Source organism: Delphinus delphis, chromosome 7 (genome assembly GCF_949987515.2).
Source record: "Delphinus delphis chromosome 7, mDelDel1.2, whole genome shotgun sequence".
Taxonomy (NCBI): domain Eukaryota; kingdom Metazoa; phylum Chordata; class Mammalia; order Artiodactyla; family Delphinidae; genus Delphinus; species Delphinus delphis.
Window position 1 is genome coordinate 14,920,225 of NC_082689.1, and position 144,179 is coordinate 15,064,403.

At 38.4% G+C, this 144,179-nt stretch overlaps 1 pseudogene; it reads left to right on the forward strand.

Moving 5' to 3' along the window:
- Nucleotides 1-21,211: 21,211 nt before the first annotated feature.
- On the forward strand, nucleotides 21,212-21,332 carry LOC132428793 (small nucleolar RNA SNORA70; annotated as a pseudogene).
- Nucleotides 21,333-144,179: the final 122,847 nt, after the last annotated feature.

The following is a 144,179-nucleotide window of genomic DNA, read 5'->3' on the forward strand; positions in this document are numbered from 1 at the left end:
ACCACCATGCAATATTGCCCTTCTCCTTCATATGTTACATATGTTTTAATGTATGTCCAGAATTGACCTGAAAACAATTCTTTTTCCTGTTTCCCTGTTTCTGTTATTGATACCACTAATTCTAGGTTCTTGGAGTTCCCACTCTGAAATTATGTTTGACTTCTCTTGCTCCATCCAGATTCAGTCTTAGAAGTGCTACCTGAACCATATCTCTTCAATTTTTCCTCTTCTCCATTTTTTTCAGATTCTTATGATATTTTTATTCAACTGTTCTAATATCTTCCAAATGCTTTCTGGGTTTCTCATCTCTCCTTTCTCTAGTTCATCCTACATACTGTGCAAAGGAATCCTCACTAAGACACACATCCAGTTACTACCCCATTGTCAACTAAACTTGTTCTACATGTTTTGTTCTAGATATCAAGTCCCTGCAGTACTTCTGAGCCTGCTTTTCCATTCTGATCTCTTGCATTATCCTCTACCCACTTATTTCATGTCACGGTGAATGTTGGCTATTAACAATTTCCTGAGTAGAATCTTCAGCCCCTCTTCATTCTTTGCTTGTGTACCTGTTATTTTCTCTCTTGGGAATACCCAAGTATCCATTCTCTCTCCAAGGATCATATTAAATCCCCGTAACCTACTTCAGAAAAAAGTTTTTGGAAAAGATCGCTGGTGCTCGCCTATGTCCAGTGCTCCTTTCTTTCCTGGACACACAGAAACACTATATTCACCAGCTTTTTGCAGTTAAACAGCCACACGACTAGTTCCAGCCAGCAAAATGTAGGTGGAAATAAGATCCCACATGCTGTGCGGTGCTGCCAAAAAAAATGTTTTTAAATAACAATAGAATAAAATAAATTTAAAAAAAAATCAAGGCAGATGTAATGAATCATAATTCTCTTTTAAAAGTCTGACTAAGAGGACTTCCCTGGCGGTCTGTGGTTAAGATTCTAGGCTTTCACTGCCGAGGGCCCAGGTTCGATGCCTGGTCGGGGAACTAAGATCCCACAAGCCATGTGGCCATAAGTAAACACAACTTTCTAAATCCCCCTTTTCCAAGTATAATTTTCTCTCCTTTAAATCCAGAAATTTACTTAAAGTTTTCTCACGGCAAGTCTTATGCCATGTATGATAGTTATTTGTTTAGTTATCTAATCCTCTATATGAATAAGTAAGTCCCTATTGGTCAAAAGGCTGTCTCTTAATCACTTTTTATTGAATTCCTACTATTTGAGAGGCACTAAGCTATGGTGTCAGTGATTCAGTGTCCATTATATGAATAATAGTACACACTTAATGAGTGCTTCTTAAATTGAAAATAACATGATATTTGGAATAAGAGAAAGAGGATCCATAATTCATTCAGGTAAAGTCATACTCTCAGCAAATTAAAAGAAACATTGCCTATTTCTCCTTAAGGCTGTGATTTATATTCAACAAAACCAAATTACAGAAGTATCACAATTTTAGATATAAAAATATTTGACACTATAGATTTTGCATACTATCAAACTCCTGGAACTCTACAATGTCAAAATCTTTCTTTTACTCTCTAGAATTTAACTCATAATCCTCAGTATAATTATCATCTCAGGTGGCATGTACATAATTAGATAGCAAAGGCAGAATTAGACAATGAACAAGAGATAATAAAAGGAACAAAATCACCCTCTAGTTTGATTGAGATCTCTATGCGAGCAAAATGTGTATGTGATATTCTCTTAAATGGCTTGAGTGAGATTGATTTCACTCATTTCTGCCTTTTCACAGAGTTAGGTGTATTGGGTATGGTTCAGGGCAGAATCTAATAGAATTTGTGACATGCCAATTCAATCACCTACTGCTGTAGTTGTAAACATTCATCCATTTTGAATTGCCCAGAATTTATTTAGCTGTTAATAAGAGATCAATAAACCAATAAATATTTATTGAGCACTTGCTATGTCAAATCTGTACAGGAACATTGGCTCCAGGCAATTAAAAGGAATTGGTGAATTACTAGTCCTTGAAGAAAAGGCCATAAAGTATTGAAATAACCTGATAGACAATTTTCGAGGGGAAAAGAAAATTCTGTTGAGAGATGAGAACACAGTGTCCATAGAAGTTCATTGAGATATATCTTCTGTTAAGAAAAAAACTCTCCACACTGAAGTGTCAAGATGATCTGTTACCCCAGGAATGAATCAGAAATTAAGGCAAAGACCATAAATAATTAAATATAATGTATGTCTATAAGGCTCTTTAAAAAAAAAAAAGAAGTAGAAGTAGAGTGTTTGATTCAGGTCCTTGAGAATCAGGAGGCAGGTTGTTTCCACCTGCTGACTCACTGAGGGACACTGGGCAACTCAATTTGCCGATTCTGGGTGTATTATGTTCTCTGTTGAAAGGCATGGAAACAAACTCTGGAGTCTCTTAAGAAAAACAATAAATTTAGTGGAAGGATACTGACTACCTCTAGAATCAAGAAGAATATTGAGCCAACAGGGTTTAAGAGGAAGAGGACTTGGGGGTAACTGCCAGGGTCACAGGAGCAGGAACTCAGGGGTAGTGTCTCTAGAACTCTGACGTGAAAGGGCTTGGTCACAACCAGCTTCCATCCTCCTATCACCCTGGAATGAAGACCCTTTTCAGCCTCACTTGGGTCTAGGTTTGAGCTGGTAAGGTACCCATTTGGCATTCCTCTGGATATTCTGGTTACCAAAGAAGGACAAAAGGGGAATAATATTGGGCTCCCTAAAACCATACTGAGCCCCAATTTTCTCATCTCCTTTAGCAATGAGTCTAGACTAGAAGAGCTCTTGGATCCCTTAAAACTTTCATATTACTTGATTTCTTTCATTAAAGACAGAAAGTCCCATACACCTAAGATCTATTTTAGGAGGTACATTAATCAATGGCAATTGAAAGAAATACCCAGATTTGAAAGAACCAAAAAGACACATACTACCCATCGTAATTTGTTTGTCAATAATTAGTTGTGTGATCATGGGTAAACCCCGTAAGAATTTCAGTGTTCAACTGAAGTACAAATATCCTAAATAGATTGATATGAAGCCCATTACTCATCTAAGATTCTACATCAAATCGATATAGCCTTAACCATAAACACCTGACTTCCTATAGGGTAGTCTAGAATAAACATTTTGCATCCTAAGTTATCTTCTGTTTTGATCCCAGATTTTAAGCACTTCTACTTAAACTACTGGTAAAAACTCTCTAACATTAGACCACTTTTTCTAATAAAATGAGGGATTAATTGCTTCTGCAGGCAAGGGCTATAATCCACACACAAGCAGAGGTTTTAAATTCAAATGGTTTTTATGAGAACACAGCTCTAGATAGACCATGCAGCCTTAAGTATGTGACAGCTAAAAATAGCAGTAAGTGCACAAGGGCAGAGGTTTGATGTTTGGAGGTAAAACATCAGAATGTATTTTGAACTGAATAATGCCATCTGTTCTACATCAAACAACCATAAAAGACAACATTTTGATGTTTTTATGCTGTGTTCACTCACCTTTCCTCTTCAAACCATCTCAATTACAATGTTCCTTCCAGAAGCAGGGATTGTTCCTCCCCTCAATTCTGCCAGGCCTATTTTAGGCTCTGCCTTTCAGTGTGAAATTATCTGGCTGCTTGTGTACCCAAGGATCATCTACTGGGTTTGAAATTAGCCTTCAGAATAGTGCTTTATACTTTTATTTTTTTTAAGATAATAGATGATGTTCATTTTTGTGATTGCAAAGCACATACTCATAGGAAATTTGGAAAGTAAGGAAAAACAGATCATCTCCAGTATTAAATACTATTTATAAAGATATTCCCTTCTACTAGTGGATGTGTGTGTGTGTGTGGTGTGTAACATTTAAAAGTTGAATCATACAGAAAGTAGTCTTTATGTTTTTAATGGCTGTATGGTACTCCTCCCTAGGGATTATTTACTAGTTTTCAAACTGTTTTGGAAGACTCTTCTCAACAGTAAAAAATTGATAAAAACAAGCATTATTTCTAAAACATGAGCTGAATACATATTGAAATTAATAACGCAGCTTATTAAAATCTTTCCATACTCCTCAGTTTTTCAGTCTCCACCTAAAAAGACTCAATGTCTTTTCTGCTGATAAAATCTATGCTGAAGATTGGCCAACTCTTACTGTAAAAAACCAAAGAAAAGGAAAACATAAGTATTTCTTATAATTTATTTAGTCAACTGCCATTGGATGATAAGTTAACATTTTAAATGGGTTTTATACAATGATCTGGTTAGAACTAAAAATGCTGGTATATCTACCATTACACATCAAGCTTAAACTACTTACAGATGCTTATATAAGAGACAAAAAGGAAAAGGAAAAATAATTTCTGATCCTGAGAATTAGGAGAAGGGCACAAACACACACATGCAACACACGCACACACACACATTAGCAACAGAATTAACTCAACAAGACCTTCAAGGAATGAAGATCAATATGTGATTATTTCTGCCCAGAGGTATATACTAAAGCCATGAGTGATATTTGTATTAACAGACTAATTATTAATCTTTTACTATAGACGTCTTTAAAGTCTTCACCTCCTCCTACTACTTCTGAAAAGGGTTATCGGTTCCTTTATTTGGCTACAAGGATAAATGAGAGATTTGGGCAGAGTTTTGAAGAAGTGGTTGGAAAACGGGATTTTGGTGAGGTTTTACTTTGGATTGTGTGCTGTAATTTTCTTCTACCTTTGCTTCCCACCTAAACCAAATTTTTAGTAAAGATCTACATTATAACTAAAAGCTTTTGGATTCCAGTAGTTTTTCTTAGGGATGCATTGATGTACTGAATTGACCCTGATGCAAGAGTAAGTGCTCTCTGAACAATACTTTTTTGAAATTTGGATGGTTAAGAATTTCCAGTAAATGTGTAATTCTGTCCCTGAGGAATGGTGCAGTAAAGTATAAACAGAAAACAGAAGTAAAAATCACAGAATGAGCAGTTAGAAAATTGAAAAGCCAGTGTCTTTGGGTACATCACTTAAACTCTTTGCTTCAGATTTATTATCTGTAAAATGGGGGAAATAATCTTTGAAACTTATTTACCCTGATTTTTTTGTGAGTACTCAATGGAAGAATATTTTTAATTGCTTTGTAGACTAGTGAGTGAGTGCCTCATAGTGTAAATGTTTATAACTGTTTATAATGAAGACTATCTGTTATTAGTATTTCCCAGTTGGGATCCCTTTGCTTCTCTGATAGTCTATCACTAATATCTCTTTTAAAGTCTGCTGCTCATAAATTGGACCAGAGATGTCTTGAATAAATATCCTCTGTTGGCAACCCTGTTTCTCCTCATTCACACTCTGTCCATCTCCACCCTACTCCACGCCCAGCGCCCAGGGAGATTGACCCAATTGGACTGTATCAATGGGTTCGCTGTCTCCTCTTCAACTCCTCTGCTTTCTGGAGGCACTGGCAGAAGACCAGAGGGTGGAAGGAGAATGAGGGGACAGTATTCATTCCCTGCTTTCCTCTGGCTGGTTATCGTGGGCTGACTGTGTCTCTTCTTCAGAGAACAGGTCCTGTCTGGGGGCCTCTCCGTACAGCTGCTCTTTCCAGGGTCCGGTCACTGCTTCTTCCATTTGCCCCTTCAGACCTAGTGGTGTTTGCTGCTCCTCACTTTAACCAGCCCCGAGGCACTTCACTGTCCCTTGTTTCCTTAAATCTTGTCCATGCCTTTGTAAATAGTCCCTTTATTAAATCTCTTCAAATTACTCCATTTAAATGTGCCATCTGTGTTTCTTCCCAAACCCCAATTGGTACAGGTCTCACCACCAAATATATTTATATCTTCACCTGTTTTTCTCCCTTAATCTTTCATCATCAATTCCTCCAACCAGAGTCTATATTGTTTTCCAGCCAGTGTTCCGGTTTTAGTTTCCAAAAAAGACAATTTTATTTTGTAATGGGGAAGTTTATGCTTTTCTTCTGTATTACACAGAAGTATACAAGTGGAAAGCTATAAAGGTAGAACCTCAAATATGAAACATTACACAAATGCAAGTGATTGAAAGTTTCCCCAAAACATATAACCATATCCCTCCTATTACTTCACCATATCCACTCTCACTAGTACAATCACACACACACACACACACACACACACACACACACACACACACACACACACCTGATTCGAAGTAGGTGACACAGGCCCAGAACAGTGGCCTCACTAAGTTGCAACCTTGGTTTTTAAGGAGTAGATATGTCTGCTGCCTACCCAACTCTTCCAAATGCTCAGGAAACAAGGAGAAGAACCCTGCCAACCTAGTATGCAAATACACAGTCAGGAGTATGCAGAGAGGAGCGTACAAGATAGGAAGAAAGTGGTGGATACCACTTGTTTGTGGCTATACATGGAACACCTCCCAGAAATTTCCAGAAATAGCTAGACAGAATGATTTTGGTTTTTTAGGGTTCTGGATTGTCTGCAAAAGTAGAAGAGCATTAACACTATAAAAATATCACCTTTCCAAAGAACTGGGAAAACAAAAGTTATATAAGTTTGAGATGGCAGAGGAAAAATAATGAGAACAAAAGAAGCATATCATGATCCCTCAATACCAACGAACCTTCAGAAAGGAAGTGGGGAAAACTGCTCTGTGATAGTTATTGAAATGGTCAGGACCCTCTCCAGAGTATGATATGGTAGGAGAGAAGGGCACATGTTTTCTCCAAAGCTCGCTAATGAATCATGTTTAGGTTTAGGATACCCTGGTCAGACTCTCTGGCTGATTTAATGATGAGTCTATTGCTATTTAATGTTTTCATTACATTTTTAAGGAGTACAAAAGTTCATCCTTTTGAAAAGGCCAAGGGTGCACAGAATGCCTACAACACAATTATGAAAAGGACAAAATGGGAATATTTTCAAAGCCATAGAGAGAAAATACGTTAACAAAGATTTCAAATTGTTCTACTAAAACTCCAGGACATAATTTTCTCAGTTAACAGATGAATAGAAGACTGATCACCATCAATCTCTCTTCTACCTGGTAAATGGGGATAAAAAACTGAAATGATCTTCCAACTACCAAAACAGGAAAAAGCCCCAACCAATAAACAGACGTCATATAAAATGTCAGGGTGATTGAGAATGAGAACAAGCATCCGCTTCCATACTCAGAAGTTAAAGCCAGTTACTTAACTCATCATAATGTTCTCAAAATACTTGAGTTTCTTCAGCCCATGTGTATCCCACGTTGCTTCACTCTATCTACGTGGATACTCTGTATTGTGTATTGTACTCTGATGGGAGTTGAATCACCTGTCACTACTTACTGTTGACTTCAGCCAAACATCCTTATCTCTAAGCCCATCTCAACACATCCCTAAATAGAAAGTCTCGGTACCATAAATTCCACCTTCAAGCACTGATACCTTGGGCTAAGGACTGTCCCTTCAGGAGTTCTCAATTCAACTGCCCAGTGAAGCCCAGGGCAGCATTTTTTTTCTTTTTTGTGATACACGGGCCTCTCACTGTTGTGGCCTCTCCCATTGCGGAGCACAGGCTCCGGACGCGCAGGCTCAGAGGCCATGGCTCACGGGCCCAGCCACTCCACTGCATGTGGGATCTTCCCGGACCGGGGCACGAACCCATGTACCCTGCATCGGCAGGCGGACTCTCAACCCCTGCGCAGGGCAGCATTTTGTTCTACAAAATCGTTGATATAAGTTAATGAAAGAACTGGAGCTCCACAACTTTCTTTCTCTCCAAGCCCTCATCTCTACTGCCTTACCTACTCAGATCTCCTAGGGCTTACAGCTTGAAAATCACTTCTCTAAGCCACTAAAGTATTGATTTCTCACATTGTCCAAAGACATGAGGCTAAAATACAACAGATAAATGCATTAGGAATTAGAGATAGAGAAATAGGGAGAAATATCCAGAAGAAAATAAAACTCATGTTTTTGCTTTCCTAATACACGCCAAGTATCATGTTACTCACTTTATATACATAATCTCATTTATTCTTACCCTCATCAGGCAGGGATTTTTATCTTCATTTTCCAGGTAAAGGAAACAAACTCAGGAGATTTGGGTAAATAACCCAAAAGGCTACGGCTGGTAACTAAACACAAGAAGTTGAGCCCAGGTCTATATCCCAAAGACTCTGTTTTCTCCATAGAGCCCTCCAGTTTCCCAAAGACTTTGCTATTACTTCTGAAGATTTAAAAAAATAAATAAATAAAATACTAGTTTCAGGTCAGAGAATATTCTTATCGATTCATTAAGATAGTTAACTTAAAGCGAAAATTTTTAGTTTAAATTTGTATAAGACTTTATAAAAACAGTTCATTTTGGCTTATAATTAGTTCTTTCAAAAAATAATACTTTAATTTAGAACTCAATGTGTTGGTTGTAGTTTAAGAAACAGGGTGCCAGGTCAAGAGTCAGATCTGGATCCTGGATCTCAGTCTATCATGTGCAGGTTGTATGATATCAGATAAGTAACTAGCTTCCCTAAACCTTAGTTTGGTGTATGAAAAATGAGGAGTTGGACCACACTAGAAGAATTTCTTGAAGCTGATTGACCCTGATGCATGGCTGTATGAGAAGTGGGAGCCGCAGCACTGCTTCAGAAATCCAGTAAATGACTCTGAAAAAATCCAATGCTTGTTTAGGATAACATCAGAAAGGCCAATGCAATGGTGTATGGACAAGAATTAATTTATCTTGCTAGCCTTTTAAATGTATCTAGTAGAATATAAATCCCATATTAATTTGATGTATAGCATCATCTGTTTTTAAATACATGAAAAAGTTTTTCATTAAAAGGCAGAAATATGGTATGGTCCCTTTATAGCTTTGACTCCTACTCCCATTCTACTTCCCATAAAGAATCTTATCCCAAATAAATATATTTTGTGCTTAGAAATATTTTATTGATCATTATATAAATTTCCTCTGTAATAACAATATGTATATAAGTGAAATTTATTTTTTCCAAAGGTTCTTTCTAAGGTTCTGTGTGTTAAATTTTTTTCTTCTGGATTGAATTGTCGTTACAACTACTAGAAATACACAATTAACCAAAACAACATGATCACATCATAAAATCTGATATTTTTTAAACATAAATTTTTACTCAAAATGCATTTACATGAATGATACATATATATGAGGTTTTTTCCTAATTAGCTCATGTATCTGTGAATGAGAATTGCTTAATTATAGAATAAATTGTAGCCCAGCATCAATATTATTTCTATTTTTCATTTTTAGGAATGCAAGCCCTGAGAAATATTGTTCTCAAAAATATGTAGCTGAGAATGGAAGTTTCATTAGAACAATTTCATCCAACTCTTTAAACCCCATTATAGTTCCATGCTAAAAATCACACAGTGATATCTCATCAAAAATTGCTTTTATGTTCAATTAATTGGCAACTCAGATCCCTCCTTCAAGTTTGTTGAAATAGTTTAAAAATTGGGAACAATCTTACTTACAAAATTATTTGTTATCCATCTTTGGAGTAATTTCTCAGTTTACCATAGAAGGTTTACTAAGCTCTGTAAAATGACTATTAAATGTACTCATGACTAGGAGTGATACCCAAATATTAGCTTATAGTAAGATATGTAGTCAACCAGTCAATTGGACTAGATGCAGGCCTCAGTGCTAGAGCAGGGCCTTACAGACACCTAATTGTGTAGGGTATTAACCTTACAGTTGCTGGATCATGAAGAAGTCTTACAGGTCTCAGGTCCCAGGGGAGGGCTGGGGTAGGTCCACTCTAGGATTCAGAGAGGTAAATATTTATCAACCAATTTGAAAGTACGTCAATATTTTAACAAAAGAATGACTTCCTGTTATGCTTTCCTTCAAGAACTGTTTATTACAATTTCATAATTGTTTATTACTCAAACAACTGTTTATTACTCAGAAAGGGTGGAGAAAATTGAAATGTTACATTTCACCTTTGCCAGTACAATTTTTTTTTGCAAGATATACCAACTGATTTTAATGTTACAAAATGTTACTTAGTACAGTTTCAGATCCACATTGCAACTTAGCTTTTTTTAAAATTAATTTTTATTGGAGTATAGTTGATTTACAGTGTTGTGTCAGTTTCTGCTGTACAGAAAAGTGAATCAGTTATACATGTACATATATTCACAATTTTTTGGACTCTTTTCCCATATAGGTCATTACAGAGTATTGAGTAGAGTTACCTGTGCTGTACAATAGGTAGTAGGTTCTTATTAGTTATCTATTTTATATAGTGTGTATATTTTTGATAAAACACTTTTGTCTTATTCTGTTTTCGATATTTTCACCATAACTTTGGAGCTGCTGATTTAGCTCAATCACTTTATAGACAATATCCACATCTAATCTTATTGAAAAAGCCAGTCCTAATTTTCAGCAAAACCAGACTAACTTTTCGGCAGGAAAAGTCTAACCTTCTCTTTTCGATTTAAATGACTGCATTGAGATGCCTTCCCATGATGGTCATCTCATTTCCTGACACTAATTTTAACACTAATGGATAAAACATGGCACTTGGCCATGTTGAAATAAGGCACAGTCCCCTTCAGTGCTTTTCACCAATCATCTTTGTCTTTGCTTCACTCTGAAGGGAACCCCTCCCCAGAGGGACACATTCTGTAGCAATAGCCAAGGGATGGGAGAAGAGAGGTTATTAGAAGGAAATATCAGCATTCCTGCCTTCTCTTTCTTAAGTGTATGTGAATTCTGGCTATGTCCACATGAGTCAAGTTATCCCATATCTAACTCCATGCTTTACACTTAAAAGAATCATGTATAAGACAAGGAAAAACACAGAGCTGGACTTCAGGATTTCAAATTGTCCATTTGTTTTTGGTCTGGAGGTTTGTACATCCAAAAGTACAATGTAATAGTCGAAAACATGCTAGATGAATGGGAGGTATGCCTTCCTTTTGCTAAGTGGAAGGAAGGAGACTGTGAAAAGGGAAGGTAAAAAAGGAAAAACAGCCAGATGTTTTGACCATCACAAGCTTGTTCTTCTATTATAGGATACAAGTTAGGGATCTGGAAATTCCTTATTCATTCTTAGGTAACTCTTATGAAGTTTCAGTGTACCTCTTGAGGTATGTGGGCTCCAGTCTGAAGGCTACTAGACTAGATGGTCTTTAGAATTTTCCTTTTGGGGGTCATGTTTTAGACAAGATCTTAATCATTTTCTCTAATGTAATCATAACCGAAAATTTGAAGCAAAAATCCCATCAAGGACTATGTTGGCCAAAATAGGCTATCCTGCACATAGACACTTGGGCTGCTGTTGTGAACTGCTTTCAGTGGGGGAAACAAGTTTTCCCGTGGGTGATTCCCACTCTCCCTCAGGAACAAATTTGTCAGGTGCTGGTAAAAGGAACCATAGCCTCTGGAATACAACAGAACAAAGCTCTATGGCAACTATAGTAATAAGATGGGTGTCCTGATATTCTGGAACAGACACAAAAACAAGTAGAGGATGCCGTGAGGTTACAAGGCTGTGTACTTAGCCCAGTAGGAGATGTCAGAGAAAGAGACTGTGCTAAGTCTTGAAGGATGAGTAAAAGAGTTACCCAGGTGACAGAGATGGGGGTGGCTGGAGATAGAAGTGTGTGAGGTGGGGTGGGGGGGAGTAGGTAATAGTATGCAACAATATGCAAATAATCCACATGATATGCTAGATAAGGCCAGGATAGGTCTATTTTATTCCTGGCCTCTCAAATTCAATAAACCTTGATGGAGTCACTAAGGTCCTGGGTCAAAAATCTGAGCCTTGCTTCATCAAAATCATTTCATTTCATGGAATCTAAGAAGCAATTGACTTCAGACATGTTAAGACATGATGAAAAAAAGGAGAAACCATGTATGATTTGGCAGTTCACGTGGGGATGGTTGACTAAGTTCTGGCTGTCTGATTTATAACCACCCATCACATGACTGAGAAATAAATCAGATGGGAAATACGGAGACTGTTCTAGGAATGGCATGTTCATGTCCATGTCCCAGAAGGATCCTCCTTGCTATCTCTCTTGATAAGTAAATGCCTGGGAAACTCTATCAGGCATCTGAAGATTGCTAAGTGATTGAAAATCAGAACAAAGGGATTCAGTTGATCTTGACCATAGTTTGCATCTTCAACAATGGATAATACAAAGTTTGATGGGTTAGTTTTACTTCACTCCTGGAGACCTCATTCGAACAGCTGGAATGTCTATATCTGACTGATTCATGGTTTTTGATAAATATTAGACACGTATATGTCCTTGGAAAAATGGATGCATTTTTGAACAGGCATATCCATAATTTTCATAAATCGTGTTATGAAGTTTTTTTCAAAAGCTTGCTAGATGACAGAGTAAAATGGTGACGTCGCTATGGAAAGGAGTTTGACAGTTCCTCAGTAAGTTAAACAATAATTTGCCTTATGACCCAGAAATTCCACTCCTGGGTCTATACCCAAAAGAATTGAAAACAGGTGTTCAGACAAAAACTTGAGCACAAGTATATATAGCAGCACTATTCACAATAACCAAAGGTGACAACAACCCAAATGTCCATCAACTGATTAATGGGTAAACAAAGTGTGGTGTACTCATACGATGGAATATTATTCAGTCATAGAGAGGAATAAAGTGCTAGTACAGGCTACAAAATGGATGAACCTTGAGAATGTTACACTAACTGAAAGAAGCTAGGCACAAAAGGTCACATGTTGTATGATTCCATTTACTTGAAATATCCAGACAAGTCCAAAGAGACATAATGCAGGTTGGAGGTTAACAGTGCCTGGGGCAGAGAAGAATGGGAAGTGACTGCTAATGGACATGGATTTCCTTTGGAGTGATGAAATATTCTGAAACTCAATAGCGGTGATGGTTGCTCAACATTATGAATGTACTAAATGTCACTGAATTTTACACTTTAACCTGGTTAAAATAGTAGATTTTATATTATGTGGAGTTTACCACAATTTTTAAAAATCACACATAAAAAAAACACTTGCTAGATATCTCAATCCTTCTTTCTCCCACTCAGGAACAAATTACCAAACTCTACGTTACGTTTAAAATGCCATTTGTGTTTAAGAGCAGCATTACTTCTTATTTAACAAGGAACAAAACAAAAAGACCTGAATTACCCACATTTAACCTCTACAGGAGGGACTTCCCTGGCGGTCCAGTGGTTAGGACTACGCGCTTCCAGTGCCGAAGGTACAGGTGCCATCCCTGGTCGGGGAACTAAGATCCCACATGCCACGTGGCACAGCCAAAACACACACACACACACACACACACAAGTCTATAGGAAATAACAGAATATCATAAGCTGGATGGATATATAAATGCCCATTACCAGGGGTTGATAGAATTGATCTTTCTCCCTCTCAAGGGGATGATGATGTTAGCGAAACTCTTCTGTTAAAAGCAGGATACATCGCCCCCTTTTAAACTCTCTCCTCCATATAGCTCCGATTACACTGGTTTCTGATGTGATTCTTTTTTGGGGGTTTCACTTAGATAATATTATTTTGATTTATGTAATTCTTCAAGCTCTTCAATGTATGTTTTTAATTTGCTTGGCTTTTAGGCAGAGCAGAATCTATCAAGGGAAATGAAAAACAAGATCAACACTTCTCTGTTGCTGTGTAGAGCCTCTTGACTGTGTCCTGCACTATTTGACAGTATTTGGGGATGGTTTGTGGAGCAGGTGATAAGTGTGTGTACATTACATCAATGTTAGTGCAGGGTTCCAACAAGAGACAGAGAGAAAGTGTGCTGCTTACGTACCAGCAATTTTAAAGGCACGAAGGTCTGAAGAAGACTGAAAACAATACTCTTCAACAGGCAGGTTAGAAACAGGAGCAATTTAGATTGTTGAAGGTAAAGTAACCTTTTGTTCCAAATTATTAATTAAGGATGATTTTTTTTAAAGCTCATGAAATAAGATACAAACCTGACCAGTCTTCAAATAAAAGCAAAACAAAACAAAAAAATTCTTGGCCTTATCACAAGCTCTTGCTCTTTATTTAATTTCCAATAAAACAGAAAACTGGAACCATTCTGAGTAAAAAGCACATTTTTCTTCTCTGAAAAGAATCAAATGTGTTCTATGGGTTTCTATGAAAATGGCAGTTCAGGTGTCATCTCCTTCCATTTTGCCAGAATTTCTTGAATGGGTTACTTAAATTTACTAATCCTGGTCATAACATGACCAGCTCACTGAGTTATTGTGAGCATAAAATTAAATAACTATAACAATTGCTGACATGTACTGAATGTCCATTATGTGTCAGGCACAGTTCTAAGCACTTCACGTGTATTATTCTTCATATCAACCTCACTAGGTGAACCCTATTAATATCCCGGTTTGAGGGTGAATAATTCACCCAAAACCACACAGCTAGCAAGTGCTTGGACCAGAATTTGGAGCAGACAGTCTGGCTTCAGAATATGTGCCCTTTGACAACTCTGCTATGTCTCATGGTGTCCTGCAGACAGGATGTACTTTGGGACATTGGCTCCTTTCCTCCCTATTTGTAGAACTGTGACAGCAGCTTTGCAGATGCCAGTCTTCAGGTGGTGACAAGAGCATCTTAAAGAACAAATGTTATTTCACCTCTGATTTTCATAGATCTGAACCCCATTCTGAAGGAAGAGATTTTACTAAGCTATTCTCCACCTGGACAAGAGCTGGTAAGGCAGGAGAAGAGAGCTAGCAGTAGCAGGAATAAGCAGCCGTTTCCTGAGGCTGCCCATGCCGACATGGAGCAGACCAGCAGGACGTGCTTCAGGACAGAGCAGAACAGCAGGCCACTGGGAGCACTGAGAAGCTGGGAAACAACAGGAGGTGAAAAGATAGTGCTTTACCAGCCATACTGTAGTTGAGGCAAAAAAAAAAAAAAAGAAAAAAAATCACTAGCAGTGAATCTCTCTTTATGTAAAATTGTGCTATTTTTGATTTTTAGAAATTTTGCATTAAAATTTTAGTTGTCTTGATCACTGAGTTTTTTGGTGCAATGTGAATACCTCACTTGCCTGACCCTAGTCCCAGCCTTGACACTGCTCTCATTGCTGGATGACCTGGGTTTCCTACTGACCCTTCAACATAGCTGCAGGTACTTGAGCAAACTCCTTGACTTGTGTTCTCACCTATGGAATGGACTTAAACCCCCTCCACCACAGAAGGCTTTGGTGATAATCAAAGGAGCTGATGTGGCAGAAGTGCTTTGGGCTATATAGATGTGAGTGAGAGGGAAATAATGCAAAAATGTATTATTCCCTGTACAGTTAGACTAGAAATTAGTGGTGCCCCAAATGGACCACTGGTGACAGAGAGGGAGAGGGAAATACTCTGATGAAAAGAGACCAGACCCTCAGGTGAGGAAGGTCTAGAAGGAAGACCTGCTGACCCTTCCATCTGCCCTGGTGAAAGTAGAGACCCTGGAGCAGGGGCTTCTGCTTTAGCAGTTACATATTCCTTCTCTCACTTCCTTATAGCTCTAGTTTATTCTCCAGGGACTTTTCTAGGGCCTCTAATCCCCAGCCTTAAAGGAGTTAGACTGTACCAAGTAAAAATATTGACAAAGATCTAAGTCCTGACCCACTGTCCTTGTGTTGATGCACTAATGGCTGAAAGGGTCACCAGATGTTTCTTCTTACCCATTTCAACCCAGCCTCTCAGGACTGGCCGGGGCGGGGGGACCTCAATCTCCTTTTACTACAGGGACTTAACGCATACCTTCCTGGTAAACTACAAGAAGGAGTTTGTGGATGAGGGTGTAAATGAATAAACAAGGTAAAAAATTTTCGGAAGGGTCAAAACAATGTCTACCATCATCATATTGTTTCTAAATTATTCCAAGATGACTTGTGCAAAAAGCACAATTTTAAAAAATCAGATAACACCACATCCATTTTGGTGTATTTGTCCTATTTTTAGTTTTTGAATGAATGTCCCCCAACTTTGAGCAATCTAGTCCCCTTCTCTATAGCTAAGATGCTGAAATGGAGGCCAGAGGAAGGGCTGATGAGTTTCAGATTGTTGGAGAAAATAAGCTTGTGCACAAGAGTCAAGGGTCTCAGAACAAACTGGTGACTTGACGGGTGGCTGAAGGCAGAGTCTACTAAGCAGCTTCTGCTGCTAAGTTTACAGCCAGTGGAATGACTTGATTGGGTGCTATAAATTATTGAGAATGTGTCCTCAGATTAGTCCTTCACCCACTTTATTGCGTCAATTCGTTTAACCATTCAACACTAAGCCAAGGTTGAAAGAAATCCTAAGTTAGACTTCCAATTGAATTTTCTTTTTTTTTTTTTCTTGCGGTACGCAGGCCTCTCACTACTGTGGCCTCTCCCGTTGCGGAGCACAGGCTCCGGACGCACAGCCTCAGCGGCCATGGCTCACGGGCCCAGCCGCTCCGCGGCTTGTGGGATCTTCCCGGACCGGGGCACGAACCCGTGTCCCCTGCATCAGCAGGCAGACTCTCAACCACTGTGCCACCAGGGAAGCCCCTGAATTTTCTTTTTCTTTTTTTCACGTTTTTGTTTACATTGACATTTAAAAATTTTTTTTAATTTAATTTAATTTTTTTTATACAGCAGGTTATTAGTCATAAATTTTATACACATCAGTGTATACATGTCGATCCCAATCGCCCAATTCATCACACCACCATCCCCACCCCGCCATGGCTTTCCCCACTTGGTGTTCATACGTTTTTTCTCTACATCTGAGTCTCTACTTCTGCCCTGAGAACCGGTTCATCTATATCATCTTTCTAGGTTTCACATACATGCATTAATATATGATATTTGTTTTTCTTTTTCTGACTTACTTCACTCTGTATGACAGTCTCTAGGTCCATCCACGTCTCAACAAAAGACTCAATTTCGTTCCTTTTTATGGCTGAGGAATACTCCATTGTATATATGTACCACATCTTTTTTACCCATTTGTCTGTCAATGGGCATTTAGGTTGCTTTAATGACCTGGCTATTGTAAATAGTGCTGCAATGAAAATTGGGGTGCATGTGTCTTTTTGAATTATGGTTTTCTATGGATATATGCCCAGTAGTGGGATTGTTGGATCATATGGTAATTCTATTTTTAGTTTTTTAAGGAACCTCCATACTGTTCTCCATAGTGGCTGTATCAATTTACATTCCCACCAAAAGGGCAAAAGGGTTCCCTTTCTCCACATTCTCTCCAGCATTTGTTGTAGATTTTCTGATGATGCCCATTCTAACTGGTGTGAGGTGATACCTCACTGTAGTTTTGATTTGCATTTCTCTAATAATTAGTGATGTTGAGCAGCTTTTCATGTGCTTCTTGGCCATCTGTATGTCTTCTTTGGAGAAATGTCTATTTAGGTCTTATGCCCATTTTTGGATTGGGTTGTTTGTTGCTTTAATATTGAGCTGCATGAGCTGTTTATATATTTTGGAGATTAATCCTTTGTCCGTTGATTTGTTTGCAAATATTTTCTCCCATTCTGAGGGTTGCCTTTTCGTCGTTTATGGCTTCCTTTGCTGTGCAAAAGCTTTTAAGCTTCATTAGGTCCCATTTGTTTATTTTTGTTTCTGTTTCCATTACTCTAGGAGGTGGATCAAAAAAGATCTTGCTGTGATTTATGTCAAAGAGTGTTCTTCCTATGTTTTCCTCTAAGAGTTTTATAGCGTCCAGTCTTACATTTAGGTCTTGAATTCATTTTGAGTGTATTTTTGTGTATGGTATTAGGAAGTGTTCTAATTTCATTCTTTTACACGTAGCTGCCCAGTTTTCCCAGCACCACTTATTGAAGAGGCTGTCTTTTCTCCATTGTATATCCTTGCCTCATTTGTCATAGATTAGTTGACCATAGGTGCATGGGTTTGTCTCTGGGCTTTCTATCTTGTTCCATTGATCTATGTTTCTGTTTTTGTGCCAGTACCATATTGTATTGATGACTATAGCTTTGTAGTATAGTCTGAAGTCAGGGAGTCTGATTCCTCCAGCTCTGTTTTGTTCCCTCAAGACTGCTTTGGCTACTTGGGGTCTTTTGTGTCTCCACACAAATTTTAAGATTTTTGTTCTAGTTCCGTAAAAAATGCCATTGGTAGTTTGATAGGGATTGCATTGAATCTGTAGATTGCTTTCGGTAGTATAGTCATTTTCACAATATTGATTCTTCCAATCCAAGAACATGGTATATCTCTCCATCTGTTGGAATCATCTTTAATTTCTTTCATCAGTGTCATAGTTTTCTGCATACAGGTCTTTTGTCTCCCTAGGTAGGTTTATTCCTAGGTATTTTATTCTTTTTGTTGCAATGGTAAATGGGAGTGTTTCCTTAATTTCTCTTTCAGATTTTTCATCATTAGCGTATAGGAATGCAAGAGATTTCTGTGCATTAATTTTGTATCCTGCAACTTTACCAAATTCATTGATTAGCTCTAGTAGTTTTCTGGTAGCATCTTTAGGATTCTCTATGTATAGTATCATGTAATCTGCAAACAGTGACAGTTTTACTTCTTCTTTTCCAATTTGTATTCTTTTTATTTCTTTTTCTTCTCTGCTTGCCATGGCTAGAACTTCCAAAACTATGTTGAATAATAGTGGTGAGAGTGGGCACCCTTGTCTTTTTCCTGATCTTAGAGGAAATGCTTTCAGTTTTTCACCATTGATAATGATGTTTGCTGTGGGTTTGTCATATATGGCCTTTATTATGTTGAGGCAGGCTCCCTCTATGTCCACTTTCTGGAGAGTTTTTATCATAAATGGGTGTGGAATTTTGTCAAAAGCTTTTTCTGCATCTACTGAGATGATCATATGGTTTTTATTCTTCAATTTGTTAATATGGTGTATCACATTGATTGATTTGCATATATTGAAGAATCCTTGTGTCCCTGGGATAACTCCCACTTGATCATGGTGTATGATCCTTTTAATGTGTTGTTGGATTCTGTTTGCTAGTATTTTGTTGAGGATTTTTCCATCTATATTCATCAGTGATATTGGTCTGTAATCTTCTGTTTTTGTAGTATCTTTGCCTGGTTTTGGTATCAGGATGACGGTGGGCTCATAGAATGAGTTTGGGAGTGTTCCTCCCTCTGCAATTTTTTGGAAGAGTTTGAGAGGGGTGGGTGTTAGCTCTTCTCTAAATGTTTGATAGGATTCACCTGTGAAGCCATCTGGTCCTGGACTCTTGTTTGTTAGAAGATTTTTAATCACAGTTTCAATTTCATTACTTGTGATTGGTCTGTTCATATTTTCTGCTTCTTCCTGGTTCAGTCTTAGAAGGTTATACCTTTCTAAGAATTTGTCCATTTCTTCCAGGTTGTCCATTTTTTTGGCATAGAGTTGCTTGTAGTAGTCTCTTAGGATGCTTTGTATTTCTGCGGCGTCTATTGTAACTTCTCCTGTTTCATTTCCAATTTTATTGATTTGAGCCCTCTCCTTCCTTTTCTTGATGAGTCTGGCTAATGGTTTATCAATTTTGTTTATCTTCTCAAAGTACCAGCTTTTAGTTTTATTGATCTTTGCTATTGTTTTCTTTGTTTGTATTTCATTTATTTCTGCTCTGATCTTTATGATTTCTTTCCTTCTGCTAACTTGGGTTTTGTTTGTTCTTCCTTCTCTAGTTCCTTTAGGTGTAAGGTTAGATTGTTTATTTGAGATTTTTCTTGTTTCTTGAGGTAGGCTTGTATTGCTATAAACTTCCTTCTTAGAACTGCTTTTGCTGCATCCCATAGGTTTTGGATCATCGTGTGTTCATTGTCATTTGTCTCTAGGTATTTTTTGATTTCCTCTTTGCTTTCTTCAGTGATATCTTGGTTATTTAGTAACGTATTGTTTAGCCTCCATGTGTTTGTGTGTTTTACGATTTTTCCCCTGTAATTCATTTCTAATCTCATAGCGTTGTGGTCAGAAAAGATGCTTGATAGGATTTCAATTTTCTTAAATTTACTGAGGCTTGATTTGTGACCCAAGATGTGATCTATCCTGGAGAATGTTCCGTGAGCACTTGAGTAGAAAGTGTAATCTGCTGTTTTTGGATGGTATGTCCTATAAATATCTTTAAATCTCTCTGGTCTATTGTGTCATTTAAAGCTTCTGTTTCTTTATTTATTTTCATTTTGGATGATCTGTCCATTGGTGTAAGTGAGATGTTAAAGTCCCCCACTATTATTGTGTTGCTGTCAATTTCCTCTTTTATAGCTGTTAGCAGTTGCTTTATGTATTGATGTGCTCCTATGTTGGGTGCATATATATTTATACTTGTTATATCTTCTTCTTGGATTGACCCCTTGATCATTATGTAGCATCCTTCCTTGTCTCCTGTAACATTCTTTATTTTAAAGTCTATTTTATCTGATATGAGTATTGCTACTCCAGCCTTCTTTTGATTTCCATTTGCATGGAATATCTTTTCCCATCCCCTCACTTTCACCAACTGAATTTTCATATGCTGTACTCCTCTGTTTCAAGGACTGCATTAGTAAATCCTACAGCTGATTTCTGTATTTCAGCTGCATCCCGCAGACCTGACATCGAGTCTGTGCTCCTGTTAGGAATGACACATTTTGTTTCTAACGCACTGATTTTTCATATGGATAGTCAATATACATATTGTTAGAAAAATAAGTCATACCTCTCTCCATCCCCGGAAGTGCTTCAGGATCTGTCTTCACTAATATTATATAGCTAATCACAACAGAAAATGGGGAGGAGGCTAATGAACTTATTCATGACAGGATAAATAAAGATATCAGATAAACAAGTAAGCAGCTCTGCCCAGGGCCAACTACATGGAGTTTGCAGGGTTCTCCTGGCTACAGAGTTTTTCCTGAAATATGCATACATGAGGACAAACAGAGATTGAGGCAGAAGATTCTAATCATCTGATTCTAAGCTCCTTGATGAAAAATGTTCTGCTTTAGCATAGGAGAAAGGGATTAAGCAATGGAACATCTTCTAGGATTCCTAAGGTGTCTAAATTTGAACTGCTCTAGCAGCTTGGCTACAGCCACCTACAGTGTTATCCAAACATCTTCAAATCCAGACTTCTCACTGTCATTATGAACCCTCTATCAACTGAACAAAGAATAAGTAAATACCTGTGCCTAGTCTTCTTCATTCAGTCATTCCTCGAATACCCATTGAGTGCCTACTTGTGTTAGTAATCTATTGCCGCATAAAAAATGATCCATTTGCAGCCAAGTAAGCCAACCGTGCTCTTTTCTACATGGGGGTCTGGCATGTAATGGCTGCAAAGAACAGTCTCCTCAGTAGTGCCTGTAAGGGTTGCTCTAATGGACCTTGGAAACAGCCCTTTCCAGTAGTCATTTGTGACTGGCATGCTGTCCCCAATCTAGGCTCCAGACAGGTATGCATGGTGCCTTTGGAAAGCCCCAGGGCACAGTGGCCAGGGTCCATATTGGCCAAATCATAATGTGAATCTGCACCAAGCTGCAGAAAAAGAAGCATGTGATTGAGGCCCTACACAGGGCCAAGGTCAAGTTCCCTGGCCACCAGAAGAGCCACATTTCCAAGAAGTGGGGATTCACTAAGCTTAATATAGATGAATTTGAAAACATTGTGGCAGAAAAGCGGCTCATCCCAGATGGCTGTGGGGTCAAACACATCCCTAATTGTGGCCCCTGGACACATGGCGGGCCCTGCACTGAGAGCCTTGATGCCATCCCCTCCTCATACAGGCCCACCAATAAATCCTACTTTCCTGTCAAAAAAAAAAAAAAAATCCAAACCTGGTGGCTTAAAGCAATAAACATTGATTATCTCACATTTTCTTTAGGTCAGATATCTGGGCACAGCTTACCTGGGTCCTCTGCTCCAGAATCTCTCACAGACTGTAAAGAAGGCATCTGTGGCTATAGTCATCTCAAGGCTTGACTGGGGAAGGACTTACCTCCAAGCTCATGTAGTTTTTGGCATCCCCAAGTTCCTTGTAAGCTGTTGTCGAGAAGCCACCCTCAGTTTCTTGCTCCATGGGCTTCTCCAATATGGCAGCCTGTTCATTGAACATGTAAGCCAAGAAAACAAGAGTGAGAGTCTGCTAGCAAGAGAGGGGTCAAAATCTTTTGTAACGTAATCATAAATGTGACACCCCATTTTTCTGCTACTGTCAGAAGCAAGGCACTAACTAGGTCCTTCTTACATTCAAGGGTAGGGGATTACACAAGGAGGTGAATACTAAGTCAGGGGTATCACTGGAAGCCAGGTCAGAAGTCACCAACCACACTTCTCTAAGGCAGACTCTGTGCTTTGTGATGAAAATAAGGTGATGAACCAGAAAAATAAGGCTGTCTCCCTCCTGAAGCTCACTGTATGGGTTTGAGATACTGAATCATGAAACTCCAGGAGACATCTGTAATACGGAGACAAGGGAAAAAGCAGGAGGGTAGAGAGATTCAGCCATGCTTTCTTAGAGGTCCTTAGAGGTCAGGTGGATGAATGAGAAGTGGGTCTCTGAAAATTCCTTTAGAACTCACTAGGGCAATTTCCAGTATAGATGGAGTATATGGATGCTAACAGGAAGTAATTAAAAAGGCGCAAAATAACTTCTCTAATAAAACTGCTGCTTAAAATCTCTTTACAAGAAGAGAATGCCTTTCATGTCTTAATTACAAATGTGTTCTAATGCAAATAGTTCTGAAACCGGTCATAGCTTGTCACACGGTCAAACTAAAGTGCAAATACCTGGATGTCAGATTCTCCATGAAAGCAAATTTGGTAGGGGAGGCCCCTGCCATGGTGGGGAATCTCAAGAACAAGGGGAACTTGGTGGGTTGCTATTTCTGTCATTATTTCAGAGAGTAGTCCCTGCTTGCAAAATAGGGATAACAGTAGTACTTTATGTGACAGGGAGAATAATGACCCCTCCCAAAGATGTGCACACCCTAATCCCCAGACTTTGTGACTATGTTACTTTACATGGCAAAAGGGACTTTTCAGATGTGAGTAAGATTATGAACCTTGAAATGGGACAATTATCCTGGATTATCTTTGTGGATACAATTTAGTCACGAGAGTCCTTAAAGTGGAAGAGGAAGGCAGAAGAGCAGGAGAGGGAGATGCAAAGAGAGAAGAGGCAGGAGAAATTCAAAGCATGAAGATGGAGGAAGAGGGCAAGAATCAAGAAATGTGGGTGGCCTCTGGGAGCTAAGCCATTAGACAACAAGGACATGGAGACCTCAGTCCCACCACTGAAGACACTCAATTCTGCCACAACCCGAATAAGCAGGGAAATGGATTCTCCCCTAGAGCCTCCAGAAGGAATGCAGCCCTGCAGGCACTGATTTTAGCCCCAGGAGATCCAACTCAGACTTCTGACCTACAGAACTGTAGGATAATAAATCTGTGTCGTTTTAAGCTAAGGTTGTGGTAATTCATCATGATGGCAAAAGAAAACTAATATCCTTACTCGTTGGATTCTTTTAAGGACTCAAATCATTAATATATATTGAGAGTACTGGAAGTGCATCTGGCACACAGTTAGCAAGCACTGTGCACATGTTTCCCATTATTGTGACCCTGCAACCTGGGAGTTCTGAGCTGATAGATGGAAAAATATGGCCCAGCTGAAAAAAAAAGACAAAAGGCTGAAGGAATGTCTCCACATACTGTCTATTTCCAAATAAATCTCCTTTAATGATCACATGTGTCATGGAATAAGCTGCAGGTTCCTCATGCCAGAGCCTGAAAGGAAGGTGACCAGTGAACAATATTTTAGTACTACCCAGTAAACTGAATAAAGGGCCACTGGCCTTTCATGATCTATCATTCTATTTTTTTCATTCTGGTAAAGTAATTTTCTCTGGATTTAGAGTAATACATTTAGCATTGAAATAAGACTTGAACCATCTGTCAAACCTAAAAACAAATCTATTTCATGATGTGTGTTCATCTTATTATTGCCAGAATATATTTTTTCTCCTTTTTTTCTGTTTATTCACCACCTTATTCACCACCATATGCCCAGCACTTACATTGCCAACACCAACCAAAGAGTTGCTAGCTGAATGAGGTAGAATCACTGCCAAAAATATTAGGGTTTTTTTTTTTAACCCTACTTATCTTTCAACTCAGCTCCTGTAGTTACTAACAAATCATCAGGATCAAGAATCTTGCAGGTAGAAAGGGAAACCAAGATCTTTAGGACCAGTCCTATCATCAGGGAGTTTATAAACTTGTGGAGAGATTAAAATGCATGCCAAAGAATAACTGGCAATACAGGGAAATGCATCATAAGATGGTGGTCTCAAGAATCAAGAAAGCCACTTTGCTTTCCATCCTTCTGACTACTTTCAGAAGAAATCCTCACTTTCATGCTACGGTGCCCTCTAAGTTCTTCTCATACTTGGTTTGTCTCCGTCTATGCCGCCCAGAGAAGAAGCCTCAGGCTGCGAGACCCAGGCTGGCCCAGTATAGCTAAAATTTAATTACATTTTTTGGCTCCTGCTGTATTTATTTCCATAGATACCTTCTGTTTAGGGCAAGTGAAACGCTTTTCTATTTTTAGTAGTGGTATATTCTTTTAAAATTATTTCACTTAAAGTTTTAAAAAGTGAGTCCTATTTCAATTTGTTTAAAGTGAATACTGCCCCAGATGGTTCACTGACATGGCAACAATTATAAAAGTGTTATAAGAATAACTAAACTTTGGGATAACAAAATGGAGTGTGTGGTAGAGGCATAGGTATAGTATCTGAGAGGAGGGTGTCACTATAGTCAACTTGGTTGGTCAGGTTCTGAGAGGCCATGATGGAAGCAAGTGGAGTCTGGTGCTGGGTTTGCCATGGGTGAGGATATGGTTGTACAGATGCAGGAGTGGGAAGTCTGAACCAAATCAGGAATGGCCTTAGATGGCAGTAAGCAGAGCATTTCCACTAAGGTACAGGTGTGTGGGGTTAAGTTGTGAAGGATGAACCTTAATGAGGTTGTAGAAAACCTTTCATTACAAGCTCTCCTCCATTGCCTCATCTAAAAATTGTTTGCTTCTCTCCAGAAGCTGACCCAGAACTAGCTCCCAGGTGCCCGATGATGGTGCAATGTAAGGAGGCCCCTCCTATGCTTTGGGATCCTGTGTCACTGCACTGCTGTGGTTGATGGAGAGCTGGTGGCCCTCTCACACACCTCAAACCTTCTGCTGCACAGCCCATCAGCAAAGGCTATAGAGCCCCCTGATGTGTTAATATCAATAGTCACTTCATTTAGATACCATCTGGACCATTTGCAATGTGGAGCTAACCAGTATCTCCCTCACTTTCAAGAGTCTGCAACTCTAGGAGATGCCACTGAGTTCAACATGAATACTCGTGGTTTGTTTAGAATGTGTGAGCTGAAAAAGTCCTGTTTTATATCTAGGAATCTCCCAATAGCCATTCTAAACTTAATCATGTATGCTCCTCTGCCTGTACTTAATAGTAATGGAAGGGCTGAATTTCCTGGGGTAGAGACATGGACACAGCTGGCAGGTTTAGGATTTTAAATTTCATATATTTTAAATTCCTTTGTTTAAAGAGTACATGTCTTTAAAGTATAAAGAATGCAAGTGTTAGATCTCAGGATTGATATTTTTAGCCTAAAACATTAATGAAGGTACCGTCTCTCTCCACCTGCAAAGACACCTTCAGTCCTCCTGATCACGAGACACGGCTATTTCATTTCTTAATGCTAAGGAGGGGGATGATGAGAATTCCAGCAGGGAAAACGTGGGAGCTCAGCTGGCTTAGTGTCCTGGAAAAGTAGGACCTTGTTGACTGTGTTATGAGAAGGGCAAGAGGAAGTCTTTGAAACCAGAGATTTGGTTTTCCTGACATCACCTATCACTAGGGACGGAAGTCTTCGGATTCAGGCATTATATCTCCACTGTTCGTATCCTCTGAAAAGTATCACAAGGTACAGTGGCATCTTAGCATGAATCATAAACCCCTCAGAGTCATCATGGGGCAAAAGATACATATAAAACTGATAGAAAAGAGGCTTAAGAGAGAATCAGTACATGAGAAAAGCAGTGTTTAATGAGCTTACTTTGAATGCCTGGTGAAGAAGAGGCAGGCGTGATGTACACAGTATTTTACAATAATATAGTATGGGCACTGAAAGGAAACCTCAACCTAATCAGAATATGCACAGGCCCTCAACAGCTGGTAGGGCTACAATGGTACATTCTGACTGAGCACCAGTACTAAGAAAGGGGGGGCATCATTTAGGAGGGCACCCCAAGGACATACTCTAAGAGCTCATGTAATATGCACTCATTCAAGATAGAGAATACTTACTGAGTTACTACTGTGTGCAATGTATTGTACCAAGTGTGTGTGTGTGGTGGGGGGAATTTTCAAAAGGACTGCGCTTTATATCTAGGCATTGTGCATTACCATAACAAATAATGTTTAGGGTGTTCTTGTTTAACTCTATATTCGATAGTGTACTTAGCAATAAAAAAAGCAGTAAAGTGATGTCACTGTAGGAAACTGGCAACAGTACGTGGACCCACTGCACCCTACCTCAGCTCTATGCACGTCTGTGGGCTGTAACAGCAATAACTCATTCTCTCAGGGGTTCTGTTTAGCCTGAGCTGCCTCCCACTGAGCTCATTAGGTCATGAACTTCATGGAGATCCACTAGGAAAAAGACCCATCTGACCCCACATGATGATGAGAAACAAGTGACAACCTGGCCTCCTCAGACAAATTCTTTTGTCTTAAGCTCTGGTCTTTCCATCTATTTAAAGTTGTAAAATTAACAAGCAGATTCCCTTTTAGGCTGTCATTTGAGGCTAGTGTTTTCAGAAAAGCTGATGTAGAAAAGTGACAAATGACACAGGGGTTAAAAATTACCAACCATGGTAGAATGATACACTAAAATTGTCATTAAAATGTCACATTTCTCCCAGTGGATGATTAAAAGCATGTTGTCTTCCTGAGACACTGGAGAAATGGTGAGACAGGAAATTTTCTGCTCAACTACTGATCAGTCAGCCTAGAGAAAAGTCATTTCAATTGAGCCACCAGGTTGCAGAAGATAGAAGAGGAATCTTTTGGGCCACTAAGTTATATCATGGACATCCACTATTTTTGCATATCTAGCATTTGTTACCTATTCTTTTGGTAAAGGCATCTAATTTTCCTTGGAGACTAAACCTCTCCTACTTTCAAGTCCAAATTTCTCCATCTCTGACTCCAAAGATGGGCATATGACTCAGGCCATGTTCAGCAAAATATTGCATCCACTTGGACACGGTGACTTCTATAGAGATGGGTACATGAGTCAAGTGAGAGCAATAAGAGTTAATAAGACTCAACCTTGAGTCCTTTTTTTAGAACAGTAGGAGGGGAGTCTTCATTCCACTAGGGTTACTGAGTGGATAGGACATCAGCCTAGCATCACCGGCAACCATTCTGCCACCGTAAGGAGAGCCCAAAGTTTTGGGTGAAATAAAGAAGCTCTAATGGCAACTTCTAAATATCTGGACTGAACACTTGGAGTTAACATAGAACTTGAACTAAACACCCTTTATATTTAAATTAATTTGAAAGGACTTTCTAAACAATTCAGGTTATTTTTGCCAGGAGCATTTGTATCTGCTTACTCTAGGTAACAAGTTGAAAGTCTTGGTTAAAAAATTTTAGATTTCAAAATTTGAGAGACGGGAGCATTCCCAATGGCCCTGAACTTTCTCCTTAGGCAACAGCCAATTGTTCTGGTCCTGAATAAGATATGGAGCCGTGAAGAGGTGGACAAGCAGACGAAAATGCCTAAATGCCACCAAGAGTGGTCTATCCTAAAGCAGGAAAGTCTAACTATTGACACAGAGACATCAAGCCTAATTCAGCAAAGTCATCTGTGATTTTTTTTCCAGTCTTTGGAGCAGCACAAAACAGTAAACTATTCTGCAAATCACTCCTTATTATATTCTGTCTTTCTGTTTTAATTTTATAGCCCATCTTTTCATTGACAAACTCTATCCTGAAGGGCAAGAAATAACACCATCACTGTCTATCAAGGTATCTGGTATTTAGGGGAATCTTTAAAAACATGGAAGAAAATTAGAAATGTGTGATAAAGAATGCATTGTCCTACAGCTGTTAATTATGGGTCTGACGGAAAAGAAAAGATTTCCATAAAAATATATTTTTTTAAAGGACTGATTTTTATCAGGAGGATGAGAATAACCATAATGGAATGGAAACATCCATTCTGATGGACTGGAGGACCAACAGTAACAAATCTGTATCTTCCTATGTTATCAACTCTCTGCTTGTAGACAAATAAAAGGATATTGGAATGTTTTCTTTTTTTGTTTTCTTCAGTTTATCTTGTTTTAGCATTTGATCAACATAGAATTAAAGGTGAGACCACTGGAATCACTGAGGAAGCAGTAAAGTGTGAATTCTGGAGGTAGATTAACTGATCTTGGCTCAGCCAATGACCACTTGTGTGGATTTAGACAAGTGCCTTAACCGTTCTGAGCCTTAGTTTCTTCATTTATGTGATGGGAAACATTACCAGCCACACCAATGTATAGGGGATTTAAATAAATACTACATATAAAACATGGAACTTTTTAAGGGCTCAATAAATATTTCTCATTACTATTCTTACTACTGTTAGGAGCTCGAATCCCTCAGGTAGGAGCTGATATCCCACAGTGGTTTAAGGGTCTTAGCCCAGAATTACTCAGATGAGTTGTGACTGCAGGTCTAGAACTCAGGTATCTAGATTCAAAGATCTGTGCATTTAATTCCCACCTTCAAAATATTCTATTTGCATCATATTTTTAACTACAATTGGGAAACTCCAGATATTTCCTTTAAAAAAACAGGTTATGGAGGAGCTTCAAGATGGTGGAGGAGTAAGACGCGGAGATCACCTTCCTCCCCAAAAATACATCAGAATTACATCTACATGTGGAAAAGCTCCTACAGAACATCTACTGGCAGAAGACCTCAGACCTCCCAAAAGGCAAGAAACTCCCCACATACCTGGGTAGGGCAAAAGAAAAAACAGAGACAAAAGAAGAGGGACAGGACCTGCACCAGTGGGAGGGAGCTGTGAAGGAGGAAAGGTTTCCACACACTAGAAGCCCCTTCGCGGGCGGAGACTGCGGGTGGCGGAGAGGGGAAGCTTCAGGGCCGTGGAGGAGAGCGCAGCAACACCGGTGCGGAGGGCAAAGCAGAGAGATTCCCGCACAGAGGGTCAGGGCCGACTGGCACCCACCAGCCCGAGAAGCTTGTCTGCTCACCCGCCGGGGTGGGCGGGGCTGGGAGCTGAGGCTCGGGCTTCGGTCGGAGCGCAGGGAGAGGACTGCGGTTGGTGGCATGAACACAGCCTGAAGGGGTTAGTGCGCCACGGCTGGCCGGGAGGGAGTCCAGGAAAAGGTCTGGAGCTGCCGAAGAGGCAAGAGACTTTTTCTTCCCTCTTTGTTTCCTGGTGCGCGAGGAGAGGCAATTAAGAGTGCTGCTTAAAGGAGCTCCAGAGACGGGCCGTGAGCCGCCGCTAACAGCGCGGACCCCAGAGACAGGCATGAGACGCTAAGGTTGCTGCTGCTGCCACCAGGAAGCCTGTGTGCGAGTACAGGTCACTATCCACACCCCACTTCCGGGAAACCGGTGCAGCCCGCCACTGCCCGGGTCCCATGATCCAGGGACAACTTCCTCGGGAGAACGCACGGCGTGCCTCAGGCTGGTGCAACGTCATGCTGGCCTCTGCCGCCGCAGGCTCGCCCTGCACTCCGTGCCCCTCCCGCCCCCCGGCCTGAGTGAGCCAGAACCCCCGAAGCAGCTGCTCCCTTTTTTTTTTTTTTTTTTTTTCTCGTACACGGGCCTCTCACTGTTGTGGCCTCTCCCGTTGCGGAGCACAGGCTCCAGACGTGCAGACTCAGCGGCCATGGCTCACGGGCCCAGCCGCTCCGTGGCATATGTGGGATCTTCCCGGACCGGGGCATGCATGAACACGTGTCCCCTGCATTGACAGGCAGACTCTCAACCACTGCGCCCACCAGGGAACCCCGAAGCTGCTCCTTCAACCCCGTCCTGTCTGAGCGAAGAACAGACACCCTCCGGCGACCTACACGCAGAGGCGGGGCCAAATCCAAAGCTAAACCCCGGGAGCTGTGCGAACAAAGAAGAGAAAGGAAATCTCTCCCAGCAGCCTCAGAAGCAGCGGATTAAAGTTCCACAATCAACTTGATGTACCCTGCTTCTGTGGAACACCTGAATGGACAACGAATCATCCCAAATTGAGGAGGTGGACTTTGGGAGCAAAGATATATTATTTTTTCCCCTTTTTCTCTTTTTGTTAGTGTGTATATGTATGCTTCTGTGTGTGATTTTGTCTGTATAGCTTTGCTTTTACCATTTGTCCTAGGGTTCTGTATGTCTTTTTTTTTTTTATTACTTAAAAAATTTTATTTTTCTTAATAATTATTTTTTTTTTATTTTAATAACCTTATTTTATTTTGTCTTCTTTCTTTCTTTTCTCCCTTTTATTCCAAGCCGTGTGGAGGACAGGTTCTTAGTGCTCCAGCCAGGCATCAGGGCTATGCTGCTGAGGTGGGAGAGCCAAGTTCAGGACACTGGTCCACAAGAGACCTCCCAACTTGACGTAATGTCAAACGGTGAAAATCTCGCAGAGATCTCCATCTCAACGCCAAGACCCAGCTCTACTCAATGACCAGCAAGCTACATTGCAGGACACCCTATGTCAAACAACTAGCAAGACAGAAAACAACCCCACCCATTAGCAGAGAGGCTGCCTAAAATCACAGTAAGGCCACAGACACCCCAAAACAGACCACCAGACATGGACTTGCCCACCAGAAAGACAAGATCCGGCTTCATCCACCAGAACACAGGCACTAGTCCCCTCCACGAAGAAGCCTACACAACCCACAGAACCAACCTTACCACTGGGAACAGACACCAAAAGCAACAGAAACTACGAACCTGCAGCCTGTGAAAAGGAGACCCCAAACACAGTAAGTTAAGCAAAATGAGAAGACAGAGAAACACACAGCAGATGAAGGAGCAAGTCAAAAACCCACCAGGCCTAACAAATGAAGAGGAAATAGGCAGTCTACCTGAAAAAGAATTGAGAATAATGATAGTAAAGATGATCCAAAATCTTGGAAATAGAATAGACAAAATACAAGAAACGTTTGACAAGGACATAGAAGAACTACAGAGCAAACAAACAGAGATGAACAACACAATAAATGAAATTAAAAATTCTCTAGAAGGGATCAGTAGCAGAATAACTGAGGCAGAAGAACGGATAAGTGACCTGGAAGATAAAATAGTGGAAATAGCTACTGCAGAGCAGAATAAAGAAAAAGAATTAAAAGAGTTGAGGACAGTCTCAGAGACCTCTAAGACAACATTAAACGCACCAATATTCGAATTATAGGGGTCCCAGAAGAAGAAGAGAAAAACAAAGGGACTAATAAAATATTTGAAGAGATTGTAGTTGAAAACTTCCCTAATATGGGAAAGGAAATAGTTAATCAAGTCCAGGAAGGACAGAGAGTCCCATATAGGACAAATCCAAGGAGAAACACCCCAAGACACATATTAATCAAATGATCAAAAATTAAAAACAAAGAACAAATATTAAAAGCAGCAGGGGAAAAGCAACAAGTAACACATAAGGGAATCCCCATAAGGTTAACAGCTGATCTTTCAGCAGAAGCTCTGCAAGCCAGAAGGGAGTGTGGCAGGACATATTTAAAGTGATGAAAGAGAAAAACCTGCAACCAAGATTACTCTACCCAGCAAGGATCTCATTCAGATTTGACAGAGAAATTAAAAGCTTTAGAGACAAGCAAAAGCTAAGAAAATTCAGCACCAACAAACCAGCTTTACAACAAATGCTAAAGGAATTCTCTAGGCAGGAAACACAAGAGAAGGGAAAGACCTACAATAATAAAACCAAAACAATTAAGAAAATGGTAAAAGGAACATACATATCGATAATTACCTTAAATGTAAATGGACTAAACGCTCCAACCAAAAGACATAGACTGGCTGAATGGATACAGAAACAAGACCTGTAAATATGCTGTCTATAAGAGACCCACTTCAGACCTAGGGACACATACAGACTGAAAGTGAGGGGATGGAAAAAGATATTCCATGCAAATGGAAATCAAAAGAAAGCTGGAGTAGCAATTCTCATATCAGACAAAATAGACATTAAAACAAACACTATTACAAGAGACAAAGAAGGACACTACATAATGATCAAGGGATCAATCCAAGAAGAAGATATAACAATTGTAAATATTTATGCACCCAACATAGGAGCACCTCAATACATAAGGCAAATACTAACAGCCATAAAGGGGAAATCGGCAGTAACACATTCATAGTAGGGGACTTTAACACCCCACTTTCACCAATGGACAGATCATCCAAAATGAAAATAAATAAGGAAACACAAGCTTTAAATGATACATTAAACAAGATGGACTTAATTGATATTTATAGGACATTCTACCCCCAAACAATAGAATGCACATTATTCTCAAGTGCACATGGAACATTGCCCAGGATAGATCATATCTTGGGTCACAAATCAAGCCTTGGTAAATTAAAGAAAATTGAAATCATATCAAGTGTCTTTCCCGACAACAAGGCTATGAGACTAGATATCAATTACAGGAAAAAATCCGTAAGAAATACAAACACATGGAGGCTAAACAACACACTACTTAATAACCAATATATCACTGAAGAAATCAAAGAGGAAATCAAAAAATAACTAGAAACAAATGACAATGAAAACACAATGACCAAAAACCTATGGGATGCAGCAAAAGCAGTTCTAAGAGGGAAGTATATAGCTATACAAGCCTACCTTAGGAAACAAGAAACATCTCAAATAAACAACATAACTTTACACCTAAAGCAATTAGAGAAAGAAGAACAAAAATACCCCAAAGTTAGCAGAAGGAAAGAAATCATAAAGATCAGATCAGAAATAAATGAAAAATAAATGAAGGAAATGATAGCAAACATCAATAAAACTAAAAGCTGGTTCTTTGAGAAGATAAACAAAATTGATAAACCATTAGCCAGACTTATCAAGAAAAAAAGGGAGAAGACTCAAATCAATAGAATTAGAAATAAAAAACAAGAAGTAACAACTGACACTGCAGAAATACAAAGGATCATGAGACATTAATACAAGGAACTATATGCCAATAAAATGGACAACCTGGAAGAAATGGAAAAATTCTTTGAGACTGAACCAGGAAGAAATAGAAAATATGAAAAGACGATCACAAGCACTGAAATTGAAACTATGATTAAAAATCTTCCAACAGACAAAAGCCCAGGACCAGATGGCTTCACAGGCAAATTCTATCAAACATTTAGAGAAGAGCTAACACCTATCCTTCTCAAACTCTCCCAAAATATAGCAGAGGGAGGAACATTCCCAAACTCATTCTACAAGGCCATCATCACTCTGATACCCAAACCAGACAAAGATGTCACAAAGAAAGAAAACTACAGGCCAATATCACTGATGAACATAGATGCAAAAATCCTCAACAAAATACTAGCAAACAGAATCCAACAGCACATTAAGACGATCATACACTATGATCAAGTGCGGTTTATCCCAGGAATGCAAGGATTCTTTAATATATGCAAATCAATCAACGTGATACACCATATTAACAAATTGAAGAATAAAAACCATATGATCATATCAACAGATGCAGAGAAAGCTTTCGACAAAATTCAGCACACATTTATGATAAAAACCCTGCAGAAAGTAGGCATAGAGGGAATTTTCCTCAACATAATAAAGGCCATATATGACAAACCCACAGCCAACATCGTCCTCAATGGTGAAAAACTGAAACCATTTCCACTAAGATCAGGAACAAGACAAGGTTGCCCACTCTCAACACTCTTATTCAACATAGCTTTGGAAGTTTTAGCCACAGCAATCAGAGAAGAAAAGGAAATAAAAGGAATCCAAATCAGAAAAGAAGAAGTAAAGCTGTCACTGTTTGCAGATGACATAATACTATACATAGAAAATCCTAAAGATGCTACCAGAAAACTACTAGAGCTAATCAATGAATTTGGTAAAGTAGCAGGATACAAAATTAATGCACAGAAATCTCTGGCATTCGTATACACTAATGATGAAAAATCTGAAACTGAAATCAAGAAAACACTCCCATTTACCACTGCAACAAAAAGAATAAAATATCTAGGAATAAACCTACCTAAGGAGACAAAAGACCTGTATGCAGAAAATTATAAGACACTGATGAAAGAAATTAAAGGTGATACAAATAGATGGAGGGATATACCATGTTCTTGGAATGGAAGAGTCAACATTGTGAAAATAACTCTACTACCCAAACAATCTACAGATTCAATGCAATCCCTATCAAACTACCACTGGCATTTTTCATAGAACTAGAACAAAAAATTTTACAGTTTGCATGGAAACACAAAAGACCCTGAATAGCAAAAGCAATCTTGAGAACGAAAAACGGAGCTGGAGGAATCAGGCTCTCTGACTTCAGACTATACTACAAAGGTACAGTAATCAAGATAGTATGGTACTGGCACAAAAACAGAAATATAGATCAACAGAGCAGGATAGAAAGCCCAGAGGTAAACTCATGCACACATGGTCACCTTATCTTTGATAAAGTAGGCAAGAATATACAGTGGAGAAAAGACAGCCTCTTCTATAAGTGGTGCTGGGGAAACTGGATAGCTACATGTAAAAGAATGCAATTAGAACACTCCATAACACTATACAAAAAAATAAACCCAAAATGGATTAAAGACCTAAATGTAAGGCCAGACACTATAAAACTCTTAGAGGAAAACACAGGCAGAACACTCTATGACATAAACCACAGCAAGATCCTTTTGACCCACCTCCTAGAGAAATGGAAATAAAAACAAAAATAAACAAATGGGACCTAATTAAACTTAAAAGCTTTGCACAGCAAAGGAAACCTTAAACAAGATGAAAAGACAACCCTCAGAATGGGAGAAAATATTTGCAAACAAAGCGACTGACAAAGGATTAATCTCCCAAACATACAAGCAACTCATGCAGATCAATATCAAAAAAACAAACAACCCAATCCAAAAATGGGCAGAAGACCTAAATATACTTTTATCCAAAGAAGGTATACAGATTGCCTACAGACATATGAAAGAATGCTTAACATCATTAATTATTAGAGAAATGCAAATCAAAACTACGAGATATCATCTCTGACGGTCAGAATGGCCATCATCAAAAAATCTACAAACAATAAATGCTGGAGAGGGTATGGAGAAAAGGGAACCCTTTTGCACTGTTGGTGGGAATGTAAATTGATACAGCCACTATGGAGAACAGTGTGAAGGTTCCTTAAAAAACTAAAAATAGAACTACCATATGACCCAGCAATCCCACTACTGGGCATATACCCTGAGAAAACCATAATTCAGAAAGAGTCATGTACCAAAATGTTCATTGAAGCCCTATTTACAATAGCCATGACATGGAAGCAACCTAAGTGTCCATCAACAGATGAATAGATAAAGAAGATGTGGCACATATATACAATGGAATATTACTCAGCCATAAAAAGGAACAAAACTGAGTTATTGGTAGTGAGGTGGATGGACCTCGAGACTGTCATACAGAGTGAAGTAAGTCAGAAAGAGAAAAACAAATACTGTATGCTAACACATATATATGGAATCTAAAAAAAAGAAAAGAAAACAAATGATCAGAAGAACCTAGGGACAAGATGAGAATAAAGATGCAGACCTACTAGAGAACTGACTTGAGGATACGTGGAGGGGGAAGGGTAATCTGGGACCAAGTGAGAGAGTGGCATGGACATATATACACTACCAAACGTAAGATAGATAGCTAGTGGGAAGCAGGCGCATAGCACAGGGAGATCAGCTCGGTGCTTTGTGACCACCTAGAGGGGTGGGATAGGGAGGGAGAGGCAGGAGGGAAGAGATATGGGAACATATGTATATGTATAACTGATTCACTTTGTTATAAAGCGGAGACTAACACACCATTGTAAAGCAATTATACTCCAATAAAGATGTTTAAAAAAAAAAGGTTATGGAAAATACTGTTGGAAATAAAAATACAGATGATAATTTAAATCTGTTGAATTGCGAAGAGTCATAAAAGGATAAGAATATTTAAACCTGCAATTAATGTGATAAAAAATTCTATGCCATACACCAAGGAGATAATCAATTATGAATTTCCCCAGAATATTTGGGGAAACTGTCAGGCTGACTGATAAGAAAACTCCTTTACCAAAATTCTGGAGGCAAATTTCCCTGGAAGAAAGAAATTACAAGAATAGCAAGACAGAGACAGGTAGAAATCTTAATTAAGCCTTCACCTGATGTTATATAAGTGTCTTTGTTGCCTAATTTGTTTTCTTGGCTTCTTAGGAGCTCTCCACCAAGGCCCGCCTTCCCCATAAAGAACTTTCTTCCCACATTTCAAACTTTTCCTCCTCCTTATTCCTCTCTCCCATTCCTCACACCAAATTTACACATGAGGCATCCCGTTTTCTCTGGACTCTGTTGGGTGATAACTGTTCAAGCTGAGGTACTGCTCTGGGTTAATTGTGCGACAGGAGCTAAGGGCTCTGCATGCCACCCTCTCAGGACATATCTGCATTGCACATGAGTATTCTAGAAGCTCAAGGTCTTAACCCAAAGGAAGAAAGTTAATGAGAGAAACTTCAGGTAAGTGAGAAGGGAAGGGTAAAGACAGAGTAGCTGATGGCAAAGCTCGTTAACAGTAAAAATCCCTCACTTGGATAAAATGGACAGCTGCTTACTGTAACATCTCATGGACATTTTCTGGAAGTTGGGAAAGATAGTTTTACCTTTAGTTAACCCCAGAATTCATTCCTATATCCACATACTGAATTTGATTTGAATCTCGGTCTCTATAAAAATATCCTTACCTGAAGCCTAATTACTCTCAGCAAAATTACACCAAGCTCAGCTGATTGGCTATGAGTATGAATAATATTTTTATTATTTTCCAAAATGAATGCATATTTTCTTTAAAATATCTCAGATTTCTTTAAAAGTGTTCAGAAGCAGCATTTAATGTTCTCCTTCAACACTGCATTTGAGATTCAGATACCATGAATACATACCAGAAACCAGTCAGCTCTGGACCAGGTGTGTACAGATCCCTAGCCCATCACACTTACTGCTGAACGTTTGTATAAGAGAGGGATAGTTTAATTTGCCTACTTTTAACATATTTACAAATGTAGAAAGTCAAATTCTTCATTTTGGCAAATGTATCTAAGGCTCATATTGGAACAATAATATGGCATGATGGTATTTTTAATGATTCCTTTAATGATCGGATTAGTGAAATAAAATCAGAATTAAGATTTTATTTTAACAGAATTAAGCAGAGAGAGAATTTTCCCCTTTCACACCACTGGGATCTTTAATACATAAAAACAGTCTGCTCTGCTAAGATGGGGACAGTGCTGTCTTAAGAAGAGACCAATGAATTTTGAAAATATTTTCCATGCCCATGGGAGGGACACATAGAGCAAGACTAATTGATAAAACATAACAGTTATCAACTCACCATGGAACTTTGGCTGTACATTCATTGCCAAGGGAATGCCTTTAGGATGTTGGATCAGAGAAACTACTTTATTCCCCAATGTAACCAGTAGGCATAATAGCTCTAAGACAATCCCTACTCTTCAAAACAAGATGGCAATAAAGAATTAATTGGATTTTGTGAAATCTGTAAGAAATATCCGTTCAAGTTAGTATTTTTGGCCAAAACTCTCAGACTTGGCCAGACAATTATACTTGTTGGAGACAGTTGAAAACTCAAGGTTATTTAAGGGAAATGCTGGTGTCCAATAGAAGCCTCTTCCCTCTAAGGGCTAGTGGAAAACCTTTCGTTTCTGATAAAATCTTTTTCCTGCATGTCTGTTAGAATCTCATAAATAGTTATGATCAATTCCTTTGGTTGTTTAAACATAATGTTAAAGTTTATTTCAGAAATCTAGAACTTTATATGGGTTTGTATAAAAATTCTTGATTAGAGAAGTTTCGATCAAGATATCAAATTTAGTTCCTCAATCCCAATAGTTCTGAAACAGAATTGTAGGAAAGCAAAATTATAATTTAATTTTTCACTTAATTTTGTATGTGCCTAGGTATAAGAAGTAAGAATTCAATCAAATGAAGAGATGTTCCAAATGGTCTTAGTCCTGTCCTGGGCAATCCCTGGGCCTTCAGACCTGGAAAGAATTATGGGGTCAAGCAACAGCATGAATCAGATGGCTTGGAACTTCCAGCTCAGTGTGAACGCATAGGCCCCATTCAGGAGAGAAAATCCAGCCTCCCAGTTCAGCATCATCAGCCAGAATAAGACTGGACTCCTTTGGGTTTGATCTGGATTAGAATCACAGGAGTTGGCTCAGAATTTAACCATCCATGTAAGTAAAGCAGAGTTTCAGCTCTTCTGAATTCTCAGCGATAGTTCATACCTCAGGCACTGTGCATAGCAGACACCTTCTGGCTCTTAATTGTTTAAAATCTCTAGCATTTAAAACATACACAGGGCTACTCAACTGCGGAAACACACATTCATCCTCAGTGACAAAATCAGCTAATCAGCTTTCACACACACCTGTGAATATCTGTGATCATGTGTCCTCAGCCTAGGTGTCAGTAAGACTGTTTTTCCCCATTTATCACTTGCTTAAGATCCAGTCTCTTAAGATCACTTCTTCTTCCTCATTTGGTCTCAAGCAGCTGACCCATATGAGCTGCATCTCTATTCCCTTGCTGTACTGGCTTCCAACTACGCTTGACCCCCAATGGGATGGAGATGTTAAAGCAAGAGAAAGGGGCTTGGAGTATTCTCCTGCCCCCTGGCCCCGGTTTCAGCACTGTGGTTCTGGTTGGGGTTGTAGAGCTGCTCCTCCTCCACCACTACTGGGCTCCGGTGATACTATTTGCTCCCCTGGACCTCAGGCCTAGGGATGATATTGACCTCCCTCTGTTGCTAGCCTCTGCGAACTTCATCATCCTTTGCTTATTTCCTTAACCTTACCCTCACCTCTTAAATAATACCTGAATGTAAGTCTCTTCAATTGAACTATCTGAATGGAATTATTTTTCCTGCCAGGAATCTTTTATACTTTAAAGTATTCAATAGATTCTTTCATTTCAATGAAGGATCGTTAAATAAAATTACATTGTGGACCAAGCAGGAATTACAATTACGTGAAATAACCAAGGATAATGTAAAACAATGGTAGGCTTTATGAAAATAGTAGAGTATATTCCATTTAACCCATTCATATTCAATTTTTTTTTCTAAAAGAATATAAAGCTGAGGGGAGCCAGCCTGAGGTCACTGAATCGGGATATGTGAAAGCTACATTAAGAGATTTGCTCTCATATTAATATGGAGTTTTAGAAGCCCAAGATTATTTAAAACGTGGAGTGAGTTAAGGATAGTTTACCACTGAAATCAAATTCTAGCTTAATTAATATTGGCACTTTTTGCACTGTAATTCTTGATATAAAAACATCAGTTAATTTTATACTAGGGAAGGAAGACTAGAAAGAAAAATAATGCACTTAGAAGGAATTGAAGTGCCAGTTTGTTATAAGGTGGCCGTCAGCATTGTTTTACCTACCCCATCACCAAAAAGATTGTTTCCAGTTTCCAGGCAAAGGGAGACCATTGTTGATAAATTGTAGCTAAATTCACCAAACTAAAAATAATTACTTTTCCAGCAGTAGCATGTATTAAGGAGACATGAAATAATAGAGCACAGCTAATAAATATATTAAAGTTAACTCTTCAAGTCTATGCAGATGGCTATACTTAATTGGTTACGTAACAACATGAGGCTCAGTCATAAAATCAATTAGTAGGATATCAAATCTAATTGTAATCCATTCTAGTTGATATCCATCTTTTATTCAGTCAGTTGAACCAAAGGAAGAGCTTCATATAATACAAATATAGCTATGGTATTGAATGAGTTGGACTTCAAAGCTACAGGCAGAAAGAAACTTTATTCTATCTCACCACTGCTACCTTCAGTTTACTCTATGAATCATTCTTTCCCACCCCCTGCAAGAAAACAGAAATAGATCTCATGGATTTTCTGGTTATTTTCCGATATTAAAAAGCTCAACCCAATCTAATATTAAAATTCGTATATCACCTCTAAGTTAACGTTTCTCTCTGCTCTTGCTTAGAATTGACTTCAGGCTTGAAAACCTGCTCTAGGTTGTGGGTAGGGAGCTGGTTGGCTTCTTCTGTCTTCCTAGTTTCCCTTCCTCTCTAGTCTCTTAGCTGCTGTTCCTCTGGAATCAGGTCCAGAAGTAAAGAAGAATTAGTGGGAAAGAGGACAGTCTTGAGATTTCAATCTGACTTTGAAGGTCCTAGGTACCTCTTTCTCTCATAGGGTGTTTTCTGGGTTCTTTGATGATCTGACCTCTCAGGGGACGTACCCCCAGCATAGGAAGTACTTATAAACTTCTACTCAGGTCGTGGATTCCAGTGGTCCAGCCATCCACATAGGCCTCTGTATTAGTCACTGTTCTCTAGAGAAACAAAATCAATAGGATACATAGAAAAAGATGATACATGAATTCATAGATACATAGACATATAGATATCTGTATTTCTTATAAGGAATTGGTTTGTGCAATTATGAAGGCTGAGAAGTCCCAGGATCTGCAGTCAGCAAGCTGGAGGCCCAGGAGAGCTGAAGGTTTAGTTCCAATCTGAGTGTGAAGGCCTGAGAACTAGGAGAGGCTATGGTATAACTTCCAGTCTGGACTCCAGCATTCTTGAGACCCAAGAAGAGCCAATTTTTCAGTTCAAGTCCAAAGGCAGGAAAACAGCAATGTCCAGCTCAGTCAGTCTTACTCAGCTTTTTTTTTATATTGTTGTTCTATTTAGGTCTTCAATTAATTTGGATGAGGCCCACTCACGTTGGGTAGAGCAATCTGCTTTACTTCATCTGTTGATTCAAATGGTGATATCACCCAGAAACACCCAGAATAATGTTTGACCAAATGTCTAGGCACCCCATGACACAGTCAAGTTGACACACAAAATTAACCTTCACAGCCTCTTAGGCTGAGACTCCTTTACCATGACAAACGCCTTGCTCTTATCATTGGTCTTTGTGTTTTAAGGAAAACTCTCCTGTACTTGATTTGCCATTGATGAATGTGTAACTTGCACCCACTGAACCCCTTTCCACATGCCCTGTTTTTGGATCAGTTCCAGACAGCCTCTCATGCTGATGTGTCCAGGAGAGATCAGGCACCTGTGCCTGCATCTACCCTTGGGGACACATGCTTTTCCAAGTAGTTCCACAAATGTAACTTTCCTCTGGGGAGGAGAAAAGAAACGCACAACACTTCAATAAGAACTCTCTTCAAAGGTGTTTCCACCATCAATGTTCTTGAAATGAATCTTCCACTTACAAAATAGTCCTGGTTCTTGAAGATAGGCTAATGGTTGCAGAACTAGTTTTAGGTGACCCCCCCTTGACAAGTGTTGCACTGATGACCTAGTACCTTATTTTAGGATGTAAGTATTAGCTGTTATTGTTATTCTCAGCTTTGGGTCCACAGCTGAACTCTAAGACCAAAAGAGTCTCATTTTAGTGTCCTGTTACAGACATGGCTTTGCCTTTGGGCAAGGTGTGCCATTCTTATAGAAAGAGAATTGTGAGTTGGAAATTCACCCTAAAAATTTTCTTCTACACATTTCTACTTACATTTCAGGGTTCTTGTGAAGAGCTAATGGGATAAATATTGTGAAGAGTATATAACAGAATACACGTTTTAATCTGTTTCAAAACTAGCTTCCAAGTTTTAAAAGGTAAAACTAAGTGACATTGTTCTCTCTGAGCTCTTATACAGAATGCATAGATAGCAGATAAGAGAATAAAAGAGAACAATCTCAACGTCTACTTGCATCACTCCAGAATCCAGGGAGAGGCAGAATTGAAGTTCTCACCACTCCAGGCAGGAAAGACATGAGGTAATGAGGAAGAGTAGATGCTACTAAGTATCAACCCTGAAGCCTATGGTTTCAACAGAGGCAAGGGCAAGTCAAAGACTGCAACATTAGTTCTATAACTCTGGGTTGCTGCTTGAGTGAGAAGCCAATGTATCTGTTGTTTCTGGGGTAACTGAGTTTAGCCTTCCCTCTTATCAAGGGCAATTATACCTGCATGAGCCAAGAAATGCAGCCCCTTTATTTTATATCACTGTAATCAACTATACCCTTACAATCCAATTATGACATTTTCACCTATATCCCAGTTAGTGCACTATAACAAAGTTTTATCTTATTCCTGATAATATGAAGTTTACATGTTTCATGGAAGTTAGGGGACAGCCTGGTAACTAAAGGAAGAATGTCTCATTCCAAAGTAGTATTTTCTTAGAGATCTAGAATTCAAAAAAGGAGGATTGTCCAGAGAACCTTACCAAACCAAGGTGTAGGTAGTTTAAATTCCTGCAGTACGTTTTTAGAGACTAGGTCGTTTTATCTGTGAGTAGCTAATCCTACTTCCTCAGAGTCAGTAGTTCACTGTTTTCAGTGTTTTCCCTCCCTAGGGATAGTAATGGTACTTAATATGAACACTACTTCACCAGATACATACATTTACAATCTCTAAAATGGGTCCTACTGTATTTAATCAAAAAATATTGTTTGAGCAGTTAAAGTGATAGTTCTATGTGAGGAGGATACAAAATTGACAAAGAGATGGTCCCTGCTTTCAAGGAACTCATGATCATTTGAGGAAACAAATACTCCATGTACTATAACATGATATGCAGGTATATTCATGGGGCACTAGGTTTAAAGTGTGGTGAGGATTCTGAGAGTAGGCATGTTGTGGCCTTCAAATCTGACATTTGAAGAAAAGCAGAATTTCTGCAAACAGATGAGGGAAAAGATATCCTGGGAGAGAAAACATACATACTCAATGGTAAAATTGCTTAGAAATCCAACACTTAAAATGTTGATGTCATGAGATAGGATATCAACTGCCTCTTTGTCAGGCACACATTTTACTAATGAGAATTCTCATTTTCACATAATTCAGGGAACTTTATCATCTTCGATTATTGTTTCCCTCTGCCAGAAAAATGAATACATTACTTATTCTCCCTGCTTTACTTGTAGGAAGTCTCACTTTATTTCAGCCAGATCTTTTATGTTCCATAGGTTTAACAGTTTAGTAAGTACTTTCCATACTTCCATGTCTTCAAATGCGTTATTCATTTTTCTTGAAATACCCTTTCTTTCACTCATCACATACTTCCTGTTCTTTGTACATTTTGCTTCTATTTATCATTGTAGATTTCCCATAAAGATTCCTATTCTAAGAAGCTTTCCTTTACCGCTTCCCTTCCATAAGAAGTTGATGCTTCTCCTGGGTACCCCAGACCACCTTGTACATATAACTTTCATAGCACTTATCACTCTTTACTATTACCAATGGTTTGTCTAACTCCTTTATGCTTGTTCTGCTCAGGTATAATCATCTTCATCTCTGATTCCATAGTGATTATCACAGGGCCCAGCACACAAAAGGTAACTCATGTTTGTTGATGAATAAATTATGTGAAAGAAATGAAATCAAAATCCAACACTTCCCACAAATCCAATGCTCTTTTAGTTCCTTTATGACAAACTATCTCAAAAATTACTTGTTTTCTTAAGTACCAGTGTAATCAGAGTATATCTTGATTATTGAAAGTGTTGTATTTTTTAGTTCCTAGGAATATATGCCCATGCTCTTCAAGTGCTCTTTCTGTAGACTGAACATAGAATCATAATCCAAAAATATCTCAACGGGCTGGAGTAAAGACTGAATGTAAGATGTTGAAACCTGACGGAGATAAATTTAAACTTCTGTACAGCTACATGATTTGGGAGGGACAAAACTCAGCAGGAGAATAGCTGAAAAAGACTTAAAAGTTAATTTAAAGGTAACTGTGGGCTTTGTATAAATGTGGAGTATGATTTGTCCCATGAAAAAGCTAACATGATCTTCAGTTATATTAATAACAATATTGTTTCTAAAATGAGGAAGATAAAAATCCTATTCTACTGTATTCTGATTAGACTACACTCTGAAGTAATGGTCCTTAGACTGGAATATAAATTACCTCTGGGAATATACAAAGACTTGAAAGGGAACAAGCACATGAATATTTTAAGTGGAATCAATTTCCAGATCATCACCATCCATATTTATTCTTTTCACAACTAATCTTTCTGAGAAAGTGACTATGGTCAAGATTCCTCTCTGCCCCCACCCCGTATCATCATTTTCCTGTGTTATAAAAGAAAGACATAGCTCTCACTCACCCACAGTCCTGTGTTGCTCAAAGGTTTAAAACACTTCAGAGAAAGAAAAAAGAAAGAAAGAAAAAGGAATGGGACCTATTTGTTTATTTTTGTTTTTATTTTCATTACTCTAGGAGGTGGATCAAAAAACATCTTGCTGTGATTTATGTCAAAGAATGTTCTGCTTATGTTTTCCTCTAAGAGTTTTATAGTGTCTGGCCCTACATTTAGGTCTTTAATCCATTTCAAGGTTTCTTTTTTGTATGGTGTTAGAGAGTGTTCTAATTTCATTCTTTTACATGTAGCTGTCCAGTTTTCCCAGCACCACTTATTGAAGAGACTGTCTTTTATCCATTGTACATTATTGCCTCCTTTGTTGTAGATTAGTTGACCATAGGTGAGTTTATTTCTGGGCTTTCTCTCCTAGTCCATTGATCTGTATTTCTGTTTTTGTGCCAGTACCATACTGTTTTGATGACTGTAGCTTTGTAGTATAGTCTGAAGTCAGGGAGTCTGATTACTCCAGCTCTGTTTTCCTTTCTCAGGTTTGCTTTAGCTATTTAGGGTCTTTTGTGTTTCCATATAAATTTTATGATCTTTTGTTCTAGTTCTGTGAAAAATGCCATTGGTAATTTGATGGAGATTGCATTGAATTTGTAGATTGCCTTGGGCATATAGTCATTTTAACAATATTGATTCTTCCAGTCCAAGAACATGGTATATCCTTCCATCTGTTTGTGTCATCTCCAATTTCTTTTTTTTTTAACATCTTTATTGCAGTATAATTGCTTTACAATGGTGTGTTAGTTTCTGCTTTATAACAAAGTGAATCAGTTATACATATACATATGTTCCCATATCTCTTCCCTCTTGCGTCTCCCTCCCTCCCACCCTCTCTATCCCACCCCTCTAGGTGGTCACAAAGCACTGAGCTGATCTCCCTGTGTTATGCGGCTGTTTCCCACTAGCTATCTAGTTTACATTTGGTAGTGTGTATATGTCCATGCCACTCTCTCACTTTGTTCCATGTTACCCTTCCCACTCCCCATAACCTCAAGTCCATTCTCTAGTAGGTCTGTGTCTTTATTCCCGTCTTACCCCTAGTTTCATCTCCAGTTTCTTTCACCAGCATCTTAGTTTTCAGAGTAGAGGTCTTTTGTCACCTTAGGTAGGTTTATTCCTAGGTATTTTATTTGTTTTGATGCCATGGTAAATGGGTTTGTTTTCTTAACCTCTCTTTCTGATATTTTGTTGTTAATGTATAGGAATGCAAGAAATTTCTGTGCATTAATTTTGTATCCTTCAACTTTACTGAATTCATTAAGGAGCTCTAGTAGTTTTCTGGTAGCATCTTTAGGATCTTCTATGTGTAATATCATGTCATCTGCAAACAGTGACAGTTTTACTTCTTCCTTTCCAATTTGGATTCCTTTCTGGTGAGAATGTAAATTAGTACAACCACTGTGGAGAACAGTATGGAGGTTCCTTAAAAAACTAAAAATAGAACTACCATATGATTCAGCAACCCCACTCCTGGGCATATATCTGGAGAAAGACATAATCTGAAAGGATACATGCACCCTAGTGTTCATTGCAGCACTATTTACAATAGCCAAGACATGGAAGCAACCTAAATGTCCATCGACAGAGGAATGGGTAAAGAAGATGTGGTATATATATACAATGGACTATTACTCAGCCACAAAAAAGAATGAAATAATGCCATTTGCAGCAACATGGATGGACCTAGAGACTATCACACTAAGTGAAGTAAGCCAGACAAAGATAAATATCCTATGATATCACTCATATGTGGGATATAATTAAAAGAAAAGAAACAAGTGAACTGATTTACAAAACAGAAACAGACTTACAGATATTGAAAACAGACTTACAGTTACCAAAGGGGAAATGTGGGTGGGAGTGGGGGAAGGGATAAATCAGAACCTTGGGATGAACAAATACACTACTATATATTGATATAAGACAGATAACCAACAAGGACCTGTTGTATAGCACAGGGAACTCTACTCATTATTCTGTGATAACCTATATGAGAAAAGAATCTAAAAAAGAATGAATATATGTATGTGTATAACTAAATCACTTTGCTGTACACCTGAAACTAACACAACATTGTAAATCAACTGTACTCCAATTTAAAAAAAAGAATTTAAAAAATACAATTAAAAATCAAAAAAAAATTAGACAAATCCTTCATTCAAGGGTAAGTAATTCATTAAAATATCATCCCCATCTATCTTAAAAAGTACTTACAATAGGGCTTCCCTGATAGCGCAGTGGTTGAGAGTCCGCCTGCCGATGCAGAGGACACGGGTTCATGCCCCGGTCCGGGAAGATCCCACATGCCACAGAGCGGCTGGGCCCATGAGCCATGGCTGCTGAGCCTGCGCATCCAGAGTCTGTGCTCCGCAACGGGAGAGGCCACAACAGTGAGAGGCCCGTGTACCGAATTAAAAAAAGTACTTACAATAAATATTTACCTTTCTGTTTACTAATCATGTATTAAAATTTGTATTACATTTATGCTTTTACAAGTGGTATACTGACATTATTGTGTTATATACTCATATAAATTTTTAATACATAAATCCTTATCACAATAAATAAATAATTAAATAGATTTCATTACTGCAGAGAAGAATTAGTGTCAATAATATATGAGATTAAGTAAAAAAGTATATTACATTAGGATAAAATTCTGTGGAGTAAATAAAATAAAACTATGACTTCAAGGAGAAATAAGAGTGAGTCTAAATCATCAACAAAATACAAATGTATGTGTGTATGTTCAAAATGAATAATGGTGGGTATTAAATCACCTTGATGTTTACATTCCTTTTGATACATTAAAAAAATGATGTAACAATTTCATCTTTAAAATCAATGCCTCTAATATACTGGAAATTACATCCACTACAACTATTTATACTTATAATGAAAAAGTTTCAAATGCCTACCTCAAATGCCAACCTAAAAATGTTCAAAGGAGTACATACTTTTTCAAAGTTCTTTTAGGTAGCACACGAGCAAAACTATCCTTTGCCCTGGTGAATCTCATTTAATACTGAGCATAACACTTCAAAGGGATGTAGAAAGAAACTAAAAGATGTTCAAGAATCACAGGGTGGAAAAAGGACTTGAAATCATCGCATATGAGAATTCTTTAAAAAAAAAAGGGTCAAAACAATGAGTACTTATCTAGGAGAGGAAAAGAATTTATAGGCACATAACAGTGATCTTTAACTTCTTGAGGATCTGTGTTTATAGCTTACAGGGCAGGTGAAGGACTAATGGGTGAAAAATATTTCAGATATTTCAGCTCTTATTTTAATTTCCTTCAGGGTAGAGGGTCTTTCATTTACCACTATATATACAGTGCTGTGGTGCAATCCTTGGCAAATAATAGGCACACAAGTATTTGTTAAAAGAATGAGTGAACGTAGCATGAGAAACAATTTCCTATGATTAAATTTTCCCAAAGATTAAATGGACTGCCACAAGAGTTCACTTCAGGGGAGGTGTTCAATTTTAAGTTTAAAGGGGATTAACACAATAGAGTGCTGTTAGGTGAGGTAGATTTATAGGGTCACCTCCAACTTTCCTCTTCTGGGATTCATGATATGATTTCTTTTACATCAGGAAGAACTCTATATTAGGACACAAAATCTTTACCAGAAAAAAAGAATTGCACTTTTTACATACATACTTTTAAGAGATAGAGATTGTTTTCTTTGCCCAACATTAACAAGAATAGTTTTTGTGTTAAATAAAACTCACTCTAATATTTTCAGGGAATGTTGAGTTTGAGGTGGACATCACTAACTTAATTGGGACAATTTCAATAATTAGAATAAATTATAACCTTAACAAGAGTTGGACAGCTGTGTTAATGGCTTTCTAATCATGTCTGTGACTCACTAATTTGATAATTATGGCCAATATACTGAATTTTCCATCAGGGTTTTCTTAACTGGATCCAATTAAGGAAGGCATCTGGATGCCTCTTGAAATAAGCAGCAGAGATTAAATAGAAAGAGGACTGTCTGTGCCATTTATTTCCAGAGGACTTAGAAATTCTTTTTTCATTTTTATACTGGAAAATTCTCTTGAACTGTTTTGGTAAGAAATTTTTATGTTTTCTCTAGTAAACAACAAAGTGAGATAAATATCTAGATGATATAACTTAAGGTGATAGAATTCCACACAGAAACCCTGACCCTTTGAAACTTCGGATGCCTCTAATCCAATCCTGGTCCATCCACTCTGATTTCTTCCCATCTGTTTTAACCTTGGCTTACTGGGTTCCTGGACTCCTATAACCTGGGGTGGAGAACCTGCATGCGAGTGAAGAGATGTTTATTCATCTGATACCATGGACAGCTCCTCCTCCTTTTCCGAAGTAAAGAATTAACAATAAAATTCATTTTGTTTCTCTCTCTTCTAAAAAGCTTCTAAAAAGTAAGGTTAGGATTTCAACCAAACCAAGGTGTAAACCCAAACTTCAAGAGTTCTATATCTTTAGTGAACTTTTCTATAGGAATATACAAGAATTCTATAAAAAGCTTTGACAGCTGCAGACCAGTTGGCTCGGGTAACCATCTTTCCAGGTATCTCTCTGAAGACTCCATTTTGAAAGTCAGCACTTCTCACCAGAGTAATACATATCATAATCTCCCTCACTCTATACCATATTATCATTATTTTTTCTTTTAATGAAGAGATGTTATTGGAGCCTTTTCCCAATCTGCCTCTGTAAAAAGAAATGTAAGTGAATCTGGAAGTCTGGGCCCATAATGCCCTAGTTATACTGCTGACAAATTGTGTTTCCCTGACTTTTCTGCACTTTAGTTTTATACATTTTTCATAATAAGAGGATAGCAGCTGCTATGTACTGGCTACACGTGAATATTACATCCCTGATACCTATAATATTATGAATAATATAAGACAAAGTTACAAAGAATGGCCAACTAATTTTATTTTCTTTTTTTAAAATAAATCTATTTATTTATTTATTTATTTTTGGCTGTGTTGGGTCTTCCCTGCTGCACGCAGGCTTTCTCTAGTTGGGACGAGTGGGGGTTACTCTTTGTTGAGGTGCGCGGGCTTCTCAACGCTGTGGCTTCTCTCGTTGCAGAGCATGGGCTCTAGGAGCATGGGCTTCAGTAGTTGTGGCACATGAGACCAGTAGTTGTGGCTCACGAGAGCACAGGCTCAGTAGTTGTGGCACACGGGCTTAGTTGTTCTGCGGCATGTGGGATCTTCCCGGACCAGGGATCGAACCTGTGTCCCTTGCATTGGCAGGCAGATTTTTAACCACTGCACCATCAGGGATATCCTTAATTTTATTTTCTTGACCTCTCCTCTACTTTTCCTTTCCACTCTTTTCAGGACATCCTACCATTTCATGTTTATACTTAAAATTGTCTCTTCCTTTTTTTCTCCACAGTGGTCTATAAACTAGTCAATTGTCCCTTCCTTGTAACAGAAAAAAACTATAGAATTCTTTTGTTTTATCCCTTCAAACCAGTGATAATTCCTCTGCCAAAATAATCATCTGTTCTGAGTATCTGCTTTTTCACCTGTCTCAGAGCGCCTGTTGGTACATTGTACTCCTTTTTGAACTTTTCTGCTACATAAGCACAAAATAAGGCAGGGAACAAAAATCCTGGTGCCCAGGTCTCCATGGCCCCACTTATCAATCTCTGAAAGCACAGAGATGTTACTCTCCCCTTGAAGATTGTCTGGTCTATTTGTTGTTCTCTAATTATTTCATTAGCTTACCTGGACCAAAGTCAAGTTGTTGGAATGAGTGGTCATTTTTCTATCACAATACTGGCCTTATTCTCATCTCTATTCCTTCCCTGTCCCATCTCCCGTAATTCTTTCTTAAAAGGGAGCATGTTGAAGATTAAAGGACACAGACAGTGAAGCCAGAACAACAGTATTTGAATTCTATCTCCACTGCTTGCCTGAGAAGTGGCAAGCTATTTACCCTTGGACAAGGGTATTTACCCTTCTTGAGCTGTTTCCTCACCTGTATAATGATGATAAAACCAGCTAACCAGGGACTTCCCTGGCGGCACAGTAGTTAAGAATCCACCTGCCAGTGCAGGGGTCACAGTTCAATCCCGGGTCTGGGAAGTTCCCACATGCTGCAGAGCAACTAAGCCCGTGCACCACAACTACTGAGCCTGCGCTCTAGAGCCCACGTACTACAGCTACTGAGCCCACGTGCCACAACTACTGAAGCCTGTGCACCTAGAGTCCATGCTCCACAACAAGAGACGCACTGCAAGGAAGACCCAATGCAGCCAAAAATAAATAAATAAATATTTTTTAAAAAACAGCTAACTTAAAATAACATGGGTAAAGACATCTTCAGAAACTACAATAAATGACAGTTGACTTTGTACCAAGTATGATTCTGAGTGTTTTCTGGTCAAGTGGAGTATTATTGAAAAATATAATCTATAGTAAAGATAATCATCTATATTACAGAGGTTATATGATTATAATGTCTCCAAACACTTTCTTTATAAGCAGTATCTTATGGGTAAAACATGAAAGAATGGTACACGGCAACATAATAAGACTAGAGAGTAAATCTGCTAAAACATTTGATGCTATATTATATAATTATGTAATTACATAATTATGTATTCAATAATGTCCTAAAAAAAGGACAAAATGTTTTAAAATAAAATAATTTTGAAATTCACAGTGAACAATGTCAATGATTTCCCCATAGTTTAAAAAGATATTAATCCTCAGGATTTTTTCTTTTTTCGTTCGCATTTACAAAAATAGATTATCATAGAAGATGTTTTGGATATATTACTACTTAACTATTCTAAGTTAATTGTTAGTATTATCCTTTGAGAAACAAAGCAGGATATATATAATCAGACTACAATGCTATCAGTTAATTAAATTTCCCCTTTCTTTATAGACTAGTCAACATTAATAGTATTCAATGATCATTTGCACTGTCACACATTTGTTAATAACACACATTTGTGCATTTTTACGATCAGTATTTTGAGACTTCTGAACGTGAGGTATTTACTATTCACTCACTCCCAAGAACATATACAAAATGTTTCTATAGAATGGGGCTTTTTGAAAATTTGCTCCTTTTCAGTAAACCAATTTTCACCATTTAATGTTACTTAACTACAGCTTGAAGTACACCTACAATTCATACACATTTTACAAATAACTGGAATATTAGTATGTAAATATTATATGCAATTCTGGGTGAGGGCAAAAGCAGTTACACAACTGCCACAAGTCAGACAGTATGTTTATGCTTTGAGGATGAATAATGCAGGAGGCAAGTAGATAGATGGGGAAAGGAAACATCTCAAATGGAAGGAGATACAATGTTGAATTTGGATGTCTATATAAACCTATTCTAGCTCTCTATGTCAAAATTATACATCCTTATAAAGAGGGTTAATATTACCTTAGAGTAACTTAAAGAGAGAAGAATAAGTTCATTTATCCACAGTGGTATTTGTCATAGACAACTGAGACGCACAACCTTTCAGCAATATCATTCGGTCCTCAAAATACCATGTTGTGGTAAGTTACAAAAGCATTACAACCTCCAGTTAAATAAATGTACAAAGTAAGAAAATAATTCATCAACATTATTGACAAAAACTTTAACAATAGAGCAGGGAAATTTGCCCACCATATCATGCATCCTGAGCTGCCTCCAAGATAGGTATTTCAGAATTATACAACTCAACATTTTTGAAGAAAAAGGAAAAATTATGGGAAATATTCTGTTCCTCCATTTTTAGTTTAGCTATAGACACTCAGGAAAGTATTTAATAATTTCACTTGGGATTGCTTAGAAAAAATTATTAAAAAATCAATGAGAAATGAGTCAAATCAAAAAAAGTGAAAAAGGTGATAGATAGATAGATAAATAGATAGACAGATATTCTCAACTTGAAAAAAAAGTAGTGGAAACTGGTTCCACGAACTCCATCAGCTCCCTTGTGGATTAAATGAGACTTTTCATTCACAGAATAAATAGATGTAATAATCTGCCTAGAGAAAAATGACACAGTATATCCACCACTGTCTATTAGGAGTGTCCCATAAAAATCTAATGGGATTCCTTCAGCTCTAATAGAGGAGTCCCACTGAATATTCCCTTCTCTGAAATAGACACAACTTTAAAAACAGTAAGAAGATATCTATACCCCCCAGATTGTCCTCAGTTCTCACTTTGTCTCAGCTGCATATACATACTTTCAGAATCATTTTTTCATGCTCATGTTTTCCTATAAAAATTTTAGCCACAGAGTAAAGCACCCCAATTATTCAACTTGATATTTTACTTTTTCTTATTATAAAAATAACACATGTTAATTATGTAGAATGTAGAAATTAGGAAAAGGTCCAAAGATAAATAAAAATCACCCATAATCCTACCATATACTATTAACAATTGATGAGTTTAAAATTATATTTTTCAACCACCTTAGAAGGCAGCCATGATATAATATAAAAAGCTTGACTTGGACTCCAATTTGTCTCACTTCTCCATACAATAAGATACTTTCATAAAGTGGATAAATAAATGAGTCTAATCTATAAGTATAATCAGAGATATATCAAAAAGTATTGTGCTGTGGGGAATAAAACAAGTTCAAAAAATATATTTGGTCTGAGACCATTTCTGTACCTTTTAAAACAGGGTATTAATGTCTCTGTATGTCATCTGTGAATACCTAATAGGTAAAAAGAAAAAGACAACCACATAGGAAAGATACTTCAAGATAGTGAGGATCTTTGGGAAAGAGGAGATGAGAATGGAGGGCTGGGGTGTGAACTGTATTGGGAAAATTTCACCTCTTTAAAAAGTGATACAGGCATGTGATGGAAATACTATCTTGGTAGTGGTAAATAGTTCACTGGTGTCTGTGTATACCAAAACTTAACAAATGATACATTTTAAATATACACAGTTATATGTAATATATGTCAACTGTAACTCAATAAAGCCGTTAAAAAGCAAAAGCAGGGCTTCCCTGGTGGCGCAGTGGTTGAGAGTCCGCCTGCCGATGCAGGGGACACGGGCTCGTGCCCCGGTCCGGGAAGATCCCACATGCCGCGGAGCGGCTGGGCCCGTGAGCCATGGCCGCTGAGCCTGCGCGTCCGGAGCCTGTGCTCCGCAACGGGAGAGGCCACAACGGTGAGAGGCCCGCGTACCACAAAAAAAAAAAAAGCAAAATGTGATATAAAGAAAACATGGTAAAAGATAATAATAGATCTGAATTGTGGTACATGGTTGTCTGTAATATCTTTTTCAATACTTCTTGGTATGCCTTAAATATTTTATAAATAAATAGAAAGAAAATGCTATTTTGTCTGGAAAGCAGAAATAAATATAAAATGATAAAAGCTTATTCTTTATTTTTTTAATCTAAAGGAAGTACCACTTTACAAAATTTGTATGTGGTGGGTGATGGCAACAAAAGTGCAGCTTCTAGAATTAAAACTGAGACACAACTTCAGGGGAGCCTCAAGAAATGTGGTGTTTGTGCTTCAATGTTATTTGAGGTTCTATTTTACTCTACAGAGGAGAATCTTTGCCTCTTTTTGTCAAGGGCAGGAGGTACATTATATGTTTCTATATACTTTATTTAGCTTGGAAATTTCCCTTGACAGTCAACAAAACTTGTCGATACCACAGTCTTCCTCTAAACTCAGTGGCTTGCTGCCTTGGGCTGTCTTACAGTCTCCTGCCTCAGTATCCTTTCCTCGGCATCTTTACCCCATCTGATCTTTTATGTGTATCCCCATCAGAGAAATCTCCCTGCAGGTTCCTATTTCCCATCCATGAAACTGGATATTGCAAGTAACTATTACTAGAACTGTTATATGATTAAATAAATGAACACACATGAAGCAGTGAAAGCAATGCCCAGGACATAGTAGGCACATGAGAAACACTATTTACATATTATTACCTTGTTTAAAAATATTATGTATAAAATATATCTAAACATATAAAAATATTATTATTTTGTTACATTAGTAACACTCTTCTTCACTCTGAAGAAATGTCTAGAAGTTGCTCATGGTTTCCAGCATCAAGTCTAACCTTCTGATTCCTCCATCCAAAGCTCCATTAAAGTTCCATCACTGCTTTAATGATTTTTACCACTTTTTTGGGCAAAAATTGCTATAGCCAAGTCTATACTATTTTCATTCTGATTAGGTATGCATTTTTTTTACTCTTTCCTCATCGAACTTTTCTGAAACCTCCTCCATAAAATTCTCAGGCCTGAAAATCACTTTATTCTCTACTTTAAAATCTACTTGCTTCTAGTATCTGAACATGTTGATCTTTGGAACACACACATAAGAGAAGCAAAATAAGGTGGTATAATGTGTTTTCCCAGTTACAATGTAAGTTCTTTAAGAGAAAACACTCTCTTTCTGCATTTTAGGATTCCATGTTTGACACAAAACTCAACAGGTAGTGGGGACTAATGATGGCTAAAAATCCTGGTGGGGAAATGATTGTTTGAAAAGTGAGGATTATCTCATTCAAACTAGTTTAGGTTACATTTGGAGTCACTACTTAGCTCATCATTTCTAATCCTGTTCACTTCTTTATTTCAAGATCAAATTTCTGAACTTTTCTCCAAGTTAAGTAACTTGCCCAGGGATTGACCTCTATGATACAACATAGAGCCAGGGTTCAAAGCCAGGATTGTTTCGCTATAGAACTCACTGTGCAACTGCCTCTTCTTGCAGCCCCCTGCGTGGAGCATGTTCCACTTTTCCTAAGGGAACGGTGGATTCTGTAAATGCTCATCATTTTCAGTCCTCTGCTTTCTCATTTCAAGGTCAAGATTCTGAATTTTTCTCTAAGACTGCCTCTTGGTCTGGAGTGAAATCAGTCAGTCTTACTGGTCTGGGTGAAGCCAAGTTGCTTACACTCCCAAGAGAATATGTGAAGGGGAAGCTGAGAGATGGAATGTACTAGAACATGTTTGAGTTCAGTCTTCACTTCTACAGACTGTTTCAGTCCAGTTCCCAGAACCCTCACTATAGGCAGACAGACACATAGATACCAAAAATACTTAAAAAGGTTATCAAGCCAAACTATGTCCTCTACACAGCAATTCTAAATTCAGTCTTAGAAAATTATCATTTTTCAGTGTTGTTCTCAAAAGTTTGCATATTGCCGTGAGTGGAAATTATCTTTTTCTAAAGTCAGATTCTTTGGGCTTAGATATTTCACTGCTATGTATGCAATGGAAACCCTGAGTTCCTGACAGCTAGCAGAGGCGGCAGCTGAAGTCATTATCTCCTCCTTACACCTCTGAGGGCTATGAGGTGAGCTCCTGGGATTAGGTTCACAAACCTAGAGAGGCTATGGATTCTCTATTGCCGCCTGGTTGTTTGCGTGCAATTAAACAGCTGTGCTTCCAAAACGGGGTGCATTTTGCCAAATTCTCTTAGGCGCCCAGCAGAGGGGCTCTGTGGAGTTGAGAAGAGTATACTTTCCATCTCAATTATGCTTTAAAAAAACAAATGCTGAACCTAAACAAATATACCTAAATATTTAACAGTGGCACTGAGGATGCTTAAGAAGGCAATACTTAGCGATCTAGATCCGTGGTTCTCAAAACCACAACAATAGCCACAAAAAATAAAATTAAACTGCACAATAGAATCATCTGGAAGTTTTATAAAAACTTCAAGCTTGGGACCCATATGTACACCTTCTCTCATCTAGATACTATAAGAAAAATAAATTAAACCCTGAGCTTACCTATAGTAACTTTACTACCAGTCTCGTCAGTTAAAAATCATAGTTTAAAAGACCCCTGGCTTTTTGTAGAATTAACCACACCCAGAATTTCTTAATCTGGAATTGTAATGGCTGCAGAGTGTGTCAGTACTTCTGGCCATTTTGGCAACACAAGCATTGCCCATGGCCTCTCTGGCCAGCATCTTCTTAGCTACTGAGGTTTTATCTATTAATCATGCCAGACTAAGAAGAAAAATCGGTGTGCTAGAACAAAGGCGTCGCTTCTCTATAAGCTCCGAGAGTGAAAGAGTGTTTGTGATGGACAAAGTAAAAAGAAGAATAGGTTATACTTACACACTCTGGACATGTCCCAAGTCTGAAACAATGAAACACTTTTTTCCCAATTATTAGGAAACTAATAACCACCGAATGTTTACCATGTGCCATGCAATGACATATATATAAAATCTCAAATAATCTTCAAAAAAGCTATGTGAGGGTTACATATTAAGATATTATATATTAAGAATATAATACATTTCTGTTTTTTAACATCTTTATTGCAGTATGACTGCTTTACAGTTGTGTGTTAGTTTCTGCTTTATAACAAAGTGAATCAGTTACACATATACATATATCCCCATATCTCTTCCCTCTTGCATCTCCCTCTGTCCCACTCTCCCTATCCCACTCCTCTGCGTGGTCACAAAGCACCAAGCTGATCTCCCTGTGCTATGCGGCTGCTTCCCACTAGCTATCTATTTTACATTTGGTAGTGTATATATGTCCATGCCACTGTCTCACTTTGTCCCATGTTACCCTTCCCCCTCCCTGTATCCTCAAGTCCATTCTCTAGTAGGTCTGCATCTTTATTCCCTTCTTGCCCCTAGGTTATTCATGACAATTTTCTTTTTGTTTTTTAGATTCCATATATATGTGTTAGCATACGGTATTTGTTTTTCTCTTTCTGACTTACTTCACTCTGTATGACAGACAGTTTATTTTTGTGTATGGTGTTAGGGAGTGTTCTAATTTCATTCTTTTACATGTAGCTGTCCAGTTTTCCCAGCACCACTTATTGAAGAGGCTGTCTTTTCTCCATTGTATAAAGAATATCATATATTCTTAATTCCCACTTTATGAATGAAAGAAAATTGAAAATCAGAGAATTTATCACTCCTTCAAGGTTCCATACTTAGAGATTGGTAGAGTAAGAAAGCAAAAGAGTACTGCTTGATTTAGATATTTCTTCTTTTTCTATAACACTGTTTTCTCCCCAAACAAGAAATGTTTTTTCCCCTTAATTATTCCCTGGAAGCCTAGGCTTATGTCTAGGATGGATTTTACACTTAGTATTTTCTGTGTACCATCCATTCTTTATGAAATCCAGAAAGCAGTTACCACCTGCGATATCATGGACATGTGAAGCTCAGACATTTCAAGAAACCCTACCATTGGGAGGGCGTGTTGTTAACTGAGCCCCAGCTGCCACTCAACTGTATCCACCAGTTGCTTTGCACCAAGACCATGCTTCCCCCAAGCTGCACCCAGCCAATGACTGAACGTGACGGAGATATTAGTGCCGACCCATTCCTGCCTGAAGTGGGACTCTTCCAATGGGCAATGTTTGCTCAGGGACCACATGTCAGCATGACCAAAACTTCTTCAAACCTGTGCTGCAGTCTGGAGCTCCTCCCACCTCATCCTCTCTTCTCCCCTTTCACAGAACTTCACCACCGTCTGCCTATTCCTGCTCCTTCACCCTCTATCCCATTTGTTAGTCATTTCTCCCAACAAATCCCTTGGCATTTAATCCCATCATAGAGGCTGCTTCTCAGAGGACCTGAACCAATACTTTTTCTCTCTCAATATCTGTCTCTCGATCTCTCTCTCCTCCTCAACCCCCCTTTTGACCTCCCTTTCCCTCTCTCCCTGTCCCATTTCCTGCCCTTCCCCATTGCCCTCCCCCCTCTTCATTTCTTCGACTGATTGAGCTCTAAGTCTTTCGATTCAACTGTGTTATTCTTCATAACTCCATTTCAATTGCTCCTGATGAGACTGCACCATCGTAATAGACCTGCCTGGTCTTTGGCCACTGTGTCCCTCCTGTCTGGCCAGTTACCTTTTTCAGATGAAAAACTGATTCTATTACAATAATTTGTAAGCCCCTTTGGTGACTTCTCATCTTCTGCAGGATAAGACTAAAGACCTTGAATGACATCCTAGTCCCCTTTTCACCTGGCCCTGCCCCCCTCACCACTGTTGGCATCTAAACTCCAGTCAGACTGAAGTACTGTTTCCTGTCGTTTCATGCCTCTGGACATGGAATGTGGGTTTTCTCCTACCTAAAATCCCCACATCCATCCACTTGTCAGAGAATATAAGAACATTTTTAATTAGTGAGAGTAAGTGATTTTGTCATAACCTTCCGTGAGTTTGTTTTTGTAAAGTTTGCATAGTAAGTCTAAAAAATTATTTTTCTAATTCATATGATTTGATCCAATGATCCTTTAAGAAATTTATCCCATAGACACAATAAAAAATGTACAAGAAGATTTGTACATAAGGCCCACTCATCACAGTGTTAATTGTAATAACAAAATTGTGGAATAATCTAAAGGTTCAATAAAAGTAGATTGATTAAATAAATAAATAACCGGCCAACGACGAAGTAGAAATATATGTAGCCAACAAATATGAAATTTAAAAAGGATAATATCTTAGAAAACTGTTTATATTAAATAAAAAAATAAAATTTAAACACCTCATGCCTTAGGTGGCTCAATTTTAAAGTACCTAGGTATCCATATCTATGAATATACATATATAAACAACAACTGAAAAGATTTACATCTTCCTGGGAAAGTAGAAAGCATGGGTGTCCCTACTTTATTTTTTCTATTTTCCAATTTTTCTCCCATAAACTTATTCTAGTTTACAATCAGAAAAAGTAGCCAAGCTAAATATTATTTTCAAAACCTCTTAATAAAACTTTCTGCTAGTGATCACAACAACATGCCAGTAATAGCATTCACCATAAACCTTAGCAAAGTTCATTTTTATAGAGAGGAGAATATTCTCTTCAATAAGAAAAGGAAACAATATCGAAAAACATTCTCAGACTAAAGAATAGACTATGATAGCACCTAAAGTTTTGGAGGTGTGGAGTAGAGGAAGAGACTTCTTTTAGGTTTTATAACACCAGTAAATTCAAAAAAGACTCACAGACTAAAGAATAAATGTTTAATCGTACCTGAAGAATGACAAAAATATTGCCTTATAAATTAAAAGCAAGTCTTTGAGTTTAACCTTATACAACAGTGTTTGACATTAATAATACATAATAAATCGCTATTCACAGGTAAGAACATTTAATTTTTAAGTGTGTATTTATTGAGAAAATTAGTATTTGCTCATATGACCAATTGCTAGTCTTTCTCCTTTTGAGAAAAAAATAACAACAACAAAAAAAACACATTGCTAACTGATAACAAAACTTACTTAAAAAGTTATTTTCATTTTCTTTTCATTGTGGGTTATTTTCCTTACTCTGAGCAAACTAAAGCAACTGTTTGGATTTTGTTTCCCTTTCTTTCACATGATTGACAAAAGCATGATTTTCCATTTTCAAAGTAATAAAACAGGATCAATAAAGTAAACCTTCTCACAGCCCAGTAATCTCTCTAAGACGTGAAGAGCTTTTTTACCTGTCTGGATCCAATTTAATTCCAACAACTAGCCAAAGTGCATTTTGCAGAATCTCAAAAATAAAAGTATCGTTAAAAAGAAGTGGAGGCAAGAATATACAGTGGAGAAAAGACAGCCTCTTCAATAAGTGGTGCTGGGAAAACTGGACAGCTACATGTAAAAGAATGAAATTAGAACACTCCCTAACACCATACACAAAAATAAACTCAAAATGGATTAAAGACCTAAATGTAAGGTCAGACACTATCAAACTCTTAGAGGAAACCATAGACAGGACACTCTATGACATAAATCACAGCAAGATCCTTTTTGACCCATCTCCTAGAGAAATGGAAATAAAAACAAAAACAAACAAATGGGACCTAATGAAACTTAAAAGCTTTTGCACAGCAAAGGAAACCATAAACAAGACAAAAAGATAGCCCTCAGAATGAGAGAAAATATTTGCAAATGAAGCAACTGACAAAGGATTAATCTCCAAAATATACAAGCATCTCATACAGCTCAATATCAAAAAAACAAACAACCCAATCCAAAAATGGGCAGAAGACCTAAATAGACATTTCTCCACCGAGGATATACAGATTGCCAACAAACACATGAAAGGATGCTCAACATCACTAATCATTAGAGAAATGCAAATCAAAACTACAATGAGGTTTCAACTCACACCAGTCAGAATGGTCATCATCAAAAAATCTACAAACATTAAATGCTGGAGAGGGTGTGGAGAAAAGGGAACCCTCTTGCACTGTTGGTGGGAATGTAAATTGATACAGCCACTACAGTATGAAGGTTCCCTAAAACACTAAAAATAGAACTACCATATGACCCAGCAATCCCACTACTGGCCATATACCCTGAGAAAACCATAATTCAAAAAGAGTCATGTACCACAATGTTCATTGCAGCCCTGTTTACAATAGCCAGGACATGGAAGCAACCTAAGTGTCCATTGACAGATGAACGGATAAAGAAGATGTGGCACATATATACAACAGAATGTTACTCAGCCATAAAAAGAAACAAAATTGAGTTATTTGTAATGAGGTGGATGGACCTAGAGTCTGTCGTACAGAGTGAAGTAAGTCAGAAAGAGAAAAACAAATACCATATGCTTATACATATATATGGAATTAAAAGAAAAAAAGGTTCTGAAGAACCTAGGGGCAGGACAGGGATAAAGACACAGGTGTAGAGAATGCACTTGAGGACACGGGGAAGGGGAAGGATAAGCTGGGACGAAGTGAGAGAGTGGCATGGACATATATACACTGCCAAATGTAAGATAGATAGCTAGTAGGAAGCAGCCACATAGTAAAGGGAGATCAGCTCGGTGCTTTGTGACCACCTAGAGGGGTGGGATAGGGAGGGTGGGAGAGAGACACAAGAGGGAGGGGATATGAGGATATATATATCCCCTGATTTCACATTTGCTTGCAGTTTGTCAACTCTTCAAAATAGGAGCAGAAGATGGAAGGAGTGGACAGAGGAATTTTATATGCTCTGGAGTTCCGGGATTTCAGAGGAATATTGAAGGACCTTTCACACTTTTCTTTGGAAAATAAAGCATTTTCTACTTCACTGAATATAAATAAAGAAGTAAAGACAATTAAATGGGTGGTATTTGAAAACTGGGTGTCTCCTAGGCTATTATTTAAATGTAATAGAACACTATTGTCAAGTCTTTATCAGTGAGGTATTTACATTAATCCTTTTAATAAAATAAAGACAAAATCATGTGTAGATATATTTACAAAGTGTATATACAAAGTTATATATATATATATATTTACACACACACACACACACATCATTTTACTAAGCCTGATCATAGTTTGCAAAGAGTAAACTTCAGATGTCCAGTGTTCTCAGTTATCTTCCTATAATGTTATGTCAGGATGGTTTCAGATATCTGTTATTATATAGTAAAGCACCCCCAGAATTCAGCAGCACAAAATTATAGCTGTGTTATTTGGTGACGATCATGTGCATCAGACATTTGGGCAGGGCTCTGCAAGGAAGCTTACGTGTATTACACAGTCCCTGGCCTCCCCTGGCATGCCTATGATGGCTAAGAGCTGGCGGGCACAGCTGCACCTCTCTTTTCTTGTGATACTGGCTGGGGTGACTTAACTGGGGCTGGAGGACTCACGACAGTTGCCCTCACAGATGCACAGGTGCCTGGGTGTTGACTGTCACATGAGATAATTCAGTTCTCTTCCACATGCTCTCTCCTTTTGTGGACAGTCATCATTCAATAATCTAGCCTAAACTTTTGTACATGGTGTCTGGCTTCTAAGAGGACAAAATGGAAGTTTGCACAAGGTCTCTTAAGGCCTAGATCTGGAACTGGTAGTATATCATATGCATCATAATCTATTGGCCAAATGAGTCACAAGATCAGCCAAGTTTGAGGGATTCAAGGCACTATTGGTGGTCGTCTTTGGAGACTACCCACCCCCAAGATCTTACTAGCATGACATTTTTCTCCCAAGGAGCTAAAATTTATCTGCCATATCAGGGTTGATAATTCTAAGGAAAATACAAAATGATTCAAGAAATTTTCCAGTAGCATAAAAGCTCAATGAATTTGGAGAATGATATTTTCTATTCAGTTGACCTTTCTTGTTAACTGAAAGCTGACTGAACTTATTTCTGTTATCTGTTGTTCAGGTTGTGTATTATTAGCTTCTCAGTCCTCTTCCGTTCACCATTATTCATATATTCATACAACAAAAGTTTATTGAGCATCTTTTCAGTGCTAAGTAGGAACTGTTCCAAATGCTGAAGATGCAACAGTAAAAAAACAGACAAACACTCTACCCTCAAGGGTCTTATATGCTGGAGGAGAAGTAAAATAATAAACCAGTAATTAGATATATATATGATATGTCAAGTAGCAATAAGTACCACGAAGAAAGATATACGGGGTAAGGGGATAGGAAAAGACTATTTTTAGGAAGAATGATTAGGGAAAATCTCTCCTGAAAAGCTGCATCTGAGCAGAAACCATAAAAGAAGTGAGAGAATGATCCCTGTGTGTTTCTTGGGAGATTGGAATAATTTGAGGCAGATGAAATAGCAGGTGTAAAGGTCTTAAGGCAGGAGCCTGCAAGGAAGCTAGTGTGGCTGGAGCAGTGTATGAAGGGAGAGGGATGGGGCCAAAGAGGTATCAGAGGGCCAGACCATGTAGGCCTTGCAGGACAGGGCAAAGACAGGATTTTACTCTGAGTGAAGTAGGGGGCCACTGCAGGTCTTGAGAAGAGGTGTATAATGATCTGACTTACATTTTAAAAGGATCGTGTTGGCTGCTGTGTGGAGAATAGCAGGTCAAGGGGGCAGTGGGGGATCTGTTGGGAGGATACTGCAGCAGTACAAGTGAGACATGATAGGGACTGGGTGTGGGGATTTACTATTACAGGTAAGAAGACATGGTTAGATTCCAAGTCTATATTGAAGGTAGATCCAATGGGATAGGCTAATGGATTGAATGTGGAGTGCATGAAAAAGAGAGAAAGTAAGCATGTCTCCAGAGTTGTCAGTCTGAGAAACGGAGCAGGTGATGTGCAATTTACTGAGATGGGCACCATCTTTAACTTCACCTTTTTTGAAAAATACCTCCCTAAAATGTACTACACTTCATTACTACTTTATTAACTATGAGTACAGAGAAAATGTCAATCTCTGCTGTTTACCTGATGCTACAAGAGGCTCAGGACCATTATTTTAAATACATATCACCAATGTATACAGAACGTGATGTCTTGTGAGTTATTCTTGAGTCTGTACTGACAACATAGCAGACATCAAGAGTGGCTTTAGAAAGAATTCTAAAAAATAATAAGCTTTTGCAAGCTTGTTTGGAGGTCATTATTTTTTCCCCTTGAAATAGAGAACAGAGAAAAAAAAATTAATGTGTGGTTCTGTTGAGTTATAATTTGTTGTTTTATTTAATGATACTTAGCTTATCACTGACCAATTCATTAATGTGTAAAATAAATCTTGATATATGACCAGGATAAAACAAAGGGGACTCTAATCTAGAAGTCACTAGGGTAACACTCTTCTGAAAATTAACATTGCTTCTTTCGAGTCAGTGATTTCAACCACCTCATTTTTTGTTTTGTGAGATTTGCATTCCTTCACCAAATTTAATATGATAAGATGCTATTAAAATAACAGGAGACAAAAATTATTAGCAGGAGAAAAGACCAGGAAAGTAGCACTAAAGGCACCTGATCACCTTGGTCTCATTTCATAAGGCTACAGCATATTACCTGTAGTCCTTGAGAAAGAATTGAGGGAGGAAAATTGGCAAGAGTTCCTATAAGGCTCTCATGGAGGTAATAACATATTATCCCTTTCTTCCAGTATTCCTCAGCTGCTGAGAAATATCCTGGTAAACCTTGGCGAAGGCTCAGCACTGTCATTTTCACAGTGGGAACAACATTGCTTGCTTTCTTGGATATCAGCAGTGGTCACTCCCCCGAGGAGATGCTGGCTACTTCACAGGTCTGCTTTTAAGCCCTGTACTCTCTCACTGTAGAAAGTTCTCCCATTATAATTTTTACCACCTGCTTCTAATATTCAGGCTGAGACTGTCTCAGTGGGGAGCCTGGCACAATATTTGAATAGATCAGCCAAACTGCCCCCACATGCCTTGCTGACCCCGACATGCCTTTCTTCCATCCTAAAAACAAAATCTATTCTCCCAACTCAGCACTCAGTGAAAGAAGTACCCAGGACATAAGGATAACTATGAAATTTGACTAGTTTAACAGACATACATTTTCTCTAAGGTCAGACGTGTATATTTTTATTGATAGCATTAATTCAAACAAAATGGAGAACCAGGCAATTCATTTAGAAGAAAGGGAGGATTTAAATTCAGATTACCAAACATGTTTATTTTATTTTGAGACCTACCAATGCACAAAAACATAGATTGGTAGAATTTCTATTTTACTAAAACAGCTTTAAGATCTATACTTTGCAATATTATAAAATCATTTATACAGCAAATGCTTTGTACAGAGAGATGTACCTGACATTATGTGGGTAGATTTATGCAGCCTAGTGAGGGAGTGTATTAATTTTCTATTGCTGCTATAACAAATTACCATAAATATAGTGGCTCAAAACAATTTGAATTTATTATTCTACAACTCTGGAAATCAGAACACAGGTCTTGCTGGGCTAAAATAAAAATGTCATCAGGAGGACTATGCTGCTTTCTGGATGCTCTAGAAAAAATCTGTTCTCTTGCCTTTTCCAGCTCCTAGAGGCTGCCTACACTCCTTGGCTCTGAGCCCTCTTCCTTTATCTTCAAAGTCAGCAATATTGCATATCCCTCTTCCTTAGTTATATATCCCTTTGACCTCAGCTAGAAAATCCATTTTAAGGATTTATGTGATTAGGTTGAACTCACCTGAATAATCCAAGGTACTCTCCCCATTTCAAGGTCCTTAACTTTAATCACACCTACAAACTCCCTTTTGCCACATAAGATACCTTATTCTCAGGTTCCCATAATTAGGGTGTAGACATCTCTAGAGGGTCACTATTCTGCTTTCAACAGAGAAGCATAATAGTGAGACTAGAGGTTAATCTTCATATGAAATAGTGCTAAGTCCTCAAGTTTCTTTGAAATTATTAACATTTAATGGGAATGAAAAAGAAAATGCACAAACATTTTCTTGCCACAATTTGGTTAGAATTTTGAAACCTGGAAGAAATGGACAAATTCTTAGAAAAGCACAACCTTCTGAGACTGAACCAGGAAGAAATAGAAAATATAAACAGACCAATCACAAGCACTGAAATTGAAACTGTGATTAAAAATCTTCCAACAAACAAAAGTCCAGGACCACATGGCTTCACAGGCAAGTTCTATCAAATATTTAGAGAACAGTTAACACAAATTCTTCTCAAAATCTTCCAAAATATAGCAGAGGGAGGGACACTCCCAAACTCACTCTACAAGGCCACCATTTCCCTGATACCAAAACCAGACAAAGATGTTACCAAAAAAAGAAAACTAGAGACCAATACCCCTGATGAACATAGATTCAAAAATCCTCAACAAAATGGCAGCAAACAGAATCCAACAGCACATTAAAAGGATCATACACCATGATCAAGTGGGGTTTATTCCAAGAATGCAAGGATTCTTCAATATACACAAATCAATCAACGTGATACACCATATTAACAAATTGAAGGATAAAACCATATGATCATCTCAATAGATGCAGAAAAAGCTTCTGACAAAATTCAACACCATTTATGATAAAACCTCTCCAGAAAGTAAGCATAGAGGGAACTTATCTCAACATAATAAAGGCCATATATACCCACAGCCAACATTGTTATCAAAGGTGAAAAACTGAAACCATTTCCACTAATATCAGGAACAAGACAAGGTTGCCCACTCTCATCACTATTATTCAACACAGTTTTGGAAGTTTTAGCCACAGCAATCAGAGAAGAAGAAGAAATAAAAGGAATCCAAATCAGAAAAGAAGAAGTAAAACTGTCACTGTCTGCACATAACAATGATACTATACATAGAGAATCTTAAAGATACTACCAGAAAACTGCTGGAACTAATCAATGAATTTGGTAAAGTAGCAGGGTACAAAAGTAATGCACAGAAGTCTCTTGCATTCCTATACACGAATGATGAAAAACCTGAAAGTGAAATTAAGGAAACACTCCCATTTACCATTGCAACAAAAAGAATAAAATACCTAGGAATAAACCTACCTAAGGAGACAAAATACCTGTATGAAGAAAACTACAAGAAACTGATGAAAGAAATTAAAGATGATACAAACAGATGGAGGGATATACCATGTTATTGGATTGGAAAAGTCAACATTGTGAAAATGACTATACTACCCAAAACAATCTACAGATTCAATGAAATCCCTATCAAACTGCCAACGGCATTTTTCACAGAACTAGAACAACAAATTTCACAGTTTGTATGGAAACACAAAAGACCCCGAATAGCCAAAGCAATCTTGAGAAAGAAAAATGGAGCTGGAGGAAACAGGCTCCCTGTCTTTGGACTATACTACAAAGCTACAGTAATCAAGACAGTATGGTACTGGCACAAAAACAGAAATATAGATCAACGGAGCAGGATAGAAAGCCCAGAGATAAACCCACGCACATATGGTCACCTTATCTTTGATAAAGTAGGCAAGAATATACAATGGAGAAAAGACAGCCTCTTCCATAAGTGGTGCTGGGAAAACTGAACAGCTACATGTAAAAGAATGAAATTAGAACACTTCCTAACACCATACATAAAAATAAACTCAAAATGGATTAAGGACCTAAATGTAAGGCCAGACATTATGAAACTCTTAGAGGAAAACATAGGCAGACTACTCTATGACATAAATCACAGCAAGAGCCTTTTTGACCCACCTCCTAGAGAAATGGAAATAAAACAAAAATAAACAAATGGGACCTAATGAAACTTAAAAGCTTTTGTACAGTAAAGAAAACTATAAGCAAGATGAAAAGACAACCTTCAGAATGGGAGAAAATATTTGCAAATGAAGCAACTGACAAAGGAGTAATCTCCAAAATATACAAGCAGTTCCTGCAGCTCAATATCAAAAAAACAAACAACCCAGTCCAAAAATGGGCAGATGATCTAAATAGACATTTCTCCAAAGACATACAGATTGCCAACAAACACATGAAAAGATCCTCAATATCACTAATCATTAGAGAAATGCAAATCAAAACTACAATGAGGTATCACCTCACACCGGTCAGAATGGCCATTATCAAGAAATCTACAAACAATAAATGCTGGGGAGGGTGTGGAGAAAAGGGAACCCTCTTGCACTGTTGGTGGGAATGTAAATTGATACAGCCACTATGGAGAATAGTATGGAGGTTCCTTAAACAACTAAAAATAGAACTACCAAATGACCCAGCAATCCCACTACTGGGCATATACCCTGAGAAAACCATAATTCAAAAAGAGTCATGTACCACAATGTTCATTGAAGCACTATTTACAATAGCCAGGACATGGCAACAACCTAAGTGTCCATCAACAGATGAATGGGTAAAGAAGATGTGGCACATATATACAATGGAATATTACTCAGCCATAAAAAGAAATGATACTGAGTTATTTGTAGTGAGGTGGGTGGACCTAGAGGCTGTCATACAGAGTGAAGTAAGTCAGAAAGAGAAAAACAAATATTGTATGCTAACACATATATATGGAATCTAAAAAAAAAGTTCTGAAGAACCTAGGGGCAGGACAGGAATAAAGACACAGACGTAGAGAATACACTTGAGGACACGGGGAGGGGGATGGGTAAGCTGAGACGAAGTGAGAGAGTGGCATGGACATATATCCACTACCAAATGTAAAATAGGTAGCTAGTGGAAAGCAGCTGCATTGCCCAGAGAGATCAGCTCGGTGCTTTGTGACCACCTAGAGGGGTGGAATAGGGAGTGTGGGAAGGAGACGCAAGAGGGAGGGGATATGGGGATATATGTATATGTATAGCTGACTCACTTTGTTATACAGCAGCAACTAACACAACAATGTAAAGCAATTATACTCCAATAAAGATGTTAAAAAAAAAAAAAACTTGGGAAGAATATAAAAAGATATCTACAATACATTTGAAATTCATGGACAATAAGTGCTAGAAAAGAACTCTGAGGAAAGAGAAATAATTGAAGGCTGATGGGACTTGCAAAGGTGGATTGACCTATATTTTAAAAGACAGATAGGATGGAGTCAGAAAAATGAAAGGATAGTAGAATGAAAGCATGAAGGTGGAAATGCACATGGCAGGTTCAGGGACAATGAGAAATCAGACTGGCTGCAGCAGTGAGTTTGGGGAAAGAAAAGGCCTTAGGACAGTATTGGACAAAAGACTGGGCTGAAACCTGTTATTCAAGGCCAAGATGTTTAAATTTTATCTATAGGGCTAGGGAGATCCTAAAGACTTTCAGCCTTGTTTAGTGTTAGAAAGAATAAAATAATCAGATGTTTTATTAAAAAAAAATTTGATGTATCTGACAAATGAGGAAAATCTGGAGTCAAATAGCCTATGTAAGTGTCCTCAACACTTAAGCTCATGGTGATAAGCATGTTTTAATGGAGGGTATAGGTATGAAAATGAATTGATGAATGAGTAGCAGCTTGAGGAAGAAAACTGCTTGGAATATTCTGGGTGAACAAAACAAATTCAAGAAGAAAAAAGTTTTTTAATGAGCCCATGGTTTAGAACCTGTAGGGCTGAGAGATTAAGAACACCACTGACAGAAGAAAAGAAAGACAGAGAGGAAAACTGATGGAGAATAGAGAAAGTTTATTTTTAGATACATTTAATGACAAAGCACTCAAATGAAAATGCCCACCAGACACACAGGGCTGTGGGAACAGATGTCAAGAGAGGTTGGGATTAGAGATGTCATTCTTAGAGAGCAGGAGGGACAGATGCTCTGGAGAGGGGGGAGGAGGTCAGTCTCTGAGTAGGGAGAAAACCATAGAATAACCAAGAGGAGAAGTACAAGTGTGAAATGTGCTGAGAAATCAAGGCTGAGGGTCCTCAGTTGAGCCATCCATATGTCTGGTATGCTTTGCAAAGACAGCTTTAATAGGGGGTGTAGCCATCAGAGCAAAACAGGAAGGAATGGGGTAATGGAGGAAGGGCAGAGGGGAGCTGACATCTCCTCTGGCTCCCAGCCTTGTAAAAATTTTTAATGTCATTGAAGTAAAAGAAATAGAGCAAAGATCAGACCTGCTACATTTTAACTGGGTCAGCTTAATTGCCAACAAAAACTTTAAAAGCAAATGAAAGCTGAATAAGAGAATAGTGGTGAATTTGAGTCACAAATGGAGAATCCTAGAGAGATGGAAAGGTCTTTTTATCTTTTCTTTTGGGTGTTCTGATTATTTTTTAGATACAGCATATGTGGATTGATTTAAATAGTCATCTGTAAACCCACTATGTTAAAATAATTTTTTAATTCCTTTAGTATAATATTCAATTACTGATAAATTCTCAAACAGGTTATAAAGAAGCTATAGAGAGCATGTCTGATTTTTTGTGATGTATTAAAAGTAAGTATTAACAAACAAGTCTCATGGTACAGTCTGAGCTGCCCTTTCATTCAATAAATAATTACTGAGAGCTTGCTGTGTACCAGGCACTGGGGTTATAATACTGAACTACTGAATAAAACACAGCTCTTACTCTAGTGAGATTTGGACTCAAGGCAGGGGTGGAGGCAGCTGTGGATAAATAACAACAAACAATAAACAAATAACATGATTACTACTATGAATCATGATTACTACTATGAAAAGTAGTCATGATTACTACTATGAAAAAGACTGAGTGAAGTCATGATTACTACTATGAAAAAGACTGAGTGAAGGAGACAGAGAGTGAAAGGGGCTGTTTTTATAGGGGAATCAGAGAAAGCCTCAGGTGACATTTCAGCAAAGACAGAGGGAGAGTGAAGAGGTGGGCAAACCGTGCAAAACATTCCAGGCAGAAGACATATCTGGTACAAAAGCCCTGAGATGATGAGAGAGACGCCAGTGTAGCTGTATGTGTGGGAATCAGGGCAGAGGTGGGGTCAGGGAAATGGTAGAGAATGAGCTGAGTGACACTGGGAGGTGGCAGATCATGGGGAAGTTGGCAGAATCTTTGGATTTAACTGTCAGTGAGACAGACATCCAACCCATAAAGAATTTTGAGCGGAGGAGTGGCTTGACTCAGTTTTAAAAGGATAACCCTGGCTGCCACATGAAGAATCCACTCTGTAAAAGGGAGGGCCAAAGGTGGAACTAGGAAGACCAGCTAGCGGGCTGCTGCTGAGATGGGCAAAGGATGAAGGTGTCCTGGACCAGGGCTATAGTAGTGGTGGTGGTGAGAAGTAGTTGAATTTGTTATAGTTGGAAGGTAAAACCAACAGGATTAGCTAATAAACTAGATTTTAAATGTGAGATTAAAAGACAAGTCATGGATGCCTTCAACATTTTGAGAATGGAGTTATCATTGACTTGAATTTGGAAGACTGAGGAATAACAGGTTTTGGAAGAGGTGGTGTATTGGTTTCCTGTGACGATCATAACAAATTGTCACAAACTAGGTGTCTTTTAAAACATCAGAAATTTGTTCTTTCACAGCTTTGGGGGCCAGCAGTCTGAAATCGAAGCGTTGGTAAGGCCACATTCCCTCCCAAAGACTCTAGGGGAAAATATATCTTGGCTTCTTCCAGCTTCTGATGGCTCCGGACGGTCCTTGACTAGTGGCAGCATAATTCTGATGTCTTCTCTCATCTTCCCATGGCCTTTTTCCTTGTGTCTCTGTATTCTTCTCTTCTGTCTCCAAGGACATTTGTCATTGGCTGCAGGGCCCACCCTAACCCAGGGTGATCTCGTCTTGAAGTCTTTACCTTAAATATATTTTCAAAGTCTTTTATTTCAAATGAGGTCACTTTCTGAGATGCTAGGTAGATGTAACTTTAGGGGAAACATCATTAAACTCCTACAGGTAAGAAACAAAGAGTTCTACTTGGGCATGCAACATTTAAGATACCTCTTAGATATTCTAGTAGAGATGCCAGGTGGGCTGTTGAATTTCATTTCCAGTTCAAAGGGGTATGTTTCTATTATGATAGTTACCAAAATATCTAAAACATATATTTTTCAGACTGAAACATAAGTCAGAAATCCATTTTTCTAACTTCTCAATATAAAAATATTTTCTTAGAAAGGGCCTGAAGAATAGAAGCAAAGCAAATTCATAATAAATAAGATACACAATATTTAAAAACCTCTGTACTTGAGGATAACACTTTGTGAAACTAGAATCTTTGTCTTTTCTGGAGCCATTAAACAAGGAAAAGGACAATGTAAAATCAGCAGTGTACACACTCTTGTGCCAGGAATTGCATATTACATAGCACAATAAATTCTCTGATATTCCACTGCCATAAAGTTTTGTTCTAGATTCATATTGTTCACATTTCATCTCCTGTACACTGATCTCTAAAGAGAAACAAATTAAAGCTGAGAGAGTCTCAAATCTCAGCCCTTCAGGCACGAAAATTGTCTCTACTAGGAATATCTAAGAAGTTGAAAAACAAAACCTCTCTTCAATAGGAAAACAGTCACAGAATAAAAGAGGAAAAACAAATTTGTATGAGAAGTAAAATAAACACAATTATTATCAGCTTGAAGTATAACATGCTGAATTTTGCAAAATGTGAAACTTTTATAATGTAATTCATAAAAATACTTTAAAATATATTCTATGCTATATATAAGGTTTAGAATAACTCCACTTGACCTAACATAGAAATAACCAGTAAACTCTTTCAACGAGTCTTGTCAACTATTCTGATTAATAGAATAATCTGTTTTTTTATCATGTTACTATGGAAATCATGCATGAGTTTACATTTCAAAGTATCTGAATAGAATAAAGTCAGACAACACTAAAGCTTAGGCTGTGTGTAATTTGACTTTCTTTAGTAATGTTTCATTCCTTTAGTATCTTATAGTGGCTCAAGTGTTACCACTGTGAATATGTTATTGCGTTCATAAAATATGGAAACAGATAATGATTATAATTCAGAGGATGCCAACCCAACAGACCTTTCTGCATATTGTGTAAGATACACATCATGATCTTAAAATGAATCCTCTCACTGAAAGAGGTTTGCTTTTTGTTTTCGTTTTTGTTTCTTTCCTAAAACAGATTCTAGAAAGAGCAGATGACTGCTTCCCATGCTTCTTTAGCCTAACTCCAGCTCCAACTCATCCACCTCTCCTGCAGAGGCCCACAAATAGATGGGGTCTAACGGTACCAGTAATAGAGCTATTGCAGGAGTCTTTCCTCTGTGGGCTAGGTGGGAACCTGATGGAAGAAACTGAAGAGGCTCCAACGATCTGAATGCCATGGTATTTAAAGAATTTGGCTCTAGAAGATCCCTGTACTCTGCAGAAGAGGTGAACATTCACAGGATAAGGGTACCAGGTCTTTCTATCTATTAAAAAACTGGTCTGAATTTTCTATATTCCCAGTAGTGGGAAAGGGAGAGGAGCCTGGGAAACAGAGAAAACAGGCTCTCTTTGGTGCCTCTACAGGGACAGCTGGCTGCCACTCTAGAGACATCTCTTTTCTGACACATGATACATGGAGTCTTTTTAGTTAGAAGTGAACCTGGATGACCAAGTAAGAGTAATTCACATAACGGGGGTTGGCAGCTGTGAAGAAGAACAAAGAGAATGCCTGGATTTGGCCCTAATGAAACAGAGTTGCTGGTGGAGACAGAAAATAACTTGAATAACAACATAATAAGAATGCTCAGTGCAAATCAAGATAAGAAAAAGAGATTTTCTGGAATAAAAAAACAAAAAAATAGTGATTTTGAAATTTGGAATTTTTAAAAACTATTAGTAAATAAATTAAGGTAGATGATAACTGTTAAGATCTGAATTTTTTGTCTCAAAAACCAGCAATCCCATTACTGGTCATATACCCTGAGAAAACCATAATTCAAAAAGAGACATGTACCACAATGTTCATTACAGCACTATTTACAATAGCCAGGTCATGGAAGCAACCTAAGTGTCCATCGACAGATGAATGGATAAAGAAGATGTGGCACATGTATACCATGGAATATTACTCGGCTATAAGAAACAAAATTGAGTTACTTAAAGTGAGGTGGATGGGCCTAGAGTCTGTCATACAGAGTGAAGTAAGTCAGAAAGAGAAAAACAAATACCGTATGCTAACACATATATATGGAATCTAAAAAAAAAAAATAGTTCTGATGAACCTAGGGGCAGGACGGGAATAAAGACGCAGACGTAGAGAATTGTCTTGAGGACATGCGGAGGGGGAAGGGTAAGGTGGGACGAAGTCAGAGAGTAGCATTGACATATATATACTACCAAATGTAAAACAGATAGGTAGTGGGAAGCAGCTGCACAGCACAGGGAGATCAGCTCAGTGCTTTGTGATCATCTAGAGGGGTGGGATTGGGACAGTGGGAGGGAGACGCAAGAGGGAGGGGATATGGGGGTATATGTCTACGTAGAGCTGATTCGCTTTGTTATACAGCAGAAACTAACACACAATGGTAAAGCAATTATACTCCAATAAAGATGTTAAAAAAATAAATAAATAAAATTAAAAAAATAAATAAAAAATAAATAAAGATGTTAAATAAATAAATAAAATAAATAAAGGGGTATAACTCTGGGGACAATAAAATATCAACGTTTCTGGGAGGGTGGGGAGATAAACAAGTATAGCACAGAGGATTTTTAGGGCAATGCAAATATACTGTATAACTTTATAATTATGGATATATGCCATTATACAGTGGTCCCGACCCATAGAATGTATAACACCAAGAGTGAACCAACTCTAAGGTAAACTATGGGCTTTGGGTGATTATGATGCATCAGTGTAGGTTCATCCTTGCTTACAAAATATAATGTTCTGAAGAGTGACGCTGATAATGGGGAAGGCTCTTCACATGGGAGGCAAGGCAGCGGGTATAGTGGAAATCTGTGTACTGTCCTCTCAATTTTGTTTTAAACCTAAAATTGCTTTTAAAAAGTTGTCTGTAAAAAAAAAAATCAAATTAAAGAAAGACACAGGTAGAAATAATTAAGGAAGATTTAAGAGACCTGAAGGAGAGATCCAAGACACCTAAGCAACACAAATATCAGAAGGAGAAAGAGAAACAGAGGAAGAACAATAATTTATAATAGAAGCACATTCTCACATCTGAAGAAAGACACAATTTCTTTCATTTTCTCATACATGAAATGATCCTGGTCTTCAGCACAACTTGCAGGTTTTAAAACAGGAGCTCTTAAATGGAAACTAGCAGTGCAGGTGCTAAGTTCTGGACATACATTAATTATTTATGGGACACGGTGGAGCCATCTTCCACAGAGGTAACTCACACACAACACACAGACCACATGTACATTCCTAAAACTTCTGGGAAATTAAGAATTCTACATAGATAACCTGCTTCTGAGCAACTCTATATGGAATTCTTTATCTGGATATGGTCTCAGATGGCTTTAAAGTTGCCCACTCTCTGATTCACCAAAAAATTAAAATTTTTTAAAACCTCAAAAATCAAGGCAGTGATTTTAGTTCTGAGTTAACCTCTAAGGAGGCTATGGCCAATAGTCTTCCCCCAAGAAACTACTGAAGTCGGGATGTTGATAATAGGCATTCATTAGGTTTGGTGAAAATCCAAGGGCACCTGATCTGAAGATCAGAAAGAAGCCCAGGCCCCATCCTAACAATGACCTCAAAGTTTCTCAATGGTCCAAAAAAGGCAAAGCCAACGAGAGCCAACTTCTTATAAGGATTCTGCAGTATTAAGTTAGCCAAATTTGAAAGAAAAAGTGTGGTATTCACGTTCAAAGTTTATGTAGTTCTCTGTGTTCACTCTTCCAGTGTTTGGGCACTACACAGCTGCAACTGATCATGATGTTAAATTTATAAAAGCAATGTATTTTAGCCATTTTGTATTGTTTACAGCATATATGTCTTATCTAATATAGAGTTTTTTAAATAAAATTGTTGAAATACATAGAGAAAACAGAGTTTATCTTTTTCTATAAAGCAGTTTAAAGTATATTGTTTGACCTGGCTACATCTAAAAAAAACCTTAGTGTATTGGTGCTGCATAAAGATTAAACAAGTGGATTATTTTTCTTGAGTGAACACTGCTCTGGTTTTTGAGGGAGTGTTTCTTTTCTCTGTGTTCTGTATTATAGTGGAAAGAGACTTTTTCAAGATAAACAGGGTTTCATGAAACTTTCCATCTATGGAAAGAAAAAGACTTCCAAAATGCTTTTGGAAAGTAACGTTATGGAAACTAAACCACATGTTTCAACAAAATAAATCTTTACTAACCCTTTAAACAGGAAGAAAATATAGACATTTTTTAAAATTTAAAAACTGGCCCTATGAATCAGAGCTTAGAATTAGTACTAGTTAAAGGTTCCCAGACCTAGTGAATTTTCCAGCACAATTAATGTTTCCTTACCTGGTTTTGAAAGGCAACTAGTCCAGATTACCTCTACACTTTTCCTTATCACCCAAGGAAAACATTCCAAAGCTCCACGTTCAGTCAAACTAGGTATACCAGTGACCACGGTAGTTTCTTCTGCATCCCCAGGGAGGCACCCCACGACACAATTCAGCACTAAAGCTGCAGAATTCATGATGGAGAATCTGGGGGCCGGGGATCCTATCACCATGGCTGGACTACAAGTAAGAAAGCCCTCTCCAACTCCCCAATGTATTTTTGGAAGAAATACTTATCATCAAAATTTCACTTCTGTTTTAAATTTTTTTTAATTACAACATTTAAACCACTCCTTTCAGAAGATTTGAAAATACTTAAAAGCACAAAGAAGAAAATGTATATGATTTATAATCCTATTCTCCAAGGACAATCACTTTTAACATGTTACTAATATATACCTCTAGTATTTTTATACAGACTTCTACAGTTTTATTAACAAAATTGAGCTCACACTGTATGTATTATCCTATAATCTTGTTTTTCTTATTTGGCAATAAATCTTAAACATGCTTCCATGTCATTAATTTTTCAAGAACACAGCATTGTAATTTCCTATAAGAACTTAAAGGAGCATAATTTTTGGCTAAATTTTTAGAGCAACTCTCTACAGAGCATATTTTTTAAGCAACTCTATTTTGCTATTATAAATAAGACTAAAATGAACGTCCTTATAGGTATATTTCATGGTATATTCATGAATAACTCTGTGTTATTTGACAAAACCACTTTCCCTTTCAGTCCCTCTACATGGTCTTCACATCACACATTCCTCAGTTTCTTTGATGTTCATGCCATCAGATTGTACCACACCACTGTCAGTCAGGACTCTTAGCTGAAAGAGAGGGAGTAAATTCTGGCTAACTTATGCCAAAAAGTGAACTTACAGGTAGTTTACAGAACCCCTAGGAAGACTAGAGGATTCACGGGAGGCACAATTCTGGCCCCATGAACCTACTTCTGTCCCCAATGCTATACAGATTATCCACAGCTTCCACCCCGGTCTCACTGAGACTGGATACTGGAGACTGGATAATAGTGCTGCTGGAGGCCAAAAGGAGCTGCTGCCATCATCATTTCTAGAATGGATGCAGCAGCCCCACGTTTCTTCATTTCCCCAACTTATACTGCAAAGTCTAGCAGGTGTGTCTGATTATCAGAGCACAGGCTATGGTATCATATTCATAGCCATGATGTATCTTGGAGATAGACCTACCTTATAAGGTCAGAGAACCCTCAGGAAAACAAGGGATCATATTTTTACACAGTCTTCTTTTCCATTTCTTTTCCTGTCAGTAGTTTGATGTTATCAGCACCTGTGTGGATCTAACACTTTGACTTCTAGGTTTTCTGGTCTTCTAACTTCCAAAGATCTATTCCTTCACCTCACCTTAGCCACCATCTCTGTAGTCACCTCCTTGACCTTGTCATTATTGTTATCTGCACCATCCCTGAAATCTTGACTTCAAGTACCATGACCACCATTTCCTGTCTTTATCTGCTCTAGTATAACCATTCCACCTGTTCTTTAGCTCCCCTCAAGTCCTCTGACTCATTCATTATGTCATGTACCAGTTATCTAATGCTGCATAACAAATCACTCCAAAATTTAATGGCTTAAAACAGAAAAGGTTTGTTATGTCATAGTTTCTGTGGGTAAGGAACCTGGACGTGGCTTAGCTGGGACCTCCAGGTTAGGGGCCTCAATCAAGAGGTTGGTCACAGCCATGGTCTCATCTAAAGGCTTGACTGGTGGAGAATCTGCTTCTAAATTGTTGGCAGGATTCACTTCCTTGAAGGCTATTGGACTGAGGACCTCAGTTTCTCACTGGCTGTTGGTGAGAGGCCAGTCTAAGTTCCTGGCCATGTGGACCTCTCCATAGGGCATCTCACAACAGGGCAGCTTACCTTATCAGAGCAGGAAAATGAGAAGAGAGACGGTGCTACTAAGATAGAAATCACAGTCTTCTGTAACCTAATCTCAGAAATGACACTCAGTCTTCTTAGCTATACTCTATTTATGAGGAGAAAGTCCCTAGGTTCAGTCTACACACAAGGTAAGGGAATTGCACAAGGGTGTAAATACCAGGAAGTTTGTATAATTAGAAGCCATTACAGAAGGTGCTTACCACATAAAATCATCAGCCATTTCTTCTGAGGCTTCACACGGATAAGCTTGCACTGCTCCATCCTTCTTGTCATTGCCTGCCACTTTCTTCCAGCACTGGCACGCTAAGGAAAGCCCCAAGCTTGTTTAGACCCAGCTATATATCTGTGATGCACCCAAGTAGCTGATCATTGGTGAGAAAATTACACAACAGTGCTGTTATTCCTTATAATTTATGATCGTAAACCTCAAAAGATCAACCAACACAGCCCAACAATCATATTATACTGCTTTAATTCATTTACTCTCTCACTCACTCAAACTATTTCACATCTTATACTCCCTTCTCCAACACCTGCACTCTGTCCAACCATCTTACTCACAGCCAATAGCCTTGCCTCATACTCTATTGATTTAAAGAAAAGAAAAAGCAGTGCCTTCATCTTCCTGCCAGCAAAATTCATCATCTCACCTTTTCTCATAATTTCTCCTGTTACATCGAACAAAATGTCACTGCTCTCAACAATGGCCCACACCTCCAGTAATGCTCGGAATACCATCTTTCTCCACATTTCCAAAAATTCACCTTCTGTAATTACTCCTTCTCTCTCTTATATCTTCAATGGCTGCCCCACTACTGAATCATTACTATCAACATTAAAATTGGCTGCTGTCTTAGTCAGTTTAGTTTGCTATAACAAATTACCATATATTGGTGGCTTAAACAGCAAACATTTCTCACAGTTTGGAAGGCTGGGAAGTTCAAGATCAAGGTGCTAGCAGATTCAATGTCTGGTTAGAGCCCTCTTCATTGTTCATAGATGACCCTCTTCTCTCTGTATCTTCACATGGTCGAAGAGATGATGGAGCCCTCTGGAGTCTCTTACAAAAGCACTAATCCCAACTATGAGGGCTTGGCCTCGTGACCTAATCACCTTCCAAAGGCCCCACCTCCAGATACCATCACGTTAGGGATAAGGTTTCAACATAGAATGTTGAGTGCTGAACACAAACATTTAGTCTATAGAACCAATTAACTTAAAAAAATAAAACCTGTCTCCAAGGATCTGACCCTGTCACTTTCCTTTCTTCTATATACATATTATACATTTCTTTGTAGATATGTAAAAAAGAGATATTTTGTTAATATCTTTAACTTTTATATATCAATGATATCCAACTTTTTATCTTCGGGCCTGGTTTCTTCCTATAATTCTTGCATCGTATATTCAACTGTCTCTTCAATGCATGTATGTCTAATAGGCATCGCAAATGTAACAGGGCCAAAGTAAAACTCTTAATCCCCTCCCTGCTGCCCCTGCAACCCACTCTTCTTCTGGAATTGCCATCATACAGCTGCTCAAGTTAAATACTTAAGTGTTGTCCTAAATTCCTTTAAGTTTCCTCATGTCAAATCCATCAGCATGTCATGTCTACCCAAATTTGAAATATAAGCTGTATCCATTTTTTCTCTATTTTCATTGCCCCCCACACTTGTCTAGGTCATCATCACCTTTCCACTGGACTCTGTAATAGCTTCCTAATTGGTGTCTCTACTGCCTCTCTTGCTCCCTGTATAAGGCATTCTTCATACAAAATCACAAATAGGACTTTAAAAGTGAAAGCCAGATAATGTCATTTCCATGTTTAAAAATTACCAATGGTTTTCTAATGTATTTTTAATAAACTTCCAGCTTCTGACCTTGGTTTATAAAGCCTTACATGATCCGGGCCCTACCTACCTCCCCACACTCATTTAACGACACTCTTCTCCTTGTTCACCACACGTTGACCATTCTTATTCCTATATTTGAGCCTTCTTATTAGCTGTTCCTCCTCCTGAAATGCTCCTTCCATATGTGCAAAAGGCCAGTGCCCTCTGTTCATTCAGATGTCTGCTTTCAGCTGAGGCATTATGGATGTGATCTCATCCAAAAGGATTCCCTGATATATCCCATCTAAAGTAACCTCTTAGCAGCCCCTTCCAACCAAACTATTTACATTACTGCATAGCATGGATCATTATCTGAGTTTTTTTCTTTTTTGCTGATTTATTTTGCCTTATTTTTTGTCCCTGTGGAATATAAGCACCATGAGAGGAAGCCCTTGCTTGTCTTGCTTACCATTCTGTCCCCAGTGCCCAGAGCAGTACCTGGCACAGAAAAAGGATTCAATAAGTATCTACTGAATAATTGATCATCTTCGCAAGAAACTTTCTCAAGAAAGAGAATTACAAGGTCAAATAATACAACAATGCCTCTTTAGAAACCTTTATTTCAGAGAATCTGGTCACTTTCAGCAAACCAGAACTTGGTCTGAACTTCCAACTGCAGTGTTGGGCAACACAAAGCAGGAAGAGGATGATGCCTGTCCCTGACGCACAAAATACTACCATGGCATCCCGTTACCTGAGCACAAGCTCTTTCACTTCTAATCCCTAAACGTGACTTTTGTCTAGAAGATTGATGGGACCCAAAACACTTGCTTTAAAATGTCTAGAGAAGTTCCTTCCATCTTGCTCTTCAGTATCCTTTTCCATGGCCCTTCAGTTCCTGCATTAAACTCAATGCTTTGCTCCCTCGTAAGCACAGAAAATGAAAGTAAACATAAGAAGTTAGAAGTACTCTTAATTTTTTTTTTTAATTTTGAAAGGAAAGGAGAAAAATTCTACCACATTCTTTCATTCATTCAACTAACATTTTTGAGAACCTACTCTGTGTCAGGCACTGGTCTATAACTTGACAGTGAAGAAAACTGGATTTTGACAAATCATGCATTTTCAAGTTAAATTATGTAGTTCCTTCCAACAGAAAAGGACTTCCTCTTCCCATAGTTGATAACACTTGTCCTACTGAGTCAACAAGACCTAAAGCTGTCATTGACTCCCTACTTTACTCATTAGACATGCACTGTGGGTTAAGAAATGAGAACGAAAGATTTAATTACTTTAAAAAGGCTTTTGTTTCATTTCCTGAGGACAAGGATACTTCTCATACTCTACTATATTCTGTACAGCACAGCCTAGTGTCATGTGGAGTCGCTTAACCCATTTGTGCTGAATTGTTAGATGCATATTTTAAAAACACATTAGTATCGTTATGAGGAATATATCTCTTCAAATTGATGGTGTCTTATAACTACAAATTGTTTTTCCTTTCTTAGTGGCACATGAAAGAAATAGTGCATCTTACAACCAATAATGTCTTAGATTCAACAAAATGCTATAATAATGCTGAGTGATTCGCATTTCAAAAGTATAACCCAGATGTTAATAGAGTGAGTAGATGATACCCTTGGGGTAAGGAGAAGGAAAGTGTGCATGAGACATCTCTCTCGGTATGGTTAGTTCTGCTCTCTGCACTTGAATGTGGACATAAAGTATTCCAACAGGCTTCCTTAGCTTTTCTGCTTTCTTCTGTGAAACAACACATCTGGATGAGTCCAAGCTCTGGATCGATACTAGCACCATGACCTTAGAAAGTCTTTTAACTTTATCGTTCTTTTTTTTTTCCCTGTTATATAAATTATGGAAACTCCTTCACAGAGTTGTACTTAAAGTTAAATGAATTAAGCCATGTAAAGTACTTTGAACAGTTCCTGGCAGAGGAAACCATCAATAAGTATTTTTTTCCTCCCTTTTTCTTTCTGGAGCATATCAAGTTCTTCCCTCACCTTTTCCACTTCCCAGGACCCACACAAGCGGGAAGAGATATGGGAACATATGTATATATATAACTGATTCATTTTGTTGTGAAGCAGAAACTAACACACCATTGTAAAGCAATTATACTCCAATAAAGATGTTAAAAAAAAAAAAAGGAAATAGAAGATATACTGGGAGGAACCATCTTTTCCACACCATATAGTGGGAAGGCTGGTCTCCAAAGGCAGAGAAACTGTATCCTGGTAAAGGCTCTAGTGTAGGGTTTCTCATCCTTGGCAATATTGACATTTGGGGCCAGTTACTTTTTTGCTGTGTGGGGGACTATGTTGACATTGCAGAAGTTTTAGCAGCATCCCTGGCCTCTACCCACAAGATGCCAGTAGCACCATCCCCGAAGCTGTGACAATCAACTATGTCTCCATAATTCCCAAATGTCTCTTGGGAGCAAAATTGCTCCGTTCCCCCATTGGCAACCACTGAGCTGGTGTTTGCCAGCTGGTCACTTGGGCATTTTCTCTATCTTTAAAATAAGGATGATGGGGGCTTCCCTGGTGGTGCAGTGGTTGAGAATCTGGCTGCCAATGCAGGGGACACGGGTTCGAGCCCTGGTCCAGGAAGATCCCACTTGCCTCGGAGCAACTAAGCCCGTGTGCCACAACTACTGAGCCTGCGCTCTAGAGCCTGTGAGCCACAACTACTGAGTCTGTGAGCCACAACTATAGAAGCCCATGCACCTAGAGCCCATGCCCTGCAACAAGAGAAGACACCATAATGAGAAGCCCATGCACCGCAACGAAGAGTAGCCCCCGCTTGCCACAACTAGAGAAAGCCCGCACACAGCAAGGAAGACCCAACACAGCCAAAAAATAAAAATTAATTAATTAATTAATTAAGAATGATAATGTTACATCAAACAGTTCTGAGGATGAGCCACTGTGCGGGGAAATCTATTTCCGTACTCTAAGGTCTCTGTGACCCAAATGGAGATTCTGTTTCTTATTTTCTAGCTACAAGTGTAGCTTTACTGTGTATGTTGAGGGATAGTTGGTGCTCTCATGAAGCTGAAATGAGGCATAGCTAAAAAGAATTATCACACTACAGACAGCTAGAAACAAGTTGTCGTTAACGAGGAGTGTGGAGTTTTCTAACAGATATAGAGTAATCCAGTAAGCAAAGCCAACGCCTCCTGAAGGCCAGGCTCAGAGCCAAACCAGCATGGGATTATGTTGAGGGCGGATCTTAAAATCTATAAGCTCAAAATAAGCCACCTCCAAGGTTACAAAATGGCAATACTGAAGAACAGTTATAGAAGGGTAGTCTTTGTCATATTTACCTCTTTATGTATACAATGTGTGTGTATATATATTCATTTTATATATATATATATATATATATATATATATATAATGTATAAAGAGGTGCAAACAGGACTGATTTGGGCAAAAAGGTGGTCATCAACTTTCTCCTATCACCCCTCCCAGTACCCTTCTCCCCACTGGGATGCTTCATCCCTACCTCTGGAAGCCAGTGTCCCTGCCCACCATGACTCAGAATCCCCCTCTCTCTCTCCATACTTCACCACAGCACTTCCTTGCAGTAATTCCATTAAATCAGCTTCCTGACTCAAATGGATCTGATGAGAACTCAGTAAGTTATACTCCTCCTTTCCTGAAGTGGTACATTCCTTCTAAAATCACACTGTTATCTAACCAACAGAAAAAAGCTTTTCTTATATAATTTGCTCTGTAGTGGAAAGGCAATCACTTTGAAAAATCAAAAGAGCTGGATTTACCAATTTTTTTTTTTCTGATTCTTGTGTTTACTCTGTAAAGGTTCTTCTGGTGCAAAAAAGTCAAATTCCTCCTGAAAATGTTATGCCATTACCAGAGTTATGATTAACTCTTATCTCTGAATTCACACACACACACACACACACACACACACACACAATATGGGGATTCATTTTTAAATGACAACATTATTTTTAATCCAGCTATGTTGTCTGGTTAAAGTAGAGGAATATCAATAAATCTATGTCTTCTAGACCAAACGGCTGAAAGGATGAACATTTCCAGTATCTCTCTGAATGTTATTGACATCAGAACAACTCTAACTTCATATGTAATGATACTCATTGGACTCATTCACCAAGCACTCACCTCTATCACAGACTAAGTGCTTAAAATGTATTGTCTCACTTAATTATCTTTTGACTCCAAATGCCACTGACTGACATCCTTTACAAAGAAGCTATTGTACTTACATTTGTATCTAAATTTTAGAGTTTGTTTTTGCGCTGACATTACTTTTATCAAATCATTCATTTATTGTACTGTATAAAAACAAAGAGTAGGTAATTTGATGAACACCGATTAGTTGAAAGAATGCTTCGATAATATCTTCCCATAAACTTTTCTCTTGCTGATGTTTTGTGACACACAGCCTTTGCAGATGTTGCAATCACCATGTACTGCTTTTCACTGAGACTTGTTTTGGGAAAAAAGAAGAATTTAACAGGATATATTTTTGCTAGAATTAGAAAATAAAAGATTGAGACTTAAATCTGGCTTTGTCACGTTTCTTTTTTTTTTTTTTTTTTTTGCGGTACGCGGACCTCTCACTGCTGTGGCCTCTCCCGTTGCGGAGCACAGGCTCCGGACGCTCAGGCCCAGCAGCCACGGCTCACGGGCCCAGCCGCTCCGCGGCTGGTGGGATCTTCCCGGACCGGGGCACACACCTGTGTCCTCTGCATCGGCAGGCGGACTCTCAACCACTGCGCCACCAGGGAAGCCCCTGTCACGTTTCTTTAAGTGCTTTTGCTCCAAGGGGTTTAAAGAGTTTGACAATCTGTCAATGTCCTAAGATAGTAAATGAGTAATGTACCCCAGACCAGTCTTCGAAGAAATGAAAGTGGGAGAGAACAGATGAGGAAAAGCAAAAAAGAAGGTTCCCCACCCCACATGAAAATACTGTCATATACCCATCAGGGGCTTAAATTCCCCCATTAAAATGCAATTTCCCTAACAGGAGCAACAACATATTTTACCCATTTTAGGATACTTTTATATTTTCCCATTTCTAAAATCTGAATGTATTTTACAATCGATGTCAATGTGTACATTTAACTTAGGAATAACCCCTCTGCCCCCAACAAAAGCTATAAAATCGGGGACATTGCTTATAATTAATGACATCTTAGTATCAAAGAAATATAAAATTTAAAATAGCTTTGAAATTAGTTTAACAGAGAGAGAGGAGGAGCTTCCAGAAGGTTTATGAACCAAGAAACACGCATAAATAGGTTTTTAAATTTTTTCTTTCTATTATTTTAGAAATTATCTTCATAGGCAAGAGACCTTACTGTCACTTTTTGCAATTATGTTATTATTTCCTAATAAGAAGTGAAATGTGATATATGATGCTACTGTACAGAATGAGGAAATGTATAGTTTCCATCAGTTCCATAACAGCATTGATCAGAGTAGGAATTGAAAGAATTTTTTAAAAACCTCCTCATTTTGATTACAGCATGTGTCTGTTTGCCTCAAGATTCTTATGCTAGAAAATGTAAAAGAAAAAGGAGTACTACAAAGCTTGTGCATACTAAGGTTCTACTTTCATTCTGAAAAGTCATGAGTGTTTTCTCTTTGTGGAAAGGGTCTTACCTTCCTAGAATACATAAAGCCAGCAAAGCCAAAGCAATACCATGTGTCTTCCAACCTGGAAATACATCTGACAATGTGGCTCTTTCTTGAGAGAAGACACATGAAAAAGGCAAGGACTTCAGCAAAACTTGGAGATGTCCCAACCCAAGAGCTTTGTATATTCAGCATGGAAGTAGGGGCTGGTGGTGAAAGCCAGACTGTCCTTCTATCCAAGTGCCCACTCAGGGAGAGAAGTTTGGAGACAAAAAACTTTCTAATGATGGAGCAAGAGCCTGTGCAGGCTGCAGTCAAAGGGCTGTAGAGAGGTGCAGACACGCAGAAAACCAAAGGTTCTTGAAGGTCCTGTAGTTCAGACCTCAGTAAATGTGACATAAGGATTCACAATCTTTTCCCAGCTGACATGGATTCAAGAATGAGGACTCTGCAGAAATAACCTCACAGACTTCGGGACAAAGGAAATCTATTCATCTATACAAATGTTTAATGACTATTTCTTGTGTGCCGGGTACCAGCCTAAGCACTGGGGATACAGCACTGAACAAAGCAGTCAGGATGCCTGTCTATAGCACTTGCATTTACTAGGAAAAGTGATGTGATGAAGAATCTTTACATTTGTACTGTTCTTCCCTCTCTGCTCTCTCCTGACAAGGCAGACTCTGGGGGTTTCAATTCCTTTTCTTGATTTTCATAGAAATGGAACCATTTAGTACATACTCTAGCATCTTTCATTCATCATTTGACAATCATCTGATGAATGTTACAATAGTTTGCTCTTTTTAGTGCTGTGTAGTTTCTTATTGTGTGAATACACAACAATTTATCTACTGTACTATTATGGACATTTGGGTTGTTTCCAATTTTCTGCTTTAATGAATTAGTCTACGATGAACATTTTTTTGCATCTCACTAGAATTTAATAATAATGTTGTGGTTTCATTTTATTCTTTATCGTTACTTTTTATTAAGGAAAGTAATACTAGTTTTCTATTTGAAATAGTAATAAACTTTTCCTGTTAAATTTAATCTGAAAAAAGATTTAATCTATAGAAAAATATTACATAAATATTTATAGATTAAGGAATATATTTGTTCAAGTTCACAAAGGAAACAGCCAAAAGACCGATGTTTGAAGAAGTGTTCCAGGACAATAATAATTGGTAGCTAGAAATGAAAAGGTTTAGAGAATAAATACTATGGGAATTTAGCAAACAAAAGGATTACACGGGGCTCGAGCAAATGCAAAGCCTTTGGATTTCATTGGATTGTGAATACCTTGAAGGAGAGAATGATATCTCATTCACATTGACATGTCCATCACTTGAAAAAAGTACCTAACCCCAAAACTCGTTCCATGAACATGGGCTATGTCTGTACCTGAGGAACAGAATTCTCTAAGGAGAAATCACAGGGTAGACTCCTGGCAGGGGAAACAGTGTGATAAAAAGAAAAGACAGGCAAGAAGAAGTAATGTTCACAAAATGAAGAGAACAAACTGACTCAAGAAGATCCTTATAGGGTAGCAGAAAAGGATAAAAGTGAGAAGGGAGGGGTGAGGCCAGACATGGGGCTAAGGAGGCGTAAAGTTGAGTTACAGATCCCATCTTCGTGGACTGTAGTCAGACAGTTAATTTTGTAGACTACACACTTGAATGTTTTCCTCACTATGGGAACTCGAAAAACATGAAGTACTTTATCAGTGGACAGCAGCTCAAAGGAAGCCTCTGAAAGTTCCATAGCAAGTGGGGGCCTAGTCAGCTTATCACCTTCCTCTTTATCAGAAGAGCTCTCTGCAAAGTCTCAGATGTTGATTGCAGTTTGCACTCTTGTTCTTCATTAGAGGGAATGTTTTCAAAATGAAGTACACACTGCTGCTGCCTGACTCACATGTTCCAGGAACTTTGCTTCCAGACAAGAAATTTAGTCTTTGTGTTCCCTTTTTTTACAGTCCATGAACATCTCATATTTCATCCAAATGGGGAAGTTCTCCAAGAAGAGTCCCCCTCCCGTAACGCAGCTGACATTGATTTAGAAGGGACTAATTAAGTTTAAAGCTAGTCAGAAATATATGAGGCTTTAGACCGTGAAATATCTTCTCATCAAATGTGCATTTTGCAAAAGCAGACATGCTGCAAAATTCTGCATCTCTTGTTAGGAGTGTGCTTCACGGTGTAAACAGATATCTTAATCTCCCCGCAGTAATTATTCTTATGGGCTCTATGAGTCATAATCATCTTTGTCATCTCCATGAAGTGCAAACTTAAAAATATAACAAATAAGGACAGTACTAAACCCTGTGTGCTGGCAATAACACATCTCATCAATGCATCGGTGTAGCACTGATTTGGGGTACACACAGAGCAAGCTGCTGTCTCACACACAGGCTGTGGATTAGAACCAGGGCCCAGAGCAGCCCCAGGTAATGACTAGAAGGCAGTGCCTGCAGAATTTAGACTTAGGAACTCTGGGCTTTTCCCACTCTGAATTATATGACCTGAGGCAAGATGTTTCACTTACCTGCAACCTTCATTGTACAGGTAAGGAACTGAGATGCTCCAAAGAACGTTTCAGCTCTAGTATTTCAGTCTAGACCTTCTGGTACAGTGAGGAGGTGGACATCTCGTGGGTCGCCCCTTGTACTCAGCTAGCGTAAATCTTGCCGAGATATGTTTTTGAGTCAGCAGAATTATCATCCTCATCTCGTATTTCACGCAGGATGATGATGTTTCTGACACATTAGCAAAACATGCATTTGGAGCCGCTTCTCCCAACAGTGCATAAAAGGTTTGCACGGTCCAGGCTTATTCTTTGCCACCATTCACCTGGGAATAAATGTAAAGGGGTGAAAAAATGACCATGTGATAAAAATGCTTGGGGAATCGTGTGTATTATTTTCTGCTTATTATTCACATAGTAAAAGCTCTCAAAAATGCTACAGTAAAGAAATCCTCAAATTCCACTTCCCTCAATTGCTTTCACCAGGAGCCTTCCCTCTCTTCTGCCATAGCCCTGCCCCACCCTCAGAACGTTATTGTTCTGTCACATTTTGAGAGATGCTACTGCTTTCTGCTCTATTAAAAGATTGAAAGAGAAGAGGTCAATGCAGGTTGGAAAAATTAACAGCATATAAAAGAATTTGTTTTGGTGGGTTTTAGAATCCCAGTCATTTTTCTAAGGATTAGACAAGAAAGAAAAGGTTTAAATGAGGTGAAAAGATGAGAGTTGGGGAAAACTCCAGATTGAATCACATAGCCAAAAGTAGTCTGGATTCTCCCCTAGAATTGGGAAGTAACTAAATGGGGAAGTCGCAAGAGAACAAATGCAAAGCACTGATAATTGTATGAAAATGTATCCTTCCTCACTAGTACTCTGAGTAGCGCATATTAACATAATATTGAGACACCATTATTTATTCTTTCAGATTGGCAAAGGTTTAAAAGAGTGCTAAGGATCATGATTAAGGAGAGTGTAAACAGGTATCACCTCAAGGACGGGGAACTCGGACATACAACTAAATGCCTGCAAAAATGCATGTTTCACTTAATGTAGAAATTCCACTTTGGGGGAACGTATCCTAAGGAATTAATCAGGCAAATGCACAAAGATGTGTATAAAGTTGTTTACCGCAGTATAATTTATGAGTGAAAAACGGAAATGCTGAAAAATGGAAAGCCATTTAAATGTTCATTTAAAGGTGACTGATGACATGGACCTTATTTCCATTAAAAGTTACTGTGGAAAGATATATTTACTCGATGGAAAGTGTTTAGGATGCGTTATTAAATAACAGGAAGCAGATTTACAGTATAATGAGTGCTTTGATAAGGTATTTATAAACGTGTGTGATGATATACAGTCTACTGTTAACAGGGATTATTTCCGGGGGCTAGAGTTACAGCCACCTCCTGTTTATATGATAGGATTCTTCTAATTTTTCTAAAACAAAACGTATTACTTATAAAATAAATTCAGTTTTTTAAAAAGAAAGCAAATTCCGATTTGGAAGTAGGAGCAGCACAAAAGATTCTGTAACAACTTTTCAGCCCCCAAATGTTGAGGATTGCCTGAGGCCCCCTCAAATGTACCACACAGAATACAAGCAGCAAAAACAAATCCTCATGTTTCATTACAAGTCTCATGAGATTTCTTTTGACAATGAGTCTCATTACAAAATAAATTAAAGAAGCTTTTTAAAAACTAGCTGGAGCTTAAAAATTTTTTAGCCTGACTCTGATTTTACAGATGTGAGGAGAAGGCTCCATGACCTTGAAACGATCACAGAGCTAGTTCAACAATCACAAACCTGAAGCTGGTTCCAGTCTTGACTGGGGTCGAAACTGTCCAAGTTCTTTGAACCAGAGCCCTACAGACCAAAGCAGTTCATGTATATGTTTAACAAAATAGAGCCAATGTTAAAAGAAATATTCATTTGAGAACTATTCAGAACAATGGAATAGGTATGCAATGAAAAAGCAGTTGTCATTAACAACATCAGTTTCTGCTTACCTCTATGTCATTTTAGCTATATATATTATTTTTGTTTTATTTTTAAAAATAACTTTTTTTCAGGAATAAAAGGTAAGTCACAAAAAGAATATATGCTCGCTGTATAGGGTTTAGAAAATACAGCTAGACCCCAAAACGAACCTGCCCCTCCACTGACAGCAGTGATACCCAGAAAGCGCCTGTCACAGCTCTTCCCTCCGAGTCAAGGGAAAAAACAGCAACCCTTGGGGAGAGGACATTCACCTGCTGCAGTCCAGGTGACCACTTTAAAACTGTTCGTGGGGCTTCCCTGGTGGCGCAGTGGTTGGGAGTCCACCTGCCGATACAGGGGACACGGGTTCGGGAAGATCCCACGTGCCGCAGAGTGGCTGGGCCCGTGAGCCATGGCCGCTGAGCCTGCGCATCCGGAGCCTGTGCTCCGCAATGGGAGAGGCCACAGCAGTGAGAGGCCCGCGTAACGCCAAAAACAAACAAAAAAAAACTGTTCATGGCATGAAAGATTTGGAATGCCATCTAAGAATCCACACAGAAGCTGGAGAGGGTGTAGATTAGGCTGTGATGACAGTGTCCATCTCAGTGGCCACTGAAGCCTGCTCTGCTCACCCCTGTGTCTGCAGAGTCAGTGGCAGCTCCGCTCCTTGTGGCCTTCTCTCCGGGACCCGGCTGGTGGCGCGGCCTGTCTGGGATACACCAGATAAAGGCGTTCTTGACCTTTTTTCCTGCTGTGGACTTCTGGCAATTTTGTGAAGCTTACGGACCTTTCCCAGAGCAATATTTTTAAACATAATAAAATCACATTCATTTTCTCTGATTCAGGATCAGTGGTCAGTGGCCCTCTGTCAGCACGGGGTTTCAGCTCTAGCCAAGTGAATTTCATTTCCCCAAATGTAAATGTTTTGCTGCCCCATCTGGACCTGATTCTTGGACTTCAGACAAATATCAAGTCAAGGCCATGCCTGCCTTGTGAGGAGGTGTGACAGTGGATGACAGGACTGGCCAGAGAGAAGGCAAAGGCTTTTCTCCCAAAACACAGGGGATAACTGGGTGGGGGAGTGCTATGGGGACGAACTGGCGTATTAGGGGGGCACTCACTTGCTTATGACACTTTCTGGTTCAAAATAACGTAGCTGCCTTAATGTTATAAAAACAAAACAAAAATGCAAAACAAACAAACATGAAAATCACCCGAGATCCCATTTGAGCTTTTTGTTCTATGTATTAAAGTATACATATTTATTTTAGAAAAACAGGATTACGTTCCATCTACTTTTTTTTTTTTTTTTTTTGGTAGTAAGCAGGCCTCTCACTGTTGTGGTCTCTCCCATTGTGGAGCACAGGCTCCAGACGTGCAGGCTCGGCGGCCATGGCTCACGGGCCCAGCCGCTCTGCGGCATGTGGGATCCTCCTGGACCGGGGCATGAACCCGTGTCCCCTGCATCGGCAGGCGGACTCTCAACCACTGCGCCACCAGGGAAGCCCTCCATCTACTTTTAACTTTGGCAATTCTACTATTGAGAAGTTCACCTTTTTTGGTTTTAATTTATAAGAGCTCTTTACATCTAATGAGAGTCACTCTTGTTCATGCTGCAAACGTTTTTCCCAATTTGCTGTTTAGCTTCTTATTTTGCTTATGGTCTTTGCTTTATTTTTATGTAGTAAAATATCTCATTATTTTCCTTTAAGGTTTCTGCCTGTTTTCTCAGGGCCATTTACTCTTAGAAAAAGTGTCAATCTACTTCACATTCAACTCTATGCTTCTTTTTTTTTTTTTTTGCGGTACGCGGGCCTCTCACTGTTGTGGCCTCTCCAGTTGTGGAGCACAGGCTCTGGACGTGCAGGCTCAGCAGCCATGGCTCACGGGCCCAGCCGCTCCGCAGCATGTGGGATCTTCCCGGACCGGGGCACGAACCCATGTCCCCTGCATCAGCAGGCGGACTCTCAACCACTGCGCCACCAGGGAAGCCCTATGCTTCTTTTTATTTTCTAATATTATCGTTAATGCCAATCAGAATCCCTCGGACAATCTGAAGTTCAGATGTAGCAATGGCCTTGATCTTAAAATGGGAATGATCAATAGTTTTGCAACTATAAAGTAAAAACTTGCCAGTCTAGTGATTGTGGGGGGATTGGAGACTGAAAGCCAGGAATGAAGTAAGCTGGAGTTAAGAAATACAATCAAAGGCCAGAAAATGAGTGAAAAATAACTGATGTACAATTACACACTGCATCACGTGTGATACCAAGCATCAAGAGTGATGCTAAAACATTTAGTTAAAAACCCTAATATTTTCAACTATTCGAATGTTATTTTCAATATATTTAGATGTTTAATTGTTTTCTATTTTATTCTGCCTCTTGGCACTTTATCAACATTGTAGGTTATGTCCACTAACTTCAAGTTATTTATCTGTGATCCACATGTAAATTGGGCCTGAGTTTATTTATCAATCCTCAACTCACAGTTAGACTAAGCTATGTGTGTGCCACAGGAAGTTTAACTGAAATGTTTAAAATATATGTTCAGCATTTAGGGAAGGAGACTGAGTGATGTTTCAGGTAAGGGCAGAGAAAGAGAATCACAGGAGGCAGCTCTGCTTTTTCCACCCTCCTCTACTATCCAGAGCAATTCCAATCTAGCCCCATGCTTGCATAAACCAGAGCAGTTAACCGTATCCAGCCTCTCTGGATGGAATTTATTCCATTTGCCCTCTGGGGAGTCAAGTAGGTAAACTACTCTGTCTGAGAGAAGTTCTCCTAAACACTATTTTCTCTGGGGACTTTTGAACCCCTTTATAAATCAGAGCTATTTGATTGACCCACCATTTAATTTAGTTCTATTTCAAGCTTAAACAATATTTCAATTTGTTACTTATGGAAAATGATAGTACAGTCATTAGGAACAGTTTGCATTTCATGGCCTGTTTTCTGTTTCCAACGGGGACGGTGGGTAACAGGTTTTAGAGACCCTTTTGTTCCTAACACTTTAAACACCTCCTGAGTTGTACCAAGTCCTAAAAGAGTCAGTTAACTAGATGCATATGTTTAAAAAGGGGAAGGAAAAAACATTTTCAGGGACACTCATTTGCTGAACGTTGATAGGCATTTATTGGGTTGGCCAAAAAGTTCGTTCAGGTTTCTCTGTACTATCTTATATAATATTCTTCAGGCTTGGTTGCTTCCCTTGTATATTTATGTCCCCTATGGAAGGGAAATGAGGGGTAAGTGCAGGGCTCTTTCCTCTTTGCCTCCGTTTAGTATCCAGAGCTGCTTTCTGATTCAGCTTTCTCCAAAGACAGAAAATCATTCCTCTCGCTCAAAGTTACACAAATTTTTCTTAAGCTCACTTTCTCTCTCAGCAATATTCAGACATGGTTATTCCAGCTGTGTCAGGTAGTTACAAAAAAAAGTGCTCCCAGTGCGTTTGTAGAGAACATTTTCAATAACAAAGGAAGTGTTTTCTCTTACTCTGAATATGGTTTTCATCATCTCATGGTGTGGCCCTTAAGGAGAAAATGAGCTTGGTGACTCAGAACCAGTGAGTGTGCCCTCCTGTGTTGGTCAAGTTTGACTCACTAATCTCACAATGGTCTGTCACCAGATCTTCATACTTATTCACACTTTCTACATTATGCAGAGTCTCCAAAACACTATTTGCATTGTTGCAGTAGCCGACCCATTGGAAAGCAATTAACATTTTCCAAATAGAGTTATGCACATGTCTGTCGCTGGATTTGCCTTGCCTATGACATATCTCTGTCCCATATTAACTCCAAAAACTGAAAAAGAAAACTTATAGAGACACACGGGCATTCTAACAAAACCAAAACACAGAAGAAAAGTAAAGTAGAGATATTCTAGGGAAGAATGTCCTGGTTACTGAAACTTTCTTGCTGGTTTTCTTGAGGAAAAATTTCATAACTCTTTACGATAAGAATAATTTAACCACATCCTGACTGATCCCTTATTTCTCAGGGCTAAGTTCAACTTTGCCCTCCCATTTATGAAGACCGTGGGATTCTTTAGAAATTTAATCCAAAAAAATAATCAGTCAAGGAAAGAGAAAACATTCAGCCAAAGGAGATAATGCCAAGGATCAGTTTTCAGGCTAGATTTGTCCAAAAAGAAAGTAATTAAAAATTGAATTAAAATAATTAATCTTTACTCAGAAAGAAAAAAGGAATTTTAAACCTTCCAAAATTAGATTTAATGTGTAACAGAAAGACTATGAGTTTGCAAGTTAGCAGAACTGTGTCCCCTCAGTTTTTTAGTTGTAGGACCTGCATCAAGAAATTCAACCTTTCTGGGTCTCAGTTTTCTTCTTTGTAAAAGAGGAAAATTAATAACTACTCCACAGGGTTAGTATAAGTATTAAATAAGAATTAGTATTTACTCCCTATATCGGTTTTCTATCACTATATAACAAATCATCCTAACACCATTTCTCACAAGTCTTCAGGATGGCTGGATGGTCTCACATGGGTTTGCTCCTATGGCTGTATCCATCTAGTGGGTCCACTAGAGCCAGAGAGTCTGTGATGTCCTCACCCTCATGTCCAAGGCTTGATGGGTGTGGCTGGAAGGCTGGGACCTCTCTCTTCACATGGTCTCTCATCATTCAGTAGATTAGCCCATTTTTATTTACATGGCTTCTACGACCCAAGAAAGTGAAGGCAGAAGCTTCAAAGCATCTTAAAGCTTATGCTCTAGAACTTATCAGCCACATTCTATTGGTCAAAGCAAGTTACAAGGCCAGCTAAGGTTTAAGGCAGAGAAAAGGATCTACCTCTAGAAGGGAAGAATGGTAGGATCACACTGCAAAGAGTGTGAACATAGGGAAGTGTTATTCATTGGAGCCATTATTATAATGACCTCCCTTCTGCCTTGTAGTCTAGAAGCCCTGATTTCAAATTGTGTAAAGTTTAGCGGAGGCTTTTATAATCCTGTTGACTGGAAACTGTGGTAAATTATTACAGTAATGGCACCCAGTGTATCACACCTCTCTGTACCCATGCCTTTGTATATCCCCCTTCCACACTGACTCTGGACTTGGCCATGAGACTTGCTTTGGCTCATGGGACATCAGCAAGTAGAACACAGCATAAGCTTGATAAAAGCTTGTGCATTGAGTCTTGTTCTCTTGGAACTCCACCTTGAGACTGTCATGCCATAAAGAAACCTGGAATCAAAGAACAAGTAGCAAGAAGATTTCACCTGAACCCCAGCTGCAGAAGCTTCATCAGCTGGAAGCAGCTGCATGAGTAAGTCAAGATAAGACAAGCAGAAGGACCACCCAGTCAATCCATGGAATCATAAAACTAATAAAATATACTTCTTTTAAGCCACTGAGTTTGGGTATATCTTGAAACACAACAACAGATAAATGAAACAGAGTCCACAAATATTCTAGCCAAAGGGTAACCTATAATCACTAGTAAATACCAGCCTCACTGTCAAATCACTAACTCATTTCATGATTTTAAACATATCACAGAATCACATAATTTTAGCACTTGAAAAATTCAGAGATAATATAATCTAGTGGTCTTCAAAATATCTTTTAGCTATAGAACTCTTTTTAAAAACTTCTTACTTGTGTATTTTAAAAAAGAGAGATACCTTGTTAGGATAAATTCATTTTTTTTTTGGTCCAGATTTATAGCATTTGCTTATAAAGTCATTTAATGAAAACACAATTTCCTTTTTTAATACAAAACTGTAAACCCAGGTTCTTAGATGGCGATGAAACAACTCTTCCAGTTTAAGATTACAATTAATCAATATATTTTCTTTTGGCAAAATGATATAATGGAAATCCTTATTCAAGACAGACAAGTAGTTGTAGATATTAAAGGTTATTTCACTATTTGCCTTGAAATCTCAGGATACCAAGTGGTCAGGAGAAGTATTATAATTTATTTCTACTCAGAAAAATACGAACCCATGAGTACAAGCAAATAATTGATTGTTAGCCTCCATAAGTTTATATTTAAAATATATGACATTTGGTGATGTAAAAATTACTATCTTGAAAGAGTATAAAACCTATGTAAAAGTAAAATTTAAATCAAATGTTTGTGAAGCTTTTGTAGAACCTCTATGGCACTCTGCTATTCTTTGGAATTCATTTTTGAAACTACTGAACACACAGAAACTGGTTTCTCTTTGTTTTTGATTTTGTTCAAAATGGAAGGAGGCTGACTGGACATTTAAAAAAAAATGATTTCTTCCAGGTTTCAGGTGTCAGTGCATCCTCAAAACGATTTGTTGGGCTATTTAAAGAATGTTCCTGTTATTTCCTTTTTCATTTGTCAAGAATTTTAAAAAAAGATTTTTAAAAATTGGGAAAGGAACTACTTAGCAAAAGAAACAACACTATTAAAGTCGAATGGTATTTTTTGACTCATTTGTGTAAATTAGCAACATACTTGAAGTTTCAGCAGGGTGTCTGGAATTTGTCAGCTCAGCCAGTGAGAACGTGCTCTCTCGAAAGCTTGGTTTTACCTTCACCTCTGTTTTTTGGGGGGGTTTTTTTGTTTTTCTTTTTTAGCCTGGGTGCAGTGTACTTTATTGATGTACATGACAAGGTAGGGCTCCCTAAGCCCCTCCTCCTCCCCTTCCTCAGGGGGTCTGGGATGGAAACCGCATGGAGGTCGGGAGATTCTCAAGTGTGTTGGAGGACGGAGTTGGGGCAAGGACTCCCCAGCAGCAGAGGTTCACCTCTGTTTTTTCCAGGGCTGAGAGTTTAGCGACAGGAGGCTGTGTGCTCTTCACCCAGTTTTAATGAACCCTTTGCTTCCAAAGCGGAAGCCTGACAAAAGACAAGTCTTTAAGTAAGCCAGGTAATTCAGCCATTTGATTGGCTTTTAGAAGGAATGAAAGGGTTCTGCTAAGGGCATGGAATGATCAATGTGGTTATTTCTGTGCTGCTACAGTGCAAGGCTCAGCAGCACAACCGGAAGAAACAATTGATTTCCATTCCAAGACATCAGCAGTGAGACGCAACAACATCAACAAAAATGTAGAAGAAATATGTATCTAGAATCTAAGAAATCTGAAATTTTTAAATTACTGTTGCCTGAGTAGAAGGGAGGGTAGAAGGAAAGTCATAATGGGAAATGTCAGGAATTATTCATTCATTCAAAAATATTTACTGAGCTTCTATCTATGTGCAGCCACTGGGTTCACCGCTTAGGATACAGCAATATATAAGACAGACATGGTCCCTACCCTCTTTATGTACACAAAAGGACACAAGAGTGAGAAAGCAAGAGGAAAACACCTAGAAGAGAATTTTCAAAACTCTGACACTAGCTGTGGATGATATATGGACCTGACTGTTTAGGACACATTTCTAATTCCCCTATAACCCTTTACACATATTTACCGTGTATTGAAGGGTGAATGGAAGTAATGAGGTGAGGTCATGATGTTCTTGAGTATAGCTCTCTGGCCTTTTGGACATGAACCCCACCCCAAGACACACTCTGAGACGGAAATCTGTCTCTAACGACAGGTCACAAGGCTGGTGTACAAACCAGGATAACAATTTATTAATTTACACTAAGAAATATAACTGTTTGGGCTTTCCTGGTGGCGCAGTGGTTGAGGGTCCGCCTGCCGATGCAGGGGACATGGGTTTGTGCCCCGGTCTGGGAAGATCCCACATGCCGCGGAGCGGCTGGGCCCGTGAGCCATGGCCGCTGAGCCTGCGCGTCCGGAGCCTGTGCTCCGCGGCGGGAGGGGCCACAACAGTGAGAGGCCCGCGTACCGCAAAAAAAAAAAAAAAAAAAAAAAGTATTATCTTGCAGCAGGTAGAGCCACATGAGAAACCAAACTATGAACAAAAAGGTGATTTTTAGGCAGTATTCTCCATTAAGATAGCATGCACCCAACTTCCTTACTACAAGGCCACTCTTGCCTGTGAGATTATGTGGTAGCTCTTGGTTTGGGTCATCACTGATGCTTCTGCAATTAGCCCATCTCCACTCTTGTGACAGAAAACACTGCCCTGTCATAAGGATGGGCATAACCATGCATAGCTAATCAGGGCACTTCCATCCCCTGAGCCAAAGGAATCAGTTTAGGGGTGGGCACATGACCCGAATCTAGCCAATCAGTGTTCATTTCCAGGATGTCCTCACCAAGGCTAGGAGCAAAGACCTCTCTGTCTTCTTGGGAATATTAATGTTGCTCTCCTCACTTCCTCCCCACTCTGAGTCATCCTTAAAATCTTTTAATATTTTAGCATTAAGGAACATGGTTCTTCAGAAACACTTGGTAATATCCTTTACACCTCTGTACTGTTTTTTTGTTGTTGTTCTTTTTGTGAAGGATTCCTTAAGAAACAGCAGGAATCTAGTCCCTGTTGCAGAATATTTTGCACAGTCATTTGAGTAAAAAAATTCTGGGGCTTCCCTGGTGGCGCAGTGGTTGAGAGTCCGCCTGCCGATGCAGGGGACACGGGTTCGTGCCCCAGTCCGGGAAGATCCCACATGCCGCGGAGCGGCTATGCCCGTGAGCCATGGCCGCTGAGCCTGCGCGTCTGGAGCCTGTGCTCCGCAACGGGAGCGGCCACAGCAGTAAGAGGCCCGCGTACCACAAAGAAAAAAAAAATTCTGAAAGCATTCTGTTATGGAGTACCCGCTATGCTCCAGGCAGGGTATAGACCTGCAATTTAGGGCTAAGCAAACACACATACACACAGAGAAGTGCGAAAACGTCCCTGCCCTTTCTGACCATAAGGTCCAGTAGAAAGATAAACTTTATTTTTTTTTTAATTTTATAAAAATAAATACGTACTTATAAACACTAAGGAGCATAAAGAAAAGAAAATTTATAAAGAAAAGCTTCATGGTGTAATAAAAATGTGTAAACAAAGTTGCCATGGTTTCTTGACTAAGTTACTGAACTCCCTTTGCCTTGGCTTCCTCATTTGTAAAATCGAACACTAGAATATACCTCAGAATGTGGCTGTGGAGATTAAATATGAAGTGCTTCGAAGAGAGCCCTGGTTGGTGGTCAGTCAATTTTAGTCATGACTACTACTATCATCAACAACAACAACGTCATTATTTGTGGAAGGGAAACAGGCCTGGCCTGGAGGTGGGGAAGCCTTCCCTGAGGAAGAAACTTTTGAGTTAAATTGTGAAGGATTGGCAAGAGTTTATTTAGCAGAAGGGTGGAGAAATAGCAGCATAGCTGTAGGAAAAGCCCAACGGATAGCACATATGGAACTTAGAGAAAATGAGAGAAGGCCAGTGAGTTCAGAGCATAGTATAGGAGAGGGTATCGAGGCTGGAGAGGGGCCTGTCCATGGGTCATATAGGATAGTGAGGTGAAAAGCAAATGATATAATCAAATTTGCATTTTAAACATCACCGTTATGGACTGGATGTCTGTGACCCCCCAAAAGTCCTCTGATGCAGTTCTAACCCTCAGTGGAATAGTATTAGGAGGTGGGGTCTTTGGAAAGTAATTAGATTTAGATGAGGTCACAAGGTGCCCCCCCATCATGGGGGGCTTCTTATCAGAAAAGGAAGAGACACCAGAGCTCTCTCTCCATTGTGTGAGGCCACTGCGAGAAGTCACCTTGACCTTTGGCTTCTCAGCCTCCAGAACTGCGAGAAATAAATGTTGCTTAAATGATCCAGTCTGTGGTATTTGTTATAGCAGCCTGGGTTGGGCCAGCATGGGTATGGAAAATCTTTTAACATGACATAATCGTCACCTGCATAGGGCAGTGGCAGTGGGTATGAAAGAGAGAGATCCAAGAGCTAGTTGGGGGTCAAAACCCTGGGACTTGAGGAGGGTTGGCTATGGGAGCCAAGAGTGAGGGATGTCAGGGGCTTCTAGGTTACAGGTTTCTTGATGGAATCGGGTGGAGAGTGATGCCATTGACTGAGAGGAAACTGGAAGAGGACTGGGTGGAGGAAGGAAAGGGGAGCCAGAGAAGTGTCTGGTAAAGGGACAAGAGACTCATGGTGGTTGAGAGTACAGACTCCAGAAGACAGAAACAATGGAGTTTCCCAAGGTCACTGAAACCCTGCTCCTGATAAAACATCACAGATGAACTCAAGGTTTGTCATGACCCTTCCTAGAGACCAGCTTTGGGTCCTCAAAGTAACCTCCTGTGAAGAATGCTTCCTGTCTCTGCCTCCCTGTGGTTTCCCTTACATAACAAGGCATTCCTTCAAGAAAACTGGTGTCCCAGATTCCACGGAGCAGCGGGAGGCTGTGTGAAATGTCCTGCCCCCAGGAAAATAATATCAGAACAAGAAGCTGTTGACCCCAGGGGAGCTTTCACTGGCCAAGCCCACAGTTGACCCATCCACGTTCTCCCAGCAGCCTTTATCACCCAATGCCTCTGAAAGTAGAGTCCGACACCCCTACTTCTGACTCGTGGGCAAAACTGACGCCACCCTGGATCACTAAGATGCCTGAACATAAGATATTCCTTGAAGAAATGCCATGTTATTGGGTTTAAGTATAAAGCATTTATTGTTTTACAAGAATAAGTTAACAAAATATCTCATGGTGGAGTCCCAGAAAGAAAGCTTTAAGGAGTGGAAAAATAATCACTTGAAATCAGCATGTCAAGGTTTTAATGAAATGAAAATTATATATGACATCAGTCTCAAACTGGCATCCTTAGATAAGTTTGCCCCCAAAGTGTTTTTTTTTTAATAACTTGAATTAGTTGCCAACATTTAAAAATTCATAAATTCCAGGTGAATATCAGGGCTTTCAGCTTTTCTTTAAAATGGAAAGTCCTGGCAAAGCTGGGCTCACTCTCACACATGACAATGAGCTGAAGCTCCTAAGCATGGATGTCAGTTCCCTGGTCCCTCCCAGTGCTCAGCACTCCTTGGGGTGTCCCACATACTAAGGCTGAGTAGCTCTGCTCTTTTTATCATGTTAGCACTGTTATTTTTCTTAAACAACATGAAAGTGTATATTTCTTCTACCTATGTCTCTACCAAAAGTGGAAAAATTAAAACTACTGAAAGCTCAACATGACCAATCTGGCCTCAAATACTTTTATGGTCTGTTTATCACTATCAGTTTGGGAAATCAAAAGTTCCAAGGAAACAGTATCCCTAGAAAGAAGTCAAAGTCAGCCACTGCCATGAAAAGAAAAACTTGGATTCAGGCATCTTTTCCTTTCAAGTCTCCTGACTTGAGTTTCCAATCAAAGACCTAAACAGTCGTGGATCACCTCCCCCCACCACCATGAGACCCACCCCACTGATCCCTCTGGATTAAGAAAATAGCTGAAGATTCCGTTTTTTCTACATATACCCTGGTAAGAAAAATGCCCTGTGAAAGTTTGGCTAAATAATTTTTTCTACTTTTTTATTACAGAATTGGCTCTGTAGCAAAGAAAGTAAGTTTTCTGACTTCATGAGGAAACAAATAATATTGGTTTTCAGGGAAGAAAAAAAGCTTGTTTGGTTGTCTTTAATGATAAACTCATATATATTATAAGTAAGATATTGTTTTAATGAGTTCTACCACAGTGGGCTGGTTCAGAAGTGATTGGCAATAAAGAAATAAGTGTAAATAGAGAAAATGAGCTTTTATTTGTCTATAATTTATAGAGTATTATTAGAAAAAATAAGCAAAGAATATCTGAAAGAAAAAAAATCTGGGATAATTATTAAATCTAAAAACCTCAGATGGTGGCAAAAATTCAAATTCTACACCTCTCCTTCTCATCCCCAATGCTGAGTGTGAGAAAAAATTCGGGGGAACTAGGTAGTTAAATTTTGACAATTCTCAGGGTGCTTCAAAATAAATCTTCCCCGGGGAAATTGATAATCCCTTAAATTTTTAAAAAGTAAACTATAACATACATTCAGAAAAAATACACGTCATAAGTCTACAACTCAATAAATTACTACACAGTCAACATACCCACGTAACCACCACATGGACCAAGAAATAGAACACTGACTCCTTCCTGCTCCCCAAAAGTAACTATTTACCTGACTTGTAACTCCTTAGATTTCTCTTGCCTGGTTTTTGAAGTTCAAATGAAGTCACATAGAATGTGTTCCTTTGTGAATTGCTTCTTTTGCTTAATATCATCTTTGACAGATTTATCTGTATTGTTATGTGTACCCGTGTATTAATGTTCACTACTGTATAGTACACCATTGTGTGAATATACCACAGCTTTGTTATTCATTTTAATATTGATGGACCTTTGGACTTTCCCCAGTTTGGGGATGTTATGAAATAATACTATAACGAACATCCTTAGGCAAGTCTCCTGCTTCACATGTACATGAGTATGTATCTGTTGAGAGTAGATTTGCTTTGTCATAACATGTGTATTTGTTCAGCGACAATAGACAATGCTCAGTTTTCCAGTGTGGTTCTACGAGAAGTGTGAGAGTGTTCCATTTTTTCACACGTGGTCTAGTCATTCTGATTAATTTTACCTATTCTGGTAGTTATACAAAGGTATCTCATCATGATTGCCATTGTATTTTCCTGACTATTTATGACATTGAGCACCTTTTCAAATGGGTTTTGGCCATTTTGACATCCCCCTTTGTGAAGTAACTTTTCGCATCTATCACCAGGCCCCCCTTTTTAAACTCAGGTTGTCTCTTTTTTATGAATTTGTAGGAAGTCTTTACACATTCTCTATAAAAGCCCATTGTCAGTTTTATGTGTAGCAATTATCTTTTCCCACACTGTAGTTTACCTTCTCACTCTCTCAATTTTTAAAAGAATAAAAATCATCTTAATTTTAAAGTAAATTAATTTATTAAATTTTTCTTTATATTAGTGGTTTTATATCCTGTTTAAGAAATCTTTTCCTCTCTAAAAATTACGAAAATATTCTCCTATATTATCCTTTACAATCATTATTGGTTTTTTCTTGCATAATTAGATTTAAATGCATCTGGAATTGATTTTGTATGTGAAGAGTTCAAATTTTCTTCTTTTACGTAAGGATATCCCATTAACGCAGTAGAATTTATTGAAAAGACCATCGTTTTCCCAGCATTCTGAATTGCCACATTTGTCATAAATTAAATGTGGATTAGTCTTAGTTATTCGAGCTTATATTAAGTCAAGTTCAGTAGAATATGTCTCAATTTTTTCTTCTTCTTCAAGTTTATCTTATATTCTTGGTTCTTTCAATTTCCATGTAGGTATATAAACATATATGCACACGTTACAAACATACATACATACCATCTGTTGGGATTTTGATTCTGATTGCACTGACTATATAGATTTAGAGAGAATTGACATTTTTATGATTGATGTTTATAGTCTATTGCACATAGTTTTTAAAATTTTACTTTCTTTTGGTGACTAGTATATATAAATATAACATTGTATTTTTCTTATATCCAAAAAATTGTTAAAATCACTTACTAACTCTAATAATTTATCTGTAGAGTCTTTTAGATGTTCTACTTACACAATCATTCAGTATGCAAACTCTGATGGTCGTACTTCTTTTTTTCCACTTCTATGACTTTTGTTTCATTTTCTTGCCTTATTGATCTGTCTTGGACCTTCAGGACAATGTTAAATAGAAGTGTTGATAGTGATCATCTATTCCTCATTACTGTCTCAGAAGGAAAGTTATCAATATTTCAACAGTAAATATGATGTCTGCTTTTTTTTTTTTTTGGTAGATTATCAGAATAGGGAATATTCTTTCATTACTGGTTCTCAGAGGGTGTTTTTTTTAAATAACAAATGGGTGTTGAATTTTTTTCAAATGCTTTTTCTATACTTATTGAACAAAGATAGTTATGACAGTTATTTTATTCTGAAAATGTAGTGAAATACATTGATTACTGTTTGAATGACAAAATAATTTGTGTTCTTGGAATAAACAACACTTGGTTGCAATGTAATTTTTTATATCATGGAATTTAGATGGCTAAATTATGGGATAGTCATAATCTATATTCATGAGAGATACTGGTTTATAATTTTCCTCTCTTAACCATGTCTTTATCACGTACTAGTATCAGTTATATTGGTCTCACAAAACACGTTGAGAAGTATTTGTTTTCTGTTCTCTATAAGAGTTCATGTAAAATCGATGTTATTTGTTTTTGTACCTGGAGTTTTCTTTGTGGGAAAGTTTCTAAGTACAAATGCTATAATAAATTGAGTTTCCTTTTTGCCTGTGTCAGCTTTGGTTAAGTGGCGTTTTCTAGGATTTATCAATTTCATCTAAAATTTTGATATACTAGCATAAAGTTGGTTATAATATCCTCTTAAGTCTTTTAAATGTCTGTAGAATTTGAAGTGATGCCCCCCAATTAATTCCTAAGTTGGTTTTCTGTACCTTCTCGCATTTTACTTATCAGTCTCATCAGATATTAATCAATTTATTCTTTTGAAAGAATTGACTCAGTGCTTTGTTGATCTCTCTTATATGATTGTTTTAAAATTCATTAAATTCTGATATCATTATTATTTCCTTCCTTTTCTTTACTATTGGTTTAATTTGCTGGTGTTTTCTTAGTTCATGCAATGGAAGTTTTGTTTTGTCTTGTTTACCCTTTAGCAGAAATATATCTTCATTTCCTCTGATTTCTTTTGAGATTTTCTCTTTAAAGCTGGTTAAAAGCAGTTTTACTGAAAAGTGCTTATGTGAGGATTTCTTCTTACTTCCTTTTTGGAGAGTGCTTTTTGAATATGTCTTGATATTTTTTATCAGTTAATGCTCTCAACTATTATCTCTTCAAAAATTTATTTTGCTCTATTCTCTTTCTCATCTCCTTTTTACAATTTTAGTTATGCATATATTAGATGTTTTCACTATAGCCCATATGTCTCTTCCTTGGTATTCTGTATTTTCTATCCCTTTGTCTCTCTATACTGCAGTCTACGTATTATATTTTGATTTATCTTCTAGTTCACTCATTCACTTTTCAGCTGTGATTAATCTGCTATTAAATCCATCCATTGAATTATTAATTTATGTTTCATATTTTTGGTTCTAAGACTTTCATTTTATTCTTTTTTACATACAGTTTCCTGTCCTCTGTCAAGATTCTCTATCTTTTATATCCTTGACACATTAAACATAGCTATTTTAAAGTTTGTGTATGTGTCCATTATCTGAATGTCCTGTGTGCCATTTTCTGCTACTTATTGTTTCCTGTGATTTCAGAGCCCATTTTATTTTCTGTTCATATGATTGGTTATTTTTACTTGTATAGTTGATGTTACGTATGAAAAATTGAAGAGATAATTTGAGGCTCTAGATGTTATTGTCCACCAGAGCTATAAATTATTAGAAATTCCAAATCTCCTTCATCTAATCAGAGGTTAGGATGATGTAAAACATACTCCAGCCACTATGAAAACTGGTTTATGTCTAGCTCATTCTTACCCTCAGCATATATCCCTTTAAAGTCCCAACAAAACTTTGGAAATTTGTTAGGGATTTTTCTCCTTGTCAGGCCCTGGACTTCAATTTTTGCCCTTCATTCTTTTGAATATTTCAAAAGTAATTCTTAGTTTCCCAATTTTTCTGTCATCTTCATTGGATTTGTCAGGTACCTTTAGGAAGAAAAAATTAAGCTCTTTGTCTCACCTCTCTGGGATTTCTTACTTTCTCACATCTTGGCTCTTCACTTCCTTGGACCATCTCCTGTACTTCCAACCAGATACTTTAAAGAAATATTTTGTTTTGTTCTACTTCCCTAGCCAAGAGCCTGTTTGCAAATGCAAATTTAACATTTTATATAAATATATATGTCCAGTCCACTATTGCTTAAAAATAGGTCCTCAATGATCTCCTTTATCAATCAGACCTTAAACTCCTCTCTTAATATTAATAAGGCATGGAGCCTTGGGGTAAGAGGTGGGACATATAGATTCAGATGATTACATTATGGCTATAAAAATTCATATTTGGACTATTACATAGGTAGCATGTCATGACGTAATTACAATATAAAACAAGGCATGTAGATATTATTTATGCATTTACATATTCTTCATCTATGTTTTCCTACATGGATAGAACATGTACCTTGTCAGTCTTGTTTACCACTCTATTCCCAACACCCTTTAGGTACACAACAAATATCTGTTTAATTAATGAATTAAAGAAATAGCCTATATGTCTTCTATTATGTTACATAGCCAAGAATTAAGTATAATCTTTTTAAGACATGTATTGATAATGCTTCCTATGAGATATCAAAGATGGTCAGCAATGAGAAATATAGCTGTTGCTACCTAATAGCAAATTAGCTATGGTAAGGAAAACAAACCAACCCCACCTTTCTGTTTTCACAGCCGCTGCATTATTTCCAACTCTCTTTATCTCTTACCTGGATTATTGCAATATTCTCCAATTAACTTGTCTCTATGCCTATAGTCTTGCTTCTCTCCAAATCTATCCACCAGAGTTCTTCTGAGTCCATTTTCTATTACACAGATAGGATCAGGTCACTGTTTTTGGACTTTAACTTGAAAGCAATGGGAATATCCTTCAAATGCTCAGCAGGGCACTCAAGACCCTCATAAACTGTGATAGGAATGTGGCTGATAGGAGGAATTTGATACGTATTTGTTGAACGACTAGCTTCAGCTCGCCTTCCTCATCTCTCCTACTACACCCTGCCAAGTACCATCATTGCAAGAAAACTCATTCTTCTCTAAACAATTCATGCATTTTCATGTATGTTTTTGTTACTCATACCCAGAAAGTCCTAACCTAACCTAGCATTTCCAACTACTCAGTCTTCAAGGCTACACTGTATGGTTCACCAATCCATCCCCAGTTCCCCTGTAGAGATTAACCATTGCTTTACTATTTAAACTCTCTTTGGACTCTTAAACTAACCTATGTTATTATATCACATCTTATGTTACCCTTATTTGTTCAATATTTCTCCATTTTATTTCCAAGCTATTTCAGAATTTTTACCTTAGAATTGCTAGAATATTTAGAATTTATGTATCCATTCCTTATGTTACTAACTCTGTATATACCCATAGTGGGCACTTAATGAATGGTCACTGAATAAATAAATCAAAGGAAGGCCTACAATCATGATAAATTGAAATTATTAGCTTGAGATCCATGAGTAAAAGCAGCAGAGATATTTAAAGGGGAAAATTATGATAGAAAATGTTAATGGAGAAAATTTTTTCCAGTAACTTCATCTTTCTCTGGTCAGGAAGTGGCTCCAATCCTTAGTGTCAAAATTAGGATACCCAGGTTCCATGTTCCAAGGGGCCATAGATTGAGAGTCACGGGTCTCACCTGTATGACTTCTGTGACTGCTGCCATTCTGAAGTGAGGGAAAATGTTGGTAAGTTGAGAGATTTAGCGTCCACACAAACCTACAAGATAAATAAATCTCAGGGAATGGCCACACTCTCAGAAGAGTTGTCTTTTTTTTTTCTTTACTGGCCTTTAGGTTTCAAACACTTTAATGCCACTACACATCACCATGAACAACCTATCAGATCATATCAAATCAACACAGGCCAGTAAAGGTCTTTGAAAACTGAAGTATTTAACATTTTTAATAAATCATTTTTAACTCTGAAGACAAAAGGAAAGTGGCCCTGACATAGACCAGAGAAGCACCAATACTGTAAATCTGCTTCAAATATCTGCTCATCTTCACTTTCACCACTATAAAAGTGACTTCCAGGAATAGCCAGTTTAGTTGAGCATCGTGGGAATGAAACCTTAATAGTGTCAGGTCAAACAACTACCCTAGGATCCTCTCTTCATTTCTAGGGCCTTTCCTTCAGGATGTACTACGAGGCTCAAGTCCAAACTCAGAGCCAAGAGGGTCACAGATCCACACATACACTGGGCATTTAGTTGGAGGCAGGACCACAGGAATGAATAGACTCAAAGTTGGAACTGATTTTATGAGAATTTCCAATCAACTCTTACCAGATGTATCAAAATTCAACCTCTATTCAAATAGTCCCAATAAGGACATCATCACATCCTGAAACCTGCATTTTTGAAGCACTCTAAATGGCAGGATATTCTTTTATTTTACACCAATATTTGTCCACATTAACCTCCAATGGTTAGTCTCTGTACTTATGCAGATTGTTCCACCAGTCTCTCTTTCTGATGACTGGCTGGTGGCTTGACTCATTCATCTTGGTTGGAGTCAGTGCCTGATTTATTAGCAATCACTTACTAAATGTTCCTGAATGAATGAAGAGACAAACAAATGAATTTCAAAGACCTTTTCTCTCTTGGATAATTAGTCCATCTCTCCACCAAAGCCTTTAACTGTCATCCGTCTGGGCATGAAGCAAGTTAGGATCTTTAATTTTCAAAACATAGACCCATGAGGGCAGGAATCTTTGTCTATTTTGTTCACTGATGTATCCCAAATATCTAGAATGGTACCAGACATCTTATAGGTACTCAGTAAACACTTTTTCATAAATAAATTAAAAAATGCCCTTTGTCCCCATGCCTACCCTTTGTTTACTAATAGCACAATATACAAAACTCTCCATACTTTGCAGAGACTTTAATCTAAAATTGTTATTCAGTTCCTTCCAAAAACCTCATTGAGATAATTTATTTTTGAATGCTAAAGGACGTAATAACCATTTATTTCTTCTCTGAAATGCCTTAGTTCTCTCCCAGTATAAATTGAACACCAGAAAGCTACTAGACTACATTATTTTTTACATACCATATAAATGTCTTCCAGAGCAAAAATTAACCTAATCCCATATGCTTCTAAGTAGATTTAGAATATGAAGTAGTCATAGGAAAAATGCATGTAAAACTTGTGTAAAATTGCCATTGAAGAGATTTTCAATTAAGTTCCTAATTGTAAACAAACCCACAAAATAAATTTCTCTCAGAATAATGTGCTAAAAATTTTTTGACTTGCCTAGAAAATGGCATGCTTCATTTAGCAGACAATAAAAGTTATACAAGCCATTATGTTTTGTTTTGTTTTCTTGCTTCTTATTTCATTGAGGAAACAGATGATCTCAGAAAAGAATGACAACATGTGACCACCAAGTCTAGCCATCCACTGCATCAGCACCCTCGCTCTTGCCTCTCCTTCCTCTTAAAGTTATGAAATGATTGCCTTCTGCTCTAAGACACCCACTTACTTTACCTTGAACACCACACTCTTGTTTACTCAAAGACTTTTTGTCTGTCATTATTACCTTCTCTTATGCATTACCACTGTTTTTCTCTCTGTCTCCACTGGATACTTCCATATCCATACAAACAAGCTGAAATATCTCCCATGTTAAATATATATTTTTTTAAACCCTTCACAATTCTCCTTCAATCCTGCTCCATTTCTCTGATTTTTCTATCAGAACTCCTTAAACAGTTATCTACACTTGATTTATCTTTTTTTTTTTTTACCTTTTACCTTTTATTCTCTCCTTAATCCTGTTCAATCAGACTTTTGTCCCAATTACTCCCGATCGTCAGATTCAATGAATCTCATCTTTCTAGACGTCTCAGCAGCATCTATATATCTGATATCCTCCTTTTTGAAACAAGTTAGTCCTTTGGCTTTAGGAAGGCTATACTCTCTTGATGTGTTCCTATAATTTGACCATTCCTTCTCCATCTCCTCTTTTGGACCTTCCTTCTTCTCTCAGCTGTAAATGTTGAAGGGCCCCTAGACTCAGCCCCAGTCTTCTTTATCCCTCATCTACATGCTCTCCCTAAATGATCTCATCCTGCCCCACAGTTTTAAATATGATCTACATGCTGATAACTCCAGAACTTTATATCTGAGCTACCACTTCTCTAAACTTCAGAGTAACATATCCTACTGATCGCTACCCATCTCTTCTTGGATATCTAATAGACAAGCTTAACATGTCAACCGAACTCTTGTTAGATATATGATTCATAACCGGAGATGATTTTCCGGTATCCAAAGACTAAGCTTGTTCACAATGTCAGTAGAGTTAAGGAAACACCGGAGTTTCAGAAACAGTGAAGTCTGTTAAGCCAACACAGATTCCAGTATTTATTCTTTATATGCCAACATTAAAACATGATTTGCTTCACAGAGCAACTGAGACTTAAAATGGACTTTTACAAATAACAGAGCTGCTGTGAGCTGTTGGCTTAATACACAAATGCTCTCAAACAAAGCTTGGAAAACATGCTTAAAATCAGAGCTGGCTAGAGGTCCAGAGGCTTTATAATCCAGTAATCCAACTTGTAATTTTGTTTCAGGCAAAGTGGTGTAGTACATGTAGTGACTTTCTTGTTCTACCTTCATCTTTCCTCTGGGACATTGTACCATCACACCCGCCATCCCTAAAGCACGGCTGACCTTGAGCCTATGTTCCAGTTGTCTCTCTATTGAAAATACCACCATGGAACACCCTCCTCAGGGTCGGTCTGCACAGGTGGCCAGGAGGTCACCAAAGGCTGCTTGTCTCTTGCTTTCCTGCCCCATCACTGACTCCTATCACTGTGGTGCACCTCTGTGCCTCTCCAAGCCATAAACAAGGTGATCATCTCAGTAGGGTTCATGGGAAAAAACAGATTCCTGAAATTTTCTCTGTGCTTCCAGATTGTACTTTTGACCATGGCCTTCTGGAGACAATGTTCCTCACCTGTCCTGCCTAACTCAGGGAAAGGCCATGAGAGTGGGCAGCCACGGGGTCAGGCACATAACACCAGTTAGGATAATCACTCAGTCTGGCAGGGTATCATTAACTCTCTCGGGCAAAGAGAGTCTACATAGGCCTCCAGCCTGATGTTTAAAGAAAGCAGAAATGCCAAGAAGGATTTTAATCCATGACCACAGTCAAAAGTGAAGACTAAGATAGACATATTGGCATCAAGTCCACTGGAAACAATGTACTCTAGAAGTCACTGCAAGTGCTAGGGGTTTCACTGACTTTGAAATACCTATACAACCAGAGTCTAAAGGACTTACCAGCACGGATTTTGCACACTCCAAAGAATCACTGTCTTACACCTACATAAACAGAGTCATAAAACTACAGAGTTCCTGAATCCTGAATGCCCTATCTGAATTGTTATCTGCAGAATATATCAACCACCCAAGCACAGAATAATAAATCTTAAGATTTTTCCAGAGGTCAGAATGAGGGGAACATGAATTTAAGAGCAATTTTTTTTTGCTGCTTAGAATTTCTCAAAACTACTATAAATTACCTAAGTCTCCTATAATTAATAGGCTTTCTCAGAGTTTTATGAGCTCTCAACATGGCCTTTTCAGTTCCTATTAAAGAAGAGTTAACTTCTGAGAGACAATAAATTAATTAAAAGTCTTTAAAAGTGTGGTAACTTAAGGATTTCTTTGTGTTTCCATAGATTCTTGAAGAGCGATAATAGCTAATTAAAAATACTCAACAGAAAGTTTTGCTTCACAGATTTGATCATTATTTTAGGGAGCAAATCCTGACAATAGTTTTAACATAAAGAATAAGAAAGTTATTTAAGTGAGTCTGTTGAATTATACCTATCCTTATTATCCTTGCCCCTCCCCAGTGCCAAGATTTATACTATAAGTTATTGTTATTATTTTTTGTTGTGTTGCTCTTGTTTCATTGTTACTGTTACTGTTTCTGTTGTTGTTGCTGCTTTGTCACAGCTCTATAACTTGGGGAATTGCCTCTGGGAATAGTTGCCACCAAATCTAGAGACATACAAACGATGGGAAAAATATTTTAGGGAGTAAGTATAATCCCTACACTCAAATGGCCTATAAAAGTTACCAGTAATTCTTGGCCCATCTAAAATATTTACACAGGAGATCCTAGGAGACATGGGAAAATGCATCATTTAATAATATCCAAAAAGTATGTAAAATGTTCATGTAGAAAGTCTTAAGATTCTGATAGGGAAATATAAGGAGACCCTTGTGTAAATAATTTTGCTTGGAAATCCAGAGGTGCTATGGATGGAAAAATATGGGTGGAATTCTAGGAATTCTCTCAGTACTACTGTACATTCAAGCTAATAGTGTACATTCGTCTGAAGGATTTATATTTACACTGAATGTCAATATAAACCAAAACAAGTTTTTTCCTGGCAACCCAGATAAGAAAAGTTTTCTCTACCAAGGGCCCCCAGGAAGGTTAAATTCATTGAATTACAGATGTGTTCTTCTTTCAAATGCTTCATCCCTCAGACTGAGCAAGACCCAGTCAATCCCCTGTTCCACGTGGTGTTCCAGGTGTGGTGAAGGAGCAATAGGTCAGTGATCTGTGCTTAAAACTCAAATAATTACTGAATTGAAAGCTAACTCCTCACACTTTGTCCTCCAAGCAGATGATTTTAGAGTTGTGCAAATGATTCAGGGAGAGGCTTGCCAAGCAGGACTTGATTAGCTCATTTAAGGCACTGATCATTCAGGAGATGTTTATAAAATCCAGAGATTTGCTCATCTGTCCTTTGCCCAGAATCTCATTGCACCTGATGTTTCAGTAGATTTAAAAGCCTTGAGGGAGACTGAATGCTTACTCTAGCTGATATTTACTTTCAAAAAGTCATAAGCTGTGTTTATGCTCCCTTATTGCTGCACACTAAATAATAGCCTTGTGAAAAGCAGTGAAATCAGATAGGAAAATATGACAGTCAGTGTTGTATCAGGGACCCAGCAGCCCCGCGAGCTCCCAAAACACATCTGCTTTTCTTTGTGGTATATGGCAGGCCGAAGGGAGGTGCCAATTTTCTGGGTTCATCTCCTGGTGTTAGAGCCAAGTCCATACAGGTCTGATGATGGCCGTGACCACCTGGGATGGGTCGATGGCACTTAGGTCCTGCCACATGCAGGAAGCTTATTACCACGGGCTCTGGAATCAAATGAACTGGGCTTTGGATCCTGGCTCTAACACTTGCAGCTTTGTGACCCTGAAAAAGTGACTTAACCTTTCTAAGCCTCCATCTTTTTCATTCAAAGGAATATCAGTGCTTACCTGTAGAATTATCATGAAAGCTACATGAGGAAATATGTGCACAAAAGAAATATCAAAAATGTTTATGACTGTGTTTCAAATAAAAATGAACCTAAAAGTTTTATATAAAGTTAAAGAGGTGAAACAGTATATAAAGAGGTGAAACAGTAGCACTTCCTTGGACTTTTGAGGTCCAAGTCATAGAGATGAATCAGTTCACTTAGTCTCGCAGAGACAAAACATTCTGCTTAATGGCCTGTGGGTCTGAAATGTTGCATTATAAAAATATTTTCATTTATCTTTGCTTTTCCATAAGGAAAAAAATCCCACCTAAATGAATGGGAAGTATAGCACTATATTTGAGATTAATCAAGGGAACGTGAGTAGATAGCACTGCAGTCCAGAGATCAGGCCCTTGGTCAGTTGCTCTCATCATTAATGCTGGTTTACAGGCACTGCATGGAGTTGAAAGGACATCCATTGGTAATCAGTAAGCCTGGATCTGAATCATTTGGGTAAGTATTAACCCCAACCTCAGTCCTTCCATCAGTGGATTGTAATAATCATGCTTCCCCTTTTCTATCTCCTAGAGACTGTGTGCGTCACTCTCAGTGAGAAATCATAAAATTGAGAGCCCTTCGGGAGAAATAAGTGCTAGAAGTGTCATGTACAACATGATAAATATGATTAAAACTGCTGTACGTCATATATGACAGTTGTTAAAAGAGTAAATCCTAAGAGTTCTCATCACAAGGAAAAATTTGTTTTCTATTTCTTTAATTTTGTACCTATTATGGATGATCGATGTTCACTAAACATTGTGATAATCACTTCATGATGCATATAAGACGAATCATTATGCTGTATACCTTCAATTAATACAGTGCTGTGTGCCAGTTATATCTCAATAAAACTGGAAGAAAATAAATAAATAGGAAAGCCCTTTGGAAATTGCAATGCATATTGATAATGTAAGACCTTATCATCCATGCAAAAAGAATTCAGACAAAGGAGAGATCAATTCAAGACCAAACCAATCCCTTAACTATAACATTGTCTCCCTGTCTAACCCAGATCATAATAAATGTAGAACGCACTACGATTGACAACATCCAGAGGCACACCTTGACTGTCATTAAGGCTTAAATTAGTTTCCTATGGCTGCCATAACAAATGGCTTAAAGCAACAGATACGTATTCTCTTACAATCTAGGATCTCAGAAATCTAAGATCAAGATGTCAGGAGGGTTGTACTCTCTCCAAAGGCCCTTAAGAAGAATACATGTCTCGGCTTTTCCAAATTGTGATGGCTCCAGGTGTTCTTGGCTTGTGGCCACACGACTCCAAATCGCTGATTGTATGGTCACATTGCCTCTTCTTCTGACTGTCTCCTCTGAGTGTCTCTTATTAGAGCACTTGTCATTGGATTTAAGATCCACACAGATAACCCAGGATGATCTCATCTCAAAATCCTTAACTTAATTACATTTGCAAATGTCCTTTTTCCAAATAAGCTCATATTCACTTGTTCTGTGAATTAGAACTTAAACCTATCTTTTTGGAGGCCACCATTCAACCTACTACTAGGTTCAATTACATATTTAAAAGTATTAAACTGTTTAGGTGTCATCATCTTAACATATCAAATAGCCACAATACACTCAGTCTTTACCCTGTTCTACTCTGTTAAGGTCAGATGTAACTATGTCTCCTTGTAAGACAAAACAAACAGGAAACTATTCTGTTATCAGAAAATGAGTGAAGAAATATTAACCACAAAGCAGGCATGGAAAAACATTGGAAAACAAAGGTCTTTCTGTGGGTTAGTGTATTGGTTTGCTAGGGATGTCATAACAAAGTACACAGACTAGGGGGCTTAAACAACATAAATTTATTTTCTCACAGTTCTGGAGGCCAGAAGTCCAGGAGAAAGGGGCCAGCACAGTCGGTTTCCTCTGAGGCCTCTCCCCTTGGCTTGTCAGTAGCCATCTTCCCCCTGTATCTTCACGTGGTCTTCCCTCCTGAATCTGTGTCCAAATTTCCTCTTCGAAAAAGGACACCAGCCATATGGGATTAGGGCCCACCCTAATGACCTCTTTTAGCTTATTTACCTCTTTAAAGTTACAGTCTGAGGTACTGAGTGTTAGAACTTCGACATACAGATTATAGGGGAACACAACTCAGCCCATAACAGTCAGCAAATATTTTTCTTAAAGAGCCAGAGAGTAAATATTTTCAGCTGTGCCTGTCATTTGATCTTTGTCGCAACTGCTCAACTCCACCACTTAGTGTGAGAGCAGCCAGAGACAATACAAACAAATGTGTATGGTTGTGTTCCAACAAAACAAGCAAAGCAAAAATTGAGAGGATGAGATTCAAGAAAGAAAGGTAATTGAGTGACCTTCTAGCTTCTGTATTCCACACCTGAGAGGGGATTTCGTAGTCTCAGGGACACTGAGTTCCCAGGCACAGGTGCTTCATGAAGACAATGACGTGAGTGCTCCAGGGTAGTCTTGGTTTGTTTTATTTTATCTTTCCTTTTTTAAAAAACTTTCTGTACTGTGTTATGAAACACACAACATAAAAGTTACCACCTTAACCATTTTTTTTTTTTTTTTTGTGGTACGTGGGCCTCTTACTGCTGTGGCCTCTCCCGTTGCGGAGCACAGGCTCCAGACGCGCAGGCTCAGCGGCCATGGCTCACGGGCCCAGCCGCTCTGCGGCTGGTGGGATCTTCCCGGACCGGGGCACAAACCCGTGTCCCCTGCATCGGCAGGTGGACTCTCAACCACTGTGCCACCAGGGAAGCCCTCACCTTAACCATTTTTAAGTGTACAGTAAATTAGTGATAACCATATGCATATTGTTGTGCATTGGATCTCTAGAACTTTTCATCTGGCAAAACTGAAACTCTGTGCCAATTAACCAACAACCCCCCATCTTCCTCTCCCCCAGCTCCTGGCAACCACCATTCTACTTTCTGTCTCTATGAGTTTGACTACTTTAGAGACTTCATGTAAGTAGAATCATACAGCATTTTTCTTTTTATGACTGGCTTATTTCACCTAGCCTAATGTCCTCAAGGTTCATCCAGGTTGTAGTATATGATAGGACTGCCTTCTTTTTTTAAGGCGGAATGATATTCCACTATATGTACATACCACATTGCTTTATCCATTTATCTGTTGATAGACACTTGGGTTACTTCCACCTCTTGGCTACTGTGAATAAGGCTGCAATGACCATGAGTGTGCAAATATCCCTTTCAGATCTTGTTTTCAATTATTTTGGGTATATACCAAGAAGTGGGAAAGTGTTGCTTTTCAGATATGCCTGATTTTTATCAGCAAGGAAAAATGTCTTCATACTGCCATTTTGGCAATGGGCTTGTTTCTCTACACTCTTGTGTAATAGACCTTGTGGCCTTGATGACATGGGATGCTGGGAAACAAGCAAAGAGAAATATCCTCCTAGAAACTCGTTTTTCCTCTTGACTTCTTCTAAAGGCCCATTAACATTAACAGCCCTGAGATGTGGAGAAAACTCCCCTCTTAAGTAGAAAACTATTTTAGGGAAAAGAAGAGACTGTGAAGGAATTGGATTTCTAGGACCTTCTTAATTGAGCTTGAAATTTTGCATAGAGGACTAATTTAATTTTCCAAGGTCTTTGGGGAATCTTTCCAATAATTAAACTGGAACTAAGGATACATAAGTTGAAGAAGAAAATAAGAGTTTCCACTTGCTGGATGAGAAACTGAAACAAATAGCATTCCAGCCAGCAATGGTGGACAGCGTGAGGTGTACGAGAAGGCCTCATCTAATACCTATGGAAGGCCTGTTAACCAAGAGCCTAGCTATATTGCCTCTTAATCCCAGAGTGGTCAGGGAGCAATGAGAATCACTACTATTTTTGAAAAAGAGAGTAGAAACTAGAATGATACTTGCGTTGACTCTTCCTGTTGCGAGGGAGAGCAACCCAACTCAAACCAGTGTCATCATGGCTTCTATAACCAAAAATGTCCAAATGCACAAGAGGCTTGGGCACAGCAGGACTGAGGTCTCATGATGTCACCAGGTCTCAGTCTCTCTCACTACCTCTTAGCGAAGCTTTCCCACATGGCAAGCACTATGCCACTAAGATCTCAACACACACTTGGCAGCTCCACCAGAAAGGAAGCACCTTCCCTGACAGCTCTAGCATAAAAGCTCCAATAACAGCTCTAGTTAGTATAACTTGGGCCACATGTTTATCACCAAACCTACCACTGGGATAGTCAGCAGAGGAAACAGGAGTTCTGCTTCAGAAAATGAGAGAAGAAATATTACCTACCAGAAAACAGAGAACTTGCAATGGTTTCAGCTAAGGGTAAGACGGGCTGTTCTCTGTAGCCTCTGTCAGCTCAGACCTACCTTCCTTAGTAAAATCACTCAACGCCAAAGTTCTTGGCCACTGCAACTCTATCACTGAAAGGGAGCATCTGTGCAGCTTGGCGTTTCCACTTGGTGGGAAAGAATATAAATAAGTCCCTTGTTAGAGGGAGTGGATTTCTTTAAATGGAAGTCACTGGGTTTTTTGCTCAATACATGGATTTTATTATTGTTGATAATGATAATTTCATAATCTAAAGTGCAGCAAAGTGGAGGTACACTTAGGGCGATGAGAAAGGTGAATGGAGAATGAGGACCTCTGAGGAGGTGGCATTAGAGTTGAGATTTGTGTGAAGAGAAGGGCGAACCACACCGTGATCTGGGGGAAGAACATTCCAAGTTCAGAAATGTCAGGTCCGAAGTCTGAGATGACCCTGGGGTATTTGGTGTCAGAAAGAAGGCACATGCCTGGGGCGCCAGTCAAAGGAGACCTCACTGAGCCCTACATGGTCCTGGCTGGTCTGACCCCCTTCACTCTCGGACTCATCACTTGCTATTCTGCCCTGCATCCTCCATGCAGGTCTTGCCTCGTCACAGTTTTCCTATTACTTCAGGCATGCTTCAGCCTCAGGAACATTCTGCTGGCTCTTCTCTCTGCCTGGAATGCTCTTCTGTTCATATTTGCCTGTCCAACTCCATCATTCCTTCAAGTCTTTGCTCAAATTTCACCTGACTCCCCTGCTTAAAATTACATCATACTCTCTCTCCCACCAGCTCCCCTCCACGCCCCCAGTAGCCTTTTCCTGCTCTATTTTTTCCTTTCCATTTATCTCCTTCTAATACACAATATGACATATATTTATTGTTTATTCCCTCTTCCTCCAACAGAATAGAAGCTCCACGAGAGAAGATTTTTGTTTTGTTCACTGACGTATCCCAAGTATCCAGGACTCTACCTGGTAAATAATAACTGCTTAAATAAATAAATTTCTTAATGAAAGAGAGGAAGGAGAAGGAGAAAAAGATTTGTCTTCCCAATGTTGTTTTCTTACCATGAAACTATAGTATACATTTTTGTTCTGCAGTCCCACTTCTGCCTCCAATCCCTGAAGTCTGGTATGTATTTTAAAGCCTTATGCTCTGAATATTAGACTTGAATATAATTGCAATAGATTGCCCTGAGAAGAGGCCAAATCCCATTATAACCACTTTCAGGAACTGTCCCATTTCTTTTACTGCCCTAGAATTGTAATATGCAGAATGCTACTGGAAGAAAGTAGGCCACGGGCCAAGGACTGGAAATATTTTAGTTGTTGGTATTGTTAAGCTGGGATATTTTGTTGTGATAATATTGAATGTGAGAGAATTTTAGATAGTTATTTTTTTAATTTAAAAATTTTACTTTGGGAGAGCTATTCCTAACATCCTAGCACAGATCATAGTATCTGTCAAAATTTATACAAAACCTGAACACTGAAGTCCTCAGTTTAAAAACAGGCCATAGTAGGGTTCATTCCTTCTTATAGCTCCATGTGGCTTCTTTCGATTTTTTCTAACTTACAGGATATGTATTTCCTAGAGGAATAAGACTTTTTTATCTGCCCATCACAACAACGGGGTAGGGTAAATCAGAAGGATAGATACTTCATTATTATAAGATCTAACATTAAGATCAGTCTTGATAACATTTTACCCAAAATTCCCTGAGGAAGCCAAGAAGAAATTTCTACAGATATTTTTTATGTGTACTGACGTTAGGGCAGGGGTTAGCATAAAATAAATTTATAAAAGGTTACTGCTGTGTATATGTTGATAACAAGGGGGAAGGGGGACAACCGATTCCCAAGATCCTTAAGAACCAGAATAAAATACAGGCATAGGGCTTCCTCATTCTCCAAATTGGAAACATCTGTGTTGTCCAAGTTCTCACTTTTTCCCATAATCAAAGGGGCAGCTCCTGAAACAGTGGGGTGTTTTGAAAGCATACCAGGCTCTTTGAAACAATAATGTAGGATGTCCTGAATTTAGGATGTCCTAGGTATTTTTGACTCTTTTGGGATATAGGACTAATTATCCATCATCAGTGGCCCCAATTATTTTGATTATAGAGATTAAATCAATTAAAAAGTAGCATATTTATTTTAAAATACTACACCATAAATTGTATTTTGTATACTTTTTTTTTTTTTTGCTGTGTTGGCAACTATTTACACAGCATTTATTTATTCATTTTTAACATCTTTATTGGAGTATAATTGTTTTACAATGGTGTGTTAGTTTCTGCTGTATAACAAAGTGAATCACCTATACATATACATATATCCCCATATCCCTCCCTCTTGCGTCTCCCTCCCACCCTCCCTATCCCACCCCTCTAGGTGGTCACAAAGCACTGAGCTGATCTCCCTGTGCTATGCGGCTGCTTCCCACTAGCTATCTATTTTACATTTGGTAGTGTATATATGTCCATGCCACTCTCTCACTTCATCCCAGCTTACCCTTCCCTCTCCCTGTGTCCTCAAGTCCATTCTCTACGTCTGCATCTTTATTCCTGTCCTGCCCCTAGGTTCTTCAGAACCTTCTTTTTTCTTTTTTAGATTCCATATATATGTGTTAGCATACGGTATTTGTTTTTCTCTTTCTGACTTACTTCACTCTTTATGACAGTCTCTAGGTCCATCCACCTCACTACAAATAACTCAATTTCGTTTCTTTTTATGGCTGAGTAATATTCCATTGTATATATGTGCCACATCTTCTTTATCTATTCATCTGTCAGTGGACACTTAGGTTGCTTCCATGTGTATACTTTTAAGAAAGAAAAACTAATTAAACTCTAACCAGTGTTTTCTCATCACTTATGATATTTATACTTATAGGTCTAAGAATTTATCGTATGTCATTCTTATGCACATATATGTATATAAGTGAAATAAAATGTGAGCAAGATAAATTGGTTAAGATATTTCTAAAAGATCTTCTCATTCAGAGTTCAATCTTTTGAATAAATTTTCAGCATAGAGTTTTGGTGATGCGACACTCTCGAAGAGTTCACTACTATCTCTGGATTTTCTGCTAATCCTCTGGCATCTATTCTGAAAGCTTCGTTATTGTTACTTTCTTCATGTTACCAAGTTATCAACTGAAAGTTTTCAGACAAATAAAACTCAGGTCCTTTGTCAAATGGTCTACATACAGTTTGTTGATGGCAGCTTCCAGGGACTGCCATTGTTTTTTCACCCCAATAGGCATTATAACCAAGTTTGCTTATATGCAAGTAGTAAAAACTATATCTTTTGATCGACAGCAATTGTAAGACACTATCAACTATAAGATGCATCCTGTATTCAAAGATGTTGAAATGTAAAAAAAGAAGTGCATGTTTGAATTAATGAAATACAATAATTCTTCTATCATTCTGTACTATCCTAACCATTTAAATGACAAGATGGGAAGAAAAGATCCTGGGAAAAAAATCAACATTCTAGGAAATATTTGCTGAATTTTTAAAATTTAAATAACCTAGCATGGCCATATTCACCCAAGCACATACTTCATTGTGTACAAATTCAATACTAATGCTTTAGAATCTGCTTTCTCAAAACTGCAGGTCTCAAAAGCACTTGCATTCATTTTCTGAACCATCAGTGTTGATGAAAACTATGTAAAAATGAAGGAGCAATAAAAGAACTTACAAATCCTTACCAAATAATGAGAGTCTTGGACCATTAAGCCTTCATTAACCAAATCACCTCCAGCATAGCAATAACAATGAATTTCAACTGCAGCTCAAATTTCTTAATAACTTAGTCACCTCAAATCCATTTTAGAAGTAGGTGGGGATAAATTTTAAATAAATTAAAAGGCTTATCACATTTCTTCATAACATTCTTCAGAAGTTTAAGATTATATTTTGCATTACTAAAACCCAACCTGCTCTTCTGTTAAATGTGATCAGTTTTAGTAAATAAGTACCAACATTTTTATCACAATTATTGACCTCAACTGAATTGGCAAATGGAATTTGGGGGCAAAGGACATATTATTCAAGTGGATAATTTTCCTTGAGACCTGAAGTATTGTACCGCTTATTGGAGTTCTTGGAAACAAATGGAAAATATTTACAAACCCATAATTTTTAGTATGTGCTTTCTCCTTCCGCAAGGGACTAAGCACATAGTAAATGAAACAAAACCCATATTTCTTTCCACTCAGCTTGGCACAAAATGTACTGGTATTTAGATGAGCAATAATATTTGAGGATTTCCTCCCTCAAACATGTTAATTATGAACAGTACCAAGTATCAAACAAAATGGTAGTACTGCATGGGATTAAAGGAGTATTCTGCCAATACAAGGCTTGTGCTTGTGCTCAAATCATTACAGGCATCTTACATTTTCTCGTTAATCTCTCCACACCCTCTCAGCGCATGAAAATGGTTTTGTTTGTTGTTGTTCATTGGGAGCACCAATGAACCATATTACTATGTCATTAACCAAAACAGCAAAGGAATATTAGAATTGCATAGAAAATGAAACTCGGGTGGTGGTAATTACCAGGCCTAATAAACCCACACATACTTTTATATATTGAATATTTAATAGTTACAGGGCACAATATTAGATTCTGAAAACATTGTGCAGTAGTTTCCTTTTTCCTATGGATAAGAATTTTAAACTCTCCTGAACTAGAGAAGCCCAGAGGAAGCTCAGAGGAAAGCTAAGATGAGTTTGGTTATGGACTTCAAAGCTACAAGCGACTAAAAGAGCTTGTCCACTTCTCTTATATTACAGATAAGGAAACTGAAGCTCCATGAGGCTGAGTGTTGCCCATGATAGATGGAAGAACTGAAACCAAAGGCAGGTTTCTGGGCTCCCAAACCAGTACCCCTGCCCCTTCTCCATATAGAATATGTGATGGGAGAACCTCAGAGATGTGTCCATTGCTAAAGACTACAATTTCCTTAAAGGCCTAACTTGATCGACCTAGAAAAAAACTAGAATTGACATTCTGAGGATATTAGATGCCTAAACACTAAGAGTCAGAATGCATCTGAATCAAACTATTCTTAACAAAAAAAATTAACATCAATTTAGGACTCCTTAGTAGCTCTAAAGCTCATTACTGACATTAATTAGCAATCCTACACAATATCCCTTTGAGGTAAGCTAAGCATTATTAGCTTTGCAGAACAGATGAGGGATCTAGCTATACATTTTATGTGTTTGTTGTCAAGAGCCCTAGCTACTAAAATCAGAGATGTGCCCCAAATCCAATCACGCCTAAGAAAGTGGTGGGAGTCTAAGAGCACTAATTTCCGAGTCTGGTTTTCAGTTTACGCTGATGCCACAGTGCTGGTTCACGATTAACTTTAGGCTTGCAGTCATGTCCAGCTCGTTGCCTGCAAAACCAGTCAGTCAACAGGTATCTATCCATCCCCTGCTTATGCCACACTGTGTAGAGGCTGGTCATCTAGGAGGGAACCAGACAAACCGAGAACCCTGCCTGCCTCGAGCTTCCCATGGAGCCCTGCCTCCACCGTTTGTCACACTTTTCTTAGCACTAACTTGTGACTAAGAGAGATGCAAAGCGGGAAATATGTTTTTATGATCTATTATTATCTCTAATCATGACCATAAAACTTCCAACCAAGATTTCCGACCCACCTATTAAGTGCATTACCCTATGCAATGTACTAGGAATTAAGCAGTACCTTCCAGGTGGCTGATGGCTTGGTGACCTGCCTTCTACTAGGAGTTTACTTATGGCAAGTTTGAAAACTTTTTTTTAATAAAAAAATGATAACAAGGCAGGTGGTTTGCACTCATGATGAAAGCTCATAGTTACTAAATGGTTGCTGTGTCCTAGGAATTTAAATAGATAATTTTTTTATTATTTTCACAACCCTATGAGGTAGGTATTATTGACACCATTTCATAAATGGGGAAACTGAGGTACATAGGTGAAATAACTTACCCTAGTGTAGAGCCAGGATTCAAACCTAAGCCTGTCTGCTACAAAAGTCCATGCTCTTATCTACTGCTGCTGTGCTCCCAACAAGAAAGACAACGGAAATAAGAATAGAGACGTACTCCACCTTTACTCCCAGCTCCTGTATCAAAATCAGACTAGCTCTCTCTTAGCCAAAACCAACTAAGAGATGAACAGTAATAGAAGTCAGGTCTAGTCTTACCACACTAAACAACACAGAGATTAATTCTAGGAATTGTTTAGACTGAAGAGAAACTAGATGAAGATTATGATAATATGCTACTATGAAGGCTAAAAAAACATGGGAGAAGAGCTGTTGCCCATAACGACTTTCATAAACCTGCCAAATATTCTAAATGGAGCACTAAACCTCTGTGTATTAGGTCCACGTTTGTAAGTAAAAGCCATAGGGCTTTAAAATTAATGCCATCTTTTTCTAAGCTTTGAATTACTAAACCACAGTTTACTGAGTGAATATTATAGTTCACATAGTGGTTAAGAGCCGTGGCTGTAGATTCCAGCTCTGCCACTTGCCATCTGTGTGCTGTGCTGTGACTTAGTTAAATACTATGAACCCGTTTTCTCATCTAGAATGAGTGAGTATTCAACCCTACATCTCAGGATTGCTGGGGGAATTAAAGGAATTGTTTATATAAAACAATTGGCACCTAATCTGCATTCAATTAGTGTTATTATTATTAGTCATTGCATGGTCATGTACAAAATGTTATAGAGTGATGCAATAAACTGTAAGAGGTGGTCCTTTCCATCAAGGAACCTATACTCTATTCGATAAGATGAGATTGACAGACAAATCAGGGCGTGAACCATATGAGACAACCCAAGGGAAGTGCTAAACAGTGTAACTACTGTGCACCAACACTTCAGAGACCTTCATGTACACACTGATCCCCAGGGATCTTGTTAAAATGCAGTTGCTGTTTCAGTGGGTCTGGGGTGGAGCCTGAACGTCCACATTTCTGACAAGCTCTCATGTGATGCTCCATGTTACTCGTTCATGGATCAGACTTTGAATAGTGAGGCTGTGGATGTCCAGAGGTGGGAGGGGGCTGTCAAGTAAGGGCTGGGGCAGTAAGCTTTGGAAGAGGGATGGAAATTGAGCTAAGGCTTGAAAGAGAAATGCGGCATGGACACCTCAAAAAGAGATAGGTGACCTAGGCATGGGAATGCCACGACAGAAAGACGGAAAGGCAGGAAGACAAGTGGGACAATCAGGAAACACTCAGTTGGTTGACAAAGCCTGTACTCGTGAACCCTCTGTGCGGTGTAGAGCAGCAGTAGTTTCCATCTCAGACAGTAGCTCTCAATGCTCATTGGGCACCAGAACCTTGTGGGCAGCTTACAGAATACAGATAGCTGAGCCCCACCCACAGAGATTCTGATTTAGCTGATCTGACTTAATCAAACTTTAGGAGTTCATATTCCAAATATGGAGGAAAAAAATATTGCACATAACCAGTAAGTAAGCATGCATCATGAAAACCTGCCATGCTGCTACTTCATGAGTACAGTCAATATCTCAGAATCTCTTAACTAGTTGATGAGTTCTGAGCTATGGGGAAATTGAGGTAAATTGTATCCTGTGATTCACCCTGTCTGCATGGCCCATTAGTGCTGCATAAATAACTTTGGAAAGATTTATTAATGCCAAAGTTATGTTATTTTATTTCTAATCATCTATACCTCTGAGGTGATGGCTTATTTATTATTTGATATATACTTTCAATAACTTTCAGGAGTTGATAGTACACCATTCACTATTAACTTTTTTTTTTTAATCTTAAATATAGGCTCACCATTTTCCCTTTGTTGTCTGGAAGGATGTCAACCCCTTTCCACAATTTCTCAGAAATATTGGCTTGTTTCAAAGTTCTTGGAAAAATCCAGGAAACAGGTCACCAGACCCTGCTGATTTGAATGCCCCAGATTTTCCAGATATTCCAAAAGAAATTCATTCTTTTTTCTAATTTGTCATTCTTACAAAACCAAATCAGTCCCCGAACAATAATTCATCATTGATCTTTCTGTAGAGGATAAAGAAGATATTAAGTTTGTCTGCCTTTAAATCACCTTCTATAATTAGACTTCCCTTCCTCAACATGAGAGATGTAAATTTTTACATAATTACTCTCTTCTATTTAACAGTCTAAATAACTTTGTGAATCTTGGATGTCCCTTACCAAGTGATCTCCTGTTTAGCTGGAGCACTCCTAAAATAACACAGTTTCCGTGACCCATGAACGACATTGAATATATATTTCCCGGTACACGTTCTTGGATAACGTTTCTCTGAAGTCTTTTTGGTTCTCTAGTATGAGTGAGACAATTGGGAAAATGTAGGAAGACAGAGATTGAATATCAAGAGACAGGGAGACAGGGAAGCAGGGAGAGCAGGAGGGAGGGAGAAAAGGAGGAAGAACGGAAGAAAGAAAGATCAAAATCCCCTTGTTAATTGTGTGAGAAGCATGGATTTGGGGAGAAATCTTGAGTAAAATATTTCAACAGAAAAATAAGACTGCCAAATTATACCTATATTCTTGCTAGAGATATTCATTTGCCTTTTTGACTTTGAACAAGGCTAATGGCTACGACATCTTTAAGTTTCTTATGAAATGAATGTGAGTGTATAAGACACTGCAACACTAGAAAAGGCATAATAGAAGCCTCTAATTGGAGGAGCTAGATTCTAAATGTGGCTTCTAATTGCAAAAAAAACTCTTCTATGAGAAAATGTAATGTTGTAGCTCTTGAATCAACATTTCCACAAAAATATGACGACTTAAATTTGAAGACAGACACTAACAAATGATTTCATACCGCCTTGGTCCATTCAGGCAGCTATAACAAAATATCACAGATTGAGTAGCTTATAAATGACAAAAATTAGTTGTTCACAGTTCTGGAAGCTAAAATTCTGAGATCAGGGTGCCAGCATGGTCAGGTAAGGGCAGTCTTCTGGGCTGAAGACTTCTTGCTGTATCCTTACATGGTGGAAGGGACAAGCCAGCTCTCTGGGGTCTCTTTTATAAGAACACTGATCCCATTCATGAGCACTCTAACCTCATGACCTAATCACCTCCCAAAGGCCCCACCTCCATCTCGGGCATTAGGTTTTCAATATATGAGGTTTTTTTTTTTTTTTTACTGGTGGGGGGCATAAATATTCAGACCATAGCCCACATACACAAAAGTTTAGAAGGTTTGTAAACTTTTCACAATATTATGTTTTTCTCCATCTCAAAGGCAAAATGGTAGAAGAAAATGAGCTCCTTTTAAAACAGTAGCAATAGCTAACACATTGAGCACTTACTATGTGCTAAGTGCTGTGCCACTTGCTTTACATACATCATCCCATTTGACCTTCACAATAGCCTCATGAGATTGGCACTATTTATAGATATAGAAAATGAGTCTTACTAGAGATGTTGGACAACTTGACCAAGATCAAATATTTTGTTAGCCATGGAACCAGAATTTGATCCCAGGCATGCCAGGAGTCCATGATCTTAGCCAGTCTGTTAAATAAAATGGACATAAATCACATACCTTATATTTCAAATACTCGTGCATGATACTTCCTTCTTTATATTTCTTTCAAGGAGGAAACACAAATAAAATCTATCCAAATGATAGCGCTTATCTATTTGGAAATCACTAGTCAATGACAAAGAAAAAGCTTTGTGCATGTGAATTCATATCAATGCTATTAGTCAAAACAAAGGCCAAAACAAAGGCCATTTTGTTTGAAGTTCACCTTTCTATTAATGAAACACTAAAATGTCCTCTAAGACAAATTTAGAATTCCTAGAACAGCCTGACCTTTAATATTTATGTCATAACACAAAAGTACTTTGGGTATCATTATCATATTATTGGTGTATTTCCATTGTTCATCCTTCTCTGTCCATTAATCAGGCAAACATCCTGTAAACAGCTGAATTTATACAGAAATATAAATAGGATGGAGTTCACTGGTTATTCACCAAAATATCGAGATCTGTGGGGAGAAATTTATGTTACAAAAACTGTGGCTTGAGGAGTAAACTTTCTCAGTTGCTATCACTTTATCTCAAGTTTAATTTTCTTTTTCTTAGGTAGACCATGAAATTAAGAGATTAAAAAGAAAAATAAAGAGTTTAAAGGAAGAGTGAATTGCTTCATGATTTCAACAACTAGGAACTTTTGAGATGAAATAGAAGTAAGAGGTTATCTAATAGTAATAACTTTTGCTGGCTTTGTTTTATTTTTGAGAGTTTGCCATGTACTAAACCCTTTACATGAGTTATTATTAATTTGGGTTTCACAGAAGCAGACTCTAAAACAAAGACTCAAATGTATGTGGTTCATTTGCAAGGTGTAGGAAAAAACAGAAAGGGGGTAGAGCAATGAGAAGGGAAAGGAAAGCAGACAATAAAATGTGCATTATCAAGCCAGAGATGGCTTGATACCATAGCAGAGATGGAAGTTTAATCCTGCTGGAAAAGCATTATAAAACACATGCCTCGCAGTTATCCTGCCTGAAGGGTGAGGGAGCTGAGATATTTACACACCAATTCCCTTTAGTCATTATTTGTGAGATGCTCCTTGGGCATGAATTCCCGGGCGGGCACCTCAGAGCTGCATGCTTCCACAGCTTCAGAAAAAGCCTCAGGCAAAGAGATGCAGAGAGAGACCAATGAAAGGTGACCTGCAAGCATGAAATTAGGAGCCTCAAGAACTTTAGGCAATAAACATACACGTTTGCTACAGATGATCTAATTTAACTTCTTACAATAATCTCAATAACTATGAGTTTGATGGTATCATTATCCCCATTTTAAAGATGAGGACATTGGGGCTCAGAGACATTGAGTGACTTACCTGTGGCCACACAGCAAATAAAAGGCAGAGCTTGCTTCAAAGTAGGTAATCTGACTCCAGAGTCTGTAATCTTAGACATTACTCTGTACACTCTTCCAAAAGTTACTGTCTAAAAAGCTAACTCCACAAATTCCCCACGGAAAAATATGCCTATATCCTGTTTTCACCAGCCAAGAAGATCTGATAGAGATTTACTTTCAACACCTTCCATTAGGAAAATACTAAGTTTTTTTCCTAGCACAATTTTCTGGCACTTAGTAAGTACTGAATTAACGATGAATAAGTCTATAAGGTTAGCCATAAATACATGTGTTCATACACTTATTTTCAAAGAATCCTCCTAGCTTCCTATTGAAAAAGACGTCACATAAATTCCGTTATTTAGCCATATTATGCTGACCATTCCTCCCATTTGCAGGTCCACAGCTTTCTATGAAGAACCCTCAAGCACTACTAAAAGGCTGAAGGAGATTTCTACATGGGCTCCCAGACCATCCCATCCACAGACTGTTTCTCCTTCTGCCCATATCTTCATGTGTGTGTGGATCCTCCACACGCACTGGGCACCATTACTCCTTACAGGCATTTCCCATATTTCCTCCAGGCACCATCACTAATGCGTGGCAGCCCCACAGTACCAAGCTGCATGGTGTTTGCGTGGAAGCAGGAGAGGACAGAAATAGCACTGCCCTTTTTGCCAATATCTTGTATGGAGTAGTTACTAGAAATACTTCTCTGGGTATTTACTCTCAGTTTTCTCATTCCCCAGGACCCAGACGGGAGTCCACAGTACTGAGCTGAAGGGAAAGCTACTAGGCTGGTTCTATGATGACTAAGGAGCTGTTCTAGGGCAGAGCTTGTGCTACTTGACTCCCTGAGCGTGAGCCCTTTCCTGTCCTTCCAGGTTTAGGGACTCTGCAGTCAGTTTGCCCTTGTCTAACCTCAATGTTACAATAGTATCCAGCTGAGCCCACCTGCCCGGGCCATGCCTCAATGTATACTTGGTTGAATGCATTGGGTTAATATTTTATGCACGATTTACATATGCCACATTGTATATGAGATTAGAAATATAACCTAATAATGTTGTTTCTGGCTGACATTTGCCTCAATCTCTCTCTAACCTTCTAATTTGTCATTCACTGTATCTACAAATACACTCAGAATACGTGCATAACCAAGAATAAATTTTTTAAGTTTAAAAATATTTTTTCAAAATTTTCCCAGAACCTGTATGATGAGATCTGGAAAACCCACAAAATTTGCTTTCTTGACCTAATCATCTGATACCAAGAACATTCTAATGAAAGATACAAAAGAGGGATTATACTTTAGCCCAAAGGAATGAGTCTAAAGATGAAATTTCAGGCTTGAAGCAAATACATGGCGGTGACATTTGGAGCAGAAGAACTTTCCCTGACATTTCTCAAATGTGTAGCTAAACTCCAGCTCCAACTATAAGTGAAGCTTAACGGGAATGAAGAGTTCTATCTTAAATGTTGACCTTTTCAAGCCAAATGATAATTTGCTCTTTTAAAGTGATGATCTTTAAGTGCCAAAAATTAAAGAACAGTCACCAAAAAGTTTCTTCTTTCAGAAAGATTAGTCTCCCAAACTCAAAAGTCCAGAAGAAGTCCTGGGCTTCTACCAAGGTTTAATCCAGCAGTTACTGTAATTCAAAGGTCTGATTTCCTCCCATCATTCTACTCTATCAGCTGTGGGGTGAGTTTCATCCTCAGCTTGGCTCTCCTCACAGTAATGAAATGGATGAATTAATTCCAGACTTTACATCTTCATAAGCACTAATCAAAGTGTTATGGGGTGAATGGTGTCCCTCCAAAATACATGTTTCAAAACCCCTAACTCTCAGTACCTCAGAGTGTGAGCCAGGTCCTTTAAAGAGGTAATTAGTTTAAAATAAAGCTGTTTATGGTGAGCCCTTATCCAAACTGACTGTTGTCCTTAAAAGAAGAGGAAAGTTGGACACACAAGAGATACCAGGGGTTAGTGTGCAAAGAGGAAAGACCATGTGGGGACATAGCAAGAAGGCGGCCATCTGCAAGCCAAGGTAAGAGGACTCAGGAGAAACCAAACCTGCTGACACATGATCTGGAACTTCTAACCTCCATAACTGTGAAAAAATAAATTCCTGTTACTTAAGCCACCTGGGCTATGGTACTGTGTTATGGCAGCCCTAGCAATCTAATACACAAAGAAAGAGAGAGACTTTTCTTGTAGCTGCTGCAAAAGAAAAAAAATATCTTTTCCCAAGAACAACAGCAAACGTCTCCATTATATTATATTAGTTCTGATTAGTTATTTAAGGGGTGGAATAGATCCATTTGCCTTGGCTACTCAAGGCCCACTTCTAGAGCACAGGTAAAGTCAATTTCACCCAAATCAAGGCACAAGAATAGTTTCTCCTGAGTGGTTCCCCAGTGAAATTTACACTGGGTACAGTTCCCAGAAAGAGGAGACACAGACGCTGAGCACTGCAGCTCAAGACTGAGTATCTTTCCCAGACCCATATGAGTCAGCAACAGTTTTTCAACCCAGGTGTGCTTCACTCCATAGTCTAGTGTCCTCCACACCTTGCACCACCTCTCCAGTGTGGAGAAGCACCTTCTACTTCTTTTCCCAGTTTCAGAAAGCTCGGAAAGAAACGGGCTTATGAAAGGAGAAAGGAGGACTGTTTACCCCAGCAGCGCCAAAAAAAATTTTTTTAAGCCATATAAAATGTTAGAAGAAAAAAAGTAACCTCACCCATAAAGCACAATTAAGGGAAAGTTTTTTTTTTAAAAAAAGCTCTATACTATGCAGCAAGACATGAAGCATCTTTTAAACTGTCATCTGAGGAAGTAATGTTCATGAGTGGTTCTGAGATCAATACAGCATTCTCTTTGTGTTTTCTCCATCCTCCTTTCTTTCCACTAACATGAAGGAGAATAAAGTGCTTTGGTCAGTTATGTATGGGAGAAAATACATTTCTTTGACCCACACAGCTCATAAAACCTTTTCAGAACAACTCTTGTGTCTCAGAACAACTCTTGTGTCAAGTGGAACTTCTCATCTAACCTTGGCTCTGGTCCACTTACCAGGAAAGCTCTTTCATTTCTACATTAACAAAGGATGTTACTGAGGACTGCCTGGAGTTCTTGTTGGACTTTAAAATATAAGGAATTATAAAAAGTTTGTCATAACTTTCCCGAATGCTTGCATTATCCAAATGCTGACTCAGAATGAAGGCTCAGAATGAGATCCCAGAATGGAAGGACACTGAGGCTTGTCAGTTGCTCATCCTTAGGAGGGCAAGCATGTTGTCTCGCTTTCGTGGGAAGTGACAACCCCCGACCCTGTGTGAGTCCCACTGTGCCACAGCTGCTTTTAGATTTCAAGGTGTACATAATTCAATCTGTTCATCCCTAATGAATACAAGTTTTCTTACCCCTGATCACAAAGCTTTGAAACAAGGCTTTGGCTTGTTCAGTTCTATTTTCAATAACACAAATTTTTCTTTGAACACAGCCACTAACTGGTCATCAAGCAGGTCTCAGTAATGGGCATTTTTCTCAGTCTCTCTGCAACCTCTAACCTTCCCTCAGATGTTTATGAGCCAAGCGATAAATCCTTTTTACTGCTATGGGGGAGAAAATAGTAGTCATGGAGGAAAGGTGAGCAGAGACATACTGGAAACGCCCCATCTGTATGCCTGCAAAGGCTCTGACGAAGTCCTTTGCTTTCTGTAATAGTTATCAACATCTGAGGTGGAGACGGAGGGGGAATAAGCTTTTTGTTGTTATCCAAGATAGGATTTTTCCCTTACACTGTAATACTGTTGAAATATAAAACAACACGAAACGGTGATGGCAAGAGATCTAGAACAGAAATCCAGAAATTCTAGCCCTGATTGTGTTCTAACCTGCTGGCTTCAAGTTCTTTATCATAAAATGGGGGAGTCCATTCTGGCTTTCAGTCTATCAAACAAATGTTTATTGAATCTCTGTTTCATGTCAGGGATGATGCAAACATCCTGACTTAGAAAATACATTCAGTGCCAACCTCAAACAGCCTATAGCCCCACAGGAGCAGGTAAGTAAGCAGATACCTGTCATACAGAGGCGTTAGTGCTATGATAAAATTTACCATAGAGTACTGGGTGACAGGCATCATATATTATTATAATTTATATTAATATGTAAATAAAAGTTCACACATGGTATTAATAACTTTATTTTAATTAAAGATAATCCTAGGGTAGAATCCCAAGTTTGTAGACACTGATGGCAAAGCAGTGCTTTCAAAATCAAACTTTCTAAGGACAATTAACGGAGACCTTCAACATGGCGGAGGATTAAGACGTGGAGATCACCTTTCTCACCAAAAATACATCAGAAATACATCTACATGTGGAACAACACCTACAGAACACCTACTGAACGCTGGCAGAAGACCTCAGACTCCCCAGAAATCAAGAAACTCCCCCACGTACCTGGGTAGGGAAAAAGAAAAAAGAAACAAAAGAATAGGGACGGGACTTGCACCTCTGGGAGGGAGCTGAGAAGGAGGAAAGGTTTTCACACACTAGGAGCCCCTTCGCGGGCGGAGACTGCGGGTGGCGGAGGGGGAAAGCTTCGGAGCCGTGGAGGAGAGCACAGCCACAGGGGTGCGGAGGGCAAAGCAGAGAGATTCCCGCACAGAGGATCGGTGCCGACCGACCGGCACTTACCAGCCCGAGAGGCTTGTCTGCTCACCTGCCGGGGTGGGCGGGGCTGGGAGCTGAGGCTCGGGCTTTGGTCCCAGCGCTGGGAGAGGGCTGGGGTTGGCGGCATGAACACAGCCTGCAGGGGGTTAGTGCGCCACGGTTAGCCGGGAGGGAGTCCGGGAAAAGGTCTGGAGCTGCCGAAGAGGCAAGAGACTTTTTCTTCCCTCTTTGTTTCCTGGTGCGCGAGGAGAGGCGATTAAGAGCGCTGCTTAAAGGAGCTCCAGAGACGGGTGCGAGCCACGGCTAAAAGCACGGACCCCAGAGACGGGCATGAGTCGCTAAGGCTGCTGCTGCCGCCACCAAGAAGCCTGTGTGCGAGCACAGGTCACTATCCACCCCTCCCTTCCGGGGAGCCTATGCAGCCCGCCACTGCCAGGGTCCCGGGATCCAGGGACAACTTCCCCGGGAGAACGCACGGCGCACCTCAGGCTGGTGCAACGTCACGCTGGCCTCTGCCGCCGCAGGCCCGCCCCGCACTCCGAGCCCCTCCCTCCCCCCCTCCCCCGGCCTGAGTGAGCCAGAGCCCCCGAAGCAGCAGCGCCTTTAACCCCGTCCTGTCTGAGCGAAGAATAGACGCCCTCAGGCGACCTACACACAGAGGCGGGGCCAAATCCAAAGCTGAACCCTGGGAGCTGTGAGAACAAAGAAGAGAAAGGGAAATCTCTCCCAGCAGCCTCAGGAGCAGCAGATTAAATCTCCACAATCAACTTGATGTACCTGCATCTGTGGAATAACTGAATACACAATGAATCATCCCAAAACTGAGGCAGTGAACTTTGGCAGCAACTGTAGAATTGGGATGGCTTTCTGCATCTAATTTATTTCTGGTCTTATGTTTATCTTAGTGTCGTATTCAGAGTTTATTATCATTGGTAGATTTCTTTATTGATTTATTTGCTCTCTTCCTTTTTTTTTAATAGATTTTTTTTTTCTGAGTATGTATGTGTATGGTTCTTTGTGTGATTTTGTCTGTGTAGCTTTGCTTTTACCATTTGTCCTAGGGATCTGTCTGTTTTTTTTTTTTTTTTTTTTTGGATAGTTTTTAGCACTTTTTTTCATTGGTGGATATTCTTTTTGGTTTGGTGGCTCTCTTCTTTCTTTCTTTCCTTCTTTCTTTCTTTTTCTTTTTTTATTACTTTTAAATCTTTTAATTTTTAATAATTTTTTATTTTAATAACTTTATTTTATTTTACTTTTTTCTTTCTTTCTTTCTTTCTCCCTTTTCTTCTGTGCCGTGTGGCTGACAGGGGCTTGGCACTCCAGCCAGGTGTCATTCCGGTACCTCTAACGTGGGAGAGCTGAGTTCAGGACATTGGACCACCAGAGACCTCTGGGCCCCATGTAAAATCAAACAGTGAAAACTCTCCCACAGATCTCCATCTCAACGCTAAGGCCCAGCTCCACTTAATGACCAGCAAGCTACAGTGCTGGACACCCTATGCCAAACAACTAGCAAGACAGGAACACAACCCCACCCATTAGCAGAGAGGCTGCCTAAAATCACAATAAGTCCACAGACACCCCAAAACACACCACCAGACACGGTCCTGCCCATCAGAAAGACAAGATCCAGCTTCATGCACCAGAACACATGCACCAGACCCCTCCACCAGAAAGCCTACACAACCCGTAGAACAAAATTTACCCATTGGGGGCAGACAGCAAAAACAACGAGAGCCACAAACCTGCAGCTTGCGAAAAAGAGACCCCAAACACAGTAAGTGAAGCAAAATGAGAAGACAGAGAAACAAACAGCAGATGAAGGAGCAAGGTAGAAACCCATCAGACCAAATGAAGAGGAAATAGGAAGTCTACCTGAAAATGAATTCAGAGTAATGATAGTAAAGATGATGCAAAATCTTGGAAATAGAATGGAGAAAATACAAGAAACAACAAGGACCTAGAAGAACTAAAGGGCAAACAAACAATGATGAACAACACAATAAATGAATTTAAAATTCTCTAGAAGGAATCAATAGCAGAATCACTGAGGCAGAAGAACAGATAAGCAACCAGGAAGATAAAATAGTGGAAATAACGACGGCAGAGCAGAATAAAGAAAACAGAACGAAAAGAGTTGAGGACAGTCTCAGAGACTTCTGGGACAACATTAACACACCAACATTCAAATTATAGTGGTCCCAGAAGAAGAAGAGAAAAAGAAAGGGAGTGAGAAAATATTTGAAGAAATTATACTTGAAAACTTCCCTAATATGGGAAAGGAAATAGTCAATCAAGCCCAGGAAGCGCAGAGAGTACCATACAGGATAAATCCAAGGATAAACATGCAAAGACACATATTAATCAAACTATCAAAATTAAATACAAAGAAAAATATTAAAAGCAACAAGGGAAAAGCAACAAATAACATACAAGGGAATCCCCATTAGGTTAACCGCTGATCTTTCAGCAGAAACTCTGCAAGCCAGAAGGGAGTGGCAGGACATATTTAAAGTGATGAAAGGGAAACAACGACAACCAAGATTACTCTACCCAGCAGGATCTCATTCAGATACGATGGAGAAATTAAAACCTTTACAGACAAGCAAAAGCTAAGAGAATTCAACAACACCAAACCAGCTGTACAAGTGCTAAAGGAGCTTTTCTAGTCAGGAAGCACAAGAGAAGGAAAAGAACTACAGTAACAAACACAAAACAATTAAGAAAATGGTAACAGGAACACACATGTCAGTAACTACCTTAAATGTAAATGGATTAAATGCTCCAACCAAAAGACACAGACTTGCTGAATGGATACAAAAACGAGACCTGTATATATGCTGTCTACAAGAGACACACTTCAAACCTAGGGACACATACAGATTTAAAGTGATGGGATAGAAAAAGATATTCCATGCAAAAGGAAATAAAAAGAAAGCTGGAGTAGCAATTCTCATATCAGAAAAAACAGACTTTAAAATAAAGACTATTACAAAAGACAAAGAAGAACACTACATAATGATCAAGGGATCAATCCAAGAAGAAGACATAACAATTGTAAATATTTATGCACCCAACCTAGGAGCACCTCAACATATAAGGCAAATACTAACAGCCATAAAAGGGGAAATTGACAGTAACACAATCATACTAGGAGAATTTAACACCCCACTTTCACCAATGGACAGATCATCCAAAATAAAAAAAAAATAAGGAAACACAAGCTATAAATGATACGTTAAACAAGATGGACTTAATTGATATTTATGGACATTCCATCCAAAAACAACAGAATACACTTTCTTCTCAAGGGTTCATGGAACATTCTCCAGGATAGATCGTATATTGGGTCACAAATCAAGCCTTGGTAAATTTAAGAAAATTGAAATAGAATCAAGTGTCTTTTCTGACCACAACTCTATGAGACCAGATATCAATTACAGAGAAAAATCTCTAAAAAATAGAGACAAATGGAGGTATAAAAATACACTACTAAATAACCGGGGATCGGTGAAGAAATCAAGAGGAAATAAAAAAATACCTAGAAACAAATGACAATGAAAACACAATGACCCAAAACCTATGGGATGCAGCAAAAGCAGTTCTAAGAGGGAAGTTTATCACAATACAATCCTACCTCAAGAAACAAGAAACATCTGAAATAAACAACCTAACCTTACACCTAAAGCAATTAGATCAAGAACAACAACAACAACAAAAAAAAAAACCCCAAAGGTAGCAGAAGGAAAGAAATCATAAAGATCAGATCAGAAATAAGTAAAAAAGAAATGAAGGAAACAATAACAAAGATCAATAAAACTAAAAGCTGGTTCTTTGAGAAGATAAACAAAATTGATAAACCATTAGGCAGACTCATCAAGAAAAAAAGGGGGAAGACTGAAATCAATACAATTAGAAATGAAAAAGGAGAAGCAAAAACTGGCACTGCAGAAATACACAGGACAATGAGAGAATACTACAAGTAACTCTATGCCAATAAAACGGACACCCTGGAAGAAATGGACAAATTCTTAGAAAAGCACAACCTTCCAAGACTGAACCAGGAAGAGATAGAAAATATAAACAGACCAATCACAAGCACTGAAATTGAGACTGTGATTAAAAATCTTCCAACAAACAAAAGCCCAAGACCAGATGGCTTCACAGGCGAATTCTATCAAACATTTAGAGAAGAGCTAACACCTATCCTTCTCAAACTCTTCCAAAATATAGCGGAGGGAAGAACACTCCTCAATGCATACTATGAGGCCACCATCACCCTGACACCAAAATGAGACAAAGATGTCACAAAGAAAGAAAACTACAGGCTAATATCACTGATGAACATAGGTGCAAATATCCTCAAGAAAATAGTAGCAAATAGAATCCAACAGCACATTCAAAGGATCATACACCATGATCAAGTGGGGATTACCCCAGGAATGCAAGGATTCTTCAATATATGCAAATCAATCAATGTGATACACCATATTCACAAATTGAAGGAGAAAACCCATATGATTATCTCAATACATGCAGAAAAAGCTTTTGACAAAATTCAACACACATTTATGATTAAAACCCTCCAGAAAGTAGGCAGAGAGGGAACTTACCTCAACATAATAAGGGCCATATATCACAAACCCACAGCCAATATCATTCTCAATGGTTAAAAACTGAAACCATTTCCTCTAAGATCACAAGCAAGGCAAGGTTGGTCCATTCTCACCACTATTATTCAACATAGTTTTGGAAGTTTTAGTCTCAGCAATCAGAGAAGAAAAAGAAATAAGAGGTATCCAAATCGGACAAGAAGAAGTAAAGCTCTCACTGTTTGCAGATGACATGATCCTATACATAGAGAATCCTAAAGATGCTACCAGAAAACTACTACAGCTAATCAATGAATTTGGTAAAGTAGCAGGATACAAAATTAATACACAGAAATCTCTTGCATTCCTATACACTAATGATGAAAAATCTGAAAGAGAAATTAAGGAAACACTCCCATATACCACTGTAACAAAAAGAATAAAATACCTTGGAATAAACCTACCTAAGGAGACAAAAACCTGCATGCAAAAAACTATAAGACACTGATGAAAGAAATTAAAGATGATACAAACAGATGGAGAGATATACCATGTTCTTGGATTGGAAGAATCAACATTGTCAAAATGACTATACTACCCAAAAAAATCAACAGATTCAATGCAATCCCTATTAAGCCACCAGTGGCATTTTTCACAGTACTAGAACAAAAAATTTCACAATTTGTATGGAAACACAAAAGACCCCGAATAGCCAAAGCAATCTTGAGAAAGAAAAACGGAGTTGGAGCAATCAGGCTCCTGGACTTCAGACTATACTACAAATTTACAGTAATCAAGACAATATGGTACTGGCACAAAAACAGAAAGATAGCTCAATGGAACAGGATAGAAAGCCCAGAGATAAACCCATGTTCATATGGTCACCTTATCTTTGATGAAGGAGGCAAGAATATACAATGAAGAAAAGACAGCCTCTTCAATAAGTGGTGCTGGGAAAACTGGACAGCTACATGTAAAAGAATAAAATTAGAACACTCCTTAACACCACACACAAAAATTAAGTCAAAGTGGATTAAAGACCTAAATGTAAGGCCAGACACTATAAAACTCTTAGAGGAAAACACAGGCAGAACACTCTATGACATAAACCACAGCAAGATCCTTTTTGACCCACATCCTAGAGAAATGGAAATAAAAACAAAAATAAACAAATGGGAACTAATGAAACTTAAAAGCTTTTGCACAGCAAAGGAAAACATAAACAAGACGAAAAGACAACCCTCAGAATGAGAGAAAATATTTCTAAATGAAGCAACTGACAAAGGATTAATCTCCAAAATCTACAAGCAGCTCATGCAGCTCAATATCAAAAAAACAAACAACCCAATCCAAAAATGGGCAGAAGACCTAAATAGACATTTCTCCAAAGAAGATATACAGATTGACAACAAACACATGAAAGGATGCTCAACCTCACTAATCATTAGAGAAAGGCAGATCAAAACTACAATGAGGTGTCACCTCACACCAGTCAGAATGGCCATCATCAAAAAAATCTACAAACAATAAATGCTGGAGAGGGTGTGGAGAAAAGGGAATACCCTTGCACTGCTGGTGGGAATTTAAATTGATACAGCCACTATGGAGCACAGTATGGAGGTTCCTTAAAAAACTAAAAATAGAACTACCATATGATCTAGCAATCCCACTACTGGGCATATTCCCTGAGAAAACCATAATTCAAAAAGAGTCATGTACCAAAATGTTCATTGCAGCTCTATTTACAATAGCCCGGAGATGGAAACAACCTAAGTGTCCATCATCGGATGAATGGATAAAGATGTGGCACATATATACAATGGAATACTACTCAGCTATAAAAAGAAACGAAACTGAGTTATTTGTAATGAGGTGGATGGACCTAGAGTCTGTCATACAAAGTGAAGTAAGTCAGATAGAGAAAGACAAATACCGTATGCTAACACATATATATGGAATTTAAGAAAAAAAATGTCATGAAGAACCTAGGGGTAAGACAGGAATAAAGACACAGACCTACTAGAGAATGGACTTGAGAATATGGGGAGGGGGAAGGGTAAGCTGTGACAAAGTGAGAGAGTGGCATGGACATATATATACTACCAAACGTAAAATAGATAGCTAGTGGGAAGCAGCCGCATAGCACAGGGAGATCAGCTCGGTGCTTTGTGACCACCTAGAGGGGTGGGATAGGGAGGGTGGGAGAGAGGGAGACGCAAGAGGGAAAAGATATGGGAACATATGTATATGTATAACTGATTCACTTTGTTATAAAGCAGAAACTAACACACCATTGTAAAGCAATTATACTCCAATAAAGATGTAAAAAAATAAAATAATAAAGACAATTAAATTGTCTGAAAATATAATCAGAACTTTTCAAAATAGAATGCTTATGAATTACGATTCAATATATGAAAACAGAATAGTTAAATTTTTTAAAACCTGGAAGGTACATCAGATGTCATTCCTTTACACCATACCCAGAATGTATAAGTGGAAACTTTTCTATAGATTCATACAATTTCCAGATTGACAACTTCTAGGACCATATCATAAAAGATACTAGTTTATTTCAACTCTAACATTTTAATAGTAATATATTTTCTTTGAAATCCTGTTTTGCAAAACACTTCCATTAACTAGCTCCAGTGCAGAAATCCAAAATCTGACATGGAATTAAATATATTATGCCCATAAATCTCAATTTTTTATATCATAGTAACTGTAATTGCCACTCAGAATAAAACACACACATACACACACACAAATACATTCTTCAGTTGATATTAGTAAACACTAATATTCCAGTTCTCTTTTGCTGTATTTTTTTACTATTAGCTTTTGAAATTTAAATACATGCTTCTATCTACCCACCCACTCACTCCAGAAATCCACCAATCTAGAATATGTTTTGGCAGAAAAAAAAAGTTCAATCCCCCATCTTTCTAGAACCTGGGGTTTTGATATTATACAAGACTTTAACCTTTTTTAAAAAATTAATCCAACCTCTGGCACAAGCCTCTTTCCAGTTATTGGGGTGTGGCTTCTTACCCTAAGTTAAATTTCTGTCTTTGAGCTTAATGTTCAGCTGGGTGGAAAAATAAGAAGAAGAAGAATTGTGTTAAAACAGTTTGATACAGATTTCGTTATTCAGTTTAGACACGAACCGAATGGTGTCACCCTGTCTTCTAGCAAAAAAATAAATAAACAAACAAACCATCACAATCTCCAAATGCAAATTAGTCACATCTCATATTTTTTTTGCCGTACGTATCTTAATTGCTTGTTTGGAAGGCACATTTTCAAAGCCATAGGTTTGAAGATTATACATTTGAGGCACCCCAAGCTAGCTTTTTCTTTTCAGATAATAAAATCCTTTCACCTGCAAACCAGTACAAGTTAAAATGGAGCTGCCTAAATTTCAGCATCTATTCAAGGTCTCTTGCTAAATTAAGGTTCTTTGTTTAAAACAGCAATAATTCTTCCACCTCTGGGCTCTTTGTAATCTAAGCTTACTGTGAAGAAAGAGTTATTCCATTTTGATCTAATTTCCAACAGCTCAAAGGTTAAGGATAGGAAAGTGGAGGAGTTAATTTCAGTAAATAGACTTTTTCTGGAAAGAAATTTTTGGTACATTTACTATAGGTTGGCAGCCCCCACTGGTCATTATTTCTAGGAGAGCCATGCTCAGGACTCAGGAGACTTTAGAGATAATGCCCTGAGAGCTTAATCTGATACTGAGGCAATCTGATCCATGACTCCTTGCCACCCCAAAGGAGAGAGATTTGTGCTCATGAGAGCTTGGTACAGGGGTGATTTTAAGTATAGACACAAACTATGGAATTTTTTGGGGTATGTTTGAGCACTCACTTTCCAAGTTGCCAGGAGTGTGTGTGTGTGTGTGTGTGTGTGTGTACCACAGTTATATTTTCATGATTGTGGTCCTGCAGAGGGACTGAGGCAAGTGCCTTCTATAAAGTGTGAGGATTTGGTCTTTAGCTCTTGGGGGATTTTTCTGAAAACCTGAGATTTTTCCCCCGATGGTCCTCAATGCTTACATTTTACAACTTCTCCTGAATATCTGTTAATCTCATAACAACTTTCCAGGTAGTCCTTCCCATTTTACAGGTGAGAAGACTGAGACACATAGAGTTAATTCACTTTCCCATGGCCCCACAAATAATAGTGATAGGTTTGCAAGTCCAGGCAAACTCTGGAGACTGTACCCTCAAGAACTAAGCATAACTCTACACACTGAGTGGAGGAACTGTTCTCTCTACCCTGCTCTGAGTATATACCAGGATAATCACCCTGTTCCCAGTATATCCCAGAATATCCAAGGCACATAATGGGTGACCCTTCTCTGGAAAATCTGAATGGCCCTAAATAAAAGTCCCCTGTAGAAGGGAAAACTGGACAATGAAGAACATTGCAGTCAGCTCACATCTCTCAAGTGTACAGAGCTACAAATCAGTGTGATAGGCCTCACTCTTAAATGTGAAAAATCACAGATTACCAAGTATTTGAAATGCAAAAATGTGAAAGAAAAATATAAAGACCTGGAAAAAACAAAGTCAGTATTCCAACTAGAAGAGCACTTCAAAAGTATAGAGTGATAACAGAAGACATTGCATCCATAAAGCAAAACCAGGGTGCTATATAAAAGAAATAATCATACCAAATAGTATGAAAAATATATTCAACCCAGCAGAAGAGAAAGCATAGATGATAAATTAGCAAATTATAAAAAGAGGACTATATAAACGGCTAATATCATTAGTAGTGAGAGAAATGAGAATTAAAACCACTCTGTAATACAATGTCACAATCATTAAATTGGGGAAAATTTTAAATTCTGACAATATTAAGTGTTGGCAAGGACGTGAAGTGACAGAAGCTCTGGAAGAGGGAGAGTAAATATGTAAACTGTCTTTGAAAGCAGTATCTTGCCAAGTTGCAGCTAAGCATATCTTATGACTAGCAATTCTACTCTTAGGTATGAATCCCAGAAAAACTCATAAACATGTACACAAGGAGCCTTGTGCAAGAATGTTCATGGTAGAATTGTTTGAAATAACAGAAAAGGAAAACTGGAAAAACCCAAAATATCCATTAAGAAGAATGTGGATTAGTAAAATGTAGTATAGTCATACAATGGGAACTATGAAAATGAATAAATGAGTTCCATGAATTAACCTCACAAACAATTTTGAGCAAAAAAAAAGCAAGTTATGTGGCAATTCTTACAGTATGATGCCATTTATATAAAACAGTTAAGAATATAAAACAATATGTAAGGGAAAATTGTAGTAAAACCATAAAAATCTACATAGCGGTGATAAGCACCAATACAGATACCTCTGGAAAGGAAAAGGAGGCACTGTAATTGGGAAATTATTCACAAGGGGCTACGACTCTATTTGTAGTGATTTTTTAAAATCAGGTAGCATGTCGTATTCATTATGTTTTTCTCTATACCTCTTTGTGTGTCAGATTTTTTTAAAATAAACAATTACAAAATAAAAAATCCAGAAATTTAAAAAATGTAGTAGACAACATTTTAAATTAAATAGAAGGATTGGAATATAAGGTAAATATAATCTTTCATAAAGAAAAATAAGGATAATGAAAATTTTAAAGTGTAAAACATTAAAATTACAGGCAAACCCAGCATCTAACTAATAGGAATTTGAGACAGGAAGCAGAGAGAAATCAAGAGCAAGAAATTATCAAATAGATAATACAAAAAAAAAGAAACTTCTAGAACAGAAGGACATGGATTTTCAAAGTAATCATGTTCAGAAAAAAAAGAATGAAAAAATCCACGCTAAACACTGTGAAATTCAAGTACTCTAAAAATAAAAATACTAAAATGTCCAGAAAGGAAAGATAGGTAACACAGAGCAAAATTCAAAATAGAGTTGAAATTCTCAACAGCAAAACTGCTTGCTGAAAAATAATTGAACTAGTCCTTCAAATGATTTTCAATTAAAATTCTATATTTCAACTATTGATCAAATGTCAGAGTGGAAGTGCAGGAACTCAAAAAGTTAAGTTAGGTGAGAAAAAAAATCTTAGTGAAGCAGATGAGTTTACTAGCATTATTTCATTATTTAACTATGTACAGATACCACCTATATACAAATTAAGTAAACTAAAATTAATTAAAACAAAAATGCATATCAAGAAAGCTCTGCATATAATTTTAAGGGTTTTACAAAGAACCTAAAACACATTCATAGACCACATGGAGCACCAGGGGCTCTAGGTCAAGGAAAAAGTAAAAAGAGGTGTCAAAGGAGATGAAGGAGAGGGCATAGGCAGAAGGTTTGCTTCTGACAAAAAAAAAAAAAAAAAGAGCACAACTTTAATGGTCACGAATGAAAATGGTCACGAATGAAAATGGATGCTGCTTAGATGGCAGAAGTCGAAGGAATCCCCATGTGAATATGATGATGGGGATGAAAGTGAAGAAAGAGGGAACGGAGGTCTTGAGCAGCGCATAAAAGGAAACCTTACAATTAGAATTCTCCTCTCTTCTGAAACTGGTTTTGTTTCGACTGACCCTTGTGCAATGTTATAACGAGGGTTACATCACAGAGTAGGCTGGTGGGGACTGAGGCTTAAGCCCCTTCACCACAGTCTCTCTCCAAGTCATCCTAGATAAACATCCGAATAACCATCTGCAAACAAACC